Raw genomic sequence first — 144,179 nt, 5'->3', positions numbered from 1 at the left:
CACAGATTGTACACCATGATGGGCTCCCAGCTCCTCATCCTTCATATACATTATTCTTGCCTTACCAATGTCCATGTTTCCTTAAAGGGTAGAACAAGAAGCAATGGGTGGAAACTAATCAAGGGGAGAAGCAACTTAAAACTGAGGAGAAATTTCCTGTCAGTTAGAACAATTAATCAGTGAAACAGCTTGCCTCCGGAAGTTGTGAATGCCCCAACACTGGAAGTCTTGAAGAAGATGTTGGATAGCCATTTGTCTGAAATGGTATAGGGTTTCCTGCCTAGGCAGGGGGTTGGATTAGAAGATCTCCAAGGTCCTTTCCACCTCTGCTATTGTATTGTATTGTAAATTTCTTAGATTTAAATTCTTAAATCACAGTGTAATGCTCCAATGTGTTTATGTCTACACCAGTGATGGGATTCAAAAAATTTTAATACTGGTTCTGTGGGCATGACTTGGTAGCCATGGATTGGTGGGCATGGCAGGAGAAGGATACTGTAAAATCTCTATTCCCTCCCCACTCCAGGGGAAGGATACTGTAAAATCTCTATTCCCTCCCCACTCCATGGGAAGGATACTGTAAAATCCCCATTCCCTCCCGATCAGCTGGGGCTCAGGAGGCAGAGAATAGATGGGGGCAAGGTCAGTCAGAGGTGGTATTTATTGGTTCTCTGAACTACTGAAAATTTCTGCTCCCGATTCTCCAGAACTGGTCAGAACCTGCTGAATATCACCTCTGGTCTACATCCAAACATTTTAATGTTTCAACATTGTCCAATTTTTTTCAGTATAACATAAATAAAATGTGATTAAAAATGCAACAAGGACCATGCTACATATTGCATTTAAATGTAAATTCAATTCAATTTAGTTTTTACTATTTTTGTTCTAGGCATTTCTTTATCTTAGTCTTCTTTATCTTACTTTTGGAAGTCTAGTCAATGAATATGTCACTCAAGAACCCAATGCAGCATTCACGTTAAGGGAAAACCAGTATTAAATACAAAACCATGTTCTGTTTGGGTTAGAAAGCATTCGTTTGGCCTGTATCTATAGAATCTGGTTATCCAAAAGTAAAGGAATGGTACTTCACGCTGAGTTATTCACAAGGCCTACATTTATTTATTTATTTAATGTGCAGATCGAACCTTAAATAGGGCAATCTTTTTGGCTTTAATGATGGCTAGAAAAAAATACTCTTGGTGAATTCTACTGGTAGTACTCAATAGACCAAAAAATGGGTGACTGACTCTGCATCTCTCCACATTCGCAAAGCATGTTGTTATCCTCCAGCAACTCCCACTTGATCATATTGGTTTTACATTTAGATACTTCCTAACATAGGAGGATCCCTCAGCCATGTTAACTTTTGGGATTATTCCTTGTCAGTAAATTCTCTCCTCCATCTTCTAATTCAGTTTTTCTTCTGCATGCCTTCAAGAATATTTGCTCTTATATTAGCCCTATATTAGTCACCTGTTAACCTAAACTACCACTTGAATGGAACCTTACCTTTGCAAAGAATCACAATTTCTGTGTATTTTCCATTGACATTGTCAAAAAAGCTTAGTCATATACCATATTACAGCCAGCATCTCCCTTAATGGAGTAGAACGTATCATTTATTTTTCAAGTTTCTTTTTTAATGCAATAAATTATTCTATTCCCAATGAGAATATATAATTTTGTATTATAGCTTTCTCTTGGAACAATAGAGTTGCCCATTCTTCGCTCTTGGGCCTTTTTACCATGATTAATAACTCACAATATCTAAAACCATTAATCTTGGCTAATGCAATTCAATAGGCAGCCCCATAGCTTACACCAATAATTATCTGCCAATACTAAGAGAGGAAAACTTTCAATATCCACTGCAGGAACAATCTGTATTATCCGAATTAAAGTATGAAGGTGATGGATCAGGTAGATTGTAATATGATACCAGATCTCAGAATGGATTACTTAATTTATTGACCCAGGAGAGGATCAATTTATAATATTTATAGAAAGAGAGAAAATATATCATTTTAATTAATCCCATGCACATTTTCTGAGAAATAAATTCTACTGAATTCATTGTGATACAGATTCATCTACAAGCAACTCCACTCATAACAAGTGGGTTTCACCTAACTTGAAACGCACTGAACTATAAGTTGCAATCTTTGTCTGGCAGTCTTCTTGGGGAGTCACCTCTTTGAATCTATTTTTGAGATATATCAGACTAACACATATGGGCTTTATTATTAACCACAGATTTGATCAATCCTCAGACAAAACATGTCTGGGATGAATGTGCCTCCTTCCATGTTTCTTACTTCTAAAGAGCAAATATGACTAAGGCCAAAGGATGCCTCTATACCAGGGGTATCAAACTCGATTTCATCGAGGGCCACATCAGGGTTGTGTTTGACTTCCAGGGATGGGGTGGGCACAGCCCCCTCAATTGCACTTGCCTGTGGTGGTCCAAGTGCTCTGCCAGAAAAGCTGATGTCCCGAGGTCCATTTCCGGATGCAATGGCCTCTTGCAACCCTCTGCCAGTGAAATCGGAGCTCGCACAGTCTGTATGCAGCCTTCCCATGCTCTTTTTTTTTTTTTGGCACCACAGGTCAGTCCTTCACTGTTTCCAAGGCTGCCCCATGGGCCAGATCTAAGCACCCCATGGGCCAGATCCAGGGGTGGGTTACTGCTGGTTATTACTGCTGGTTCAGTTTGCAAAATATTTTGTGCGTGCTGCTTGCTTCGCTGCACATTTGCACCTAAAAAGGTCTGTGCATGCGCACATTAGAAAAGGGAAAAAATATTACATTTTTGCAATGAAGATTGTTCTGCATATGCGCAGAACCAAAAATCAAGATGGCGGCATCAACAATAGAATCGGTTTGGGGGCGTGGCAGGCCGAGTTACTAGATATTTGGCTGAACCGGTCCGAACCGGTAGGAACCCACCTAAGGCCAGATCAGGTCCGCTGACCTTAAGTTTAACACCCCTGCTGTATATATATTTACTGATTTTTTTCTCTTTACTAGTGCATACTGAAGAAAGTAATAAAGTACAAATGCATTTCATGGAGTAAGTACACACAGGAAACTCTCCAAATACTCAAATAATTATGGGGAATATATTTTTAACAATCTTTTTTTTCGTATATAAAGTTTTTTTATTTTTTCATTGTTATAACATATAATCACATGTATACTATTACATAGCCAACATCATATTGTATTATTAAATGTTTACATAAATTCATCTTACCATCAACTCCCAAAAACAATTATTAGTTTTTCTGCTCTCCATACACCATATTTGTATCCATCACTTTCTTTTTCCTCTCTCCTCCTCCCTACCTCCTTTCTTCCCTCTGTCATCTTTCTCTTCTCTACTTCTCCTTCCTCTCTCTTCTCCTCTCTCCCCTTTCCACTCCTCCTTTCTCTCCTCCTCTTACCCCCCTCTCCTATCCCTCTCTTCTTCCCTTACCTCTCTCCTCTATTTCCCACTCTTCATCTCATTTACTTGGTGTATTTCAGCTTCTGAGCAAGCTCCATTTTATGTTGATGGTATTTATAATTCCTTTTTAATACACATTTTTAATTTTAACATATATCTTCCTCCTACTTTTTTTTAGAATAGAACAAAGAAGTATACATATATAGTCATTGTGCTTCCCCCACCCCCCAGCCTAAATTTGGCCAAGATGTAGACCTGGTTACAATTACCAGTTATTCTCATCATTAAATTTAAATAATACATTACTTATTTTTTAACAATCTTGAGTGAAACAGATTTGTTCAATAATTTTAAGCACTGGATTTCTGTGTGTCATGCTCAAGGCAAATGCTTCCATTCTAGGTCTTTGTGATGTGATCTGGACGACAAAAAACTTCATGCTATGGAAGCAACTTGATTATTTCCAACAAGGCAGAGTGGCAAAACAATTTCCTTAAATAAGTCATCTGCATTGCTTCACAACTGTTGGAAAATTATTCCCAATTCAGTTTTCCCCCAGTAGACGCCTGATCAATTCCTCTACCCGACTCCCCCAATCCAAGTATAATCTATATTGATAGCAAGATGAACATAAAGTTATTGATTTTGATATCAATTTTGCTTGTTGTTAAACATTAGCAAAGTTTAAAAACTGCTGTCAACATGTAAAAAAAATAGACCAAAGGGAAGAGAGGTGGGGAATTTAGATTAGATTTTGATATCAGTATCAATTTATCCAAAGACTCAGAACTTTCCAGCGCCACTATAAACATTTACAATCCCAAAGGGAGTGGCCTTTGGTTATTCCAGCTTTAATCATTTTATGTACATCATGGAAACAGAAATAGGACACCAAGTGATCCTTCCTCTATTCTTTACCATGAAAGAAACAGTTTGATGGATAGAATAATTTATCTTGCAAAAACTCTTTGATGTTTCTTACAACTGTGGCTTGAAAAAAAAACTGGAAGAGATTGTCCAATTTTTGAGACCGCTGAAGAATATTTAAAGGGGAATATTGCTTTGCCGTGTTTCTTCTCCTCCATGGCAAAATCCAGAAAGGGCTTTTTTTCAGGGACTGCTGAGGCACCTCATAGGTTCTCTTTCTTTACTCTGAGAAGAAGAAGAGGCACCTAGCTTTGCCAAAAATAATTGCAAGAGGCTTTCACTGAATCCTCTGTCAGGCCTGCAACCATCTTTTCTTTTGGATCTTTGGTCTGCCCCGCTTTCTATTATTCTACTATGCATTGTCTATTGTGGGAAAATGGGAGGGGAGATTGTAGGAGTGAAATGCGTTGTAGCCATAACAAAATACTTTCTAGAAAGCCAAGGTCATCCTTTGTCTTTGCACCTCTGCACCTGACCGGAACTGGATGGGTGGAACTGCCAGCATGGCAATGGAAGATTGGACCATGTGATGGACTTGTGGGTGTGGGGGCAAGACCTTAAACTTTCAACTGGGTGGGGAAAACCAGGAAGCCCAAATGTGCCAACATGTTTTCCCAGATGTGCCAACATGGCTCTCTTAATAAATTGGAACTTTAGCAATACTTTGCCTTGGACTCTGATGTACTTTTGGATGCTATTTGGAACCCTGACATTAACCTGAATAGACATCCTCATTAAATACTCATATAAAGCCTAATTCCATTGTCAATGTTAGGAATATAATCTAATGGTTGAGTTGGCAATATATAAATCATGTAATAATGCTATACCTGTTTCTTTAAATCATACTATAAAAAGTGATTGGTTGCTGTTTCCTCAATAGACCATAGGAGGGAGCCAGAAGGACTGTTAGCTCTCTGTTTGTTAGATGCTGGGCTGATCTGATCTGAGTGTTTTGGAAGCTGGCTGTTAGAAAGTGCTGTGAGCTATTGTAAGTTTTGCAACTGCTAGCAAACTTTGAGTACCAGACTGTTTGTATGTTTATGGACTATGCTATTTGGATTATCCCTTAACTGAAAGACATTGATGACTTACCCATGTATGACTTGGACTGTTTGATGGAATCTGATATCTCTATTTCCACGAAAGTAAAAGCCTATTTAAACTGCAGTGTCTCTGTATGCTGGTTTGTGTGTTGTCCAACACAATTCTCACAATGCTCTCCCAATGGGGAGTTTACCTAACAATCCCGATGCAAATAACTCTCATGTTGGTGTAAGGCTCAGCTATGGTTATATATCCATGCAGGCCTCAAGCCTGTGGACTTTTTCACTCCTTTCCCTTTTAGCATTCTGTGTGTGCTTTCAAATCTAATGCTGTAGTTTAGGTTTGGCCTTCAGGTAATCCTTGAATTACAAGCACAATTGATCCCAAAATTTCTGTGGCTAAGCAAGATGGTTGTGATGTCAGCATTGCCCCACTTCATAAACTTTCTTGCCACACTTAGTAGGGCTTGTCAAATTTTTCAGCTTTCAATTTCCAAACATTAGGGGTGCTCAAAAGTGGCGACATGCCTTGGAGATTGTAAAGATATTTTGGTTACTTTAATATAATTTAGATATGCCTGGTAAGTAACGACATAAATATCATAAGTTTTTAACATTTTGTTTGTTTCATTCACAGTTGTTGAACGAATCACTGCAGTTGTTAGTAACATGGATGTTAAGTGAATCTGATTTCCCCATTGCAATAAGTGATCACATGACCCCCAGGTCACTGAAACTGTCATAAATATGAGTCAGTTGCCAAACGTCTGAATCACGAGGCCATGGAGTTGCTGCAATGGTTGTAAATGTGAAAACAGTCATTAATCACTTTTTTTCAGTGCCCCAATTTTGAACAGTCACTAAATGACCTGTTGTAAGTTGAGGACTACCTATACTTGGTGCCTTTATAATTTCCATCATCAGGAAGTCAGCACAAATATTGGCCATTCTGGCTGGGGATTTGGGGAGTTGTGGCTCAACACACTTGGGCAACACAGTTGCCAAAAAAGCCAACACAATTCTAGGCTGCAAAAACAGAGGGATAGAATCAAGATCACATGAAGTGTTTTAATGCCACTTTATACTTGGAATATTGCATCAGTTTTGGTCGCCACGATGTAGAAAAGATGTGGAGACCCTAGAAAGAGTGCAGAGAAGAGCAACAAAGATGATTAGGGAACTGGAAGCTAAAACATATGAAGAACGGTTGTAGGAACTGGGTATGTCTAGTTTAATGAAAAGAAGGACTAGGGGAGACATGATAGCAGTGTTCCAATATCCCAGGGGTTGCTACAAAGAAGAGGGAGTTAAACTATTGTCCAAAGCACCTGAGGGTAGGACAAGAAGCAATGGGTGGAAACTAATCAAGGAGAGAAGCAACTTAGAACTAAGGAGACATTTCCTGACATTAGAACAATTAATCAGTGGATCAAGTTGTGAATGTTCCAGCAATGCAAGTTTTTAAGAAGAGATTGGCCTGAAATAGTGTAGGGTTTCCTACCTGAGCAGAGGGTTGGACTAGAGGACCTCCAGGATCCCTTCCAAGCCTGTCATTTTATTCTCTCCTGGACTACACTACTTTAGTGCTGTTTGTTTCCATTTGTACGAAGAGACCTTTTAAGAAAATATTATTTTCTCCAGCAGTTGTTCTAAGATCGCAGGCTACTTTTCATTAAAATGCATTTTCATTAGAAGTTATCTTCTAATCTTTGTGAGTGCTATTTTTATTTTGCTCATGTTTTAAAGAAACATTTCTCATGCAATCAATTCAATTGGAGATGAAATGTTTTCTATTCGAATACTAATCAGGTTTTTTTTTTAAAAAAATGGCTGTCTTTGGAGTTTATTTAGACAGACGTATACCTTTTGCTTTTTTAAAAGAAATAAAAAGCCAGCATTTTTCCATTCTTCTCACAAACCACGATAATTGTTGGGAGATCCACATAGGTGGTGTTACATAGCAACAAGGAAAAAAATGCATAATTTAGACTTTTCAAACATAATCTGGAGAGATATGTTTTTAAAAGTAGAGAAAATAACATATACTAGGTGGTTGCAGGAATGGTGCAACAAGTGGCATTCCATTAGAAATGAATGTGGAGTTTATAATTAACCTCTGGCTTTTTATGTGAAATACATATTTTTTTTTAAAAAAAGTTGAACTTCTAACACCATCTAATTAGATTTTATGGTAGCCCATAGACCAGTGATGGCTAAACTTTTCTAGAGTGAGTACCCAAAGGATGCAAGTGTGCACCCGAACCCCCAAAATGCAATGTGCACATGATCCTGTGCATGCCTCCTGCCGCCTGTGAATGTTTGTGCCCCACATGCCCGCCCCCCCACACATGCGTGACAGAGACCTGTCCCCTGCATGTGCTCTGCCACCGCCATATGCAGGACCAGATTTTCCTATAGGCTAAGTAGGCTTCAGCCTAGGGCCTCAAGATCAAGAGGGGCCTACATTCAAATTGTTAGCAAAATTAAAATTACACTATTCTAAAAACAGTGAACACTAAAACACTGAACCGAAAATAAGGAGAAATTCTACGCATATGACTAATAAACAAACATAAAAATGTATTGGTTAAGATCGTTCCAGCGCCGCAGCAGTTGGGGAGCCCGCCCACGTTCCCAGCACCGGCGGTTGGGCGAGAGGCGTGTCCGCTCCCAGTAGCCGCCCCGTCAACGCGGAGCCCACCAGAGGCCAGGCAGGTGAGGGCGAGGGGGCCGAGCCAGGCAGCTGAGCACAGCAGAGGAGGCGGCTGGCCTCACTGCCTTTGCCCCAGAGCAGAGCTGCCCTCCATCAGGAGGCCAGCTATATATATTGATATATATTGATATATCACAGTAATGATGTATTTTATTGTCTCTCATAAAAGTGAAAGGTGAAAGGGCCTCATAAGTGGAATAGCCTAGGGCCTCTTTTCATCTAAATCCGGCCCTGGCCATATGTTTGTGGCCTCCCCACATGTGCAGCAGAGACCCGAAGACCAGCCGACGGCAGGAGGCGTATGCATATGCACGGTGGAGCTGAACTAGGATGACAGCTTGCAGGCCCACAGAGAGGGTGTTGCCTGCCATAGGATCTCCATCATGGCCATAGACTGTATCTCCAATGATAGAGGCAGATGTCCCATTCATTTCTACTCCCAAATTATGACACCCATACTTGCATGATAGAAAGCATCTGCATGTTTGGATCAATATGCTCAGCAATTTACCGGAAAGTGCATATTAAAATATATTGTGTCGTTACACAATTACATGATTACGAGGAAGAATGAAAACAAAAGATGGCAGGACCAAGCTGCAACCATGAAATGATTTTTTTGAGATGAGTGCTACCAAGAGTATTTTACATACTGGTCATCCTAAACAGTCACGTTTCTCTTTAATGTGGATTATGTAAATAAATTAATCTCACTTAATGTGCTGGAATATGTTCACGTGATAATATTAGTTGAAGAGTGGGGAGAAGCTGGGCAGAAAAACAACAAGCTTGACATTCTTGGACCTCTATTGGAACTTCCGGCCAGAGGCAATCTTACCATAGTCAACTATGTCTGGAGAGATGAAACTCGCTGTCAGCGTTCCAAATATCATGCAGAATTAAATCAGAGTCCAAGGCAGAGCTATCTTTAAAGTTCCAATTTAATAAGACAGACATGTTAGCAACCATCTGTGGAATCCCAATTCTGGAAGTTACCTAGGACTCCCACCCAGTTGAAAGTTCATGATCTTGTCCCCACACCCACAAATCCATCACATGGTCCAATCTTCTTCTTCCATGCTGGCATCTCCACCCAGCTGGTTCCGGTCAGGTGTAGAGGTGCCGAGATAAAAGATGACCTTGGGCTTCTAGAAAATGATGACACCAACACATTCCACAGTTCTACTCCTTTCTATTCCCCTACACTAATGAAACTGCATAATGAAATAAGAGAGAGTGTGGCACTCACACATTCTGATTTCAAAGTTTTATTGTTCCAGTTCTTTGGATTCCACTGCTTTGTTTTATTTTTTTTCTGCACTGAAGTTTTCTATTTCTAGAACTGCCTCATTTTTTAGTGCAATTCCCCTTTTGCCATCACTGTATTTACTATCAGGTCCAGCCATGATGTCATTTTAAATTTCTCAATTTTGGAAACTGCTATCACACCCAATGTCTCTTCAGATGTCGGGTGAACAGTTTTTCCCCATGACAGTTCATCAGATGCAAAGGAAGCACTTATCAATATACTGGACAATGCATGCCACACTGGGTCAGTCTTTCAGAGATATTTCCTTTCCTAAGCAGAAAAGACCTGTGGGTAGAACAAGAAGCGATGGCTGGAAACCAGTGGTGGGTTTCAAAAATTGTTCGAACCTACTCTGTGGGTGTGGCCTCCTTTGTGGGAGTGGCTTGCCACCCATGTGACCGGATATGAAGATGCCGACGACACTTGTCAGAACCACCTTAAATTACCTCACACACAGCACTGGCATGCATAAGAATATGATGTAAACTTGTTTTTTAAAAGGCATCTTTGGTTTGCGTTAAAACAACTTGAACACACGCAATGTTCTGATTGCACCACAAACGCAGTAGTCATCCTTACCTTTCACAGAGGCACTGAGTTTTATAAATATGAGCATGATAGTGTAGAATAATCATATCCAAGGACCAGTGGTGGGTATCAAAAAATTTTGGAACCTCTTCTGTAGGTGTGGCCTGCTTTCTGGGTCCACTGGTGGAACCTCTTCTAACCGGTTCGGTAGATTTGACGAACCGGTTCTACCGAATAGGTGAGAACTAGTAGGAACCCACCTCTGGTGGAAACTAATCAAGGAGAGAAGCAACTTAGAACTGAGGAGAAATTTCCTGACAGTTAGAACAATTAATCAGTGGAACAGAAATTGCCTCCAGAGGTTGTGAATGCCCCAACATTGGAAGTCTTTAAGAAGATGTTGGATAGCCATTTGTCTGAAATGGTATAGGTTTCCTGCATAGGCAGGGGGTTGGACTAGAAGATCTCCAAGGTCCTTTCCATCTCTGCTATTGTATTGTATATGTACTGAAAGCTCTCATAGAAGCAATGAGACACTGAAATTGTTTGCAAACCACCTCCTCATTCTTTCATCACAATGTCCTATGATATTGGATCAGTCCAGAGGTGGTATTCAGCAGATTCTGACCAGTTCTGGAGAACTGATAGTGGAAACTTTGAGTAGTTCAGAGAACCACAAAATACCACCTCTGACTGGCCCCGCCCCCATCTATTCTCTGCCTCCTGAGTCCCAGCTGATCGGGAAGGAATGGGGATTTTGAAGTAACCTTCCCCTGCCACGCGCACAAAACCACACCATGCCTATCAAGCCATGCCCACAGAACCAGTAGTAAAAAATTTTGAATCCCACCACTGGATCAGTCGGTGTTATTTGGTATAATGACAGCAACTTCATTGGCAATTTGTGCATTACATTTTCTCTCATGTTTAAATGCTAGTCTCTGGTCAGGATCAATGTCAGTGGAATATCTTGAATTCTTTTGCAGGTCAAAGGGACATAAAGTAAGGGTTTCTTTGTTATAGGTTGAGGTTTTCCTCAACTCTCTCAACATTGAATTCCATCCTTGTGGAGTATATCCACGATCAATTCCACACTGTCATGAGGATCCATGAAGAACATTTGAATCATTGTGCTTGCTGGTTGGGATTTGGCATTAAATGATTGATTATTCTTGAATAATCACAGAAGGATTCCATCTGTTTCTAATTGGAAGGACTTCTTTGCACCAGAGGATGTAATTTTGGAAGAGGCATTTGTAATGTCTGATGTTCTTCCTGAACCCATTTGCAATAGATTCATCGTTACTATATAAATTGAGGGATTTATTAAGTAAAGATTGTAAAATTGCCTATTGAGGACTTGCCCTTCATACAGCAGAAATTGGTGGTTTCTCCAGAAATGTGGGTTGACTTTCACCATGGCGCCAACTTCAGCAGAAATGTTTGTGTGCCAGAGAAGAGGGAAATAAAGCAATGAAAATATCTTATCCTTTCTTAATGAACCTCAGAAGGTCAATTCTATGCTGTTGGGTGGATGAGTGAGCAAGGAATTGTTAGACTGGATCAGAAAATGCAATGGGAAATTGAAAATTAAGGTCTGTTGACCCTAGCAGTAGCTGAATCACAGCAGAACCTAAAGCCACAACTTCCTCAAATTCCATTCCTTTGAGAGTCATCAGTCCCAGGTTTTGGACTCATTATGTTAGGTTAGTCCATTGGTATAAAAATTGCTGCCTTATGATCAGTGGTTGGATTCAGCCAGTACTCACTTATTTGGGAGAACTGGTTGTTAACTTTCTAAGCAGTTCGGAGAACCGGTTGTTGGAAGAAGTCTTATTTTGTTTTTTACCACTTTACAGAGCTAATCCTGTAAGGAAGACAGGAAGGAAACTTTCTGGTGTTGTTTCTAGCCTAATCTTTATTGCCCTGCTTACAGAAACTGCCTCTCCTTATTATGTTGTAACAGCAAAGATGAAGTGCCCATCGACGTGAGTGTCATTGAGTTAGCCACACCCACTCAGTTACACCCAGACCAGTAGCTGGTCATTAGGCAGAGAACTTCTTGCTAAATTATTTGAATCCCACCACTGCTTACGGTGCACTGTTTGGCCAAGTTAAAGGTCATACAACAAGCACTTAGACAATATGTAGATACTGGGAATCTGCTAAGCTTTGAGAGGATGGTTCAGTTTGAAGTAGGTTTGACTAAACCTTTCCTTCACATAAAATTAGATAATCAGTTCAAGGCATCTAATGAAATCAGGTAATCCTGCAACTGCTTTAGAAAAAAACAAATCTTCTGTTTTTCCAAAATCTCAAACGTTGTTACATGTATCAACGATATTGATGTATAGTTGGTATTTAACACTAGATACCATATTTTTCAGAGTATAAGATACACCTTTTTCCCTCAAAAAAGAGTCTGAAAAGCTGGGTGTGTTTTATACACTGAATATAGCATTTTTGCCTCCTGAAACCCCGGCCCCTTCACCAAAATGGCCGTGCAGAGCCTGTAGGAGGCTTTCAGAGAGCTCCTGAGGGCTGCAGAGGGCAGAAATGAGTGAAAATGGGCCGTTTTTTGCTCAGTGTGCCCCCAGGAACACTCTATAAGCCTCTTACAGACTATGCATGCAATTGTTTGACAAAAATAGGGCTGTTTTAGCAAAAAATGGCCATTTTTTGCTTGTTTGGGGGGCACCCCCCAGGAGAACTCTGCAAGCCCCCTAAAGGCTATTCATGGGGGAAAAAACAGGCCCGTTTTCATGAAAAATGGGCCATTTTTGGAAGGTTTGCAGAATGCAAAACCTTTTTTAAAAAAATTTGCCTCTTCAAAACCTTGGTACGTCTTATACTCCGAAAAATATGGTAAGTTATCTAAGATGTATAAAGATATGTCAAATGGATGTTCGAAGTGTAAAAGGAAAGAGGGGACATTTTATCAATAATGGTGGACATGTGATAAAGCAAAAAAATTGTTGCAGTATGATTCATGTTTTAATACAATTTTTTTTTTTTAAATGGAGATAAAAATGAAACCAGAACATTTCCTTTTGGATCTAATGGAAAAAAACCTGGAGAAAAGTTTTTGAACTTTGTTACCGTACATGTTGACAGCAGCAAGACTGTTATATGCACAAAAATGGAAGGACTCTGCGATTGTTACCATGGAAGAACGGTTGCAGAAATTGATGGAGTTGGCTAAAATGGCAAAAGTGACTACTTTGATTAAGGAAAAGAACATAAGCACTTTCGTTTCCACATGGAAACCGCTTCTGAACTTCGTGCTTGATGTGAATGAAACTCTGCCTTTTTTTCCCCTACAGATTAGATTGATCAAGGGTAGGATCCTACTGGTTTAACAACTGCTTCACTGAGCATGCACTGATGTGAATGACACGCTCTCTATGGACGTGCACAGTTTACCAAAATCTCACCTTCAGCATTATTGCTGGCCAGGAAAACAGCTGAGATGCAGCAATCCACTCTGCTGCGCCAATCAGTTGGGCTTTAAAAAAGGAAATATAGGTGAATATAGCACGTGGGGCAGGCAGGCGGGCGGGCAGGCAGGCCCACGTGGGAGCGAACTGGTTTGCTCCCAGCAGTTAGTCAGAACTACTGGTTCGCCCGAACTGGTCCAAACGAGTAGAATCCCACCTCTGAGACTGATAGATCTTTATAGACATGACTTTTTCATACTATTATGGAAGAGCAAAAAGTTATGATTGGATGTTAATGCCTTATTTTATTGTAACAGAGAGAGTCAGAAGTCAATGCTTATTTTTCTTTCTCCCCCCTCTATCTTTCCTCACTTCCCTTCTCCCTTTTCCCTCCCCCCTCCCCGCTCTTCTATTTACTTTTGTATTTTGCATTTTACAATACTCTGTATCTCAGTAAACATGTTTACATGAAAATTTGAAGCCATTTCAATTAGACTGAAGTGGGTTTCAGTAGAAATTCAATAGAAGTGCAGAGGGAATAGAGTACATGGACAACAGTAATAACCTTATATAAAACAATAGTTTATTTATATCATAGCCCAGGTCAAAATGGCTTAGCAGATACATAAATATTATGGTTTATATGGTAAATCATGTACTATAGCACCTTAGTTAGCCAGATCATGGTGATCCATTCAGCAAATAACATTACATAGAAGGAGCACATAGTACTTTTACTAAAAACTATAGGAGAGAAATGATCCCTCAAGTATCCATGCCCTGTACAACACAGACTTTATTGGAATGACATGAGAGATGGTGCCTATGGAAGGGAAGCTTGTCCGATAGACTACAATGAAGCGGCAGTTGTCCAAGAAGGATGAGCACATTCAAGAAAGAAGGGTAAGACAAGAGGCAGCATAGACCAGAGTGGCTAGGACAGCAAGGATAGTCACTCCCTAAAATCTCCTAGGGTTTGTCCATTGGGATGAAGGTTTAATCTGGCAAGATTCTGTCTCTTGTGCATAATCAAATAAACAACTGAACTCTGGCTAAATTGTTTGATGTTGTTCTTGAACTTAGCATGACAATTAGTAACCAATGCAATGAACATAGAATTGATCATACATGAGACACCAAAAAGTGGTCATTACCACCCACATCACTGCATTTTGAATCAGCTGTAGGCTCTGAATGGTCTTCAAGGATAGGCTTATGTAGTGTGCATTGCAATTATCCAATCAGAAGGTGACTAGGGCATGACTAATTGCATAAAGGCAGTTTTGTCTCTTAATTAGCAACTCCTGACAGCCTGAAAAGTTTGAAAGCCACTGCTTTAGAGGATATTAACCTTGCCAAGCTTCAATCCCATCGCTGCCTAAACTAAACTAAATTTATCCTAATGCATTTTAATTGTTTTTTTCATACTTCCTTTACAGTAGAGATAGCAGAAACCAAGAAAAGGGAAAAAAATGACAGTTTCCAATAGTCTTGCCAAGGACCTTTAAAGAAATTGGTTAAGTCAATAGAAGTTACAAATATTCAAAAACTGTTTTTTTTTTAAATAGAAGACTTCCTTACACCTTTTCCTGGATATAAAGCTTAGCTTGATCCTGAAGGTTTTTTTATCTTTTTTATTTATTTTAAAAAGTATATCATATCAATGTGTGAACAGTGTGACACCTGGATGTCATACCTTCTAATACAAATAAAACTAATAAAATTAAACATAAGTATTACATTCAGCCAACTTATGTATTTCTTCTAATACACATTTACAGTGTTTCCCTGAAAATAAGAAAGGGTCTTATTTTCTTTTGACACTCAAAATAAGCACTTGGCCTTATTTTTGGGGTGGTCTTATTAACTTTGAGGTGCAGGAGGTGATGAGCGTGGTCACCTCATGGCTGCTGCTATGTTGCAATATTTTTGGGGAGAATTTATTTGGGGGGAGTGGTTACTTTAGCGCATGTGCTCAAAAGCCTTATAGGGCTTTTTATCCAGGGAGGTCTTATTTTTGGGGAAACGGGGTATATTAGGTTACAGTCCATCATTATTCAATTATTCCATGTTATATCTTGTTATTAGCAATAGCAATAGCAGCAATAGCAGTTAGACTTATATACCACTTCATAGGGCTTTCAGCCCTCTCTAAGTGGTTTACAGAGTCAGCATATCGCTCCCACAGTCTGGGTCCTCGTTTCACCCACCTCGGAAGGATGGAAGCCTGAGTCAACCTTGAGCCAGTGAGATTAGAACCGCTGAACTGCAGATAACAGTCAGCTGAAGTGGCCTACAGTACTGCACCCTAACCACTGCGCCACCTCGGCTCTTCTTGTTACTTGTATTATTTTAAAGTGTATACACTAATATCCCCCCTTCTCTTATTTCTATCACTTATTCTAGCTTTTAATCATGTCACATTTTATTAAAATTACTTTTTCTGTCTATCCTATCTAACTTCTAGTCATGCCACCTACCTAAAAATAGAAAGAAAAGAGAGAGAGAGAAAAGGAGAAGTAAATCAAAACAACAACAAAAAAGAAGGACCCTGACGTTTGATCACTGGTTTCCCTTAGCAAGAGCAGATGTTTTGCTACCTCCTGGCCCTCTGTGATGCTTTAACAAAGCTGGCTGGTGAAGTTAGAATTCTTCTGATTAGAATCCTTTTTGGATGTTTCTAATTAGAACCTCCTCCTGATTGGCTTTGTTGTAGTGCTAGCCTCAGTGGGACACATTGGTAAATCTGATGTCTTCTGGGCAGGATTCAAGAAGAATCACCATGACTTGCACTTGTGGGTTACCATGATCAGTAAGAGTTCTGGAAAGCTGAAAGTGCTGACAGCTGAGAATTCCCAGTTGTGCGGCAGAAGTTATCCCAGAATTTAACATTCCATTATCACCAGGGAAAGCAAAGTTAAGGCTTTTGGCTGCATTAAAGAAGCTGAGAGCTGGGAAAGTGAATGGAGCCAAAGTACTGTTAGCCTCGCTACCTTGAAAGAGCTCTGAAAGGCAGAAAATTTAATGAAGCATCAAAACTATTTGACTGGCTACTCATGTTAGTGTCCAAGAGCCCATTACAGCACTCAGGTTCCATCTGTTGTTCAACATTTCCCATCTATGGAATTGAAGCTGCAGTATTGCATGCTATCTGTGACACCCCTCAAAACGGCACACAAAAACAACCAGCCATCAAATCTGCAAAGCACTTTGAAAGGCAAAGCGCTTCGATGGAGTGATTTGATTGATGCTTTGTCAAACTGAATACGCCTTTCAAGCTTTGCACAGCCTTTCAAGATAATACGCTTGCAGTTTAGACTACTGTGTACAATGGACTATTTATTTATAACACAGACTATTAGAAGCACAATAGTGATAACTGATAACTCTTCACAGGTTTTTTTTCCCTTTTGTTGCACAAGCATTACATAATAACCCTGACCACCCAGAACAGAAAATATAGAGTATTGTACTATTCAATATTTAATAAAATACTTTTTCAATTAGTGGATCACAATACTGTTGAATTGTCATTTCATCATCTGTGCTGTCTTTCTCTTAAAAGAGATCATGAAGGCATATTGCAAAAAGGTGAAACCCCTGTATATATCTGGCTGAAACTTTAACAGGATTTCTTTCCTCAATTGGCCTTCCATTCCTGTTTATTCCATTATGCCAATGTCTGTCTATCTGTATACAATCAGTATCTTTCTGTCTGTCTATCTACAGCATCTCTCTCTCTATTTCTCTCTCACACACACAGACATCTCTCATCTATCTATCTATCTATCTATCTATCTATCTATCTATCTATCTATCTATCTATCTATCTATCTATCTATCTATCTATCTATCTATCTACAGTACAGTGGTGGGTTTCAAATTTTTTAGAACCTCTTCTCTAGGTGTGGCCTGCTTTGTGGGAGTGGCTTGCTGGCCATGTGACCGGGTGGGAGTGGCTTGCCAGTCATGTGACTGGGTGGGCATGGTCAACTTCTAAAATGTAGTGAAACTCACTTAACAATGCTGTTGCTTAGCAACCAAAATGTTGGCTTAGAAACTCTGGCATTTGAAGCACGCAAGTCTTAAAGCTGTCAAGTTACAAGACCCTTGCATCCGTAACACTTTAGAAAAAAACCCAGGGTTGTTCAAACTTGACAGCTTTAAGACTTGTGGACTTCAACTCCCAGAATCCCTCCTCTCGCTCTTCATCTTGATGATATGCGGACGGGAGGGGGAGAGAGCTGGAACCAGTTCTAAACGGCACTGTAGATTTGTGGAACCTCTTCTATAGGAGAGGTTAGAACTGGCAGGAACCCACCCCTGCTACAGTATCTATCTATCTATCTATCTATCTATCTATCTATCTATCTATCTATCTATCTATCTATCTATCTATCATCCATCCATCCATCCATCCATCCATCCATCCATCCATCCATCCAGGGCCACCAAAAGGATTATTAAGTGCTGGAACAAGACTAACATGCCCCCCCTCACCTACACATGGACACACATTTCTGTTTTTCCTTGCATTTTTGAGTTCCAAATTTTTGAGATGACATTTCATAACCATTCATAAACTGAAATGAAATATAAAATATATTCATAAATGAAATGAAACTTAAATTAATAAGTAATGAAATTAAAATTCCATAAATTACATTAATAACTATTCACTGAGTTTCAGATTAATAAAGGTTATGTCAAACAAGGCGGCAAGGCGGTTTTGCTATATACACAAAGTATAGAGTATGAAGTATATATTCAATGTTGTTTTTCTTTTTAAAAATTTGGTTTAGTAATATTTTTTAAAAAATCCACTTAATGGCCTCCTTTAAGTACCATGGGCCCCAGAACAATGTACCTGCTGCACCCCCCCCCCACTCCTCAAACCTCCATCCATCCATCCATCCATCCATCCATCCATCCATCCATCCATCCATCCATCTATCTATCTATCTATCTATCTATCTATCTATCTATCATTTATTGAATCTCTATCTGCTTTTGATACTACCCCACTGAGACTTTTTATTGAATCTAAACTTTTTTGAATCAAATCAGATTGCCTCTAAAATTTAGATCTGAAATTTCAATGAGACATTGACTGATTTCTACAACCTTAGTAAATATAGGAGTAGAACTACAATTAGGGGAGATTTCATGAAAGTTCTGATCCCTCTATAAAGCTATACCCGTTGAGTGTTTATCTGATTGAGCCATCATAAAGGTAAAAGTAACAACTGGAAAAATAGCTAATTCCATGCAACAGTTAGGGTACCACACTAAACATGGGGAGACCATGTATTTTAGTCACATCTTAGGACAAAGCCACCTGGGTGACCTTGGACTGGTAACTCACACTCAACGTTAGGAAGAAGACAAGGACAAATCACTTATGAAAAACTTTGCCAAGAAGACTGCAGGTACTGTTCCAGACAATTGTTGGAAGTCAACTCTGATTTGACAACAGAAACCCACACAGAATCAATTAAAAAACCAGTATGTGGGGAACCACTATAAAATTATCCTTTATCCAGAGGTGAAATTCAGCAGGTTCTGGAGAACTGGTAGTGGAAATTTTGAGTAGTTCAGAGAACTGGAAACACCACCTCTGGCTGGCCCCAGAGTGGAGTGGGAATGGAGATTTGCAATATCCTTCTCCTGGAGTGGAGTGGGAATGGAGATTTGCAATATCCTTCCCCTGGAGTGAAGTGGGAATGGAGATTTGCAATATCCTTCCCCTGGAGTGAAGTGGGAATGGAGATTTGCAATATCTTCCCCTGGAGTGGAGTGGGAATGGAGATTTGCAATATCCTTCCCCTGGAGTGGAGTGGGAATGGAGATTTGCAATATCCTTCCCCTGGAGTGAAGTGGGAATGGAGATTTGCAATATCTTCCCCTGGAGTGGAGTGGGAAAGGAGATTTGCAATATCCTTCCCCTGGAGTGGAGTGGGAATGGAGATTTGCAATATCCTTCTCCTGGAGTGGAGTGGGAATGGAAATTTGCAATATCCTTCCCCTGGAGTGGAGTGGGAATGGAGATTTGCAATATCCTTCCCCTGGAGTGGAGTGGGAATGGAGATTTTGCAGTATCCTTTCCCTGCCATGCCCACCATGCCACGCCCACAGAGCCAGTAGTAAAAAAAAAATGAATTTCACCACTGCCTTTATCCAATTTAATTCATTTCAGTATAATATTTTCAAAAGACCCATCAAGATCTTTGTCTTGTTATATTTCATAGCATGAGCAGCTTCCTTAATGTGTCCCTGTATTGTCACAATTCATTTCTATACACGCCATCATGTCTGATGGGGATCATGTCCTTTGATAGATTTATTATCACTCCTTCTTACCAGTGCAATCCTCCCTATCAATTTTGTTAGGATAAGGTCTTGATATCATAGTGTCACCAAAAATCCTGTTGGAGTCTCTACAATGATGATGATGTATGGCAAAAGAAAATTAGCCACCTCTAAGCTAATGCCAAATCTAACTTCCTAAAATTTATTCATCAGGAGAACCTTAAAAATGTATAGGCTATTTTTTTTTCTCTTTTCTTTCTTTATATTTTTTTTCCTTGGTTTATTTTATTTTTTATCATATTATATTAATAAACAACAGTTGAATAAAGGAATACACCAAGGAGGGAGGTAGAGGGAAAGAAGAGGGAGGAGTAAGGAAGGAGTAAGGGGAATGTAAGGAGGGCGTGCTGGGAGTAAGGAGAGAAGGAAGGTTTGAGGGGAAAGGGAAGTAGGAGGGGAGTGTTAGAGGGAGGAAAGGAAAGTTGGAGGGGGAAGATGGGGTGTATGGAGGATGGAAGTGTCAGGTGGGGTTGTGAATGATGAGTTGTGTTTTCTTTTTTATTTTGTTTTATTTCTTTTCTTATAGCAAATATCCAGTATATAAGTGACTGTAAAATGGAATGTGAAAATGAATAAAATATATTTGAAAAAAAAATGTATAGGCTATGACTCCCAGTATATTTTTAAGTAGACTTATGTTATGTTATGTATTATATTGTGTTATTTATTTGTATTCTGTCTTTGTTATTTTTACAAATAATTCAAGGTGGTGAACATATCTAACACACCTTATTCCTCTTATTTTTCCACAATAGCAACCACGTGAGATGGGTTGAGATGAGAGAGAGGGACTGGCTCAAAATCACCCAGCTTTCATAGCTAAAATGGGACTTGAACTTATGGTCTCCTCCTCTTTCTAGCATAGTGCCTTAACCACTAGATCAAATTGGCTCTATATCTCAACACACCCCAGAATACAGAATCACCTTTGAGTCCCCATTTTCTTGCATAGTTTAACTGCATTTAGAACACTTAGTTCTAATTATATAATTATTCTAGTTATAGCATTGTTGAAATGAATCTAAATATTCACTTTATGGCCATCATTATGTCTTGTCAAAACTCACTTTGACAGATTTCTCTTAAACTGTCTTTTCTATAATTTGACCTCTTTAAGGTTTCACTCACAGCCACATTTCCTATTCTCTTTATTATGGCAGACACCAGACAAAAATGTTAAAGCTTGACAAGCTCATTATATTGTTAATAACATTTTTTCAAAAGGCCTTATCAGTACTAAAGATTTAAAGGTGAATTAAGATGTGGCATTCTTTCTTATTTTTCCTACTTGTTAGCTTTCTGAAACAGGAAGCAGACACCACAAAGACTGGAATTATACATTGTGGTTGGAGAATAGAACAGAATCTTGAAAGCAAGAAGAGTATTCTTCTGCCCATCAAATACAAAGGAGTATTAATATGGGGTAGGAGTATGGTTGCTCTTATGGTGAGAGTTAGAGGTTAGCAAGACCATGTTTGAGACCCAAGTGCTGCTGTGGGTGGGGGTCAGCAGTGGCTTTCACTGTGTTTTGTTACCACCAGTTCATTGGAGCACACACCCCTTTCGCGCATGTGGCCAACCTCCTGTGCATGTGCCCAGCCTTCTGCGCATGTGCCCGGCATTCCGTGCATGTGCGCGTACCTTCAGTGCATGTGCCTGGCCTCAAAAGCGTGCCTAAAAGGAAGGCATTGAGCTGGGGAGACCGGTTCACTCAAACCGCTACCAGTTCTGGTGAACCGGTCTGAATCAGCTGAATATCACCTCTGGGTGAGATCAACTCTGGTCCTTCACTCCATCTCCTGTAGGGAACATCAAAAGAATCCCCAACTATGCTATGGTGACATCATCAGCTAATCCTTTCAACCCAGAAGTGCCTCAGTGCTTCTGACACGAGTGCAAGAATCAAGGTGGGGTTATTCTAAGTTTCACCTTTTCCTTCACAGGGCTTCCCTAATTGTTATTGACTTTCTTTTTCAAATTTGGTTTTCTATTCATCTCCATCCCCAGGGAATTCTCATGATATTCAGATATCCAGAAATGCCCACTAAATGTGTGAGCTCTGCAAACTCAGAATTATCCAATTAGCAATATCAGCTAGGTGATGCAAAACTGAATATAGTACGTGCAAGGTCAATTTGATAGTAACAGCATATATTTTTCTCTAATCATCACCAATGATCAGTGTCTGCTTCTGCCAACATCACTTCCTATGAATAGTTTCTCCCTAAGTATAGGGAGTTGTAGCAAAATATTTCTTCCCTGGTCAAGAAGAGAAGAAAGAAGTTCTGTGTTTTTCAAAAGCTAAAAATAGCTAGTGTGCTTAAAAGACCCAGGTTAAGTTTGTATGTCAACTTTCTGTCTATGTTACAATTCATAGTATATGAATTGCCAACTGATATAATCAATATTCTGGAATAATGAAAGTTTCATTCCAATATTGTCTTGAGACCCAGGTTGAGATTGGATGTTGCAGAAGGATACAAATCCCGATAAAGGGAACAGAGAGAATTGCCAAGGAATTCAATACATATTTATTTGATGAAATACCGGTAATCACTCTTAGCTGACTTCTACATGTTGTGTACCAACAAAATTTGAGAAACCACAGTGTTGGTTCACCAAACTGTAATGACTTGGACTTTGTAGCAAGTACCCTGCCATATCCTTGTAAACTTGCCATGCAATTTAGAGGCCTGGAAGATCAGTACATAAATCAAGTGGAAAGCCACTTGAGTAAGGCAGTTTAGTGGCTGCCAATAGTCCAAGATCAGAAGAAAGCAGAATAGTGACACATGTCACATCTCTTTTCTCCCCCACATTCTTTTAATTGCTTGAAGAGTTCGTTCTCATTCACCCACTCCTCAGGGCACTTACATAGAACTGCATTTTACATCCTTTCATTGCATACCAAAGCTGCTTATCCATATGTATCACTTGGAATTGGATTCAGGGATCATAGTTAAGAATGGGACCTATTGAGTTTAGGTGGCTATGGTTGATAACCTCATTGCTTTAATGAAATCAGAAATCAATTCAAATACATTTAATTTCATGACGAGCCCTTTATTGATTATATGAAATCAAGTAATTTTTGGCTCTTAGTGACCACAAAAATAGATTTTCTCCACAACAGTCTGTTTCTAATCTGGTCTTTCAGATCTTCCAACAGTGTAATCAGTGTCACTGTAACTGAGTCCATCCACTTTGCTGCTGGTGATCCTTTTTTCTCCTTTCACCATTCTTTGCTTTAGGCATTTTCAAAAAAAGTTAGGTCTTCACATAATGTGTCTGAAAAGGCATGCTTATGTTTTGTCGCCCGGCATGAGCCTTTGGAGCTGCCGCAAGACTCTGACAGCGAGGGGTCTTATGAGTTGGCCTTGGAGGAGGTGGAGGACCCTGGACAGGGTGTCGACTCCAAGCAGGGTGAGGAGAGATTGGTTGGCCACCAGGTGGCGGCAGAGCATTGGATCAAAGAGAATGTTTCGGAAAACATTTGGGAGTTGTTTCAGGATGCATGCAGGTGAAGGGCTACTCAAAGGAAGGAACACTTGACACTTGCGTAATTGTAGGAGATAATTGTGATTAGATGATGCTGATTAAGTTCCTCTCCTGCTGATAAAAGAGACTGCTGGTGCCACGCCCTGGTGGCAGAAGTCAACGTTCCTCGTTTGCGTTCACAAATCGAGAGAAGCCAACTTGGATAAGTGGCTTGATATATAGAATCCTGTTTGCAGTGTTTTGTGAGTTATAGGACTTTTGCCAGAGCAATTATCTTTGTTTCTTTTGGGCTCACAGCCAGCAAGAGCCGGGACTGATTAAAACATTCTTTCATACGTCTGTTTGGTTTTCGTTCCTGAACGGAGAAGGGGGGGGGGTCAAAACACTTATGTAACTGGATGAATCCAATTTCATGAAGGACCTAAACTCAGAGAATCTTTGACAAACAATATCAGTTTATTCATAATAAAAAAAACTTGTGTTCCAGAACAAGATTGGCCCAACTCCTAAATGGTGATTGTAATGGGAACTAATCTCTCAATGAAAATAGAAAGAAAAGAGAAGAAAAGCAATAATTATGCTAATTTTTAGCATTTCATATTTTTACATTAAAGTAATTGAAATGAGTAAAGATAATTTATGCATATATAATGAGTCTAAACCAGGGGTGTCAAACTCAAGGCCCGGGAGTCAGATCCGGCCTACGGGTGCTTAGATCTGGCCCATGGGCTGCTCTGGAAATAGCGAAGGACCAGCCCACGGTGCCTCTTCCTACTAAAACAGAGCTTGGCAGGGCTGAAGTAGTCCTCTTGAGCTCCATTTTCGCTGGTGATTTCACAAAGGTGTTGCATCTGAAAACATGGCTTGGGAGCTCGTTTTTGCTGGCAGAGCTTTCCGGCCACCACAGGTGCCCCCAACATAAGTTATATCAAGCTGACTATGCCCACCCTGACCACACCCATCCCGGGCCCCGAAGGTCAAACACAACCCTGATGCGGCCTTCAATGAAATTGAGTTTGACACCCCTGGTCTAAACCTATTGTAGCCTTCTGGTTATAGGTGTCTGCAAAGAAAACAAGTGATGGAACACGCATTGTTACATTTCAGCACATTATTCTCTGATTTATGTACTTATGACCAATGTCAGGACAGAAGTACAAAAGACTGGGCTTTGCTTTGTGACATTATCCTTTCCTTTGATACTTTTTCTTCAAAGTAATCAGACTTTTGATCACAAATTCTGTTCTGATAATAGATATGTTATGCCGGATAAGGAAAGTAAAAGGCTTTAAATTAAAGACTTTAAAAGTCTTCCAAAATGATTGAACTGAACTCTGATAAAACCCTTGAGCAGTGATGCCAACCAATCCACAGCATGCTATTTCTACTTTTTTTGGATTATTATAGTGGTAACATCTTATCTTTAAACCTTTGTCCTCAACACGTTTAGAGTCAAAAGTCACCAAGTGAAGGGATAGTTACTTGGAAATTTTGTGAAACTGGTGGAGCTTCTGGCAAATTGCATCTGAGTTAACAGCTCCCCAAAAGATTTGTGTGCTCAGAAAGAATTTGATCAGCAATGCAGTTAGATAATTTTATACCACGCCTTGTTAACAGGGAAGGGAGGGGAATTACATTGTTTCTTCAAAATAACTTGGCAGATATTTTGTTGATGGAAAATTTGAATGTCTTTAATGTTTTAATGTTAGCATTTATAGGCCGCCCTTTTCCCTGAGGGGACTCAGGGCAGTGTACAATCACAAAGGAAAGGGAGTGTAGGACAGTGCAAAAAGAAATGCGAACAAAAATAAATTTAACAATAAAACTCAACATTCACTCAACATTCGGGAGGGGCGAAAATAGGCTTAGCCCCAGACCTGACGGGCTAGCCAGTTCTTGAGGGCTGTGCGGAAGGCCTGGACGGTGGTGAGGGTACGAATCTCCACGGGGAGATTGTTCCATAGTGTCGGAGCCGCAACAGAGAAGGCTCTCCTCCGGGTAGTCGCCAGTCGGCACTGACTGGCGGATGGAATACGGAGGAGGCCAACTCTATGTGATCTGATGGGACGCAGGGAGGTAATTGGCAGAAGGCGGTCTCTCAAATAGCCAGATCCACTACCATGGAGCGCTTTATAGGTGGTGAGTAGGACCTTGAAGTGCACCCGGAGATCGACAGGTAGCCAGTGCAGCTCACGGAGGATCGGTGTTATGTGGGCGAACCGTGGTGCGCCCACGATCACTCGCGCGGCCGCATTCTGGACTAGCTGAAGTCTCCGGATGCTCTTCAAGGGCAGCCCCATGTAGAGCACATTACAGTATTCCAGCCTGGAGATCACAAGGGCTCGAGTGACTGTTGTGAGGGCCTCCCGATTCAGGTAGGGCCGCAACTGGAGCACCAGGCGAACCTGGGCAAATGCCCCCCTGGTCACAGCTGAGAGATGGTGGTCAAAAGTCAGCTGTGGGTCCAGGAGGACTCCCAAGTTGCGGGCCCTTTCTGAGGGGTGTAAGTTTTGTCCCCCCAGCCTGAGTGATGGTATGTTGGTCAAATTTTTGGGAGGAAAACACAACAGCCACTCGGTCTTGTCTGGGTTGAGTATCAGCTTGTTTGCTCTCATCCAGTCTTTAACGGCCTCTAGACCCCGGTTCATCACGTCCACCGCTTCATTGAGTTGGCACGGGGCGGACAGATACAACTGTGTATCGTCCGCATATTGGTGGTATTTTATCCCGTGCCTCCGGATGATCTCACCCAGCGGTTTCATGTAAATGTTAAATAGTAGGGGGGATAGGACCGACCCCTGCGGCACCCCATAAGTTAGGGGCCTCAGGGACGATCTCTGCCCCCCCACCAACACCGACTGCGACCTGTCCGAGAGATAGGAGGAGAACCACTGCAAAACAGTGCCGCCCACCCCTATCTCCCGCAGTCGTCGCAGAAGGATACCATGGTCGATGGTATCGAAAGCCGCTGAGAGGTCCAGGAGAACTAGGATGGAAGCATGGCCTCCATCCCTAGCTCTCCAGAGATCATCGGTCAATGCGACCAAAGCAGTTTCTGTGCTGTAACCGGGTCTGAAGCCAGACTGGAAGGGGTCAAGATAGTTAGCTTCCTCCAAGGTACGCTGAAGCTGGAGAGCCACCACCTTCTCAACAACCTTCCCTACAAAGGGAAGGTTGGAGACTGGACAATAGTTATTAAGAACAGCTGGATCCAAGGACGGTTTCTTCAGGAGGGGTCTTACCACTGCTGTCTTAAGCGCGGTGGGGAAGTACCCCTCCCGAAGAGAGGCGGTAACAACCGCCTGGATCCAGCCTCGTGTCACCTCACTGCTGTTGGCAACCAGCCAGGAGGGACACGGGTCCAGTACGCAGGTGGAGGTGCTCACAGCTCGCATAGCCTTGTCCACATCCCCAGAGGCAACTTCCTGAAACTCAACCCAGAGATGGTTTGCCAAGTCTTCTCCTTGTGTCTCGGCTGGATCTACTGGGGTGGAGTCCAGGTCCGCTCGAAACCGGGCAACTTTGTCCGCCAAGAACTGGACATACTCCTCAGCCTTACCCTGTAGGGAGTCCCCCGTCTCCCTCCTATTTAGGAGGGAGCGGGTTATCCTAAACAGGGCGGCTGGGCGGGACTCGGCGGACGCTACCAAGGAGGCAATGTATGTTCTTTTTGCTGTTCTTAAAGTCCGAATATACTCCTTGGTGCATGCTGTTAAAAGTGCCCGTTTCGACTCAGACCTATCGGACCTCCACGAGTGCTCTAGGCGTCTCCTCCGGCGCTTTACCTCCCGGAGCTCCTCAGTGAACCAAGGAGGCCTCCGGGGGCCGCTGACCCGGAGGGGCCGTAGCGGCGCAATCCGGTCCAGAGACTCCGAAGCTGCCGAGTGCCAGGCAGCGACGAGGGTCTCCGCCGAACTGCGGGCGAGGGTATCAGGAGTCTCCGCCGAACTGCGGGCGAGGGTATTCCTCCTGCCCCAATCCTCTTAATTGAGTTCTTCTATTTTAGAGAAAATTGAATGAAAGATGGTCTTAGTCAGAGAAAGATAGTGTCAGGCCTGCAGTCATAGTCCTTTCTGGATCTTTGGCCTGCCACACTCTCTCTTATTTTACTATGCTGTTTCATTAGTGGGGAATTGGGAGAGGGAATAGTAAGGAGTATAATGTGATGTTGTCAAAATAAAATTCCTTTCTAGAAGCCAAGGTCATCCTTTGTCTTTGCACCTCTACACCTGACTAGAACTGGACGGGTAGAACTGCCAGCATGGCAATGTAAGATTGGACCATGTGATGGACTTGTGGCTGTGGGGGCAAGATCATGAACTTTCCACTGGGTGAGAAAACCCAGCAAGCTTTCAGATTTGGGTTTTCCCAGATGTGCCAACATGACTCTCTTAATAAATTGGAACTTTGAGCAATACTTTGCTTTGGATTCTGATTTAATTTTGGATGTTATTTGGAATGCTGACAGATAGGAGATACAAGGACTAAAAACGAAAGAGGAAACAGAGAAAACAAAGGGAAAGTTCAAAAGAAAAAGTAATACCATGCAGGGTATCTTGACTTCCTGAGAATTGATGATAATGACAACGACGATGATGTTATCCATTCATTCATGTCCATTCATTCGTGTCCTACTCTTGATGATTCTATAGGTCTGGTGCAGTGGTGAAATTCATTTTTTTTTACTACTGGTTCTGTGGGCATGGCTTGGTGGGCATGGCAGGGGAAGGATACTGCAAAATCTCCATTCCCACCCCACTCCAGGGGGAAGGATACTGCAAAATCTCCATTCCCACTCCACTCTGGGACCAGCCAAAAGTGACATTTGCTGGTTCTCTGAACTATTCAAAATTTCCGCTACCGTTTCTCCAGAACTGTCAGAACCTGCTGGATTTCACCCCTGGTCTGGAGTCTCTGTGTCTCCCAAAGTTGCATTAAGTTCTTTGAGTTATTCTATGTTCTGACTAGAGACAGCTTTGCTGGTATCCAGCCATTATGTTCTTTGGCCACTTGGTTTCCGTTCATTGCTAACTCTTCCAAACATAATTGCTTTCACCAGTGATTCTCCCTACATGACTGACATGGCCGAAATAAGTGAGATGCAGTTTTGTGATTTTTACCTTTTAGTGACATGTCTGATGTTATGCGCTCCAGTATTTGCTTGTCCTTCCTTCCTTCCTTCCTTCCTTCCTTCCTCCCTCCCTCCCTCCCTCCCTCCCTCCCTCCCTTCCACATGTTACCCCAAATCTGGAAAATTCCCTGATTCTTTGAAAGTTGATGCAGTAAAAATTGCTAACCAATTTATCTGAAGGGATGAGAGGACTGGCAAATGTACTGATATGAATGGAAGAATTAGGGAAATATATTGGCAGATTGGGTCTGTAGATCTCCAAGTTGGAATCCAATTCAAGAAAAATGTTTGCATGTAATAATAGAAAGAACAGTATAATCTATGTAGTCTAAAATCTCTCCCAGAATATTTCTGGCTAAAACTGATACAAGGATGGAAGATGCCAAGAGAAAACCATGCTTCCTTTTAAGTAGACCTTTCTATAAACAGAAGCAGATGCTGCCAAAAAAATAGAATAGAATAGAATAGAACAGAACAGAACAGAATAGAATAGAATAACAGAGTTGGAAGGGACCTTGAAGGTCTTCTAGTCCAACCCCCTGCTTAGGCAGGAAACCTAGCTTCTTTGTGGCAGCCCCTGAGATATTGGAACACTGCTATCATGTCTCTCCTAGTCCTTCTTTTCATTAAACTAGACATACCCTGTTCCTGCAACCATTCTTCATATGTCTTAGCCTCCAGTCCCCTAAAGACATGTATATAGTTCATATAATGTTTAAAACTCTATGATAGTTGGTTTCATGGGGCTTCAAGCCTAGCAGACATTAGCAGACATTTGTCAAGCTGGCAAATGAGGATTTTTGAGATTGATCCAGAGGTGGTATTCAGCCAGTTCTGGAGAACTGGTAGCGAAAATTTTGTGTAATTCTGAGGACTGGAAAATATACTGGCCCTGCCCCGCTGCCTCCCAGCTGATCTTCCTTTGTTGCCCTGAACAGAAGAACAGAACTGGAAAGCAGGTTACTGGGGTGGGGAGAGAATAGGGGTTTTGCAGTATCCTTCCCCTGCCACGCCCAGAAAGCCGCACCCACAAAGCCACACCATGCCCAGAAAGCGACGCCCACAGAACCTGTAGTAAAAAAAAGTTGAATCCCATCACTGGATTGATTGGATAGTCAATCACTGCCTGACTTAGAAAGGAGATCAACATCAGGCAGAAGAAGCCAGTTTCTGTCCCCATGCTTTGTATAATTTGCATTAAAACCAAAACTTTTCGCATCTGGCCTAAATGATATTTGTTAGAATGTTTTCCATAAATCTATTTTGCATAGATTAGCAGTAAGAGCCGCCTGTTTATTTGAAGATACCAGGGAATCCAAGGCTAAACTGCAACTGGGACCCAGGTGTTTCAAATCCTTCTTTCTTATAATATTTCATTGCACAGATGGGACTTTCCGCACATGTGTGGTACATTTTCTACCCTGTAAATTAGACATGCTGCAGAGATAAATGGGATATTGCCTTGTCTTTATTTCTCTATTCTTTACTAAATTCTATTGTATTTTTGTTAAAAACAACAATATCACTGAGAATTAGATCAGGTTTGGATGCTGAAGAAGGAGCTCATCCGATTTTCCCAATTAAAAGGCAATCATTTCCCTCTAAAGGAATACACAAAATATTAAGATACAAAAATTAAATTTTCACTTCTACTAAAATGCATTTTACATGCAAATTAATTGCAATTTCACTGAAAATGTAAATACATGAAAGCAAAAGGTATAAAGGGAGAAATAGCTAGATAGACCTACATATTAATACAGATTGACTGGCAGATTGTATATTGGGGAAAGAGACTTACAATTAAAAAAACTTCCTGGCTTAAGCTGATGTATTTTAGCTCTGGCTAATACAGTTCCAAATATAGCTGTGAATCATATCTTTCAGGAAAATGATGTAAAATCATTGCTCAGTATTTCTCAAAGTAGCATTAGAAGAATCAAGTGCATATGAAAGTTAGGGTACCATGAAATAAGTAATATTAAGTGGAAAAAAGCCAGAAAGTTACCCTTTCCAAAACAATATCATAATTCTCAGATATGAACAACTCGGAAAGTCCTGCAGCCATATTTACTTTTGAATCTTTGGCCTGCCACACTTTTTATTATTCCAATATGCATTTTCTACTGTGCTAAAATGGGAGGGGGGATTGTAGGAGTGAGATGTGATGTAGCCATAACAAAAAAAAATTCTAGAAAGCCAAGGTCATCCTTTGTCCCTGCACCTCTGCACCGGAACTGGATGGGTGGAACTGCCAGCATGGCAGTGGGAGATTGGACTTGTGAGTGTGGGGGCAAGCTCTTGAATTTTCAACTAGTTGGGGAAAATCAGGAAGCTTTCAGATTCGGGTTTTCCCAGATGTGCCAACATGGCTCTCTTAATCAATTGGAACGTTGAGCAGTGCTTTGCCTGGACTTTGATTTACTTTTGGATGCTATTTGGAACCCTGACATTATATGCTTCTGAAAATAAACACAAGGGAAGATCCCAAAGGTTATATTGAGTAGAAAACTGGGCTAAATAAATATTTTTTTAAAACGCCCACAACTGGCAGAGCCAGGAGAAGGAGGAGTTAAAGGGGACCTCAGTTTAGAATCATTATGAACAAAGCCCAAACTCCCTTGAATCCCATTGACCCTTATTTAGCTCTAATCAGGTGCTACTGTTAGTCTGAGAAGATTCCTGTCCGTTGAATTTAGCAATAAATCAGTTAATTAGAACTTTCATGTGTGGGCATGGCTTTTCATACCTGATACCACCCTCTCATGACTCTGGGTGACGTACAATATTAAAATAATCTAAAACAACACATACAAATATCCACAATGCCAATAATGCCATCTCTGTATTATGTTCCATTCTGAAACCTAACTAGAACCAGCTTGGATAATTTATTTTCTCCAGTGCTCTCTGAAGCCACAGCCTGACCACTTTCTCAACATCCTTATGACAAAAGGGAAGTTTGAAGACTATACAAAATTGTCTAGGACAATAATGGCTAACCTTTTTGCCATTGCATGACAAAAATGGAGGGAGCGCAGGGAGGTCATGTGTGGGTGTGCCCACACCCATAATTCTATGCGTGCAACCCCTTGTGCATGATCTTGAGAGGTTTTTTTTTTTACAAGCTTTAGTTACCTTAGCATGGAATAAACATTTTGCCATTCTGTACAAGTCATGGCAGTCTACTAATATCTTGCACTACAATCAAACAACTGTCAGAAAAAGAACTGCAAAAAGAATGAAATTCAAAAATGTGCATTTTTCCAAGAGAGATATAAGCTCTGTAGAACATGTGAAAATTGATTTTACTCACAATAAAACTTTGAATGGATGTCCCACTAAATACATCATGGCAAACCAGTACGGAAGATAAAATAGGGATATCCGTTCTCTGCTAACATTTTGTCATATTAATTATATTCCCTCATTGTGCTGGTAGATTGTAAGTGCACTGAGATCTATTACTGTCTTGGATGACAATGTCCAATTAATCAATCCTTTTGATTTGAAGAAATTGGGAGAACCATCTAATGGGCTTTCAAAATGGGTCCTATTGTTGGATGATTCTTCCTTTTGCATAACACAGAGAAAACTGATGCATTATACGATATTGATTCAATTCCCATTGTAGGCTGTTAGTTTTGCCTACAGGAAAAGGAAAATATACATTTTATTGGCCGGGTTGTAATTTAAAAATGTGGAGAATTGCAATTGGTTGATGAATTGGCCAAATAACAAGTGTTAAAAATCCCTACAATGAAAGATAGAGTTACTCTTCGCTGAAATAGTCAAATGGAACGGCAGAGCCAATACGACTGGTTCTAGCTGCATCTCAGGAGTTACCAGAACGTGGTTGTACACAGTCATGAACTGCTTCCGGGACTCTGGCTCCTGATTTTGCCTCGAGGTTGACTCCTGAAGCTTTTTCCAGTAGTGGATATAGCCACAAGGCAGTGGAGGTTTGTAATCAGAGTTTCCCTTCTCCTAGAAGATGGTCCTGCCACTTTATCTGCCATTGGGGCATAGAGCCTCTTCCACCTTCAAAACCGTTGACCGTCTTCTCCTGTAACCCTGGAAAGGGACCCTTACATGGTGCTACCAGCCGGGCCAGTTGGACCAAGATTTTTTTAAGAAGCTATTACTCCTCCATCACTCACTCTTTGTCCTGGCTTGTGACAGGCAGAGCCTGGCTTCCCAAACATTGGGCCCAGGATAGTAGTTTTACTCTAGTTATCACTTATCAAAACTACTTATTGCTTATTGATTATAGTAAATATCTCCCTCCCTCCCTCTCTCCCTCCCTCCCTCCCTCCCTCCCTCTCTCTCTCTCTCTCTCTTAAATGCTTCTATTTCTCCATGAGGTCTTTCATATGCATACAGACATGCACACATACATATGGACAGTACAGATAGTCCTCGACTTATTACCACAAATGATTCCAAAATTTATGTTGCTAAATGAGTCATTTGTTTAAGTGAATTTTGCCCCAATTGACGACCTTTTTTGTCACAGTTGTTAAGTGAATCACTGCAGTTGGTAAGTTACAAATATGATTGTTAAGTGGATTTGGCTTCCCCATTGATGTTACAATACAATAGCAGAGTTGGAAGGGACCTTGGAGGTCTTCTAGTCCAACCCCCTGCCTAGGCAGGAAACCCTATACCATTTCAGACAGATGGCTATCCAACATCTTCTTAAAGACTTCCAGTGTTGGGGCATTCACAACTCCTGGAGGCAAGCTGTTCCACTGATTAATTGTTCTGTCATGAAATTTCTCCTCAGTTCTAAGTTGCTTCTCTCCTTTATTAGTTTCCACCCATTGCTTCTTGTTCTACCCTCTGGTGCCTTGGAGAATAGTTTAACTAATAAAATAACAGGCTTGGAAGGGATCCTGAAGGTCCTCTAGTCCAACCCTCTGCTCAGGTAGGAAACCCTACACTATTTCAGGCCAATCTCTTCTTAAAAATTTGCATTGCTGGAACATTCACAACTTGGTCCACTGATTAATTGTTCTAATGTCAGGAAATGTCTCCTTAGTTCTAAGTTGCTTCTCTCCTTGATTAGTTTCCACCCATTGTTTCTTGTCCTACCCTCAGGTGCTTTGGACAATAGTTTAACTCCCTCTTCTTTGTAGCAACCCCTGAAATATTGGAACACTGCTATCATGTCTCCCCTAGTCCTTCTTTCTCTTAAACTAGACATACCCAGTTCCTGCAACCATTTTAGTCTCCAGTCCCCTAATCATCTTTGTTGCTCTTCTCTGCACTCTTTCCAGAGTCTCCACATCTTTTGTACATTGTGGTGACCAAAACTGAATGCAGTATTCCAAGTGTGGCCTTACCAAGGCATTATAAAGTGGTATTAACACTTCATGTGATCTTGATTCTATCCCTCTGTTTATGCAGCCTAGAACTGTGATGGCTTTTTTTGGCAGCTGCTGCACACTGCTGGCTCATATTTAAATGGTTGTCCACTAGGACTCCAAGATCCCTTTCACAGTTACTACTATTGAGCAAGATACCACCTATACTATACCTGTGCATTTCGTTTTTGTTGCCTAAATATAGAACCATATTCTTTTCACCATTGAATTTCATTTTATTAGATAGTGCCCAATGTTCAAGTTTGTCAAGATCCTTCTGTATCTTGAGCCTATCTTCTGGAGTGTTGCTTGTCAGAAGGTCACAGAAGGTGATCACAAGACCCTAGGACACTGCAACCATCATAATATGAGTCAATTGCCAAACATCTGAATTTTGATCATATGACCATGGGGATGCCGCAATGCTTGTACGTGTGAGAAAGTGTCTTAAGATACTTTTTTCAATGCTGTTGTAACTTCAAAAGGCCACCAAATCAACCATTGTAAGTCAAGATCTACCTTTAAACAGACTAGGTTTCAGAGGTGGTATTCAGCCAGTTCTGACTAGTTCTGGAGAACCAGTAGCAGAAATTGTGAGTAGTTCAGAGAACTGACAAATACCACCTCTGGCTGGCCCTGCCCCCATCTATTCGCTGCCTCCCAAGTCTCAATTGATCAGCTGTGTCTTCTTTTGTTTCCCTGCACAGGAGAACGGAGCTGCAAAGCAGGTTAGTGGGATAGGGAGGAAATGGGGATTTTGCAGTATCCTTCCCCCAGGAGTGGGAAGGGAATGGAGATTTTGCAGTATCCTTCCCCCAGGACTGGGGAGGGAATGGAGATTTTGCAGTATCCTTCCCCAGGAGTGGGAAGGGAATGGAGATTTTGCAGTATCCTTCCCCCAGGAGTGGGGAGGGAATGGAGATTTTGCAGTATCCTTCCCCCAGGACTGGGGAGGGAATGGAGATTTTGCAGTGTCCTTCCCCCAGGACTGGGGAGGGAATGGAGATTTTGCAGTATCCTTCCCCAGGAGTGGGAAGGGAATGGAGATTTTGCAGTATCCTTCCCCCAGGAGTGGGGAGGGAATGGAGATTTTGCAGTATCCTTCCCCCAGGAGTGGGGAGGGAATGGAGATTTTGCAGTATCCTTCCCACAGGAGTGGGGAGGGAATGGAGATTTTGCAGTATCCTTCCTCCAGGAGTGGGAAGGGAATGGGGATCTTGCAGTATCCTTCCCCCAGGAGTGGGAAGGGAATGGAGATTTTGCAGTATCCTTCCCCCAGGAGTGGGGAGGGAATGGAGATTTTGCAGTATCCTTCCTCCAGGAGTGGGAAGGGAATGGGGATCTTGCAGTATCCTTCCTCCAGGACTGGGGAGGGAATGGAGATTTTGCAGTATCCTTCCCCAGGAGTGGGAAGGGAATGGGGATTTTGCAGTATCCTTCCCCTAGGAGTGGGAAGGGAATGGAGATCTTGCAGTATCCTTCCCCGAGGAGTGGGAAGGGAATGGGGATCTTGCAGTATCCTTCCCCCAGGAGTGGGAAGGGAATGGAGATTTTGCAGTATCCTTCCCCCAGGAGTGGGGAGGGAATGGAGATTTTGCAGTATCCTTCCTCCAGGAGTGGGAAGGGAATGGGGATTTTGCAGTATCCTTCCCCCAGGAGTGGGGAGGGAATGGAGATTTTGCAGTATCCTTCCTCCAGGAGTGGGAAGGGAATGGGGATCTTGCAGTATCCTTCCCCCAGGAGTGGGAAGGGAATGGGGATTTTGCAGTATCCTTCCCCCAGGAGTGGGGAGGGAATGGAGATTTTGCCGTATCCTTCCCCAGGAGTGGGAAGGGAATGGAGATCTTGCAGTATCCTTCCCCGAGGAGTGGGGGTGAGAATTGCGATTTTGCAATATCTTTCCCCTGCCACAGCCACAAGCCACAGCCACCAAGTAATGCCATGCCTACCAAGTCACACCCACAGAATCGGTAATAAAAATTTTGAATCCCACCACTGCTAGGATCACCATGTTTCCAGTGAAGGAGCTGTTGTCTTTGACCAAACCACATTTTCAGTACTGTTTCGTGGAAAGTTGCCCAAATATGCTACTTTGCAAACATTACACATTTGCCTAAGTTATTTTTTTCCTGCTTCCTGTAAGATATTTGGCCTGGGGGAAGGTGAAATGTAGCTAAGATTATTATTTTTTTGACAGCCCATTAATTTGCTATTACTGTTTGAGTTGTTGGTCTGCCTTCCCATATATATATATTTTCCTGAGCCATGCGAAGATGGCATTTCAGATTCATACTGAAGGTTTTCAGCAGCATCGTACGAAAAGGAAAGTTATCAAATCAACCGAGGAAGGGCCATCTCCCTGACATGGTGGGATTTAGAAGAATGAGTTCAGTTCCAATTCCCAGCCTATCATCTTTCATTAGGCACTTCAGTGTACCTCATGGGCTACTTGTCATAGGGACCAAGAAATGATATGAAACGATTTCCCTTGACACTGAGACACAGATGGAGACTTCATTCTTACCATATTGTCTACCTTAGTGCTGTCCCCGAAGCCATTAACTATCATAATGATGGGCCTCCAATTATTATTTTTTTCTTTCCAGTTTCCTGATGGCTTTTCGCTCTGCAACACTAAAGCACCAGTGTTTACAGCAGTTGCTCATTCAGGAATCATTTGCCCTTGAACATGGGAAAAACGCTCCAGCCAAGGTCCAAAGATAACAGGAAAAATGCAAATTAATACAACTATGGTGCTCACAGGATAAATGAACTTGAGCACACAATGTGAAATGTTGCATACATTCCATAGACTATATTATGCTAATTTAAATGAACTTGCTGTGCATTTGTTTAACTTAAACACACGTGCGCACACAGAATGAATGTGATGTGTGCATCCATATAGTAAATGTACCTAATCTTGTCTGACCCAAAGGTGCTTGTTCAAGAGGAAATTGGACTTTCTGGTTTTTCTTTGAAGATGTTTCACTTCTCATCCAAGACGCTTCTTCATAGAAAAAGACAAGTTATCAAATGCAAATGACCAGCTGTCTGCAAGGAGTATAAATCCTTCCATTCCCCACCATCTAGTCAGAGCTGAAGAAGCTTCTTGGATAAGAAGCAAAATGTTTTCAAAGAAAAACCAGAAAGTCCAGTTGTCTCTTGAAAAAGCACCTTTGAGACAACCATGACCTGGATGAGAATCTCAATAAACACTAATCTTGTCTGGGTTTGGTAGCTAAACATTACCGTATTTTTCGAATTATAAGACACGCCTTTTTTCTCTCAAAAAAGAGGGTGAAAGTATGAGTGCATCTTATACACTGAATATAGAATTTTTGCCTTCCTGAAACCCTGCTCCCTTTACAAAAATGGCCGTGCATAGCCTTTAGGAGGCTTCCAGAGTGTTCCTGGGGGCTGGAGAGGGAAAAAATGAGATAAAAACAGGCCATTACCCCCCCCCCCCAGCCCACAGCAACACTCTACAAGCCTCCTAAAGGTTATTCATGCCCTTTTTTGACAATAAAATGGGCCTGTTTTCACGAAAAATGGGCCGTTTTGGGAAGGTCTGCAGAGTGCGAAACCTTTTTTTTAAATTTGCCTCTTCAAAATCTTGGTGCATCTTATACTCTGAAAGATACGGTACCACTATGGAAGAACGGTAGGCTGGACTAAGATAATTATGAAAGATCTTGGAAAAAAGCATTGGCAGACCTTCCACAATCTTCCAAGAAAACAACATGGCTAGATTCTGGAAATTACGAGAAGTCAAGCTTGGTTTTCAGCTCTGTCCAGGAATCCATAATTCACATACATGAAAGACAAGGACATGACCTCCATTCTAACAACCTGCCATATTGACAAGGAAGGTCTAAGCAGACATTGCATTTGATATGGACTAAATGCAGTTGTTATTTCCCAGGGGGTTGGGCATAATGCACAACCTTTTGCACAGAGGACCACAGCTACATTTTGACCTTCTAGTTTAACATGGGGGAATTGAAATAGCAGAGATATTTAGTTTCCACACTTAGAATTACTAATACCTGAAGAAAACAGATGTGAAAGGGAGTAGTAAAATGTGGTCAATACCGACCTAGCATATGGATGTTGCCAATCCTTAGCATATTATGTGAATCTCCAAAATGTAGTAAAATATACCCCCAAATCCCAACAAGACATCAAATTGAGGAGACCACAAACATTCACTAGTTATATTTGAGTTTATCTCTAAGCAGACTGTCCTGGAAAGAGTATCAAAACCATCTTGACTTTTTTGCAAAATGCAGCTACAGGCTAATTCTTAATTAATATTTTTGCTTTAGCTGAATCCAGCTGTAGAACTTGTTCCAGGCCCCTACAATTAATTAATTTCTGAAATCTTTCCATATCATGGCCCAAGTTTTATCATTCACATTTAAGTTAAAAAAAAAACCTACGTTTGCTCATCTGGGATACTTCTGGTATGCCAGGTCTTTCCAGTTCAATTCAGTTATAAAAATATGCTGGATTCCCAACATAAAATTAATCTTGCCAAATTAGAATTTAAAGAGGCTTTGCCCACGTTATCCATCTATAGAGACAAGCCATTCTGCATCACAGCAATTAAACAAGGAATTATAATCCCAGGAAAGTATGTTAACCAGTGTCTTCTGTTTTAAGAATGTTCTTCTCTTCTTTCACCAAGAACAGATATAATCACTTGGATTTTCTATTAAAAAATTAGAAACAGTTACTGGTACACAACCTACACACAAACATGGTTCCATTAATTGTACTACACTTTGTAAGAGCAGGGGAGGATTGTTCAATTGTGGTAATATAGTAGAGGAATTAAGATATTGTATCAAGATGAAAGAAACCTAGGTTCAAGGTTACAACTCGATTATGAGATTATTATTTGATAGCATTCTCTCTCTCTCTCTCTCTCTCTCTCTCTCTCTCTCTCTCTCTCTCTCTCTCTCTCTCTCTCTCTCTCTCTCTCTGACACACACAAACGTATATTTTAATACAAATACTATTGGAGTAAAATGGGAAGGGACAATATTATTTACACTTCCTTAATCTCTTGAAAGAAAGACAAGATGTAAATCTAACAAATAATCATATATTTCTTTAAAATGGAACCAGGAGTTCAACCTCTCTCAAATTTAGTTTAAACATTGGATGAAAATTATGCTTGTTATCTAAAGTAATCTAAAGTTATATGTATTATAAAGTGAACTTCATTTTCCTGTATCTGACTGTTAGGTATTCAATCAATCAATCAATCAATCAATCATCTCATTTTGAGAGTTCATTTCGTCCTGCTCAAGTATTCTCAAAATACAAGTTCTAAGAATTGTTTTGTGTCGTTCCAAGAACTGTTCCCCAAAAATAAACTTTTTTAAAATCTTTCACAGATCAGTTTAGCAGAATGCACAATGACCCACAAAACAAAACCAAGACGGAAATATATGATATGGATCGTTTCAAACATTTTCTCACTGAGTGCAAGGAAAAGTTGCTTAAAACTTCAGCCTCTGAACTCATGTCTTCTAACTGCAACTGATTCCAATGGGACTCATGCATATGTACAACAGAAGACAAAATATAGCCTTTGGAGCTTAGAGATATTTTCACAGGTGCTTATCTCTATCAAAAAAGAGCCCATAAAAGAAGAAAATTTCAAAGAGGAGACTGATCCATCCTTAGTTCATTTGCTTTCATTTTGGAGATAGATTTCCTGAAGTCTGGATTATACCAATTAACCAATTGCTATGATCTTTAAGGGCCTAGTTCTAAGTTACATAAGTCCCTATAAAGATAGTTTTCACACCTATGGCATTCATAAATTTGCTTTGTCAATATAGGATAGCAAATCATCCATGGCAGCTTTGATCTCCTCGGTGGTTCAATATGGTTTCAGCTGATTACAACATTAAAAAAAGTATTTAAAATGTATCCAAATACAAATGTACCCCTTGTTAGAAAAGAAGGAATAATATTCAAGAGGAACGTGTTGGCTCTTTAAGAAGTTAACTTGTGATTCAAAATCTGACGATCAGAAGACAATCAGAAACATATATTTATGTTTCAAAGCAAGTTAATCTTTGTCAACTTGCCTCAGTGTTATCTAGATTCCCACCCCCAAATCTTTTTCATTTACAATCCTGTTTTATCTGGAGGTACCACTACCATGGATCTTCTGAAGAACAAGTATTATGCTTGTATTTGATATTTAGTTGCTGGTACTCTGATGAAATTGACCAGACTAGACAAGTCACTTATCTGAAATGGTATAGGTTCTCCTGCTTGAGCGGGGGGCTGGACTAGAAGACCTCCAAGACCCCCTCCAACTCCTATTCTATTCTATTCTATTCTATTCTACTCTACTCTACTCTTCTCTATTTTCTATTCTATTCTACTCTACACTATTTTCTATTCTATTCTATTCTACTCTATTTTCTATTCTATTCTATTCTACTCTACTCTATTTTCTATTCTACTCTACTCTATTTTCTATTCTATTCTACTCTACTGTATGCTATTTTCTATTCTATTCTATTCTATTCTACTCTACTTTAAGCTATTTTCTATTCTAGTCTACTCTATGCTATTTTCTATTCTATTCTACTCTACTCTACTCTATTTTCTATTCTATTCTACTCTATTTTCTATTCTATTCTACTCTATGCTATATTCTATTCTACTCTACGCTATATTCTATTCTATACTATTCTATTCTACTCTACTCTACTCTACGCTACTCTCTTGTTATTTTAGTTAAAGTTGAAGAAATTTCCATTTCTAACAGAGTGCGCAGATGGAGGGGGTGCTCACATTGAATTTAGGGGGTTTGCACACGTGCGTCCCTTATGCCCCATTTGGGGCCTGGAAGGCCTCCTGCACCAACCTGGAAGCCAAAAATGGGCAAGGAAGCATATGTGTGTGGGGATGCATGCATATGCACAGTTAGCCATCACTGGTCTAAGCTATCTAACCATTGAAGTATCATTTTTATTTTTTAACAAATCAGATACCGGACTGGTATATGATCGATGTTTATAGCTGGTCACAATGTGATCAAAAGTTTGAAAGGGGATCCTGCAGTGCCACTGAGGGGAGGATCCTATGCCCCATTTATACAGAGAGTCCTAGCAGGTGCCATGAGAGGTGAAAATCCTACTCAGGAGTTTCCATTGCTGCAGTGCTAGTTCAAGGCCCATCACCAGAGGTGGTATTCAGCCAGTCCGGACCGGTTCACTCGCACCTGCAGTGGAAATCACGGGTGGGCACACCCCGTCCACCAGCACCGGCTCTATGTTTCTCTTATTTAGGCACATTTTGAAGCCGTGCATATGCATGCAAGCTACGTGTGTGAACAAAGCACATACATGGATGGCCACGTACAGGCGTCGATGTGCACACATTTGTGAACCGGTAGGAAAGTAAGTGAATTCCAACCCTGCTTGGCACCATTTTTTTAAATGGGGTCATTTATATTTCCTATGACTGGGAATTCTGCTGCCAACCAGGCTATTCCGTAGACTTCCTAGCTTCCGAAATTCACGGTCAGTTGTAAATATGAATTTACTAAGAAAAGGTTGGGCAAATAACTAACTTCTCAGCCTATTTCCTACCACCTGACCCCCAGCCTATCTTTGTCTTCATTGTGTGTAAGCGTCTCCATACAAAGTACTGCACTAATCCATTTTTATTTTGTAAGAATGCCTGTGGGGATGAGGGTTTTTTCTTTTTCTTTTTGGAAATAAACACGTTGCTTGAGGCCGCCACCTTGGTTTGCAACCTAGCAGCTTCTAAATTATTCTTATTTAATTAAAATAATCTATCTCTAAAATGCCAAGTGCAGAGCGAGCATGGATATGCCAAGGGAGATTTCCATGGCATTATATTGGGGAGCATACATTAAAGAATGCCCCATTTTTTAACTGTTAGAACACAGGTCCTCTTCGTATCTATTTATGACTCTTGTATTCTGCATCTGCAAAATAAGAATTGTATTCTCTGTCAAAACCCTTTGTTGTTGTTTTTTTGAAATGCAAAGTTTCTGTAAGGCTGATGTTATGCCATGTCATCACTTTCATCCTTCAGCAATAGAATGCAATACACATTTTTCTATAATAGTGAAATGAAAGTGGGTGTACATCTTCACCTATAGGCCTGGATTCTACACTGACATCTTTCTGTTCTGCTTCACTGGTGTGTGAAGATGCATAGCATTCAAAGATTGAGTCCAATTTAACTGACACTCAAACACTCTATAGCTCCTCAAAAGTATAGGTTTCAATGAGAAAGCTCTGCAAAATACAAAGTTTTCTTCTGCTGTACCCATAAGTTTAGGCAAGTAGGGAATTGTAAACTTTTCTCTGCGTGTCTGCAGAGAATTTATGTTCATTATTTTTCTCTCCATTGTCAGCCTGCTGAATTATACTCCCGCCATGACACACTTGCCAATAAATTTCTAAGTAATCAACAGTAGCTGATGAGCAAGAATTTATGTATTCTGCTGTCCTACACCCACATACAAAGGCTTTAATTACACACCAAAACTGCAACCATAGTACTTACATACATGCCTTTATTGTATCTGCCAATAAATCAAAGATTGTTTTTTCTATTGCAATTTGGCTAAGTGATATGGTTTTCCTCAGGAGTTTCTGAGAAATTTATGGAGAGAGTCAGGATTGGCTGTCATTTTTGGTATAGGAAAAGCAATAAAGTTGGTTGTAAGAAGTGTGCTGTTGCGTAAAGGATGTTTCAAAATAAACTATGTATCCTATCCGAATCCATTTTTTGATTTAAAAAAAATGTTCTACCTCATCAAAAACTAGCATGTTATAGCTTCAGCTGGATATTACAGAAGCACTAAACATAATCATAAATTTGGGTGTCTTTTACACAGAAATAAATAAATCTAAGTATATAATCTGGGCCACTGACATATAGTTTTCTTCATGAGCCCACTAATTTTCTTCTTTAATCCACATATTTGAAAAGAAAAAAAATCTGCTCAATAATTTAAGTCTCTATCTAAACATATTATTGAACACAAATTTGAAGGCATGATCTCGTGGCCTTTGGATAATGTTCAGAAATGTACTCTGTAGAACGTTTCTCCCCTTTATGATTGGTTGTGGCACAGAGAATTCTGGCTGTAGATTCCTGATCATTATGGGCCTCCAACATGCTCTTCAATAATAGGGAAATCTCAAATCTAAAAAGTGCCCAGAATTTCAAAGCTTGAGAACCAATCTATTAAGGAGGGGAAAAGATGGATGTGTAAGTGCAGAGTAAGTCCTATAAAACAGAAGGTAGGTTATTCTAGGAAATACAAATTGCATTATCGGATTCTTCCATTTTGTAATCTTGGGATTCAGAATTTAATTATGATCAGAGAATTAATTTTCATATCTCACTTCCTGGAGCATGAAGATGACCCATCAAGCATTCATAAAGGATCTGTTCTTTCAAAGTAGCTCGCATCTTACAGTCAGCCCACAGCTGAGGAGAACCCAAGACCAGCTTTATTTTTTCTGATATAGTATTTTTCCTGTTACAACATTAGAAGATTGCTTTGTTCTTTTATCCCAGCAATCTGCATAATGTTAGATTCCCCCTTCCATTTAACCAGTAAGTGTCAGGCCTGCATTTATATTCCTTTTAGAATTTTGGCCCTCCACACTTTCTCTTATTTCATTATGCTGTTTCTTTAAGTATAGTCAATGTGAGGGGGGATTAGAAGGAGTAGGATTTTGGAATGTATTGTTTTCATTCTTTGCTAGAAGCCAAGGTCATCCTTTGTCTCCACACAAGTACACCTGACCTGAAGAAGCTGGGCATGGACCCCAGCGTGGAAGAAGGAGCTTGGACCATGTGATGAATTGTGGGTGTGGGGACAAGATCATGAACTTTCCATCTGCCGGCCAATGTCAGCTGGCAACTCCCCGCAGGAGGGCCTTCTCTGTGGCTGCTCCGGCCCTCTGGAACGATCTCCCCGTTAAGATCCGGACCCTTACCACCCTTCTGGCCTTCCACAAAGCAACTAAAACCTGGCTGTTCCGGCAGGCCTGGGGATGAATTTTCCAGCCCCATCCGAAGTTATGACTGTTGCTGTATTTTAAATTGTTTGTCTTTTTATTTTTATTTTGTACCCCCCTCCCCTCCAGATTGTTAGCCGCCCTGAGTCTCTCGGGAATAGGGCGGCATACAAATTAAATAAAACCTAAACCTAAACCTAAACCTTAACTGGGTGGGATTCTGACATAACTTTAAGAGTTGGGATCCCACAGCTATGTGCCAACATGCCTGCTTTATTAAATTGGAACTTTAAGCATAGTTTTGCCTTCGATTCTGATTTGATTCTACATGGTATTTGGAACAATGACAGTAAGCCTCCGTGGATATTGGTATTGACTCTGATACAGCTTAAATAGTGTACATGTGCAACTATTCTATTGAGAGGATGAAATAAGGGGTCACATATGAGAACAATGATCTCATATAAGACCATCCAGGAAGTTCCTGGATAGGGAGAATTTTCACTCAGTCACTCATTCCCTGGTCATAGCAATAGCAATAGCAATAGCAGTAGACTTATATACCGCTTCATAGGCCTTTCAGGCCTCTCTAAGCGGTTTACAGAGAGTCAGCATATTGCCCCCAACAATCTGGGTCCTCATTTTACCCACCTCGGAAGGATGGAAGGCTGAGTCAACCCTGAGCCGGTGAGATTTGAACCGCTGACCTGCTGATCTAGCAGTAGCCTGCAGTGCTGCATTTAACCACTGCGCCACCTTGGCTCTTACTCCTCCCTGGACTATTGTAATATGGTCTACAGGGGCTACCCTTGAAAAGTATCTAGAAGCTTCAGCTGAGGCAGAATGCAGTTGCCTGACCAATTTTGCACACACATTTGTGCTGTGTGAGCTGCGTTGGGTGCCTAGATTCCTTTTGGGTCCAATTCAAGGTGTTTTTTAATGAGCTTTAAAGCCCTAATGGGATGGGGCCAGAATACTATGGAGCCATTTTCATATCATTACATTGGCACATCCCACTTGGTCAAGCAGGGAAGATACACCGAGGACTCCATCAGTTAAATAATTTTGATTTATGAGGTTCAAGAAGAGAGATTGCATGCTCTTGCCTCTGCCCTTTGAAACATTCCACTCCCGCCAGATGTGAGGTGGGACCCCACTCTGCTGAATTGTGTAAATGCTTAACCTGGATATCCCACCATGCTTGGGACCTCAGAAGAGCACCTATCCATAGGGTTGAGTACAGGGGTGGCCTGCAACCGGTTTAACACCTGGTTCAATGATTGCGTACTTTGCTAGTATGCTTGCACGCAGCATTCAAAATACAGCAATTAGAAGCTCAGCTGCTTAACTTCTAAGGCAGCCCCAGTAAGTAGAACATTGGAGGCATGGAAATCAGCTGTGAAAAACAAATCAGCGGCGCCAGAAAGAAGGAAATATAGGACAGGCTTGAGTGGGGGTGGGTAGGCATGGCCAACTGATCATTGGAACTATCGGTTCGCCCAAACTGGTCCAAACCAGCTGCAGCCCACCACTGGTTGAGTTGGACCTTGAAGTCCACCCCCAACACATTTTAATCATTTTATTCTTGTTTTTAAACTATTTTTATTGTAATATTTATATATGGCTTCTATGTTTTTATGTTTCTTTGTACACTGCTCAGAGTCACTACAAGGGAGATGGGCTGCTTGTAAATATAACAAACAAACAAATAGATAAAATAAGTTGTTTTAACTTTGCATTGCATTCACCAGAGATTGAGCAACTTTTTTTAGTCAATTTCTATCAATCAACATAGCAACTCTTGGTGGTTGAAATATCAGCAAGGCCACCTTTGTCTTCAATATTTGAGGTCAATGAAGAATTACAGACATTAAGAGTGTCATTTTATTTTGTCTAACCATTGATAAGATATATATATACATCATATTGATAATACAAGATTCTATGTAAATTGTAAGTAAAGACTATGGTGAGGATGCAAAAAAGTTTTTAACCAATCAACACACTGTACCAAACTGGAACATGGTTTTATGTTTGTCTGTGCTTGTTTGTTTAAAAATAAAAAGAATAATAATAAAAGAGGGACATTTTAATGGAATAGAGTCTTTTTTTTTTGTCTTTCGTTAATATCCTTTATTGAACCCAAATACTGCAATTCAGGGATTGTCAAACTCATGTCATCACAGCAGCGTCACATGAGGTATCAAGACTTTTTCACCCTTCGCTAAACTGGGCATGGGCATGGCCAGCATGTAATGCATCCGGCCCATGGAGTTTGACAGCCCTTCTGTAGTTCCACCAAAAGGTTGATTTTTACTAAGTTTCAGATTCATGGTTTTTTGTCCGGCAAAACATTTCTACCCCCACCCCCCAAAAAACCCTATAGAATTATATTTGTTTTTAAAAATGAGAGTCAAGTGGTTGTGATGGAACCCATTACCTGCCTCATATGCCACTGATTAGTTTTCTCTGGGTTTTCAGCACAGTTCAAAGGTCACCCTTGTCAGCTGAATAAATCTATAGAGATAGTCAATAATTTATCTATCTGTTGTTTTTGTTCCTCAGTGCCTGAAGAGAAAAGGTTAGCTTAGTTAACTTAGCAATGGTTTAGCTAATGCTTTGTATGAGATACATACCGAGCAAATGGTTTAATCATTACAACAGATGCTTCTGAGCTTGCAGCCATAGATTTAAATCCCAGCAGGGGATTTATGATTAGCCTTGCCATTAGCATAAATTGATCATTCTGATTGGCTAATCACTTAATTAGGAAGAAGCTTTTGGTACTGAGCTACTTTGGAATAATTTCCATAACTATAAGGCCAGTATTCAGGTTAAATCTATTGCTTTTTGGCTTATGCAATAATTGTAAGTGTTATAAATAGCGCCTGTTTGGAGATGGTTATATTCCAATTCTGTTTTTTGTTTAAACTTTGACAAGAGGAATGACATCTGGAAAACAAAATACCAAGGAGTGTGAGATTTAATGTATTCTCCTAACATACTTTGCATCATTGTTGTGCTAGCTCTCATACCATAGGCGGAGAAGAAGTAATGGTTTAAATATTGGAAAGATGACTGATCATACGCTGATCATTAGGAGGCATGATTACTTTCATTTTTATTGTGACTTCTCAGTCAGGAAGCCAAACATTATTCTAGGGCAGGGTTGTCAAACTCCCGGCTCATGGGCTGGATGCATCACATGCTGGCCATGCCCACGTCAGTGGTGGGATTCAATTTTTTTAATACCGGTTATGTGGCCGTGGCTTGGTGGGCGTGACATACCTTCGTGGGCATGACTTGTTGGGAGTGGCATGGAAAGGATACTGTAAAATCTCCCACCCCACTTCAGGGGAAGGTTACTGCAAAATCCCCATTCTCTCTCAATCATCTAGGACTCAAAAGGCTGGATGCATCACATGCTGGCCATGCCCACGTCAGTGGTGGGATTCAATTTTTTTACTACCGGTTATGTGGCCGGCATGTGATGGGGCAGGGCCAGTCAGAGGTGGTATTTACCAGTTCTCCGAACTACTCAAAATGTCTGCTACCGGTTCGCCAGAACTGGTCAGAACCTGCTGAATACCACCTCTGACCAATGCCTGGTTTAGTGAAGGGGAAAAAAGTTCCAATACGTCACATGATGCCACCATGATGACATGAGTTTGACACCCCTGTTCTAAGGGGTTCAAATCCTTCACCAACAACCAAACACAAAGATTTTGTGCTTTAGGTATCAATATAGACTTCCTTAATTTTAGGAGCTATCCCTAAGAACTTTCAGGGAAGGTTGCATGCATATACAGTAACTATCAAAATTGTGTGTATATATACAGTCTCTCTGTCTCTAACATCTCAGAGCAAGCTTCTGGCTGAAAGAAGCAAGGATTGCTTTCAAAATGAAGCTTTAGCAATAAAAAAAACTTTTTTTTCCTGAGCCAAGGGCAGCCTTTCACCTTCAATAGTGTTTAATGCACCTGGGGACTCACTTCAAAATGAGATGGTTGGAACTAGGACAAATAGTAAATTTGAGTTCAAATGTATTTAATATAGTTTACTCTCCAGGCCTATATGTCATTTCCATCATATCAACATCATACTTTGGGAATTTGGTGAAGTGTTTCTTGGGTGCAGAATTGTGGGAGTAACATATGTAATTCTGGAGCTTCAGGCTGTCTTGTGCAATTATTCAGTTTAAGTCATTACATAATAGAGGATCAAACAATATCATCATTCTTTTGAAATCCTGTATATTGTCCATGTGATGGAGGAGTAACACCTCCTTAAAACACCTTGGTCCAGCTGGTCCGGCTCATAAGGGCCCCTTTCCAGGGTTACAGGAGAAGATGGTCAATGGTTTTGAAGGAGGAAGAGGGCTCTACACCCCAATGGCACATAAAGCAGCAGAATCATCTTCTAGAAGAAGGGAAACTCTGATTACAAACCTCCCCTGGCTTGTGGTTATATCCACTACTGGAAAAGGTCTTGAGGCAAAATCTGGAGCCGGAGTCCCAGAAGTAGTTTGTGACTGTGTACAACAATATTCTGGTAACTCCTGTGACACAGCTGGAACCAATCATATCAGCTCTGCCGTTCCATTGGACTATTTCAGCAATAGGGAGGAGGGATTTGCTGCTTGGGTAACAGTCTATCCTCCTTGTGCTGTAGAGGACGCTCCTCTTTCCAGAACCATAGTTTTTTTGAGACTGAAGGATGCCGATGCCAATGCAATATTGTCCATATGGGTCTAGGACAATTGTGGCAGCCAACTCACCATTGCCATCTCGCCACAGCCAACTTGCCATGGCCATTTTACTGTGACCAACCCAGCAAAACCATCTTGCTCTGACCATTTTGCTGCAGGACAACTCACTGCGGCCAACTCACCACAGGGCAATCCACACAGGATAATTCAATGCAATATATGTTACCTGCCACTGTTTCCTCTTCATTATTTCCATTTTCATCAATGTCGAAGAAACAGCAGTGAATAACATTTATCGCAATGAATGACTTTGTGTGAAATTGTCCCGTGACTATCTGTCATGCAATGAGTTGGCCACAGTGAACTTTTCTGTGGCAAGATGACTACAGCAATCTGGCCAGGGTGAGATAAGTTTAAGGTTTAAGGTTTAACTTTATTTATAGGCTGCCCAATCCCGGAGGACTCCTGGCGGCTTACAGAGAGGGGAAAAAAGAAAATAAAGAAAATAAAAATAAAATAACAAGTTAAAAAACAACACAGATACATTCATTTCAGTCGGGGCTGGACCTCCACGATGAGGTCAACAGCCCCAGGCCTGCCGGAATAGCCAGGTCTTGATGGCTTTTCTGAAGGCCATGAGAGTGGGTGAGATCCGGATTTCTGGGGGTAGTTCATTCCAGAGGGTCGGGGCAGCTACAGAGAAAGCTCTCCTCCAGGGAGCCACCAGTTGACATAGATAGCACAGGTAGCCATGATGAGCAGACCATGGCACGTTGTCCCAGTCTGTGTCCATCCTTCCACTTTTCTTCCTGATTTCCCAAAGAGAATGGCTGAATAAATGCTTTTTAATTGGAGTGATAGGAGTTGTCTGTCTGCAAACTTTCTGAACATCTGGGTTTCCTTGCATAGTGTGCTTTTGCTTGTTAAATCTAAAGACTTCTGTCTGTTCAGGTTAAAGAGACTGTATGTCCTCTACCAGGTAGAATGAAGAACATTAAAGTGTCTGTAGAGATTCTCATTCATCCAGGTCTGGATGCAAATGTGCTTTTTCAGGAGGCAACTGGACTTTCTTGTTTTTTCTTTTGTTTCACTTTTCATTTAAGAAGCTTCTTCAACTCTGACACATTCCCCATTATCCTATCAGAGCTGAAGAAGCTTCTTGGATAAGACGTGAAACATCTTCAAAAGAAAAAACAAGTTAGCCCAGTTGCCTCTTGAAAAAGCACCTTTGGAACAACATTAAAGTGTGTTAAATAAATACTACAGATTGAACAGTTGTATTAAAGATAGTGTGAGTATAATAAATACTCATTTTTACCTTGCATCAATTAGTTTGTCAATGCAATGGTGTATATATGGGTTCCACCACAAAACCGCGTTCAACTAAAGCGCACTCGATGAAACCGCATAGCTGACGTCATCACAGCGCAACGAAAAAAGCATGCTGCGAACGCTAAAGCTAAAATTAACCCCTAAACCTAAACCTAACCCCCCTAAACCTAATTCTAAACCTAACCCTAAACCTAACCCTTAACCTAACCCTAAACCTAACCCTAAACCTAACCCTTAACCTAATGCTAAACCTAACGCTAACCCTTAACCTAACCCTAAACCTAACCCTAAAGCTTAACCTAACCCTAAACCTAACCCTAACCCTTAACCTAACCCTAAACCTAACCCTTACCTTAACGTGAATCGGCTTGCTTTCAAAGCGCTATTTAAAGCGCCCTTTTTTCTCCGCGGTCGCTGTTGTCGCCCTGCTGATGATGTCAGCGACGCGGTTTAATCGGGCACGCTTTAGTGGAGCGCGGTTTTGTTGTGCCATGGTATATATGTCATATCCAGCAACTGTTTGTTCATAGTCATGTCAATAAGGTAAATATCACTGCCTCTAAATTCTGCTTTTCATAATCCCGTAATCTCATGTTTTTAGTTCTCTGCCTCTCCAAGCACATACAACCCCTGAATTTCAACCATTCGGGAGCACATATTTGTGCACGCGTTTGTTCATATCTATTTCGGGTTGAAGATAATTCTCCGTGGATCTGATGAAGAGGATGCAGTCATGAAAAGTTAGGCATCAACACACGTGTTAATGTCCAAAATGCATCAGCTGTAATTTTTGACCGTGAATCATTTAATATTCTATCTACATGTTTGCATTTTACGTGTTTGTGAGCATCACTATGACTAATGGGACTCTCAGGTGGCTGTTTGAAGGGCGAGACCAAGAGTTCTCCAAATGATCTCAGTGGACCTGTTGCCACTTCTCTTTTTGTGTGAAGAGGGAATAGTTGCTATATGGTGTGACACCACAGAGCAGCTAGTGGAAAACAGCACTTCAAGAGCTTCTCTTTTTAAAAAAAAAATGCAAAGAATTAAGTGAGGCTGTCTCATTTAATTTCATTTAATTTAAGTGATCCTCTGAATGTATTCCTTTGCTGTAGCTAGGAGCCATGCTGACTGATTAATGTTGGCTGTTTGAAGTATACTCTCTTCTTATCTGGTCCTGTGCAGGACTCACTACAGCCTGGGGAAACCTGCTGGTAAGTCAGACCTGGGGAGACGTATGCCTGCTCCTCTGTGACGAAGACAGAGTGGAAATAAGCAACAGCTCTGGAAAACAAAATGGAAACCATTTCTACTTTTGAAAAAAAAATGAAATAAATTTCAAAATGTTACTATTATGTATGCATGTGTACATATGTGTTCATGTATGGTTGTATATTTATATTTTGCAGAGGATAGATAGATAGATAGATAGATAGATAGATAGATAGATAGATGGATGGATGGATGGATGGATGGATGGATGGATGGATGGATGGATGGATGGATGGATGATATATAGATAGAGATAGATAGATAGATAGATAGATAGATAGAGAGAGAGAGAGAGAGAGAGAGAGAGAGAGAGAGAGAGAGAGAGAGAGAGAGAGAGAGAGAGAGAGAGAGAGAGAGAGAGAGAGAGAGAGAGATAAAAAGGTAAAGTAAAGGTTCCCCTAGCACATATGTGCTAGTCGTTCCTAACTCTAGGGTGCAGGGCTCACTAATGGATAGATAGATAGATAGATAGATAGATAGATAGATAGATAGATAGATAGATAGATAGATAGATAGATAGATAGATAGATAGATAGATAGATAGATTCCTGTCCAATTGAAATAATCAGGAAACATAATTGGTCAGGGACTCAACATTAGTCTGATAAACATTGCTGTTGGTGTTCTTCCTGACCTCATGATTTTTCTTCATCCTTGAGTTGGGAGGAAAATTGGTAGGAATAACTGAACTCTACCCGTCTCCTATATTCTGCAGTTCCTGTACTATATCATGAAGACATCCTCTCAAAGAATCTGTTAGTGAATCTGTTTGCACCAAAGTAAGCTGAATATAAAAATGAGCTTCTCTACTGCACGCCAGGAGGCAAGACAAGAAACAATGGATGGCAACTAATCAAGGAAAGAAATAACCTAGAACTAAGGAGAAATTTCACTGAAAGCTTTTAAGAAGATTAACAGAGTTGGAAGAGACTTTATAGGTCATCTAGTCCAGTGGTTCTCAAACTTGGCAACTTTAAGACTTGTGGACTTCAACTCCCAGAATTCTCCAGCTAGCTCTTCTGGCTGGAGAACTCTAGAAGTTGAAGTCCACAAGTCTTAAAGTTGCCAAGTTTGGGAAACACTGATCTAGTCCAATCCCCTACTCAAGCAGGAGACCCTACACCATTTCTGACAAATGGCAGTCCAATCTCTTCTTGAAAGTCTCAAGTGATGAAATCCCTACAACTTCCGAAGGCAACGTCTTTTCCATTGGTTGATTGTTCTCACTGTCAGAAAGTTCCTCCTTTGAATCTCTCCTTTGGCTCATATTTAGACTGGACAACCACTAGTCTGAAATGGTATAGGGTTTCCTGCTCAAGCAGGGGGTTGAACTAGAAGACCTCCAAGGTCCCTGCCAATTCTGCTATTTTATATTCTATGTAGACATAAGGATAATGTAGAACCAGAGTAATTTTCTTGTAAGCATCAATTAGGTTAGAGTTGTAAAAATACCAAGCTTCACCTTGCAAGATAATTTGAATTCAAAGAAATCCCTCAAAAATTGCAAGGTTCCTGAAACATAAATCCCTCTTTGACAGGGTAAGAATTTTTTTTTTTGAAAATTACCTGACATATTTGAAAATATTACGCATCTACATGGTGATAAATTCCTTTTATGTATTGGTCGCTTTCTAAGAGGTACTGTCTCCAGTGGATCTTCTATGCTCCATTTAGAATAATCTCTATAGCAAAATGAAGAAATTATTCTAAAGGGACCCAAGAGAACCTATTAGAGGCTATTCCCAAACCCGCAGATAAATGGGAATCTAGAATATATTTTTGCAGTATGGATTCAGCCAGAAACTCTTAAGCAAGGGACCTGTCCAATGCCTGTTTTTTTCCTGGTATTAATCTCAGCATACAAGCCACATGTTTTACCCATCTGCCTTGTGTCTATAGAGATGCTCAGTCATCCAGGTTATGGTTGTTCAAAATGTACTTTTTCCAAAGGCAACAGGACTTCATTTTGCTTCTCACCCCAAACAGTTTCTTCGGTTCTAAAAAGTGAAACATCTTCAAGCTTCTTCCGTAATAACATTGTATTGCTAACTAGGGCATACAAAACTTTTGCCTGACCTATTCTCAAATACAGCTCATCTGCCTGGAATCCACACCCTATATCACACATTAATACGATCGAGCGGGTTCAGAGAATACTCCACTCCTCTGTTCACAATAGAATCCCTTATGTCAAAATTTTGGTCTTGGACAATCTGGAACTGCGCCACCTCTGGTCGGACCTAAGCATAGTACACAAAATTGTCTGCTACAACTTCCTATCTGTCAATGACTACTTCAGCTTCAACCTCAATAATACATGGGCAAACAATAGATACAAACCCAAGGTAAACCGTTCCAAACTCGATTGCAGAAAATACGACTTCAGCAAAAGAGTGATCAATGCCTGGAATGCTCTACCTGACTCCTTGTTACATCCTCTAACCCTCACAGCTTCAACCTTAAACTATCTACCTTGGACTTCACCCCATTCCTAAGAGGTCCGTAAAGTGGGGGGCATGCATAAGCGCACCAGTGGGCCTACCATCCCCATCCTACTATCTCCATTTATTTGTATTCATTTCCTTCTTTTGTGTCCATGTTCATACTTATACCTGCCATCTTGTACATGTTTGACAAACTAATAAGTAAAGGAAGGAAGGAAGGAAGGAAGGAAGGAAGGAAGGAAGGAAGGAAGGAAGGAAGGAAGGAAGGAAGGAAGGAAACAATCAAAGTCTAGTTACCTTTGAAAAAAGCACCTTTGGGACACCCATCTACCTTGATTCCCAGCACTGCTGCCCATCCAATACTTGTAAACACTTGCTGAAAGCATATTTCATTTCATTTCATTTGTCTTGTATGCCACCCACTCCCGGAGGACTCCGGGGGCTCACAACAGACAAGGGAAAGGGGATAAATAGACAAGACAACACTTTAAAAAAAGGCGCAACATTCACAATTTCCGTGGGGCTGGGTGTTTCACAAGCCCCCCGGCCTGCTGGAGCAGCCAGGACTTGGTGGCTTTGCAGAAGGCCAGGAGGGTAGTAAGGGTCCGGATCTCCACGGGGAGGTCATTCCAGAGGGCTGGAGCTGCAACAGAGAAGGCTCTCCCCCGGGGGGTCGCCAGCCAACATTGGCTGGCGGATGGAATCCAGAGGAGACCTAACCTGTGAGATCTTATCGGTCTGAGGGAGGTAATCGGCAGGATCTTATCGGTCTGAGGGAGGTAATCGGCAGGAGGCAGTCTCTCATTCACAGAGAACAAATCCTGGTCAATGCATTTCATCTTTTCAGGTATTTTTTTTCACAATGAAGCAATGATTGTAATGATAAGTATGATCTTGAAATTTTTGTAGCTCCTCTGATGACAGACTTTTTTTTTGGTGGGGGGGGGATTGTATTGGACTACCAAGTTTGGCTCTGATCAGTATTGAAGACCCTGAAAAAGAAAAATGAGAATGCTTGTGCTGTTCATCTTTGTTCTCCTGGCTCTCTTAAATCAGTAAGACAGATTTCCCCAGATATACCATCAAACCAAATGGAAAAGATTCTCAAAGATTAAGAAGAAAGGAAAAAAATCTGAAAAGGGTACACAACTTGAGGATATGCTTAAAGGAGACAACTCCAGCCTGCTTCTTGATAAGGAAACCTGGCCTTTTGTCTTTCATCAATATATGACTTTTAATTAATTAATCATTAATATATAAAAATTTAGTATGGGAAAAGCATTTTGGAGGCATTTTCAATAATTTAATAAGAAAGGTACTTTAAAAAGAAATACCTTATTTTTTGGAATATAAGACGCACCGGAGTATAAGACACACCAAGGTTTTGAAGAGGCAAATTTTTTAAAAAAGTTTTTGCAATCTGCAAAGCTCCCCAAAACGCCCCCTTTTTTTCGCTCATTTCTACCCTCCCCAGCCCCCAGGAACACTCTGCAAAGCTCCTAAAGGCTATGCATGGCCATTTTGGTGAAGGGGTTTCAGGAGGCAAAAAATCCTGAATTCAGTGTATAAGAAGCACACAGATTTTCAGCCTCTTTTTTGAGGGAAAAAGGTGCGTCTTATACTCTGAAAAATATGGTAGCAATTTCCAGAGAGTTGTCTGGCTTGCATATCAACATTTACCTAGGACCTGTGGGGAGTGTGAGACATATTCAGGAAACATTTAAATATGAAAATTCCTTTTCCCCAAGTTCTTGACATAGGAATGCTTGTATTGTACATTACAACATTTTTAAGAAGATATGTTTGCTGTATATTGCTCATTCCCTTAGGGCCATGATGGCATGTGTTTAGCCCTCGCGCTTACGACTGACAGCCAGCAACAGCCAAGCCGCACCTGATTGGCTAAGGCGCCGCTGGCTGAGCGTGGGCTGTCAGAAGCACGCCAATTGGTCGCCCTGCTTGACAGCTCCGTATAAATAGCCATCAACCTTGATTCTCTGTTCTAATAAAAGTTGTTGAGTTACCTCAGGTGCCTTCTGTCTCATCAATCCTTGGTCTACTTCAGCATGAACCTATGGCATGCATGTCCAAAGTGGCACACGGAGCCATATCGCCTGGCATGCACGGCGTCACTCATACCTCTTGTGGGTTTCTAGCCCACATGCGTACATGGTGATCAGTTGGCCTTTGTGCATGCGGCAGTGCCTGAAAGTGGAAGAGCTGGTCTTCCATCTTCCGGTGTGAGCATGTGCGCTGACCGGTGATCATCACGCACATCCACGCCAATGAGTGGAAGACTAGCTGGCTGGCATGCATGTGTGTGCTGGAAACCGGACATTCATTTTATGGCACGCACATGCCCCCTGGGCTGCTCCTCTTTCATGTTGTGTCCCCGATGAGTGTGGGTGCGCAGGCACTCCCTTTTCGGCACTGAGTGCAAAAAAGGTTCACCATCACTGCCTCAAGGGATGAGAAAATACAATTTTATTTGAGGGATATGATATTCAGTTAAGTTCCAAGTCATCTTCTGTTAAATGTATCAGATAAAAAGTGAAAGGAATGATCTCCGCCTTGATGAACTGTAACCAATTAATGGAGGGAAGACTGTATTAGATGAACTATAATCTGATTCAGGAATAGGCAACCTGTTTTTTTCATCCCTTCAATGCCTAGAAACACCCGGAGTTGTTGCCAAAGTGATTGTTTTTTATTGCGGCGAAAAGGAGGGAAAAAAAGAGAAAACATATTTAATATACACTGAGTAATGCACCGTAATTCATCAATTTAATTTTAATTACATAGTCAGTTATACAGGCACATCTACTGTACAGTTCTTTGTTCAAGCTTTGTCAATTTGTTGTAGTATGACACTCAAAATTCTGCTGGAAGGTAAAATGTAGTGTTTGGTATGAAAAAAAAAGTTGCAGGATTCTACTGGGCAATAAAGATTGTAAAATCAAGAACTTGGAAGGGGGCATTTGAAACAGGAATCTGTGCAGAGATATTCCCAAGAGAAGGTTGTCTAACCTCCACCTGAAAACATTCACTGAAGGGAATCAACTTCTCTCTGGGAATTGGTTTCAGCGTTGAAATGGTCTTCTGACTGGGAAGGCTTTTTTTAAAAAAAATACTCAAAAATCATCTCCTTTCCGAGTTCAAATTCATTATTCCATATTCTGTACTCTAGAATGAGAGACAGAAGGTCCTGACCTTCTTCAGTGTGAAAATCCTGAAAAATAGTCAAATTCCCCATCATTTGTCCTTTTTCAAAACTAGTTAAGCCCGTGTTTTTAATAGGCTTCATAGGGCTTACTTTCTAATCCCCTGATCATTTTTGCTACTCTGTACAATTTCTCTAAATCCTTGCCAAAGTGCAGTACCTAAAACTAGACATTTGCTCAAGCAGAGTTGGACTAATGTAGGAGCAATCACTTCACGTGATTTTGAAATTATATTGCTATTGATTTGATCTAACATTGTCAGATTTCTAAATTCTTGTTTGATACCACTACTACCAATATATAAATATTCCTCTTTGACTTTGGAATCACTGATGTCTCTCTCTCTCTCTCTCTCTCTCTCTCTCTCTCTCTCTCTCTCTCTCTCTCTCTCTCTCTCTCTCTCTCTCCCTCTCCCTCTCTCTCTCTCTCTCTCCATCTCTCTCTTCCCTGCCCCCTCTTTCTCCCTCCCTCCCTCTCTTTCTCCCTTCCTTCCTCTCTTCATCTCCCTCTCCCCTTTCTCTCTCCCTCTCTCTCCACCCTCTCTCCCTCCCCCCTCTCTCTAACTCATCTGTCGCTCAACTGTCTCTCTCTGTGTCATCTCTATTATTTCATAATATTTATAATCTACCTCAGTGCCGAACCATTTGGATGGTGTAGAATCTAAAAGAAAAAATAAAACATATTAATAAATAACCAGATTGGGGAGGGCGGGGGAACCGTCCACCCAAAATAAAACCCACAATAGCCCATCCAGTGCTTCATGCACATTTTGTTGGAGAAAACTGAACTGAAAGAGAAGTTGAATAACTCTGTTTTTTCTTTGTTACCTGTTACCATTTTGCTTTCTTCGTTCAGCAGTTGGTAGCCTGATTCTTCTCTTTTCCTTTTATTTTGGACATGATCTCAAGAAGCCCTTTTTGTTATTCTTAGCATCTTTCACTAACTCATCTCATGCTGAGCTTGAGGTTTCCTGTCACCAGCTGTACAGTTTTGGACATCCTGTCTAAACTCTTCCTTGGAGACCTGTCCCTCTTTTCATTTCCTGTTTAGGTCTCTTTTCATTTTCCAGGCTTTTCTAAAACTTTTTTTGTTTTGTCACAATGGCTTCTTCAAGTGTCATTCTCACTCCCAACTCTTTACCGGAATTATTTGCAGTTGTGTGTATTTTTTTTAAAATAGTTTTTATTAAACATTTTCAAATTTAAAAAGAACAAGAAAAAAATGCAAAAAAACAAATACAAAACAGATAAAAACAAAAACAACATAACAATATAATATACCATATTTTTTGGAGTATAAGACACACCTTTTTCCCTCAAAAAAGAGGCTGAAAATCTGGGTGCATCTTATACACTGAATACAGCATTTTTTTTGCCTCCCAAAACCCTGTCCCTTCACCAAAATGTCCATGCAGAGCCTGTAGGAGGCTTTCAGAGTGCTCTTGGGGGCGGGGGAGGGCAGAAATGAGCAAAAAACAGGCCATTTTTTGCTTAATTCTGCCCCCCCTCCAATCCTCAGGAACACTCTACAAGTTTCCTAAAGGCTATTCATGCCTTTTTTTAAAAGATAAGGCCCCATTTCCATGAAAACGTTTTTTAAAATTTGCCTCTTCAAAACTTGGTGCATCTTATACTCCTGTGCATCTTATACTTCGAAAAATATGGTACTTTTACAGCTTCCCATATCAGCATGTATATTCTGCTTTTGTAGTTTACTATTCAATTTTTGCCTTCTTGTATTTTTAACAATTCTAATGGTAATGTAATAATTATCTTACAGTATAATAGTATAGTGCACATAATCAAATTTTACATATATGCATATATACATTTTTCTTCATAATATAATCAATAGTTTTCAAAACTTTTATTTCTTGTTTTGGCTTCTATTCTCTAGCCACATGTACAGTCTACTCCAAATTTTATAATAGTCCGACTCTTCTCTTTCTTTTAACTCCATGGTCATCCTGTCCATTTCAGCACATTCGAGTATCTTCCTAATTACCATATCATCCGGGGGACGGGTGTAGTTCTTTGTTTGCAGTTGTGTTTTTAGCATGTCCTTTTTAGCAACTCCCATCCTTCTTGATTTCCTTTCTCAATTAGCTTTTATCATTAGGAGAGTCTACTTAATGGTATCTCCACGAGCTGCACTGGCTGCCTATTGGTCTCCAGACACGCTTCAAGGTGCTAGTCGTTACTTTTAAAGCCCTACATGGTATTGGACCTGGGTACTTGAGAGACCGCCTCATGCCAGTTACCTCCCACAGACCTATTAGATCACACAGATTAGGACTCCTCCGAATTCCATCTGCCAGCCAATGTCAGCTGGCGACTCCTTGGGGGAGGGCCTTCTCTGTGGCTGCTCCGACCCTCTGGAACGATCTCCCCATGGAGATTTGGACCCTTACTATCCTTCCAGCCTTCCGCAAAGCAGTTAAGACCTGGCTTTTCCGGCAGGCCTGGGGCTGTTGAACTATCCAGCCCCATCCGAGGTTATGGCTGTTGTAGAATTTTAAATTGTTGTTTTTATTTTATTTTTTGTATCCCCTCCCTTTTTTATTGTGAGCCGCCCTGAGTCTCTTGGGAATAGGGCGGCATACAAATTCAATAAATTGAATTGAATTGAATTGAATCTTACTGAAATCTGCTCTTCAGGTGCCCAAGATAAGTCTTTGATTACATAGATTTGATTTCCCTTAAAATTAAGAGTTCCAGCATGATACATCACTCTTTTCTATGACTTCCAGCCCTTCAAATAAATCAGGGGTGTCAAACTCGTGGTGTCACATTATTGTCAAGTGATGAATCATAACTTTTTCCCCTTCGCTAAAACAGGGATGAGAATGGTCTAGTGTATGGTTTATCCAGCCCACAGGTTGCGAGTTTGACGCCTTTGAAGTAAGTCTTCTTTGTTGATTAGTGTTACATTAAGAATAATTAAAGTTCTTTTTGATTATAGATATTGAAAGACAGGACATTTATAGGCATTGCTTTATAAATAAAAAATATTCAACAATTAAAAGAATACAGGAACTTTTTATCCACTATGAGAATTTTACCATAACCTCTACTTAAAAAAAAAAAAAAAAAAAAAGCTTTGAAAAGATCTTCTTCAGTGCACTGTAATGCACTTCCCACAGCAGTTTTGAAGGACCGATACAGAAAAATGCCATATGAACTGTGACTGTACTCCTGTGGACAAAGGACCATTGAAACTATAACTTATGTCCTGCTATACTGCATCTTCTCTAAGGATTCACTGACTCAATTTATAATTCTAACATAATAAAATATTTGGGAAATGGTGATCTTTTTTTACATGTAACTAACTATCTGATCAATAGAAAGTAGTTTTGGTAAAGGTGGCCAAATTCTCTTATGCTGTATGCAAAATTAGGCAGATATATCTAACTGATAATCAATCACAATATATCATTCTTTTATTTCTATTTTTTACTATTATTGTTGTTTTTAATGCTTTTATTTGTAATTCTGATCTGTGACTGTAATAAAAAATGATTTAACATATTGGGGGTTCTTGTTCTTGCCCTGACCTATATAAGGGAATGCAGTGGAATGAAGGACACTGAGCTTGTAGATTAGAAAGGTCAGCAGTTCGGTGGTTCAAATCCCTAGAGCTGCATAACGGAGTGAGCTACCATTACTTGTCCCAGCTTCTGCCAACCTAGCAGTTTGAAAGCATGTAAAAATGCAAATAGAAGAATAGGGACCACCTTGGTGGGAAGATAACAGCATTCTGTGCACCTTTGGCATTTAGTCATGCCGGCCACATGGCCGTGGAGAAATCTTCAGACAGTGCTAGCTCTTTGGCTTTGAAACAGAGATGAGCACCACCCCCTAGAGTCAGGAATGTCTTGCACATATGTGCACGGAGAACCTTTACCTTTATTCCCATTTAGCTGACCATATTTGACTTCGGCTTAATCTGACATGTTATCCTGGCCTATTCACTATGGAATCCAAGTTTCCATAACTAATTGGGTCTCAACAGGAAAAAGGTCTCTGCCCACTGATTAAAAAGGTTTTTAGGCCTGGTTTTCTCCAGGAAAGTACTTCCTATTGCTCAGATAATGACAGAAGAAGAACTCCAACCTACCAGTGACAGGATCCAAAACTATTAATTGCATTATTTCTTTTTTAAAAAAGACTGAAACATTTTTGCTTGCATACATATGTTATTCTCTTTCATGTAATAGTCCCAACAGGAAATGCATTGATTCAAATGAATCAATTATTGTGCTTCTTATTTACAGTGTAGCCTTACTGCATTGCACAGCTTCCAGGGTTCTTTTTATGACTATAATTCCAACAAGATAAATCACAATGGCAATTTACACATCAAAACAGGTTCAAGATGCTTGTTGTTCTTCCTTGACCTTCAGAATACCATTTATTTTAATCTTTCTGGAAAAGTAAAAGGTTGCCTACTGTTTTAACTCATTAGGCTCATTAATTCAGAACTCATCTACTAGACATTAAAACCACCATGTACCCTACATGTGGAATTAATTATAGAAGACAAGATAAGAAGGGTATTTCATTTCAGAAATCTAATGCATAAGTAGGATTAGTCAATTGATAACTAATTTTTCTCCACCTATTTCACAACATTTTGCTGTAACTAGACATAATGCATACCAAGGTATTTGATTATGTGGAAGAGTTTAATTATTCAGAGTCTAGCTAGGAGATGGATAGAAAATTGTTAACCGCTGTAGAACAGTGTTATGTAAAGAAAGATTCTATCATGTATTTAACAATGAATATAAAAATGTACTAGGTACTCAGAAGAACTATTTTAAATGTTCCCCATGCCCCAAAAATAATTTATTTCATGAATTTCATCAACTTTGAGGATAATGGAGAATTTAAGTGTTTTGTGAGCATCTCAAGAAAATGTCTCTTAAAGTCCTCATATATGTGGGAAATTTTGACTTTAGCTGTCCCCTTCACATGTCTACCTTTACTTTGAGTAAGAGGGTGAATTGGGATGAGAGATTCACAAAATTGTTTTTCTACAATAGTACTGCTACTATCCCTTCTCCTGGTCTAGGAAAGTTTTGAGATTATCCAACGATAGGAAAAATTAACCTTTTCAAGGAGAACTGTTAAACTATTTTAATACATTTACCCACTTATTGTGACAAAAAAAATGGTTTACACCAAGACTTCAATCTGGAAAACACGAATACAGTTTAATTATGCTAAAATGTACTTGTTCCTCCCCCATCCATCCTACCATCCATCCATCCATCCATCCATCCATCCATCCATCCATCCATCCATCATCACCAATAATAGAAATGAGGTTGTAATTCTAGACATTTCTGAAATTAAAAGTCAGATAGAATAGAAACAGACATTTAATAAACCTGTTTTCAAACTAATAGCAGTGTGTATCTTGTGTTGACATAAAGAAGTTCTAAAACTTGGGTTTCTTTAGCAAGTAGCAGTTATGATTTTATTCCTTAAGAATCTTCAGTGCTATATTTGTTATATTTAAACTTCTGGCCATGGAAAGTGCTCAAAGCTTAATTGATTTGTGCAGAAGTGGAGAGTCTGTAGCCTTAAGACTAATTGAAAAGCTCTCTGAAAGTTATCAGTTCAAACCTCTGGTGTGACAAAGAAAAGGGAAAATATCAGTGAATTTTTTTAAAAAAATTGTGTGAAAATATAGAATGGTGCTTCCTTTGCTTTAATCCTATTAACCTGATTCACCGTTGTTTATCATAAAGACATGGACTGATTGGCTCTTTCCCTGAATCTATTGGAGGTCGTGAGAACAGTGGTAATGGACTAGAGCAAACTCATGGCCAATGGGCTCTGATGCATCATATGCTGTCCATGCCCACCCCCAGTTTAGAAAAGGGAGGGGGAGTCACAATATGTCACATGACGATGCCATAAGATATGAGTTTGATATGAGTTTGGACTAGAGAAAGTTCATGTTGAATCCTTACTTACTTAGACATTAAGATTACAATAATGTATTGAGCCAGTTCTATCTGTAACACATTAATCATTGGATGGTGACAAGATAGGAGGCACCAACTTGTGGATGCTACTCACTTCAGCAAATTGATGAGTTATAATAAGACTTTTAACAGACTACATCAAGTTTAATAATAAAAATTGTTTGGAACTCATTTGGTGACTTTGGAATCACTGATGTCTCCCTCCCTCTCTCTCTCTCTCTCTCTCTCTCTTTCTCTCTCTCTCTCTCTATCTATCTATCTATCTATCTATCTATCTATCTATCTATCTATCTCAATCTGTGTGTGTGTGTTCACACCATGAAGTCAGTGTCAACTCTCTCTCTCTCTCTCTCTCTCTCTCTCTCTCTCTCTCTCTCTCTCTCTCTCTGTGTGTGTGTGTGTGTGTGTGTGTGTGTGTGTGTGTGTGTTTACACACCAGGGTGTGTTCACACCATGAAGTCAGTCTCCACTCATGGAAATACCATGATTTTATTTTTTGGTAGGGGAATATTTTCAAAAGAAGTTTGCCCTCTTCTAGGGCTGAGAACAAGTAAACCAGCTAGTGTTATTCCTAAATCAGGACTAGAAAGCCTAGCTTCCCAGTTTCTAGCTCAGTAATAGTGGGATGGGGGGGGGGGAGATGGGCACTATAATAGCAGGATGGATCTCATCTACTTTGTTGGCATCAGGAACATAAAGCAAAGAAGGTAGTCTATGTTTTCTGCCAATTTCTTGACCATTTCATCAGAGCAAGGAAAAACAGCATCACACCACAAAATCTGGATGAGAAGGGTCAAGACGGTTGTTGATGATCTAACAAGAATGCTCTGATTCAATTCATTCTCCCTGATTGTTCATCCTGTTATTGTAGGCCATCTATTTTTTTTTTCAGAATCACTTCTAGTCTAGAGGAGGCAATACAAATTAAATACATGTCATCAGTTGATGAGTTTTAGAGTGACTGCTCTTCATCACAATATAGGAAACGAGTCTATAATCACACAGGGGGAGGGTATTTGAAAGCAGACCTTAAGCCAGAAGTTATCTCAGCCTGCTGGCTATGTTCCCACTCATGCCCAGCTGGCGCTAACAACTGTGGGAAATAGTTGACAGCCACATCAGATTTAGGCTCCACAGGAATCAATCTCTGAAAGCCAAAAGTGGTTCAGAGATCCTCTGGTGGGAATTTAAAGACAAAAAGAAAGAAAAAAAAACAGCTTGCACTGTTCTCATTATTTGCAAAACAAAGCATTTAATAAGAATGCCAAAATGTTCCCTGTTTGCTAAGCACAATCACTGCACATCTTAGACTACTACATACTGTATATTTAGAATGGCTTCCCATCTTTTCTTAAATGTCCTTCAATATGAGGCAATTTGATGTTGTGGTTAAGGCTAGAACAGACTAGAAACAAGGAGATAACAAGTGCTAGTTGAAGGGATGTGGTGACTCAGTGGCTGAGATGCTGAGCTTGACGATCAGAAAGGTCAGCAGTTTGGCAGCTTAAATCCGTAGTGCCACATAACAGAGTGAGCTCCCGTGACGTGTCCCAGATTCTGCCAACCTAGCAGTTCAAAAGCATGTAAAAATGCAAGTAGAAAAATAGGGACCACTTTTGGTGGGAAGGTAATAGCGTTCCATGTGCCTTCGCCATTTAGTCATGCCAACTACATGTTCACAGATACGGATAGCACTGGCTCTTCAGCTTTGAAACGGAGATGACCACTGCCCCCTAGAGTCGGCTAGCACATATGCATGAGGGGAACCTTTACCTTATAGCATATCATAATTACAAGGGTCTGTTTTTCTATTTTAAATATAAATACATATGTTTTTTTTCTAACATTCTACTTATTCACAATCCTCATACAGCAAATGTTTATAGAAACACCATTGCTTTTAAGTTATTTTATTGCTAGCTGGAAGTATTGATAGTTATCCCTTTTAAAAGGCAGATGAAATGTACACATTCCATTAATTGATTTCTGTATTTTGTGCCGCACAGTTTCCCTCTCATATCTGATGAAAATAATTGCCTATACAATACAAGCTCATGCATTTTGTTTTGTTTCAGATAAAATAATTTGTTAGCCTTAAAGCATCACAAACTCTTTAAAGGAGGCTCTTTTTCCAGTAAAGCAGTTTCTGGCTCATGTGTACTCCAACAGAAAGGAAAATCTATAGTGAAATTAAATAATAACAGGATTTTTATGATGAAAATTTAGATCCAAAGAGGTATTGAAGACTATTAAACTCCTGAAAGTTCATTTCTACCAAATGTATTTTACTATCATGAGCCCATGTGAGTGGGCAAAGATTGAAAATAAAATGAAATATTTTTTCTTGTCAAATATAATCAGGGATGAACATAAATTTCTTGTCTCTTTGGAACCATTTAGAAAGCAAATTCCTTTTCCTCAAACTACTTGAGAACTGAATAGAATAGAATAGAATAGAATAGAATAGAATAGAATAGAATAGGAATTCTTTATTGGCCAAGTGTGGTTGGACACACAAGGAATTTGTCTTTGGTTCATAAGCTCTCAGTGTACATAAGGAGAATAAAATACATTCATCAAGAATAAAAAATATACAACTTAGTGATAGTCAAGGTTACTAATAAGCTATCAAATCATTCTAGGAAATAAATAAAAACAATATAAATTGTAAAGATACAAACAACATGGTTATAGTCATAAGTGGAAAGAGATAGATGCTAGGAAGGATGAGAAGAATAATAGTAATACAGATTTAGTAAATTATTTGAGAGTGTAGTGGGAATTAGTTGTTAAGCAGAGTGAGGGCATTTGGGGAAAAACTGTCTTCTCTTGTTGTTGTGATATCAAATGAGACAATTGAGTTTTCTAGCATGTTTCCAGGGCTTTTGTTTGGCGTGTACATCCATAGAGATCAGAGCATTCTTTGATTTCCAATTGTCCTTTTGCTCAGGACATTTATGGAGATCAGAGAGGAGTTTGCAAAAGGCTTTATTCTAGATACCATATGATACCCTTCTAGAACCTGATGCCCTCCAGAAGGTTTATACTACAATTCATTCCAGCCAGAGTGAGTAGCATTCAGGCAAGCAGAGACAGAGATCATGAAGGTTCATTATTCCTTATCCAGAGGTGGGCTTCACTTACTTTCCTTACCGGTTTGCAAATGTGAGCGCACATGCGCTCGCTTCACTAGCACATGCCTCGTCTGTACATGTGCAGTGCTTCCGCATTACGTCGTGGCAGGTGGGTGGAGCCTCCAGCAGCTTCTGCTACTGGTTTGTCCGAACTGGATAGAACCGGCTGAATACCACCTCAGACCTTGTCCCTTCATCTCTATACATTAAATGATTATGTTCCTTTAAAACTGATTAGGAAATTTATCTGAAAAAGCAAACTCAAATAAATTTGGGACGGTTGGAAAATTTCTATTAAAAGGAAGGTGAAAAAATGGCTATTATTATTGTTATTCAAATATTCAAGAGCCACAGTGGCACAGTGGTTAGAGTGCGGTACTGCAGGCTACTTCTGCTGCCTGCCTGCTGCCTGCAATTTGACAGTTCGAATCTCACCAGGCTCAAGGTTGACTCAGCCTTCCTTCCTTCCGAGATGGGTAAAATGAGGACCCAGATTATTGGGGGCAATATGCTGACTCTGTAAACCGCTTAGAGAGGGCTGTAAAAGCACTGTGAAGTGATATATAAGTCTAAGTGCTATTGCTATTCTCTTTTCACAACAGTGTAAAGTCACAGCTGCCAGTTCTGTAGCTGGTGGCAACCTTCCAGTGATGTGCAGTCAGGGGAGGCAGGGGAGGCAGAGCCTCACCACTATTATCATAAAAAGAAAAAAAAGGAAAAAGGCAAGAGCTGAGATCAGGCTGAGCTAGTTGCTGCCAGAGTCACCATGGATGAATCTGCTTAGTGCTTAACTGTTTAAAAAAGCCTCTTAAAAAGCGCCCTCTACAGGAGGAGGCAGGAGAACAACATGCCTCATTTAGTCTGACTTTAGGCGTTTTATGATCACTTGAGCAGAGTTAAGCAAAGGTTAAAAGCCTAAAAATTCCTGACGTAGGTAAGGCACGTCATTCTCCTGTCTCCTCCTGTAGAGGGCGCTGTTTAGAGGCTTTTTTAAACAGTTAAGCAGAGTCATCCACGGTGACTCTGGCAGCAACTAGCTCAGCCTGACCTCAGCTCTTGCCTTTTTCCTTTTACATTTTTTTTTCTTCTCATGATGACAGGCAAGAGCAAAGTTGAAATCCTCTCTGAAACAGCTGGAAAAGGTACGTGTGGATCAGAGGGAGGGGAAGGAATTCAAACTTCATCCTCCTGGTGTGGGGCTTTGGGCAAAGGCTGGAGGGAAGTGCTCTCCCTCCCCAAGTGTAGTTTGATTGCAGGCAGAGCCATGTTGTCTTTTCAAACCTGTAATCAGTGAAGCTGGGCTGGATCCTTCCGGGGCTGGGGGAAAGTATGTGTGCTCCAGTATGGCTCTTTGACTGGCTTCCTGCCTCCTCCTGTGGTCTCCCTGACTCCCTCCAATCCAACTTTGTGTGTGTGTGTGTGTGTGTGTGTGTGTGTGTGTGTGTGTGTGTGTGTGTGTGTGCTTATTTGAGAGAGAGTTTGTTTGAGTGAGAGAGGGAAGTGGGTAGGAGAGATAGTCCAATCCAACTTCTCTGTGTGTGTGTGTGTTTGTGTGTGTTTGAGAGGGGGAAGGGAGGTAGAGAGGGAGGAAGGAGGGGAAGGGAGAAGAAAAAGAAAGAAGAAAACTTATTTTGCAAAGGAGAAAAACAAATGCTGTTGCTTAAATTGGAACTGAGCATGCCTGGCTGTGGAATTCTGGGAGTTGAAGTCCACAAGTCTAAAAAAATTTGTGTCAATGCCTCACCAGCCATAATCCTCACCACACATCACTGCAACCTTCATATGCTTCAAATTCTTCTTAAGAATCTAGGATATCATAACATATTGGTATAATAAAACGATGTGGATTCAAGCAGTGTAGCTTTTTGCAATTGATGGATGGAATTTTTTTCAATTCACAGATTTTCTTGGTGCCATCCAAGATTTTTGGGATGGTACCCAATATGTCCTGATACTGGGACCACCACAGCCAGTTTATTCCATAATCTTTCAAAGTCAGTTTTCAGATCTTGATATTTCGTCATCTTCTCCAGTTCTGTCTTCTACTCTACCATCCCTGCTATTGCCACATCAATTGTTTACACTTTCTTCTTTTCAACCACAGTTAAATCTGGTGTGTTATATGCCAAGACTTTCTAGTTTGTATTTACGAAATGCACAATAGTTTAACCTAGTCCTTTTTTTTACTAAATGGATAAAAATGATTTTTATTCATTTTCAACTATATGTTCCCACTAATTTTTCATTACTAGCACATTGTAATTTTAAAGTGTCATTTTGATGACTCTGTTATGTTGTTGTTTATAATCAGTTTGTGAAATTGTCTTGCATGACCTGAGCATATGATCTACTATTTCTTCTCCTACTTTGCGCAATTTACACTTTCAAACATTTGATGATTTTTCAGTTTTGGCTTTACAAAGCGTTCATTGGTATAGTTAGCTGTTGAGCAGCTAAAACCAAGCCCATACTCTTGTTTTTAATGTTCCAGTTGTAAGCCACTTTTATTTTTATTCACTTTTTTCTTAATCTTTTGTAGAAATTTACCATATAATAGCAATAGCAATAGCAGTTAGACTTATATACCGCTACATAGGGCTTTCAGCCCTCTCTAAGCGGTTTACAGAGTCAGCATATCGCCCCCACAATCTGGGTCCTCATTTTACCCACCTCGGAAGGATGGAAGGCTGAGTCAACCCTGAGCCGGTGAGATTTGAACCGCTGAACTGCAGATAGCAGTCAGCTGAAGTGGCCTGCAGTACTACACTCTACCACTGCGCCACCTCGGCTCTTAATGCATATAATGTATCACAATTATGACCCAGGTATTGACAGCTTTGATGCTTTTTCCACTGTTCAATTTTGTCTTTAGCAAATCTTTAACTTTCTGGATGTATTCTCTATTAATCACATGTTTTACTTGTCCATGCTTGATGTTATCCTACTGAAATAATGCCTAGATATTGCTAGGCTTCATCCTAAAGGGTTGACCATTGACAGTGGTTAGAGTACAGTACTGCAGGCAGCTACAGCTGACTGCTAGCTGCAGTTCGGCAGTTCAAATCTCACTGCCTCCAGCTTGACTCAGCCTTCCATCCTTCCAAAGTGGATAAAATGAGGACCCAGATTGTTGGAGGCAATAGGCTGACTCTGTAAACCGCTTAGAGAGAGCTGTAAAAAGCACACTGAAGTGGTATATAAGTCTAAGTGCTATTGCTAAGCATTTCAGTTCCATCATTGTTTGTGATTTTACCTGATTTATTGCTACTTTAGCATATTTGTTTAGGCCAAATTCTATTGTAATGTCTTGCTGAAAATTCTCATAGTATTGTCAGCGACTAGATTTTGATTTTCCATAAAGCTTCAAACCATCGATATAAAGCAAATATGACATTTTATTAGCATCTGTTGCCCTTTGATAGCCAATACTTGTTTTCTTCAAAATCGCTGAAAATATGATTGTAGCAATGACAAATAATAAGGGTGATAATGCGTCACCCTGGATGATGTCTTTCTTGATGTTAACAAGCCCCTGTTTTTTTCATTTCCAACTACCAGTTCTGTATTGCTTCATTAACATTCTAAAGTTTTTACAGATTCAGTAATTAGGCTGACACAGGAATTGTGTTGATTCAGTAATACTTTTATAGGAGTGCTCCAGAGCAACCATGAAACTTTGCTTTCTGGGGAGAAAAAAAAAACTGCCTGCTTATAAACAGAAACGATAAACAGTTTTTGAGTAGTATTTTTAAGTGCTGCTTTCTCTGTACAGAAAACAAACAAAGTGAGTATAGGTTTATTGGTCAGTGCTGCTTAGACACTTTAATGACTACAGAATTTCCTCCCATAATTAGACATCCTTTTGTTGAGAAGTAGACCACCTCTGAATTCCTCCTACCAGCAAGTTTTTATCCTTCTCTTGTTCAGTATAAATCACACAGCTGTGATTTCACATAGCTAAAAAAGGCAATTTTTGTGCCAAGAATGACATTGCAAGCCCGTTTTTCCACAGATATTCATTAACCCCTCTACTTCTTCAATGAAATAAAGACAAGAGGACAGTTCATTTTCTTAGGAGACGAGGAGTAGAAGAAACTGAATGACCACTCATCCAGAGTAATATGCTATCAAATATTTTGGTCACTGCAGGATGCAAGATAAGTGGACATCTTTGTCTATATTCTTATATACGGAGTAGACATGTGGTTCTTCAATCATTTTTGATATTAAATCACACAATGGGTTGTCTATTTCTAAGGCTGTCTATCAGTTATTGCTTCTTGGAGTTCTTGCAAGCTAAATTTAGTGTCATCAGTCAGGCCTGGAAACCATTTTTGCGTTAGGCCTTCAGGCCTGCCACATTTATTTTTGTGGGAAACTGGGAGGGGGATTGTATGGAATGGGGTAGACATAGTCAAAATAACATTCCTTTCTCTGCAAGTCAAGGATATCTTTCTCTGCACCTGGAGTAGTGTGACTGGGAGGCATCTCCAATTGAGATGGTGCTTGATTGGACCATGTGATGGACATGTAGGTGCTGGACAGGGACTTGAACTTTGCTTTAGGTGGGGAAAACCTGGAACTTTTAGATTCGGGTTTTCCCAGATGTGCCAATATGACATCTCTAATAAAATGGAAATTTGAGGAACCTCAAGCCTCGGAGTCTTCTTTTGTTAGAGTGGTATTTGGAACCCTAACAATATCCATCGTATCTTCTATCAGTTTCTTTTTCAACTACTTTTGTTTTTTCTGAGTTTTGGACTCTTCACCAAAGACTCTAATCTTCATATTATATGTCCAAAAATATTTACATTTCACAGTGTGTAAATTCATGGAAAACCAAGAATATACAAGTAGACATATACAGTAAATAATAGTCCAGTGACCAGCATGATTTTACATCATTCACCCTTGAATTATTCATTCCTCTTGCAGTCCAAGGACATATGCTTGAATGCATTGTTGCTGAACTTAAAATCAATTTCTGAGTAATTATGCAGATTATGAGACAACGAATGTGAACATGATCCCATTCTTATGAGATGAATGGCAAAGAAATTCATCTTCCTTTGCCTATGGCAAAGAAAGTTCATAATCTTGCCCTCATTTTCAATAACTTTTAAGTGATTCCTAATGGCAAACAGAAAGCAGTGATCAGTTCCTAAGAAATAGTTGAAATTCAGGGATTTACCAGCTCAAGCAGATTTTCAAAGGCAATATAGTAGGCCGTATTCATTCAAGGGCAGTCATAGAATGGATCCCACTTGATAAAAAGCATCCACAAAAGAGACCTAAAATAAGAGGGAGTGACAACATAAGCAATTATTATGGGCCAATTGGCAAAGGAAGGCTCAAGTCTGTGTTGGTTGGAAACATATGGAGGAAGCCTTCATCCTACAGTGGATAGGCAATTGTTAGGATGATAGTGATGATGATAACGATGATGACAATGATGATGATACTAAGCCCATGGAAAGTTGCCTTGTGCTTTGAAATGTCAACAGTAATATTATATGAAATCACCAGTTGAAGTGTATATTGGATGTGTTGGAAAGCATCCATCTTGTAAAGCATCAGGACTGGGATAATTCTACTTCAGTGGCTTTTGTGCATGCACTACAGATCCTAAAGGAGTAGAGAAGAAGTTGAAGTATAATAATTGTTCCAATATATTTATTTATTTATTGGGATTTTTTCAAACATAAATGAGAACAAGAATAACAGAATAAAAGTACAATGACAGAGATGATAGGCACGTTAGTGCATTTATGCACGCCCCCTCTACTGGCCACTTGATTCAAGTCCTGGTCAACCTGAACCTTTAAGCAAGAATGATGCTTCATTCCATTTGTCGAGAAAAGTAGAGTTGACTTAAGGTCAAGTAAAGCAAAGCTTTATTGAGCTTTATTGAGGTTCATGTGCCAAATCCCTAGATATAGCTTCTCCCTCTCAGACACTTCCCATTGCTGGTCTCCTCCTCATCCATCAGTTTTAAAAGAGAGGTTTTTGAAACAGTCACTTCCACAGCTGCATTCTTTCCCCAGAGAAACAGCCTTGAGGGCTGCTCTCTGAGGGGTAAGCTTCTTTCCCCCAAGCATCCACCCCTCCCTTCCACCCTCTCCCCCAGAGTTCATGGCAGATTGACATTGAATGAATGTGAAGCACATTCTACATGTGGCAGTTCTGACAACTATACTCTGCAGTTTTGTTTCACAGATCTGTTTTGGTCTGATGATATGATCACATTTTCTTCAATCAAAATCACCCTATTGCAGCTACACAAAGCATTGTTACGTTTGGCCTAGGGGTTGCCTACCTTTGCCTCAGAGACTTTATCCCCAAATGAAGATGTGGAAGACTGAATATAGACTATGAATTCCAGACTTTTCTGAAAGGATCACCGTACATAACGCAAGCTGCATCCTCAAATCCCTTCATCTACTTCTTTGAAATTGGGCAAATTATCTCTCATCAGTAGCAAAGTTTGCAAATGTCATCCTATTATGTAAAATAACAAGTCGGAGTCATTTGTGGCTTTCAATGAGAAGCTGAATCTCATTTCTGACTCAGATATCAAAATCAAGTAGACAGCTTTGCTTCAGTCCAGATCATAACAGGCTATTACACAAAGCACAAAACTAGGACCAAATCAAATATTGTGGCCAGTGTACATCCTTAATTCGCAATGTAACACAGACCAGTGTTTCACAACCTTAATCAATTTAAGTCCTTTTATGTGGATTTCAATTCTTAGAAATCTATGGCCATTAGGCTGACATAGTGTAGTATGTCTCTCTTTAACTATTTATAAAAATAATGCCATCCTATAGGTGATATTAAAAGTGACGTGGTGGTTCAGTGGCTAAGATGCTGAGCTTGTCAATCAGAAAGGTCAGCAGTTCAGCGGTTCGAATCCCTAGCGCTGTGTAATGGAGTGAGCCAACAGCAGTTCAAAAGCATGTAAAAATGCAAGTAAAAAAATAGGGACCACCTTTGGTGGGTAGGTAACAGCGTTCCATGCGCCTTTGGCATTTAATCATGCTGGCCACATGACCATGGAGACGTCTTTGGATAGCGCTGGCTCTTTGGCTTTGAAACGGAGATGAGCACTGCCCCCTAGAGTCGGGAATGACTAGCACAAATGTGTGAGGGGAACCTTTCCTTTACCTATAGGTGATATTAAAATATTAGGACTTGGAAGAAGTCACATTCCAAACTATATAGTTATAGATGTCAGTGACATATTATAAGGTCTGAAATAAGGAACTGCTTCTCCTGGTGTCTTTGCTTTAAATAATTTAGATGTCTCAACACCAAAATATAATTCATATACAAATATATACTCTCTCTACATATAGCTGCAGCAGTAAATCTGCAAGAGAGCAAAATTCAGTGACTTAAGCAAACCTCTAAGAGATTTAATTTTAATTTTTGACTCTGTACTTAAACCTATAAAGCGCACACAAGCAGTGGACAGCCATAGGAATAAATGGCGTCATTGAGACTGAACTATCAGCAGTGAAAGCTGCTTTGTGGACAGCATATTAGATCATATAAATTTGCAATAAAACAAAAACAAAAAAACAAAATCATAGCCAATCCACAATCTTTTACTGAAAAGAAGGCAGTGTTAATTTTTTCCCAGTTTATTCAGATTTTAATTATTCTCTACCTTCTGAAATATTAGGAGTGTGTGTGGAATTGGTAAGATCTTTCCCCTTCTTGCCTAATGTCACAACGGCATGGAAAGGACAAGCTTATAGCTGGGCTCCTAACTCTTTTGGAAATTGCTAGCTACTCTGGAGATTACTCCAGATGATAGAAAGATAATCTTCCATCTCCACACATCTGCATATCCATCTGCACAGTCTCTCAAGATCGGGCATATTTCTAATAAATGTTGTTATAATATTTTCCTCTCCCCCTCACCCTGCAGCTTCCCTTTGCTTTACCCTTTATCACATATTCATGTCAGATAAACTGCCATTAGTAGCAGGATGATTATTTTTTATATACCAAACACAGTGTGGCTTACTTTGAGAAAGGATTGACTTCTTTTTCGGATACACAGGATGCAGTTTTTCATCTGAGATGCAGAAACTCATTTTTAGGAACTTAGATAATAAATTGTCTGAATACATCAGCATGTCACTATGAATTATTTCTGGAACTGATAACTCTGTTTCCTTTTTTTGGTTATCAAAATAGAATAACGAGAGCTGTTCTATGCTTTGGATTTAATTTGGAAGATATGCTTTAGAATGCATAGGCCATAGGGTATGAATGTGACACTTGTATATAACTCACCAAAGTGAGTTTATCATGATTTTTACTGCAGCCAAGTCATAAAGTTGAACATTGCCATCATTTTTGTCACAAATGATGGCTAAACTTTTCTTCATAATTAACGACAGTCCTTGCAATCCTTCTCTCATTGGTCAATTGAAAGGGTACATAGCAATGATGGGGTTCAATTTTTTTTACAACCAGTTCTATGGGTGTGGCTTGGTGGGCGTGGCATGGCTTGGTGGACATGGGGAAGGTTACTGCAAAATCCCCATTCCCTCCCGATCAGTTGGGACTTGAGAGGAAGAGAATAGATGGGGGTGAGGCTAGTCAGAGGTGATGTTTACTGGTTCTCCGAACTACTCAAAATTTCTGTAATGGTTCTCCAGAACTGGTCAGAACCTGCTGAATATCACCTGTGGTACATAATCAATTTTCCTAAGAGAACTTCTTTCTGATTAAATACAGTAAATGACAGAGAAGATTAGGAAATTAAGGAAAGACTCATATGCTGGTAAATGAAGCATTCTTTGCCAAAAAAAATGACAACTGTGTATTTGTGAGTAGGTTGAAATCCTCAGAATCCTGACATATTATCCTATTGGGCATAAAGAAAAGCCAAGATGTGTTGCTTTGCTCCAATAATATATTCAGTTTTAAGTGGAGACCCAAAATGTCTTATTCTATCCTAATGTTTATATCAAAATGTGTAGGGGTTAAAGTTGAACTAGGAGCTTGGAGAATGATATGCTAGTTCTAGTTCTCAGATGGGAGCTTAGAAAGTCATATTATGGGTCAGTCCAGTGGTGAGATTCAACTAATTTAACAACCGGTTCTCTGTCCTAATGATTTCCTCCAACCAGCAGTTTACCAAACTGATCAGAAAGTTAACTACTGGTTCTCCTGAACTGGTGCGAACTGGCTGAATCCCACCAGTGGGTCAATCACCTCTTTCAATCTACTACACAGACTTGTTGAGGCTTGTTGAGGATGGTGGTGGTGGAATTGAATAAGGAGTATGATGTTTGGAGTCTTAAACTCTCAAATGAAATGTGAGATGGGTGTTTCTGGAAATAAAGGCAACTTCCATCCCAAGAGGTGGTTTGGTAGTTGAGAGATTTCAAGATCTTTGACTCCCATGTTTTAAAGCACACTCACCTTGCTAACAATAAGTTTATGAGTGATAGTAGAGTGGAACAACTCGATTTTTTAATTAACTATTAGGCAGAAAACTCCCAAAGATATTTTTTGTGTTAGTTTGTTACTCAAATGTCAAAAGTATTGTTTTGAAGAAAAAATATATACATCACCAAAGTAACTTGCAAGCGCAACAAAAACCAGTGTTTCTCAACCTTGACAATTTAAAGATGTGTGGCTTCAATACCCAGAATTCCCCATATTTTTCAGAGTATAACACAAACTGAAGTATAAGACGCATCAAGATTTTGAACAGGCAAAAAACAGGCACTCTGCAGACCTCCCAAAAACGGCCAGTTTTTCATGAAAATGGTCTCATTTTTTTTCCAAAAAAAAGGGCATGCATAGCCTTTAGGAGGTTTATAGAATGCTCCTGGGGGCTGGGAGGGCAAAATTGAGCAAAAAACATCCCATTTCCCGCTCATTCTGCTTCCCGCCCCAGCCCTCAGGAGCACTCCGAAAGCCTCCTAAAGGCTATGCACAGCCATTTTTGCAAAGGGGGCAGGGTTTTGGGAGGCAAAAATGCTGTATTCAGTGTATAAGACGCTCCCAGATATTCAGCCTCTTTTTGAGGGAAAAAGGTGCATCTTATACTCTGAAAAATACGTCTTATATTCCGAAGAATACGGTAGTCATATTAGCTAAGGAATTCTGGGAGTTGAAGTGGACACATCTTCAAGTTGCCAAGAGTGAGAAACACTCACAGAAAACACTTGATGCTGAGACTGGGAGAGGGTGCTTTCGATGCCCCTTGTTTTCAGGTAACATTTGGCCATGTAGTTGCTTTTAATAATGGTACCACATTTTATGAAGATTTTTTTTCTTTGCAGCATACATTGTGATAGCAATCAACATGAAAAAAGCTGTCAATAAAGGCTATTCCCATGCTAATAGAAACAGGATAACATTGAATTAATTTGAAAGGATTATGTACAGTAATATAACCAAATCTTAATATAAGACTTTTAAAAAGATTTTTTTGTGCCAACTTGCTAGAAAAACATTATATATATATATATATATATATATATATATATATATATATATATATATATATATATATATATATATATATATATATATATATATATATATATATATATATATACATACACACACATACATACATACATACATATATATATATATATATACACACACACACACACACACATATACATATACATCATATACATCATATACATCATATACATCATATACATATACATATACACATACACATACACATACACATACACATACACATACACATATACACATATACACATATACACATATACACATATACACATATACACATACACATACACATACACACATACACACATACACACATACACACATACACACATACACACATACACACATACACACATACACACATACACACATACACACATACACACATACACACATACACACACACACACACACTAAAATTAGCATTAAACAGCATTTTGTTGCCCTGGGGGCATTGTCTTAACATGGAGCTTGTAATGTGATCTCATTTGCAATTCCAGCAACAGTTTAAATTTAAGTCAAGGTGAATATTAAGAGTCTGCTAATGAACACATGCAGAACTTATCAAAGATAGAATACTGTCATCTAGGCCATACAATCATAGGGTGTATTTTCTTTGTGATTATTCTAAATGCAGAAAAACTATAAAATACCTAATCCAGTAATTAGGCAGAAGCAACCAGAAAAAGACAAGATGGAACTTCTATTTCTTCTTCTTCTTGTGCCATATCCGTCATCAGATGTTGGTGATCATGTTGGCAATCCTATTTTTGTCAGTCCCCTAGGTTTTGAAGTCATGATGTTTTTCTTCCGTCTGGACCTCGTTTGCTTTCAGTCTTTCCCTAGAGGATTAAATGAAGAATGCCGTATTTTTCTGGGTGTCGCATCACAAGTCCAAAATATTCTAACTTTAGCTCTTTAATGGTTTTGATTATTTCCCTTGGCTTTCCCAGGTGGCTTATCACCTCCTCATTTGTGATTTTGTCAACCCACCTTATATGTAACATCCGCCTGTAAATCCACATTTCAAATGCTCCTAGTTTCTACAAGTGGTTTTCTGTCAGGGACCAACTCTCTACTCCGTAGAACAGGATAGAAAAGATGTAACATCTGACAAGCCTGATTTTCACAACTTCTACTTTCAGAAATGATTTATGACCAGTTCTGGGTATCATATTTTACAATGAACGTTGATCAATTTGAGCATGTCCACAGAAGGACAGCCAGATGAAGAAGTCCTACAAAGATTGATTAAATCTGTTTTTAGTCTAGACTTTAGAAGATAAACTTACAGAAGAAGACATAAGGATGGTTTTAACTTATATGAAATTTTACCCAATAAGCTTGTTCTCTAAATTGTATGAGGACAGATTTGGATTGAACCAATAAGAACTGTTCAACAATAGAACAGCCTTCCTTACAAGGTAGAAACAGAATCTCTTTTTCTGGACATTAATGAAACTGTAGCTGCATTTTGATGACTTCCAATGTTACCCCAGCTCTATAATTCCATAGACATGTCATGGGAAAATATATTACAAACATAATTAAATATACGAGCATAATTACAATTAGTGTACAATGAATGGTCTGTGATATAACATCACAGAAAGGCTACCTCCAGCCAATGAGTGTAATCTGGTTCACCAGATGGACTAATTGGCCTCTGATGGATTCTTAAATGAAGCCAATCTCCTTTTCCAAAAGACTGACCTTACCTCCCATCTAATCTCTACTCAACTATTTTTGCCTCTCTTATTGCATAATGCCTGATTCTCGTCATTCTATTTTGATGGAGACAAAGAAAGAATGGGGAAAACCAGCATGATTACAGGAAATGCTCAACATAATAGATCCTAGATTCCAATGAAGATGAATTATATGTTTGATGTTTGATAGGTTTGATGGCCATTTGAAATAGATATCATCAGGAGAGTAGACTGAGGACTTGGTCACATAATAGTTTTTCCCCCTTTCCTGGCATGTTTCCATAAGTGCAGGGTCTGACTTTGATTTTTTTTTGATCAAATCGACTACTGATCCATTTCGCTACTATAGGAATTGATCAACTGGCTTCTGAACTGAGTCTGATGGATGAACTGAAAGGGAGTGACAAGTCCAAGATCAACCAGCTTACTTTCACAGCAAGGACAGGAATAGAACTCATAGTTTCCTGATTTCTAGCCTGGTGCCTTAACTACACCAAACTAGCTCATACAGGATCATATAATAATACTATGACACATAATAACACTATGACACATAATTATATGACCATAATCACTCACACACAAAAATATTTTAAAAGCCAAAATCTTTAATTAAGCACCATGGTGATGCAGTGGTTAGAATGCAGTATTGCAGGCTAATTCTGCCAACTGTCAACAGTTCAATTCCCCCCTGGCTGAAGGTTGACTCAGCCTTCCATCCTTCCAAGAGCAAAATGAGGACCCAGATTGTTGGGGGCAATATGCCCACTCTGTAAACCACTTATACCTATACCTATACATACCTATACCTATACCTATACCTATACCTATATCTATATCTATATCTATACCTATACCTATATCTATACCTATATCTATCTATCCATCCATCCATCCATCCATCCCCTTGGGGCAGAGCAGAAGGAGAAGAGTGGAGCCCCCCATTAGGGTGTGATCCCCCCCCCTCAGGAGAGGGCGGTCGATTACGTTGGACTATTACGAACTCAATATTATCTTGAACCTGCGCAACCCTATCATTTTCTAATTTTTAACTGGTATGTTGAGTGCATGGGATTGTCTGGTTGTATGAATGATCTCACTTTTATTGTTATTAGTTGTATTTGTGTTTTAATTCCATCAGTGAGGACTGCTTGTGTGAGAGCTTGAGTATGAATGATTCGGAGGACCTGGCGGGGCAAGCGGGGGCCATTGGGGTGGTTGGGGGAATTATGCCCACGGGAGAGAGTCGGAGCATTGCGGTCATAACAGGGAGAGGCAGATATGGCGGGGACTTTAGGGCTGGCCATTATAGGGGAAGGAGGGTTCGCTATATTGCAGAGATCCCTCCTTCCGGCCCTATGAGTCCCACTCCAAGGTCAGATGGCGTGAGCGATCAGGACCCTGGTCTCAGGCTGCTGTCGCTAAATGCCAGGTCTGTTATCCATAAAGCTCCCCTCGTCCGGGACTTGATTGTAGACGAGGGGGCAGACCTGGCATGTATTACTGAGACATGGCTGGGCACAGAGGGAGGAGTCCCCCTCGTAGAGCTGTGCCCAGACGGGTTTCAGGTGCTTCATCAGCCGAGAGCCCAGGGAAGGGGTGGCGGTGTGGCTATTGTAGTCCGGGAGTCTTTAGCTCCTCGTAGGATCCCTGCTCCGGAGCTTGTCGGGTGTGAGTCCCTGCTAGTGAAGTTGGACCTCAAGGGTCAAGCGGGTTTGCTGCTAACGTACCTGCCTCCCAACTGCGTTGCAGCGGCCCTCCCTGCGCTCCTCGAGTCAATAGCCGAGCTAGCAATTGAGTTCCCTAGACTGATGGTTCTGGGGGACTTCAATTTGCCTTCGCTCGGTGAACACTCTGATGGAGCGCAGGAGTTCATGGCTTCCATGACAGCCATGGGCCTGACCCAGGTAATTCGAGGCCCTACCCACTTGGCAGGACATACACTCGACCTCGTATTCCTCTCGGAGCAGTGGAGTTATGATCTTGGTCTGAGGGGAAATGAGACCATTCCCCTGTCGTGGTCAGACCACTACCTACTGAGGCTAGACTTCCGGAGGCCAAACCCCCACCGTAGGGAGGAGGAACCGACCAGGTGGTTCCGCCCCAGGCGACTGATGGACCCTGTTAGGTTCCAGACGGAGCTTGGGGTCATTCCAGATGCTCTCGCCCACAGTTCGGCGGAGACTATTGCTGCGGCCTGGCACTCGGCGGCATCGGAGTCTCTAGACCGAATTGCGCCACTACGGCCCCTCCGGGTCAGCGGCTCGCGGAGACCCCCTTGGTTCACCGAGGAGCTCCGCGAGATAAAGCGCCGGAGGAGACGCCTAGAGCACCGGTGGAGATCCGATAGGTCCGTATCGAACCGAGCACTGTTGACAGCCTGCACCAAGGAGTATATTTGGGCATTGAGAACCGCCAAAAGATCACACATTGCCTCCTTGGTAGCGTCCGCCGAGTCTCGCCCAGCCGCCCTGTTCAGGATAACCCGCTCCCTCCTAAATAGGAGGGAGACGGGGAACCCCCTGCAGGGTAAGGCTGAGGAATATAGTCAGTTCTTGGCGGACAAAATTGCTCGGTTTCGATCGGAACTGGACTCCACCCCTGCAGATCCAGCCGGGACACAGGGGAATAACTTGGTAGACCATCTCTGGTTGAGTTTCAGGATGTTGCCTCCGGGGATGTGGACAAGGCTATGCGAGCTGTGAGTTCCTCCACCTGTATACTGGACCCGTGTCCCTCTTGGCTGACTGCCAACAGCAGAGAGGTGACACGAGGCTGGATCCAGGCGGTTGTTACCGCTTCTCTTCGGGAGGGACACCTCCCCACCGCGCTTAAGGCGGCGGTGGTGAGGCCCCTCCTGAAGAAACCGTCCTTGGATCCAGCAATTCTTAACAACTATCGTCCAGTCTCCAACCTCCCCTTTCTGGGGAAGGTTGTTGAGAAGGTGGTGGCCTTACAGCTTCAGCGTACCTTGGAGGAAGCTAACTACCTTGACCCCTTCCAGTCTGGCTTCAGGCCCGGTTACAGCACTGAAACCGCTTTGGTCGCATTGACCGATGATCTCTGGAGAGCCAGAGATGGAGGCTATGCGTCCATCCTGGTTCTCCTTGACCTCTCAGCGGCTTTCGATACCATCGACCATGGTATCCTTCTGCGACGACTGCGGGAGGTGGGGGTGGGCGGCACTGTTCTACAGTGGTTCTCCTCCTACCTCTCGGACAGGTCGCAGTCGGTGTTGGTGGGGAGGGAGAGATCGTCCCCGAGGCCCCTAACCTATGGGGTGCCGCAGGGTTCGGTTCTGTCCCCCCTGCTATTTAACATATACATGAAACCGCTGGGTGAGATCATTCGAAGGCACGGGATAAAATACCACCAGTATGCGGACGATACTCAGTTGTATCTGTCCGCCCCGTGCCAACTCAATGAAGCGGTGGACGTGATGAACCGGGGCCTTGAGGCTGTTAAAGACTGGATGAGAGCTAACAAACTGGTACTCAACCCGGAAAAGACCGAGTGGCTGTTGTGTTTCCCTCCCAAAAATTTGGCTAATGTTCCACCAATCAGGCTGGGGGGGCAAAATTTAACCCCCTCAGACAGGGTCCGCAACTTGGGAGTCCTCCTGGATCCACAGCTGAGTTTTGACCACCATTTGTCGGCTGTGACCAGGGGGGCATTTGCCCAGGTTCGCCTGGTGCGCCAGTTGCGGCCCTACCTGAACCGGGAGGCTCTCACAACAGTCACTCGAGCCCTTGTGATCTCTAGGCTGGAATACTGCAATGTGCTCTACATGGGGCTGCCCTTGAAGAGCATCCGGCGACTTCAGCTAGTCCAGAACGCGGCCGCGCGAGTGATCATGGGCGCACCTCGGTTCGCCCATATAACACCAATCCTCCGTGAGCTGCGCTGGCTACCTGTTGATCGTCGGGTGCACTTCAAGGTTTTACTTACCACCTACAAAGCGCTCCATGGTAGTGGATCTGACTATTTGAGAGACCGCCTCCTGCCAATCACCTCCCTGCGTCCCATCAGATCGCACAGAGTAGGCCTCCTCCGAATTCCATCCGCCAGTCAGTGCCGACTGGCGACTACGCGGAGGAGAGCCTTCTCAGTTGCCGCTCCGACATTATGGAACAACCTCCCCGTGGAGATTCGTACCCTCACCACAGTCCAGGCCTTCCGCACAGCACTTAAGAACTGGCTATCCCGTCAGGCCTGGGGATAGGATGACTCTCACCCCGCCCGAATGTTGAGTGAATGTTGTGTTTTATGACCAATTTTCTTTAACCACGATTCTTTTTTAAGTCTTGTCTTGCACTCCCTTCCCTTTATTGTTGTAAGCCGCCCTGAGTCCCCTCAGGGAAAAGGGCGGCATATAAATTTTCAATAAAATCAAATCAATCAAAAATCCATCAAGATGATAGATAGATGATAGATAGATAGATAGATAGATAGATAGATAGATAGATAGATAGATAGATAGATAGATAGATAGACAGACAGACAGACATATATCATATGTATGATATATAGTGTGCTAAAGGGGAAAAATTGTAATCTCAGTAATTTCAATATCCTGTTTATTTGTTTATTTTTGTATAACAGGAATCTAATATGCAACTGGCTGTTTTAAAAAGTCATTGGGAGAATATGAGTGAAGTGGAGAAAGATAATTATCCAAGCTCCATCACAGTCAAATTACTTATTATTATGCTCCATCAAGTCAGTGTTCACTCTTGGTGATCATATGGATGGACCTTCTCCAGAAAGATCTGTCCCTAACCCTGCCTTTCAGACTTACTAACAATGAATTCATCACCACTTTAATCGAGTCCCTCTATTTCGCTATTGGATTGTCCGCTGGTTTTTTTCCTTCCATATTTCCCAACATTCTCACAAGAACTGGATTTTTGGATAATGTGTCTAAAATTATTAGAATTTAAGCTTGGTTATTTGGTCCTAAAAGAAGAATTCTGCATTGATTTTTTTCTAAGAGCAGAGGTGGCGCAGTGCTTAAATGCAGCACTGCAGGCTACTACAGCTGACTGCAGTTCTGCAGTTCGGCTGTTCAAATCTCACCGGCTCAGGGTTGACTCAGCCTTCCATCCTTCCGAGGTGGGTAAAATGAGGACCCGGATTGTTGGGGGCAATATGCTGATTCTGTAAACCGCTTAGAGAGGGCTGAAAGCCCTATGAAGCGGTATATAAGTCTAACTGCTATTGCTATTGCTATTCTTTTGTTTTGATTTGTTTTGATTTCTATAGACTCCATCTGATGTACTAATTAAGTAGCTACACCAGAAATGGGATAGTGTGAGTTTTAGTCCTCCTTTAGATAACAGTAATAGCAATAGCACTTAGACTTATATACCGCTTTACAGTGCTTTACAGCCCTCTCTAAATGGTTTACAGGGTCAGCACATTGCCCCTAACAATCTGGGCCCTCATTTTACCCACCTCGGAAGGATGGGAGGCTGAGTCAACCTTGAGCCTGGTGAGATTTGATCTGCCAAACTGCTGGCAGCCAGGAGTCAGCAGAAGTAGCCTGCAGTACTGCATCCTAACTCCTGGGCCTCCACAGCTCTATAATAGCCGTGGTGTAATAAAATCCAGCTTGGTAACTTTGGACCAGTCACTAACTCTCAGCCCATCTCACAGGGTGCTGTGAGAAATAAAAAGAAGGAGGAAAACATACTTGTATTCTATGCTTCTCCCTCCCAAAAGGGATAAAAAAATTATCGTTTATAATTAGGAGTCTTTTCTAGCACAAAGTTCAGAAGCATAACCCTCTTTGTATCCTGCTTCAACTCTCACATTCATAATGTTACAAAGAAAACAATTACCAGCATAATTCCAATCTTTGCAGTTATTATACCATCTGAATATATTTTCAAACACCTTCATTACTCCCCTACCAAGTGCTATTTCTTCACTGCTGATTCCTTTATTGTTTATACTTGAACTTAATATGCAGAAGCTACCTACCACTTTAGTATCTCCACTGTGAATGCAAAGGTTGTTGCTGTATCTTTGTCATTATTTTTTAATATATTTTCATTCACACACTGGTCCAGAAATAACAAATTGGCTACATCTGTATTAGTATCTAGTCTTAATGATTATTTTTTTCTGCCCTACATTCACCTTTTCCCACAGTTTGGCTATTTTGTCCTATGTCCAAGATCTGGCAGGCACAGACTCATAAGATATATACTTTTTTTATGCAGTCTGCCAAGAGTCATTTTGATTGAGGCAGCACAGAGATTTGTGCAATCCATTTGTCAATCAATCAGAGAACTTATGCCTTCCACATTGCCAGAAGCTCATACATTTTATTTGAAAAACTTCAGAATCGAACAGGATTTGGATAAAATATCTGATTGTTTACAAAAATCTTTTGTTTTTTAATTGCTCTTTTGTGACATTCTGTAACATTCTGAAAACTTAGATATGTTTTTACAGATATTTAAGGGATACCATGCACTAAATCATAAGAGCTTGCTGGAAAATGCATAAACGGCCGCTGTTGATAATAACGTGACTGTTACTTTAGAAGATGAACCGGTACAAGGACTAGTTTGGACGATGTCATTTGACTCTGCAGGAGCGTTAGAACAAATTTGTATTCTGAATTTATATCTGGGTTTCTTGCATTTTTGTTTCGGATCCCCATAGTCTGTTGTTGTGTCTACATTAGGTTGGAAATTGTAAACAACTATAGACTTTGCACACAATATGGTGGGAGAATAGCATCATTATTTATAGAAGGTATAATCATTGAAGTTATATTAATTGTGAGACGAGGCAGAAGCTGCCATTCCTAAAGATGAAGCAAGCATCGACAAATGCCAGGAAAAGATACCTTAGACCAGGGCTGTCAAACTCCTGGCCCACGGGCCAGATGTGTCACTCACTGGTCACGTCCACTCCTGGTTTAGCAAACAGGAAAAAAAGTCCTGATATGTCACATGATGCTGACGTGATGACATGAGTTTGACACCTCTGCCTTAGACTTAGTAGTTAAGAAGGAACCAAGCCATTAAAGAAACAAAGGAAAAAAATATCACATGAACCTGTTTCTTTGACATTTAGATCATTATATACGTATGTATTTAAAAAACATTTTTTAAAAGTTTTAAGAATATAAAAATGCTAAAAAAAAATAAACCATAGGTTTTTTTTGGCATCTGAGTATAGTTTGCTAATATCCATTTAACAACCCCAATGTCCCTCAGTGTGTGTCACTTTCTATCTTCTCTCTCCATCACTCCTTCTGTTGTGTGCATGTATACTTGCAGAATATAAACAATTGTGTTCTGTTTCATATATATATTTATTCAGTGGACCAGAAAAATACATATCATTTTCCATTAAAAAAAAAAAGCTAAAGAAACCTACAATTCAAAAGACCTCACCATTTGAATGAATGGAAAGATTCCTCCTCCTCCTCCTCCTCCTCCTCCTCCTCCTCCTCCTCCTCCTCCTCCTTTTCCTCCTCCTCCTCCCCCATGGTCCCATTCCCCATGTATCAGTGATCATCAATTTTTCATGGATTCATCTATTCATCTATGGATTGTCCTGCCTTATCATCAGTTGGTTTTTCCACTTTCTTGCTAGGCAACCACTTTCCATGTAATCCAATTGCTTATGCAAACCTTTTGATTCAATTGGAGAGGCCTCACCTGGCCACCATAATATATATGCCTCTCTTTCCCACTCTAGGGTCTCGGTGAAGAGGCATCCAGCAGTCATAATTTTCTGTTTCCTTTTGAGATTGAGGTAGAAATGGTAATCCCACATAAGGAATTTCAGAAGATTGCAATTCCTCCTAGTCATCTTCACTGAGTGGACCTGATTTCCAACTGTGGGGCTGCCAATTTTGGTGGCCTTCAAAACATCTTCTGGCTGCACAGCACAGTTTTCAAAATAATTCTAACAAAATCATAATTTTACAAGCTTAGCAAGCTTTTCCATTCAGGACATGATTTTTTGCTTTTTACATCAAAGCCTCAAAGGCTTTGAAATAATACTTTTTCTGCATCAGAAAATCCAAGACAGGGGGGAAAAATACTCTTCACTGTTAAATAAATCCTCTAGAGCTGGACACCCTTATTTTTTCCACATAATTTCTTTCTCCAATTCTTAAATTTAAATTATGCCAAGCGACTGCACAGACTAACCAAGATAACTAGGATTTAACAACATTCAAGAATGTCATATCTTATGGTGTTCCCAGTGAAAGAGAGGAAATTCTAACTATAAAAGTGTACTTTCCTGTCAAAACCTAACACAGATGTAATATTATAGAGTTAAAAAGTTTTGCAGAATCATCTCTTTAAGACTAATCAGATGTTAAATTTGAGAAAGTGAAGCAAGTTCTGAAAAACTTTAGAAAGTCTCTATTATCTTTTAAATGAGAAATTGCATGACATGATACTTAGTAAGGAAAATGAGACTTGTAAAGGACTCAAGTAGAAGAGCTTATTTTTGTATTTTCTATTTATTAAATGTATATGCCACACTGTCTTACAACTCTTTCTTTGATTTTCATGGTAAATGATTACATGGAATTTACATGGCTTCCTACCTCAGATCCCCAAGAAATCCAATGTTTCTATGAAATGTCTAGGGCGGTGGGGTGGGTGGGATTTAGCTGATTTGGACCAGTTCAGTTGAACCGGATGCTAGTTTTACTAGTAGTTGCAAGGACTGGCTGGCCACATCCACCCCTACCCACTCAGGAGTCTCCACACAGCCCATTATGGATGCCAGGTAAGATCAGGGCTCACACGGAAGCTCTGGGAGGGTGAAAAACAGGCCTCCCCGAAGTTCTGGAAGTCTCTCACCTCTGGTGCCCAGGGGAGGCCATTTTCACCCTCCTGGAAGTTCAAAGAAAGCCTCAGGAGCTGGGGGAGGGTGAAAATGGGCCTCCCAGAAGCTCCAGAAGTCCAGAAAGGGACACATTACAAACAGTTGCTAAAATTTTGAAACCCACCCCTGGAAATATCACTTGGTTCACACTAGTGGGCAGAAAAATGATATATAAATTTATTGTACAAATAAATTGTGAAAACAATTGCTAAAATAGAGCTATGACATCATCAGATTTAGAGTTCCCTTTCAATATTAAAAGTGTTATTTATGCTTTTGAGTTGTGTCCTTCACACTCATTAAGATAGGACCATTTTTTTTATAGTTTCAGGAATCCAGACAAGTTCAAACCACTCCTTGCATCAGTGTTTTCTCCATCTTTATATGCAAATGAAGGGCAAAAATTTTGATTTCAGGATTTTTGTTACTTCTTTCTTGCTGTATTATGAACCACACAAGACAATAATTGATTCTTATGTTCAGTTCAACAAAAAAAAACTTGTTTCACAATTGATCTCACATGGATGCCTGTTTCATTTTTAACCAATGAGTCTGAAGTCCCTTAAAATCTGTTCAGCTATGATTCCTTCCTATAGTTCTACATACTTTATAAAGCATATCTACATCAATGCTACCTACTGTTTGTTAATAATAGTTTTAATTTTCTTTGGCAAATGGAGATATACTATTTCAATTTGTTTAAAAAGCTAAAAACACAATGTACTCCTAGAAAGCGTTAGGGGGAAAATATACACATGCACAAACCTTTCCCATTGTGTGAGCCACCTGATGTGGAAACTCATTTGCTTTTTCATATTTTGGAGTCTAATCTTTTCTCCAGAATTTGGACAAAATTCAAATGAAGGCAGTGCATAACTTAAATCCCAGATGTTAAGTGGTGCATACGACTGTAAAATGACATGCACAGTAAATATGTCTAGCAAATGCTGTTTTTCTCAGAAATACAGCTGATTCAATATCCGCCCTTCCCCTTTAAAAAAACAATTGGATGCAGAAAGTATCTTGCTGGGATAAAAAAAACATATAGCGCTAATTAAACTCTTATTAAAATGTCACAAAGAGCAAGAAGCTGATTCAAGTTATACTTTGCTCATATGCAATATATGCTCTTTTAAAAAAAAACAGAGACATAACACATTGACAAAAGCAAAACTGAAACAACCTGACTGAAATTTGGAATCTTGAAATCACCCAAGCACTCTAACTCACATTGTAAAATGCCTTATTTTATGAAAGAGTTGTGAACATTAATGTGAGACAAGAAGAGGCTTCAGGGACGTGGTGGCTCAGTGGCTAAGACACTGAGCTTGTTGTTAAGAAAGGTTGGCAGTTCAGTGGTTCGAATCCCTAGCACTGCGTAACAGAGTGAGCTCCCGTTACTTGACCCAGCTTCTGCCAACCTAGCAGTTTGAAAGCACGTAAAAAATGCAAGTAGAAAAAATAGGGACCCCATTTGGTGGGAAGGTAACAGCATTCTGTACTCCTTCAGTGGTTTAGTCATGCTGGCCACATGACCATGGAGACGTTTTTGGATAGCTGCATCCAGTTTTGGTAACCACACTATAAAAAAGATGTTGAGACTCTATAAAGAGTGCAGAGAAGAGCAACCCAGATGTTTAGAGGACTGGAGGCTAAAGCATACAATGAACAGTTGCAGGAACTGGGCACGGCTAGTCTAGTGAAAAGAAGGATCAGGGGATGCAAGATAGCAGTGTTCCAATATTTGAGAGGCTGTCACAGAGAAGGGAATCAAGCTATTTTCCAAAACACCTGAAGGCCAGACAAGGAATAATAGATGGAAACTGAACAAGGAGAGCTTCAACCTGTAAATAAATAAGGAGAAATTTTCTGACAGAGAGAGATCAATCAACCAATGGAACAGCTTGCCTTCAGAAGTTGTGGCGGCTTTATCACTGGAAGTTTTCAAGAAGAGACTGGGCTTCCATTCTGTCAGAAATAGTGTAGGGTCTACTTGAGCAGGCGATTGGACCTACAAAGTCCCTTCTAACTCTGTTAATCTCTATCTATCCAAATGCCATCTACCTCTAAAGTTCTGGCTGAGCTCTACCATGAGTAATTTGATGGTTCTTGTATGGAAATGCTTTGAAGCATGATTCCATTAATCTCTAAGGTCATTATAACTTCCTTTTGCAGGAAAAGTGCCTTGGAATATGTGATAAGGACATTGGATCCCTCATTGAAACTAGTGAACATTGGATCCCTCATTGAAACTAGTGGTCCATGAAATCGGGATGAAAATGGTGCGAAATGCCTTCTGAGCATCATACATTATCTTTGTGTGAAAGTGTTTCATCATTTTTATTCCAGGACCAATTCAAGATGTTTACAAGACTTATCTGACTTGGGACTGTGTTACTTGCAGAATACTCTATTACTGTACAACCTACAATTCATTAAACTAGACATACCCAATTCTAGTAACTGTTCTGTATATGTTTTGGCCTCCAGTCCCCTAATCATCTTTGTTGCTCTTCTGGCACTCTTTCTAGAGTCTCAGCATCTTTTTTACATCGTGACAACTAAAATTGGATGCAGCATTCCAAGTGCGGCCTTACCAAGGCATTATAAATTGATATTAACACTTCACGTGATCTTGAGTCTATCCCTCTCTTCTTGATTTAATTAAATTGTTTTGATAATGTGTTTTGGGATTGTTTTAATTGCAATTCCACTGTTTTAATTGTATTTTTCTAAATTGCCTTCCTTGAACCATTAAGGGAATTGGTGACAAAATAATATAAAATTAAGTAAAATAAAATAAGTAAAATATTTAGTTTTTATGTGCATAGTATACACACAACTATTTTTTTTTCTACAGAAAGCAAGCCAATTGCAAACCAGAGACTCAAGCATTGTGTGATTGGGTCACAATGTCAAGTAGCAAATTGAAGTTATTACTTATGCATCAGTGTCGCTGCAGATTATTGAAGCCAATTCACCCACAAGGACCACATTCTATTTAAATTAAATATAAGGGTAGGAAGTGGTGTTCAACTGCTGTTGCAGTTATTAACATTTCAGTATTTGCATCAGTTATTTCAGATATTTACCTCTGGGTTGTTCTCAATAATGATAATACCTCTTGTTTCACCACTTAAATTCCACCATAACATAGATAATTGAATATTTTCTCCCATCTGTTATCCACATTACAAAAATCATTATCCAGTCATATCCCGATATTGACAAAAGAACAAAATGTGAATTGTGATATCATGGTGCAAATTCAGCCTTTTCATAATTGTGTCATGGCTTTACATACAAGTATACAACCTAGAACTATGCTGTCTTTGGTCTGACCTAACCATAGTAGATAAAATTATCTGAAACACTTACCTGTCGACCCCCCCCAAGAGATTCCTAAGGGAGGCATGCATAAGCGCAACATCGTGCCTATCGTCCTGGTCCTAATTTGCTTTTTATTCGTATCCATTTCATGTATTGAAAATCATGTTTATATTTATATATGATATCTAATACATGCTTGACAAATAAATAACATGAAAATGAAAAAATATAGAGGGAAGAACTTGAATCGTGACACTGTACTGTCTATTTCTTAACAGGGCACCCTCATCTTTCTCCCCTGACACTTATGCATCTATTTTGTTAATCCAAAAAGAAGATAATATATTTTGGTTTATGCATAATTTTGTATTTATTTATTTTGCCTTGTTTATGTAGCGTATATTAAAGGTGGAGCCCTTTTGAGAGCTGTAGGCAATGAAATTTCATTTTAACGTATGCCGGCTAGTGTACATTCAAAGGGACAAAAAGTTCTTCTAAGATTGTGAACTCAGAAAGTAAATTTCCCTTATCTATAAAGCAGATTATTATGATTGGTTATATTTACTAATTAATGACCATATGAGTTTAGTGATGATACAAAATGTCAATATGTGATTTATAAAGGTAAAGGTTCCCTTCGCACATATGTGCCAGTCGTTCCCGACTCTAGGGGGCGATGCTCATCTCTGTTTCAAAGCCAAAGAGCCAGCACTGCCTGAAGATGTTTCTGTGGTCATGTGGCCAGCATGACTAAATGCTGAAGGTGCTGTTACCTTCCCACCAAAGGTGGTTCCTATTTTTCTACTTGCATTTTTTACGTGCTTTCGAACTGCTAGGTTGGCAGAAGCTGGGACAAATAATAGGAGCTCACTCCATTATGCAGCACTAGGGATTCAAACTGCCGAACTGATGACCTTACTGATCGACAAGCTCAGCATCTTATCCACTATGCCACCGCATCCCTTATGTGATTTATATTATTATTTAATCAACATTTTCAGATTCTTTAATCATATTATTATTTTTATTCACTTTTTAAAACTATATTATGCCGACTACAGGACATTCCCCTTAAAATGAAAAAGTTTAAACCACCAAATTTCAGATATTACAGGCAGACATCTAGTGCTGGAAATTAAAAATGATTGCAGAATGTGCCTCTCTAATTCGGGACTTAGGATGATCCAAAAGACTGAAATTATTAGATGAAGAAAAGTTAGTGGACTGAATGTGAGTCACACTTAGCAACAGCATAGCAGCATAATAACAGGATTTTCAAAAAACGAGACTCCTCCTGGGTCAGTAAACCAATGGCTTGGAGAAACACTCTGCATGATATGTAATTAACCCTTCTTCAAGATGCCAGTAGGGTGCCAACCACTTCTGAAAAACCTTGCCAAGAAAACTGTAGACTAGTCCAAGCAATTGCCAGATGTCAACGCTGACTCAAAGACCTCAACACACACAAAATCTGTGAGGCTCAACTTGAACAGATTTCATAAATGCAAATTTGTCAGGCCTGCAGCCATCTTTTCTTTTGGATCTTTGGCCTGCCACACTTTCTATGATTCTACTATGCATTTTCTATTGTGGGAAAATGGGAGGGGGGATTGTACGGAATTAGATGATATGTAGCCATAACAAAATTCTTTATAGAAAGCCAAGGTCATTGTTTTTCTTTGCACCTGACCAGAACTGGATGGGTGGAACTGCCAGCACAGCAATGGAAGATTGGACCATGTGATGGACTTTTGGGTGTGGGGGCAAGATCTTGAACTTTCAACTGGGTGAGGAAAACAGGCAAGCTTTCAGATTCAGGTTTTCCCAGATGTTCCAACATGACTCTCTTAATAAATTGGAACATTGAGCAACACTTTGTCTTGGACTCTGATTTACTTTTGGATGCTATTTGGAACCCTGACATTAACCAAATATTATCCTTGGTGCTCTCTGAGCTTGGTCATTTACTTGCAGAGGTTTCATTACCCAGTAGGTAACATCATCAATGCCAGATAGTGAAAGGTTTGCTCCCTATTTGTATACAGTAGTTTTCCCCTGATAGTGTTTGTGGGGGTGTGGTTTTCTCCTAGCTAGTTCCTTGATTAGGGTATTATGCTACTGTTTGCAGCCACAGCACTAATACAACTGCTTCACCTCTGAGGTTACCTAGCGTATCTTCCTGACATCACACTTAATAATAGCAACCATCTGTCCTGTTGTGTCTGTCATTTCTTTTCTTTGTAACTTATTGTGACAAGGGCTTCATTTACCTAAACTTGTCTTGGCAACTTGTACTTCATTAAAGGGAATCCTGCAATCATCGGTTTAAGCTCTTTCCCTCTCTTCCCACCCACCCCCGTCTGGCCATGCATAGCTAAGCTTCATAAATCATTCTTTCACTTTCCATTTTGTGGCTCTTGGAAAGGTAACATTATTGGATTCAGATCACTTGAACTGACTGATGCTAAAATGTTTATTGACCAGCTTTTGCTTTTGGATGCAAGCAGTAATATAAGCTAAAGATTTATTTTTTTAAAAAAAAACAAGGATGTCATTAATACACATTATACATAACTATAAATATACTCAATGGCTGACATGCCAACAAAGCTGTAGAAGAAACCAAGTAGCCTTAGTGTACGATGACTTCAGCCTTCGCGTCTTATGATTGGTTAATTCTTGCAAAGAAAGAGTTGAATATATTTTGCAGGTTCTACATAGACAGGAGATCACTAATCATTTCAAGCAAAGTAGTAGACATAAAATATTTCACAGCAGCCTTCTCTAATTTCCTGTCTTCCAGATAGGTAGGAAACACCAGAAAGATAGTGGCTAACTTGGTTCCTAAATGAATTTCTCTCACCCTCTTACAACTGGAAAAAGAGCATTCTGGATTGACCAGGCCATCTACTAAACATATATATATACCAGGCATTCAGCACTGGTTGGATCAAGAGAATAATATTTGATTTAGCAATACTTCAGGCTTCAGCTTCCAAAAATCTATGGCTGTTAATTCTTTCATCCTTCCAATTATGACCCCCAACTTTGATGAATGAAGCTGTAATTAACTTGATTCAAATGTGGTCAACTGAGCTTCAGGAATGATCAGCCACATTGACATACACATCGCGTCACATATGTGAGATGAGAGGCTATATAAATTGATTGATTGAATGAATACATGCATATTATAATTTGGTTAGACTATCCACCAGAATCACCAGATTATCAATTGAGTACATAGCTTTTATTATATAAAGGGGTTCATTCCTCCATATCATATGTACCTCATTGAACCTCATATAATATAATAATTTTGAATTGAACTGACTTTGCACTTGAGGTGCAGGGCATTAATTTTAAAAGGTACCCAGGTCTTGGCAATTGTAAGAAAGGAGACGTAGAAACTCTATCAGTATAATATATACAACCTGCTTCCCTTAAACTCTTAGAGGTACAGATCTTACATTGAGTCATGTTTGGGGATTTACTGTACATACAGAGGTGGTATTCAACAGGTTCTGACCAGTTCTGGAGTGGACATTTTGAGTAGTTCGGAGAACCAGTAAATACCACCTCTTACTGACCCTTCCCACATCTATTCTCTGCCTCCCAAGTGAGGAGCTGATCGGGAGGAAATGGGGATTTTGCAGTAATTGAAGTGGACCAAGGAATAATTTTCATTTCATTTCATTTATTTTTTTCATTTATTAAAATTTATAGGCCGCCCTTTTCCCTGAGGGGACTCAGGGCGGCTTACAATCACAAGGGAAGGGGGTGCAGTATCAAAAGACAAAACAAAATGTGAACAAAGAAAAAAATAATAATAAAACACAAACAAAATGTGAACAAAGAAAAAATAATAAAACACAAAGAAAAAATAATAAAACACAAATGAGGCAGGAGGCTCCTGAGGTAACTCTAACAGCTTTATTAGAACAGAACAGAACAGCAGAACTAGGAAATGGTAGATCGGGACCCCTGCTTGACAGCTATTTATATGGAGCTGTCAAGCAGGGAGGCCAATAGGCGTGCATCTGACAGCCCACACTCAGCCAGCCACGCCTTAGCCAATTAGCTTGGCTGTTGCTGGCTGTCAGTCGTATGCGTGAGGACACTCCCCTGGATGGGGAGAGAATGGGGATTTTACAGTATCCTTACCCCGCCACACCCATCAAGCCACGCCCACAGAACCGGTAGTAAAAAAAATTGAATCCCACCACTGTGTACATGGCAACTGCCCCACTCTTGGTGGGGGGAATTTCTTATTTTGACACAATTTTATGGCATATGAGAAGTTAACTATGTAATCATCCTTTTCTTCTGCTTGTGAAGTCCCCAGAGGCAACATGCCATGATATAAATTGCTGGACAAAATGGGCCTTTGACCTCATCCAGCATAGCTTCTCCTGTGTTCCTATATTTTGAGGCAATCTGTGCAAGTTCATACATGCTATATGAACCATAAACGGTCTTTCGTTACAAAAGAGGCTGATGACAATTCCAGATTCTGTCATTCAGAATTTCATGGTTGCCTTTACAATTTGTTAAACCGTGTCATAAACCTTTGGAAAGGTTTTTTTAAAAAAAGTTAGCAATAATGATCTAGTGTGAAGGCTCATCTAGGAAGTAAGCAAAATGACTAATTCTGAACTGAAACATCTCAATATAAGGCTCTGCGTGATTGAATAACACCTCTGCCCCATTTTATAATGGAATGTACATATGTCTGTACTTCATAAATAAAGAATAATTTCATTATCCAAGATTAGTTTATTGGTTTATTCAAGATTTGTTTAGTGTAAAATGCATGCAAGTGTAAAAGAATAAATAAGATGGCTTATTCTATTTTGATTCTTTCCTTCCTTCCTTCCTTCCTTCCTTCCTTCCTTCCTTCCTTCCTTCCTTCCTTCCTTCTGCCTCCTGCTCCTTCTCCTCCCTCCTTCCTATTCTAATCCTCATTCTCTCCTCTCACCCGTATTTTCTTACCTAAATTCCAAAAATTGCAGGGAGCAACCAAATCATTACCTATCTGATTTATGAACATCAATATCCATATACGTAATCATTTAAGGAGACTCATTCTATAGGTAGATGAATCCCAAATGTTTTCACAAATGTGGCATCAAGTAATAGCCACAGATTAAGTCTGGACTTTGCAGTGCTCAACATTTTTTTTCATTAATGATTTGGATGAAATAGTGGTGGGCTTCCCTTTGTTGTATGTGATAAAGCAAAGGCTGCAGAAATGTTTTAATTTGGATCCCTGAATTTGGATTTAGCCCTTCCAACTCCATGATTCAAAGAGGGTAGAGAATGCTACTATTCAATTTTTCATCCTTGTTTGTTTGTTTATTGGATTTATATGCCGCCCTTCTCCCAAAGGACTCAGGGCGACATACAACATTAAAAAAAACCACATATTACAAAAGTTAAAAAGAAAATTAGATAGAGTATCCAAAAACAAACCCAATTAATATTAACAATAACATTTAAAAAATTAGATTAAAATTAACGATTAAATCAATCATTTATTTTATTTTGTTCAGCCAAGCCGGCTTGCTGGAAAAGCCAACTTATTAGGGCACGCCGGAAGGACCGGAGATCGGGGATTATACGAAGCTCCGGGGGCAGCTCATTCCAGCTCATTCACTCCTTGACATTTAAACTGGCAGTTAATATTAGCTTGGGACTGATGCAGTGGTGGGATTCAGCCAATTTGCACCACTTCAGGAGAACCAGTTGTTAACTTTCTGAGCAGTTTGGTGAACTGGTTGTTGGAAAAAATCATTAGATCAGAGAACCAGTTGTTAAATTATTTGAATCCCACCACTGGGCTGATGGTATTTAGAATAAAAAAAATGACTGGGGAACACTCCTATTATTGGCAAATATAATCACATTTTCTGAGGGTTTTGTGTGGGGTTTGGGGGGGGGGTATATACAAGTATATATAAACCACAGACATTTTGTTAGCAAACTTCTGTTGTATCTTTTATGAGGTTCTTTATATTGTTTGCACAAAAATACATTTAGCTCATATGGTAGGAATAATGGCACCAAGAACATTCAAATAAGCTAAGATAAATATATGCTTAAGCGTGTATCTTATTTATTTTTCAGGTAAAGTTGGCCTTAAAATATAATTGGAGAATAAAAGGATTTTTTCCTGCTTTTCTTCTCATTTGCAATGATTTTTTGCTGATAACAATACTTATTTTTATCCAAAAGAATGTGACATAGCACAATTTAATATTTGTAAAAACAGAAAACACTGTGCAGATATTAATTGCATTGGCTTAAGATAATGTTTGCTTCTGCTTTTTTAACAGTTTCGCAAATTCTGCTTAATTGCATTAGATATAGTGAAGCTACCTCAGTGTAAGCAGACACTTCCCATTTGCAAAAAAAAAAAAATATTATGTTCCATTACATCTTACTGCTGGGATATTATCTTGGTACCCTGCTTCCCTGAAAATAAGACCTCCCTGGATAATAAGCCCAATCAGGCTTTTGAGCACATGGCTAAAATAAGCCCTCCCCTGAAAATAAGCCCTCCCTGAAAATATTGCAACACAGCAGCAACCATGAGGTGACCATGCTCACGGACTCCTCTACCTCAAAAATAATAAGACCTCCTGAAAATAAGGCCAAGTGCTTATTTCGGGAGTCAAAAGAAAATAAGACTGTATCTTATTTTTGGGAAAACACAGTAGTTTATATTTTGTAGCTGATATATTTATATTGTTGACATTTTGGTCAAGGATTAGAGCAGGGGTATCAAACTCAAGGCCCGGGGTCTGGATCCGGCCTGTGGGATGCTTAGATCTGGCCCATGGGGCCACCCTGGAATCAGCAAAGGACCGGCTTGCAGTGCCTCTGCCAGCAAAAATAGAGCTAGTGAGGCCACAGGCAGCCCTCCTAACCTCCTTTTTGACTGGCGGACGGTTGCAGGAAGCTGTCACTGCCAAAAACAGAGCTCAGGAGCCTGTTTTCACTGGCAGAGCATTTTGGGCCACCACATGTGCCCCAACACGAATGACATTGAGCTGGCCACATCCATCCTGGCCATGCCCACCCTGGTCCCCAAGGTCAAACACAACCCTAATGCGGACCTCAATGAAAGGATTAGAGGAGTCAGGAAATGAACCTAAATGTAAAATCATGTCAATGTTTATATGCGGGCTGTACCAAAAGACTTCTCCAATAAATTATCCAAAGGAGACCATCACATTTGAATTTGCAAACATCAAAGAAAATCTTACTGTACTTATGAAAGTACAAAGCTTATGTGTCAAATGCTTCAAGGTGCTGGTCGTTACCTATAAAGCCCTACATGGCATCGGACCTGGGTACCTGAGAGACCGCCTCCTGCCGATTACCTCCCATAGACCGATTAGATCTCACAGGTTAGGTCTCCTCCATATTCCATCTGCCAGCCAATGTCGGCTGGCGACTCTCTGGGGGAGAGCCTTCTCTGTTGCAGCTCCAGCCCTCTGGAATGACCTCCCCATGGAGATCCGAACCCTTACTACCCGCCCGGCCTTCCGCAAAGCCACCAAGTCCTGGCTGCTCCCCCAGGCCAGGGGGCTTGTGAAATATCCAGCCCCATGGTAACTGTGAATGTTGCGTATTTTAAGGTGTTGTTTTTGTCTATTTATCCCCTTCCCTTGTTTATTGTGAGCCGCCCGGAGTCCTTCGGGAGTGGGCGGCATACAAGACCAATAAACTCAAACTCAAACTCAAACTCAGAAGAGAGAGCTTTGAAGAAAATGGCAACCTGAAATATACAGATAGAAAAAGACATACTTGAAAGATAATTCTTGGTTTACGGATTTTGCTGTTATTATCTCATAAGTGCTCTGGAAATTATATTAATAAATATGGCAGAAAATTAACCAAGAATTTTATTTTCAGAATAACTCATTCGTTGAAAATACCTGGCCTGATTAATGCTACTCACTTGCATACATCTCAACACAACTTGTAGCCATAAATGGCAAGTACATTTCTTACCATACTCATCAAAGAAAGCAATTCTGTAAAGGTGAAAAATGTACATTGTGACAGATTGTTTCCAATATACTTGTAGAAGGCTCTTACTATCCACAAAGATTAATTATGGTATTGACTGGATAAATGAATCAATAACGTTTGGCTTAAAGATGAGAGAAGTTTCCCTTGTTTCTATTGCTTTTTTTTTTAAAGGGTTAGATTTTTTTTTCTAATCAAATTTTTTCCCCTGCATTTGAAGTTATCAGTCGTTGAACTGGAGAATATTGAATTTATCATGGCTTTCAATTTCTTCAGTTCAATTTTTATTCTCCACTTTACAAATGGGCACCTGTAGATGCTGACAGAATATTTTTTTTAAAAAAATGCACCAAGATTTCCATGGAGATATACATAGATATATTTGTGTGCAGATATATGCAGTATGTATATGCACGCACAAATATGCACATACCTGTGTCGGCACACAGAGAGTTACATAAAAGCCCATACACACATATTCTGTTCAGAGTCAGATACAGTGGAGAAATTCAATTTTTTCTACTACCGTTCTGTGGGTGTAGCTTGGTGGGCATGGCAGGGGAAGGATATTGTAGAATCTCCATTCTTACCCCACTCTGGTGCCAGCCAGAGGTGGTATTTGCCGATTCTCGGACTACTCAAAATTTCCGCTACCGGTTGTCCAGAACCTGTCAGAACCTGCTGAATTTCACCCCTGATCAGGTGTCACAGAAACTTAATGAATAACTAAAGGAAATGTTGACAAAGGTTTTCAGTAAAAAAATTCAGGTAAAATTAATCTTACAATAAGTGTTTCTTTATTAGGGCAATCTGGTCTACCCAAATATGGGACAAGGCTTCCTTTTTCTGCTTTCATTTTTCAGTCTCAAACCAGGAACCTTCACAGGCAGTCATTTTCGCAAAAAACTAATTTTTGTGTTGAATTTATATTTACCAACAAAGAAATAAAGGGAGACTAATATAGATCTATTTCAAGCTATTTAGCTCTTGTTAGCTAACCCTTCTGGGATTCAAACCCATCTTACAATATTATAAATAAACTTAATCTTACGATATTATAAATAAGGATCAAGTCAAGGATGCCGGGTGTTTTTTTGCTGACTTCCTCCTATCCCCACTCCATGTAACCATAAACTATGTTACTAAATGTCATGAACTTTCAGGGTCTCACTGAAAGGAAATAAAAGACCGGATGACTTTCAGAGGCAGAAGTTACACTTTTTTGAGAATGAGGAAGTAGTCATGGTTTTCTTCTGTTAAATCTCCCCTGAGATAAAGGTATCACCCGCTCTCTGAGGACTTCAGAAAGCTCTTAAAACCTGGCTTTGGTCCCAGATCTGGGTTAATGTATTATTGGAGACGAGAGGTTGTTTGATGTGTGTTATTTTTAGATTGTTTTAGTCTGGGCTGCCTCTGTGGCTTTAAGTTTTATCCGTTTTTATAGGATTGTATGGTGTTTTGTCCACCACCCAGAATCCATTGGAGCTGGGAAGCCATAACAAATTTAAATAATAAAAAAATCAATCAATCAATATCTTAGGTATTAATTCTTCAAAGTTTTGTCTTCTGTAAACCTTGGAGTTTCCTCTATGGATACTTGTTTTTTGTTTCTCGGTGGATTCACATTGGTTTCTTAACCATCATTAATTAATTCATTCATTCATTCATTCATTCATTCATTCATTCATTCATTCATTCATTCATTCATTCATTCATTCATTCATTCATGATATATTCCAGGAATTACTGAGACTGTATCTGCACCTCTATATTGTCTGGTTTAGTTCTGTAACCCAACAAGACAGACAGAGAGTTCAGAGGATAATCAGAACTGCAGAAAAAACAATTACTGCCGACCTGCCTTCCATTGAAGACCTGTACACTGCATGAGTCAAAAAGAAGGCCATGAAGATATTTACAGACCCCTCGCATCCTGGATATAAATTGTTTCAACTCCTACCCTCAAAACGATGCCATAGAGCACGGCACACCAAGACAACTAGACACAAAAACAGTTTTTTCCCCCTAATGTCATCATTCTGCTAAACAAATAATTCCCTCACCACTATCAAACCATTTACTAAGGCTGCATTACTATTACTCTTAGTCTTCTCATCGTTCCTATCACCCATCTCCTCCTGCTTATGACTGCAGGACTGTAACTTTGTTGCTTGTATCCTTATGATTTATATTGATATTGTTTCCTGATTGCTTATTTGTACCCTATGACTATCATTAAGTGCTATACCTATGATTCTTGACGTACGTATCTTGCCTTTTTATGTTCACTGAGAGCATATGCACCAAAGTCAAATCCCTTGTGTGTCCAATCACACTTGACCAATAAAGAATTATATTGTCTATTGTCTATTTTTTTTCTTTTTAATAAATGTACAGACATTTCTAAAATTCTCTTTTCCCTTTGTCACTATCGGTGACTGAACATAGATTAATGAGAAGAAAAAGGAATTTCAACAACTTTAGTATCAGGCTGCAGCACAACAAAATTGACAAAAGTGAAACGGGTCTGAATACTTTACTGTATATCATCGCAAAGTGGATTTTTTTTCAAAGATAACAGTCGTAAAGGGATTGACAATTTTATCAACGCATGCATTTTTGTTCCTTATGATAACTTCCTTTGCAAACAACCTATTCACATTTAATAAATGCAGTCCTCCTAGCCTTGCTTTAAGCAATGCCACAGGAGACTAAGCAACTCTCTCAATATTAAATAAGCATCACAATGATTTTTTTAAAAAAAATGTGTTGCATTTATCTGGAGCAGCACAGCTTATGTTCCTATGAAAAAGTAGCACTTTCCAAATATGCTAAGACTACAAATTACAGTTTGCTGTAAGTTAGCAAAATCCTTAAAACCTTTGAGAATCAAGACATATTGAAAATCTATTTTGCTAAGTATGTTTTTATTTAAAAAAATACTTTTAAAAGCATTATTTGTGCCGAGAGGAAATAAAAAGCAGTGAAGGTAGAAAGATATTATCAGAGAGGCATTAGTTGGCTTTCATCTGATTTTTCCCCCCTACTATTGTTAAAAAATACCCTCTGGTGTTTTTTTTTTTTTTTAAATAAAACTCAGTGTGTTGTTATCCTTTTTTTTTCTTTTTAAACTAAATTTCATAATTTTTGTTGAAAAAAATTGTATTGGACAATCTAGATTTTATCACATAATAGCCACCAACATGCAGAGTATGTGATATCGTCTGCTCTTACAGAAAGAGCGTCAATCCTATTTCCTTTAATTTTGTCCTCTTGAGGCAGCCCTGTAAAAAGTAGGTTAGTGGCTGAGTATGAACTAGAATAGGGATAGCGAATGTTTTTCTTAAGGCATGCCAAAATTGCACGTGTGTGTGCCAATACCACTTAAATCCTCCCTGCCCACCTGCGCATGCACGCACGACCCCCACCCCAGACTCCAGAGTCTTTTCTGAAGTCTGGGGAGGGCGAAAACAGCCTCCCCTGACCCCTGGAAACAGATCATTTCCGAACTTCCAGTTGGCCCATTGGGGCTGTTCTTCACCCCTCCCCAGCCTCCAGAGGCTTTCCTGAACCCTGGGGAGAGTGAAAACGGCTTCACCCGGCTCTCCGGAAGGGCAAAATATCTGCTGACAGCTGGCATGCCAGCAAATATGGCTCCGTGTGCCACCTATGGCATGTGTGCCATAGGTTCGTCATCATGGAACTAGAATGTAAAAGGAAGTATTCGCACTACTTAGTTATGATATATGTCAATTGAGTTAATCCATATGCAACTTCCAGAATATTCAAGAAGTATAGGATAACAACATCCACAGCAACAGAGGGTAAAAGAAAATATATAAGGCTGTAAATGTCTTGATCCTTTTATTTATTTAAGGTATTTACATGACTGTAACCTGCCTAAATTCACCCTGGAGAAATGGATTGCATAGAAGTAAGTAAGTAAGTAAGGAAGGAAGTAAGTAAGTAAGTAAGTAAGTAAGTAAGTAAGTAAATTTTATTCGCCACTTTGTGATGGACAAGGAGATTTCATATACCATATCTTCACGGAAATATGTGAGCTGTGATGGCGCAGTGATTAGAATGTAGCATTGCAGTATCTGCTCCCTGCCAAGAGTTTGATCCTGATTGCTTCGAGGTTGACTCAGTCTTCCATTCTTTCAAGATCAGAAAAATGAGGAGCCAGATAGTTAGAGACAATATGCTGACCCTATAAACTGCTCAGAGAGTGCTGAAAAGCATTATGAAGTCCTATATAAGTCTAGGTGCTGTTACTATTGCTATCCTTTTCTCTTTGGAAAAAGATTTTAAAAGTGAATTCCCACTTATTCACATGGGTAAGAATAATAGGGGGGAAATCTGATTTTTTCCCCCTTAGCAATAGCAATAGCAGTTAGACTTATATACCGCTTCATAGGGCTTTCAGCCCTCTCTAAGCGGTTTACAGAGTCAGCATATCGCCCCCACAATCTGGGTCCTCATTTTACCTACCTCGGAAGGATGGAAGGCTGAGTCAACCTGAGCTGGTGAGATTTGAACCGCCGACTGCAGATAGCAGTCAGCTGAAGTGGCCTGCAGTACTGCACTCTACCACTGCGCCACCTTGGCTCAGCACTACTGAAAATTAATCCAGCCTAAGTCTCTTATATAGACAGCTTCTTAAATTGATAACCCTGCTGAGTCATTCTCATTGCATCATCTCAGTTTATAGCTTTACAGCAGCTGGTCAGCTATTAAATCATCATTACCTTAACATAGCATTTCAGTATATAGCAGTTTCAAGTCTGGATAAAAGTTGTAACTCAGTTCTCCAATGTTTTGTTCGCTGGCCTTTGCCCCCACCACCACCTCTTCTGCCAGAAGAGCTTTCTTTTGGCAGGCTTTATAATTAGCTGGATGTTTCAGTGGTAGAAGGGACGCACCTCATTTTAATTTCCTCCAACTAATCTATTTGCTATCCATGTTAACTCCCCATAATAGATTTATATACAAAATTCATTGCACTATTATTTTTCAAGGGATAGTCCTGTGAATTTTGCACAATGTTCTGCCATGCTAAATTCTAAGCTGCTCCTCCACTTAGGAGCACATGATGTTTTCCACTATATGTGTTACCTACTTGTACTTCCCACTTGAATTCAAACCTCTTCGGTGAATACATATTGATAAATACACACTGAAGCGAAAGAACAAAGGTGCAATATAGATATGCTTTGGATCTGCTCCAAAAAAGCACTTTAACTTTTAAGCCAGACTTTCCCATATCTTATCTGAACTGGAACAAAAAGAAATGTAAACATAAGGGTTTTCTGTCATTCTAAACAAATATTCTAACCAAAAAGGGATGCGGTGGCTCAGTGGCTAAAACGCTGAGCTTGTCGATCAGAAAGATGAGCAGTTCAGCAGTTCGAATCCCTAGCCTCGTAACGAAATGAGCTCCCGTTACTTGTCCCAGCTTCTGCCAACCTAGCAGTTTGAAAACATGTAAAAAATGCAAGTAGAAAAATAGGGACCACCTTTGGTGGGAAGATAACAGCTCTCCGTGTGCCTTCGGCATTTAGTCATGCCAGTCACATGACCATGGAGACGTCTTCGGACAGCCCTGGTTCTTCGGCTTTGAAACGGAGATGAGCACCGTCCCCTAGCGCCGGAAACAACTAGCACACACCTTTAGCTTTACTATCAGTTTGATATTGAAACATTAACAAGAAATAGATGAATGAATGCAGCATATCTTACTAAATTTAGAACACTGTAATAACTAGAAATAGACATAGAGATAGACATAGAGATAGTGGAAGCATAATTTTACCTGACAGAAAGATTACTACTTTTGAATTTTTAAAACATTAAAAACTCAGGTCTACTGCATAGGCAAATGTTACTGATTGAATTATTTTTCAACATCAGAAAAAGCATATCATGGCTGTTGGAAACCCATGTACCAAATCAATACTTTTCCTAAGAAACCTAGCATTATGAGAAATTGCCTTACATTCTTCTATTCCTTATTATCTGCACAATTGTCTACCTTCTCAGTCTAATTGCAAGGTAGATGAAGGAACAGGTGCATATTTCAAGCTCTGTTAAGCACTACAAATTTTAAGTGTCTCCCCAGACTGATGAGTGATGTGCCATGAACCACTTTGGAAGCTTTGAAATTTTCAACAAATAACATGGACAGCTTCCCATCTCGTTGCTCCTTGCAGATTTCTCTCTCAGCAGTTAGCAAGCATTATCAGTTTTGCTAATTAAACTTACAGAGCAGAGAAGAAATTGTAAATACAATTGACCACACAGCTTTCTGCTGAACAATCTATAGCAGACAGCAGGAAGCCAAGAAGCAGTCATCCTGAGCACAAGATCTTTCTCCACAAAAACAGGACAAAAGTGAATTGAGGAAGACAAAGTAATTCTTGGTCAAAAGCAACCACAATAAAATCCAGTTTTACCTCAGGAGAAAGGGGTGTACTGCGGTTGTGTCAGACAACTGAAAAGAAACCCAGTTTGACCATTTTAGCATGGCATTTCCAAATTGTAACAGAAACTCCAAGAACAATTTGCAATTTTCTTCTTTTGTTATGCTTTGTTTTCCTTGCACAGTTGGGGATTAGCTGTTCTAGGCAAATAACATGTCATTAATTCAGTAGTTTTAAAAACAAGGCAGTCAGGGTTCTCTTTGGAAAAAATAAAATGTCATATTTAACAAACTTTGCCCTATGATATATTTCAACATAATGTGCCAGAGGGGGAAAAAAAACTCACAAAATCAGAGATACAACTGTGGGAAATATCCATTTATCCTTCAGGTGATTCAAGAAATTTGCTGAACTACCTACTACTGATATCTAATCATGAGTGCACATTTCATTCATACATTCAAAACAAACATCTCAATATACTTAACTATCAGACTGAACAAATTCAAGTTATTTTCTTTCTTTCCTCCTAAGAATAACATTAAATAAGGATTAGTTTACTGATTTGTAAAATAAAAATTCAAACTATCCTTCATTCCACATTATCAGCTTGTCACTAATTACTGTAATCAATCCATATTAGACCCATTTTTAAATCAATATTGCTCAGGTTAGACAGCTTATTTTTCATCCTGGATCAATTTTGTGTTTTTTTTAATTATTTAATTTATACATCTTTCCCACTCATAGTTTGCATTCTGAGCCAAGCATATGAATAACACTCAAAACAGAGTTTTAAAAAGGGCTTAATGTAAAGCCAATATTATGAAATCTAGTGGTCAGTGCTGAACTTAATGTCAAACTTGGAAGCCATCTTTTGTGTTGGGCCTTCAGGACTGTCACAGTTATTGCTGTGGGAAACTGGGAGGGGGGGGTTAAATTGAGTGGGATGGATATAGTCAAAATAACATTCCTTACTCAGAGAGTCAAAGACATCTTGCCCTGCACGTGGAGTGACGTGATTGGGAGGCATCTCCAGTTTTGAATGGTGCTTGATTGGATCATGTGATGGACATGTGGGTGCTGGGCATTGACTTGAACTTTTGTTTGGGTAGGGAAAACCTGGAAACTTTCAGATTTGGGTTTTCCCAGATGTGCCAATATGACATCTCTAATAAAATGGAACTTTGAGGATTCTCAAGCCTCAGACCCTTCTTTTGTTAGGGCTGTTACTTGGAACCCTGGCACTTAATTTGCTAAAAGCGTGGTTTGCAACAGTCTCCAAATAAGTAATTATTTAGGTCCACTAAGAACCAAAAAGCAAAATTGTAAAGCTATTTTTCTTTCATGAAACATGCAGTACTCAGTCTGATTATGTAAATCCAATCCAAACCTCAGGAGAAATCTATCTGAAATATACTATCAGTTATGACTGTGGTCATGGACAAATGCAGCTGGGGTCAACAATGTCAAAATTGCAGGCATAATGGGATGATTGAGTCAATTTGAGGTTAGAACTTCCATCAAAGACAGAGATAATTTGGAAGACTCTTCTTGCCTTTCTGTTATTGTTTCCATCTTCAGTATCTATACTGACAGTGTTGTAATATTGCTTCTTCTCTCTTCTAATAATTATCTGGAATTTGTTTTGTTATGTTTGTTCCTGCGATTTTTGTCTGCGTTCATTTATTTGAAGAATTCTTTCCTCATTTTTGCAGCTTTGATTTCATTCCACAATTTCACTGGTTCCCTATCAATGAGTCTCAGAATGTTCTTCTTGAAAATGAAGGTATATGTTCAAGATCATATCATAGGAACTGTGAGATTATTCTTCCACCTTAGATTTATCTGGAATTGGCAGGTGAACATTTTATAATCTGTTTCACAGATAACATTTGGCTATATCTTGCTATCCTTGTCATTTCCATCTTCTTGTACCAATGATATAGAAACTCGATTTAATTTCTTTTTTAAAAAAATATTTTTTATTAAATGTTTTGATCTTTAAAAACAATAGGAAAGACACAGCAAAGAAAAAAAACACAATCACACAAAATAAAACACAGAACATAAATAACAATATACAGTAATTTTACAGCTTTCTATATCGGCTTTCCTTCTTAGCTTTTATAATTCTCCCTTCTGCGTTGCCTTCCTCTCACTTCGACTGATTAGATCGTACAGATTAGGCCTCCTCCGAGTTCCATCCGCCAGTCAGTGCCGACTGGCGACTATGCGGAGGAGAGCCTTCTCAGTAGCAGCTCCGACCCTTTGGAACAACCTCCCCGTGGAGATTCGCACCCTCACCACCGTCCAGACCTTCCGCACAGCCCTTAGGATCTGGCTATCCCATCAGGCCTGGGGATAAGATTCTAATTCGCCCCACCCAAATGTTGAATGAAAGTTGTGTTTTATTGTTTTATTTTTATTTATGCACTGTCTTGTGTTTTTATTTTGCACCCCCCTTCCCATGTATTGTAAGCCGCCCTGAGTCCCCTCAGGGAAAAGGGCGGCCTATAAATCATAAATAAAATCCTAAAATCCTAAACTATAACCTTGTCCTATAATGTAACAAACATAATATTAACACTTATAATAGAATTCATTATCTATACCTCCAAATATTTGTATTCTCTATTTTCTGTCTTGGCTTCTGTTTTCTAGACACTTGCACATTTTATGCTATACTTTATAGAAACTCAATTTAATTTCTATGCACTTTGGTGTTATCCATACGTACTTGTTACAATATTTTGACTGTTGGATGACTGTGTTAACAATAAAGAAATAGATAAGTAATTACCCTGTTACATTTCTATTTTCTAAACCATAAAGACCAACTATACTTTCCCCTTAATATCTATTTGTTTCATACTTTTATAATGAGATTCAGTTAAAACAGCCCTCTTGGCCAACTCTCTGATTATACCTGAATCAGATTATTGTTCTCAGTTAACAGCATTTCTGTCTTGCCTTGAATAAATGACTGAATTTGTAGTGAACATAGCAATAGCAATAGACTTATATATAAGGTGACCAGACATCCCACTTTTGGCAGGACAGTCACGATTTTTCAAAATTTGTCCCGTGTCCCGCAGCATGTTCAAAAAGTCCCAATTTTCCAAAAGAAAGAAAAGACGCTGAATCATCAATTTTAAAAAGGACGCCGTTTTAAAAAAAGTCTCTGAAGTGTCGTTCCTGATGTGGCCTTTAGAGGGCAGTGGTTTCCCTCCCTCCGCTCAGCTCGCTTGAAGTGCCCGACGAGGGAAGAGGTTCTCTCCTCTCCTGCGCATGCGCACACCGACATGTGACATTTTTGCGACAGCTGTCCGGTGGTCTCGGGCAGGGGGGGCTTTCCAGCGGTGGCAGCGTGGCGAGGAGGAGGCTCGGTCCCGGGCCAAGTGGCTCAGTCGTTGGAAGTTTTTTTTTTATAGCAGTTATAGCAGTTAGACTTATATACCGCTTCATAGGGCTTTCAGCCCTCTCTAAGCGGTTTACAGAGTCAGCATATTGCCCCCACAGTCTGGGTCCTCATGTTACCCACCTCGGAAGGATGGAAGGCTGAGTCAACCTTTGAGCCGGTGAGATTTGAACCGCCAAACTGCAGCTTAGCAGTCAGCTGAAATGGCCTGCAGTACTGCACTCTAACCACTGTGCCACCTCTGTGCACTCTAACCACTGTGCCACCACTGTGCCCGCTTCTTTCGGGCAGCCATGCCGTGCAAGCTGCCATCAGCAACCTGGTCCGGGTGAGCCGAGGGGAGGCAGGCGGGGATCCGGTTGGGAGAGGCTGACGATGGAGGTGGCTTTTGAAAGGGTTGGGGGGCATTGGGTGAAGGCAATCGGGGGAAGGCTTTTTTTTTACAGTTCAGGTGTTCCGAGCCACCACCACCCCCGGTCAATGGTGTCCTGCTTTACCCATCTTAAAATCTGGTCACTTTACTTATATACTGCTTCATAGTCCTCTCTAAGCACTTTACAGAAACATTGTGTTGTCATTTTATTGACCTTGGAAGGAGTCAGTCTGCAGTACTGCATATATATTGCATTTTTGCTGACAAATAAGTGAAGGGAGACTAGTATAGATCTATTTCAAGCTATTTAGCTCTCATCAACTAACCATACCCTTACTGGGATTCAAACTTGGGCTGTTTTTACATGTTAGGCAGTTATATTAACCTCTAAGCCGCAATCTCTCTTCCCTTATCAGCTGAGCCAGGGGAATGATTAAGTGTTTTGTCAAAGCACCTGGAGTGGGGCTGAAAGGCAAAAGGGAAGCAGTATGCTGCCTCCCATATTTGGGCATACCAGGTGCTATATAATATTAAGTATTTCTATATCATAATTTGCATCAGACATCTATTTAGTCAGTCTTTTTAAACCAAATGGGGCAATATAAGAATTGTGAATTATCCTTACTTCCATAAATGTTTTTCTTTCTCTTCCTATATGTCTCAAATAAAGAATGTGTGTGGTTTCATTAAATAAAGAGGGATTGACCAATGTCTTAAATTTATATCCTTTCTTAAGTGCTTTGCTGGATTGCAGCCTTAGTCAATATGCAAGACGAAAATTATTTATCACTGTTTTTCAAATTCTTTCTGTTCCAAGTATCTACTTAAAGAAATATCCTAGAGTAACCAATTTTAAAAGGGAAAGGTTAGTCCAAATGAAAGAAGATGCTAATCTCCCTCCCTCCCTCCCTTTCTCTCTTTCTTACATATGCACACATCATAGACTAGATAACTAAGAGATACAAACTCAACAATTGATTACTATTAAGGTTGTGACTCTCCTAAAATCATCCCAGTTGTTTTTAGAAATTACTGCAAACATCTTCCATGTTGTGTGATATATCAGTAATTTTTTTGCCTTCCTTAAAATAGCTTTCCATTAAATCTTACCTATAATGGACAACTATTTGAGCAATGGGTTTTTAATGTTCCCTAAACTTGTTTTCCTGCAATTTTATTTCAAGAGTAAGTTGCATCATTAGTGTATAAGAAAGTGGGATTTGGTGGTTCTATTGTCCTGCCATTCTTGGTTGGGATATGGTTTCCTTCTTGATGTACTGTATCCTTATTTAAACTATTTTTTTCTTCCATGATTGCTTCTCTCATGCTGTTTCCTGCTTATCTGATGTTGGCTACTATAAAGGATGTGCTCGGGGCTATTTACTTCCTTTCTTGAGTTTTGATTACATCATTTTAATGTATGTAGATGGAGTTTATCTCTATGTGTTTGCTGATAGCACATGACTTGCAGACACTTTACTAACCAAGATTTCCAAAAACAGGAAACTGGTTATCTTTGTAATATCTAGCAACACAAAGGACAGACACATAATGTAACATCGAGGAGCACAAAAGATAACCCCACAACTTCATTAAACATGCTTCACTATTAAACTCATTGCAACCCAACTACTACAACTGATGAAAAATATAATTCTTCCATAGATCAAAAACATCTCTGAGACAACCCCCTGGCATCAAACTCTTGGCATCATTGTAAAACAGGAAGAAACAAAAACAAAAGTTCTCCAAAACATTGTAAGCATCCAGTAACCAAAGAAGAAAAAAATAGAAATCATCTAGTACAACATCCAATGTAAGGATTGCAATAACTATTATGTAGCACAAAAAGAAGACTGGCAGAACACAACCATGAACATCAACTGGTAGTCATAAGACATGATGATCATCCTTTAATCTCTCAACACATTCACAAATTCAGCCATGAACATCAACTGGTAGTCATAAGACATGATGATCATCCTTTAATCTCTCAACACATTCACAAATTCAGCCACTGTTTCAATTGGGAAAATTGGCATTCTAGACCACACCAAATCTCTAAATGCTTGGAAGCTTGGCATTCAGATAAATCAGTCATCCAATATGTATAGAGGTAAACCCCATCTGCATCATTTAGAAGATGAGAATCAAAAAGCAGGCAGGCAGGCAGGCAGGCAGGCAGGCAGGCAGGCAGGCAGGCAGGAAGGAAGGAAGGAAGGAAGGAAGGAACCGTGCCAGAACACATCCATCATGACAGCCCAAACCTAATTTTTATTGCTCGCAATAAAATTCCTTATATCACCAGGCTTGAAATTTTAGGATAACCTTGAACTACACCATCTACATTCCAACCTAAGCTTAGTATACAAGATTATCTGCCATAGCGTCCTACCTGTTAGTGACTACTTTAGCTTCAACTGCAATAGCACAAGGGCTATCAATAGATAAAAACTAAATACAATCCGCTCTAATCTTGATAGCAGAAAATTTGACTTCAGCAATAGAGTAGTAAATGTCTGGACCACTCTACCTGATCCTGTTGTTAATTCCTCTAACCCCCATACTGTTTACCTTAAACTGTCCACTGTGGACCTTACACGTTTCTTAAGAGGACCCTAAGGGGATGCATGCATAAGTGCACCAACATGTCTACCGTCCCAGCCCTACTGTCCCTGTTTATATGTACTCATTGTATGTGTTTATGGCTATGTTTTGCTTACTTATATTCATTTATTTGTGCCATTTTTCATGTGTCCATGTCTATGTATATACTGATACTTGTTTACTTGTACTTGTTGACAAATAAATAAATACAATAATAAATAGATCAGCAAGAAGCAGCATCAGATCAATCATGGAAGTAGAAATACCCTAGTCAAGGAACCATCAAGGAATAAAATACTCTCCTATCAAAACTGGCAGGACACATCACCATATATAAAAGAGCAATTAATTTTACTTTTCAGTATACTGATGGCGTTATCTAAACTAGTAATGAAACATCTGCAGGAAAACAAGCAGAGAAGCTCAAAGAATACCAAGAATGCAACACTTCAACCCTGAGCTACATATATTCTCGATTCCTGGGATTACCTGGGTATATTTTAGCCTGTTCCAAAGTAGTGTCCTGTCGGTATGCAAGCCTACTTTCTAATCTTAGTAGGTCTTCTAAAACATTTCCAGGTTTCAGGATCCCATGGCTTGACATATCAACAGAAAAGAGTCCCTGAAGTTTGAAATGGATAGATATGTATATTAAATTGTTGTAGTCTCTTCATTTCGTTCACCGCCACACAAATGCCAATTTCCACTGTCATCCCTTAAAAGAGCTACTTTAATTTTATTAGTGGTGCACAATGTTTCATCTGAGCCAAATAAAACAGCAGCTAGCAACAAGAGTTGATTAATTTCAATGATTGATAATTGTTATATGTTTTTTGATATATGCTTTTTTTAGTATTTGTGATTATTGCTTTGGAAACAGTTTTGGCATAAACAAACTAGATATAAAAAAAAGGTGAAATAATATATTCTGGATTCAATTTTCATAAAATTAGAAAGTACCACTCTGGTACTGATAAAATGTGCTCAACATGAGTAAAATGCTAAAGGTATTTATGAGTCAAACATCAAATCTTGATTTTCCTCTTGGTACAATACCTGTTGAATGGCATGCTCTCTTCTCTTTGGCATATAAATTATCTATTTGGAAGTAATTTAAATGTATAATGTAAGCCAGTTTATTGTAGTGGCTGCTGGCCTAAAAGTCAGGAGAGTGTGAGTTCTAGTCCTACCTGAAGCATGAAAGCTGACTGGGTGACTTTGGTTCAGTCACTCTTTCTCAACACAACCCATTTCACAGGGTTGTTGTGAAGGAAAATAGGAAGAAGAAGGAATATTATGTAAGTTCAACATCTTGTTACTTATAAAGTAATAAAAGCATGATAAAAAATATAATAAATGCAGATTAGGACGTTGTTATGCTTCAGACTGCACAAATCCCTAAGAAAAATGATAAAAAGTTTTTTTTTATTAAACACAAATTAAAACATTGGACACAGTGTAACTGTCCTGGTGAAATCTATGCCATATATGCTAAGATATAAAGTTATACATGCTCTGCTTTTTAACATCTGATCTATTCCGCCCTGCTTTTTAACATCTGACCTATTCCGTATTTACAAATATAGAAATATCATATTTCCAACCATGTTGCTTTTGTTTATCTTATACATTTTCACTGTTATGGTATCATACCAGAGGTGGGCTCCTACCAGTTTGCAACTATTCAGTAGAACTGGTTCGTCAAATCTACCGAACCGGTTAGAAGAGGTTCCACCAGTGGACCCAGAAAGCAGGCCACACCTACAGAAGAGGTTCCAAAATTTTTTGAAACCCACCACTGGCAAGGATCTTGTAACTTGACAGCTTTAAGACTTGCATGCTTCAATGCCAGAGTTTCTGAATAGCTACTTGGACCAACCTAAGTACTAATTCATAATTTCATATCCGGTCATATGGGCAGGAAGCCACTCCCACAAAGGAGGCCACACACACAGAATAGGTTCCAACAATTTTTGAAACCCACCACTGTATCATTCATAATTCTAGTCTCCTTTCTATGAATCTTAGCCTTTGCCTATTTTGGGTCTTTCCTTTTTTGTTCCAACCATCGATAAAATTTATCCCAGATGTTATAATATTATGATTCATCTTTATTCTTCAATTCCCATGTCAATTTATCCATTTCAGCACTGGTCAGAATTTTCCTAATTATTTCCCCTTATTGTGGAATTTTCCTGTTTTCTAATTTTGGGCAAAGACCATTCTTTGATCCTTTTTTGATAAGGAACTTGACTCAAAAGAAGAAAAGGGAAACTAAATGTTTTTTTTAAATGTGAACGTAGGTACAATTCTGTTTCTTTTTAATGAAGAGAATAAAACAGAACAGAATAAAACATCCTATGACTATAATTGAAAGGTAATAAACAGCTTTAGTTTTTTGTGGCTTTTTGGAATTGTTGTGGTTCACCTGGTTTAAAATTAGAACTACGCTGACTAAGGTCTGACCTAAGCATAGTACACAAAATTGTCTGCTACATCCTACCTGTCAATGACTACTTCAGCTTCAATCACAATAATACACGGGCAAACAATAGATACAAACTCAAGGTAAACTGTTCCAAACTCGATTGCAGAAAATATGACTTCAGCAACAGAGGGGTCAATGCCTGGAAAGTACTACCTGACTGTTGTTACATCCTCAAGCCCCCATAACTTTAACCTTAGACTGTCTACATGGACCTCACCCCATTCCTAAGTGGTTTGTAAGGGGGTGTGAAGACACACACCAGAGTGCCTACCATCCCTGTCCTATTGTTCCCATTTTATTGTAGCCATTTCCTGTGTTCATGTCCAGATTTATACTTATACGTGCTATTTCATACATGCCCGACAAACTAAATAAATAAAACTGGAATCTCTACCTGGAAATACCTCTCTGAGACAGTTTTCTCACGACTAAGCATTATCCTTAAAGGCTATGACTACAACTCCTGGTTTGGAGTTATAAGAATTACCACAGAAACTGTTAATACCACTTGATAAGACCACACTTGGAATATTGCATACAGTTTTGGTCGCCATGATCAGTGGTGGGATTCAGCCAGTTCACACCACTTTGGGAGAACTGGTTGTTAACTTTCTGAGCAGTTTGGCAAACTGGTTGTTGGAAGAAATCATTATTGCAGAGAACTGGTTGTTAAATTACTTGAATCCCACCATTGGCCATGATATAAAAAAAGATGTTGAGACTCTAGAACCATAATGGCGAACCTATGACATGCATGCCACAGGTGTCACATGGAGCATCTCTGTGGGCATGCGAGCTATTGCCCTATGTCAGCTCCAGCACGCATGGGCGCACCAGCCAGCTGATTTTCTGCCTCTCTGGAAGCTGGGGCAGACCATTTTCACCCTCCCCCAACCTCTCTGGAGGCCCCTGGAAGCCAGAAACAATCAGTTTCCTCAGGTAGGCCTGTAGGCCCGTTTTTCGCCCTCCCCAGGCTCCGGAGGCTTTCCTGGAGCCTAGGGAGGGTGAAAACAGCCTCCCTCAGGGGAAATCCCAAGCTCAGCTTGGGGGTGAGCAGTGCACCAGCAGTGTGGTATGCATAGGGGGAGCGTGGGAGGATTTGTGTATGCATGTGCATGTGGGGTGAGCTTTGCATTATGGGTGCTGGCATGCAACAACAAAAAGGTTAGCCATTACTGCTCTAAAAAGAGTGCAAAGAAGAATAACAAAGATGATTAAGGGACTGGAGGCTAAAATATATGAAGAATGGCAACAGGAATTGAGTATGTTTAGTTTAATGAAAAGAAGGACTAGGGGTAATATGATAGCAGTATTGCAATATTTGAGGGGAAGCCACAAAGAAGAGGGAGTCAAGCTATTCTCCAAAGCAGCTGAAGGCAGAACAAGAAGAACAAGACTGTAGAAAAGTAAAACATCGAACAGCTTGCTGATATATAATAGGATTTTATGCATCATCTACTTCTGTAGATTCAAGTTGGTTCATAAACAAGGAAAATATCATTTTATTAAAGCTGGAATGGTTAGAAAAGCTAGCTATAATTAAATGGCTTTTGGCCCAGGTTTTCTACTATAAGTCATCATTAGGATTAAAGTCCGTGGAGTTGAAAGGCTATAATAACTTTTATAAATATAGAAATAAATGTATAATGTTATTTTTATTTTAACTGAAGTAAAATTATTGGTAAATAATACTTTATTGCTTCATAATATAACAAAATAAAAATATTTGGAAGTGGATCTCATCAGATTCATTTGATTAATGGAGTTTTATCTGCTTTAATTTTTAATTTTTATCAGCCTTGGTCCGCATCAGAATATGGATCTCTCTGTGTTTAATTAAGGATGTAAAGTTACCTTACCAATAAGGTAAGCATTAAATATACATATTCCACTCAATTAGATTATTAAAAAAATAGTCTGTTCATAATGACATTTTGATTTTGTTATCTTTTTTCATTAAATGAAAGTGTAAAGGTACTACATAAAAAGTGTAAGGCAGTGGTTCCCAAACTTGGCAAATTAAGACTTGTGGACTTCAACTCCCAGAATTCTGGGAGTTGAAGTCCACAAGTCTTAAAGTTGCCAAGTTTGGGAACCACTGGTGTAAGGTATTCCTTGTATAGTTTAAATCTAAGTAAAATTGAACAAAAAGTCCTCTTTATTGCTCTTTTTCATGGTTTAAGGGCTCCAGTGCAGACATTTTAAAAAGCCCATAGATTTGCAAAAAATGTCCCACCTACAAAAAAAAAAAGAGGAAAAGTTACATTTCATTTAAAGGACTGAAATCCTATATATATCTATATACTATATATAAAGCCAAATACCACTCACTCATGAAATCTCCAGAACTGTAAAACCTACAAACTTGACATTTCATACGTGTGTTCCTCTTGGCTTCTAGGTGCTCGCTAAGAAAGGATTTCTTGAAATGGTCATCAGATCATCAGTATTTCTTACACAGTATTATATTAATACGTGTCAATGCTAAGGAGTTAGACGTTCTACTGCCCCTCCCCACCTGAAAGAAACTCTGCTCCAACTGCTAGTTGCCTTATATTAACATGCTCTGATGCTAAGGAGTTAGACATTCTACTCCCACTCCCCACCTGAAAGGAACTCTGCTCCAACTGCCAGTTGCCTTATATTAAGAGATTCTGACACTACCCCTTCGCTAGACTGGGCGTGGGTGTGGCCAGTGTATGACTTATCCAGCCTGTGGGCTGGGAGTTTAGACATTCTCCCTCCCCACCTGAAAAAACTTTGTTCCAACTTACAGTTGCCTTATTTTAACACGCTCTGATGCTAACGAGTTACACATTCTACATTAATTTTCAAGCTTTAAGTATCAAGCCTGATTTCATAGCGAAGCATGGTTATCCAGCTAGTTCAGCAAAAGCCTACATGCCAGTGTGGTCAAAGACAGCTAAAGTAATATGACTTTGAATGAAATAAAGTGAGTATTGCCTATAGTATGGTAAATCAGGAAATTGTAATGGGAGAGGGATACTCTCATTCGATTCAATATGTGGAAATTAGAATACTTAATTTATCAAGGCTGGATCTTTTTTTTTCCAAAAAAATTATTCTCTCAAAGATTTCTGTTAGCAAAAAAAAATGTTCAGGCCAACAGGATGATGCAAAAGTGCCAACCTAATCCCATTCAGCCAGTATATTTATAAAATAGAATTTAATTAAAAAGGAGATCCATTGTACTTAATGAGAAAGGGATAAGATGCATTGAAGAGCTGTGGTGGCCCAGTGGTTAGATTGTAGTACTAAAGGCTACTTCTGCTGACTGCCAGCTGATTGCAAGTTGGCAGTTCAAATCTCACCAGGCTCAAGGTTGACTCAGCCTTCTATCCTTCCGAGGTCAGTAAAATGAGGACCCCGATTTTGGGGGGCAACATGCTGACTCTGTAAACCACTTAGAGAGGGATGTAATAGTACTGTGAAGTGGTATGTAAGTGTAAGTTATTGCTATTGTAGGTTACCATTGTAAAGGATACTTCATTACATTAGTTCTGTAGTATTCAGCAATATCTTTTTTGTTATTGTTTTTTTATATTAAGCACATAAGGACATTTGTATTAGACTTATAGAAAAAGACTAACTAGATTTAACTATTCTGTTCTTTAAGTCCTTGATGAAAAAAATTTCTTGGGCTGCTTGGAAGATGATGCTTCAATTCTGGCTTTATGTTTTCTGATCATGTTTTCTCTATAGGATAACATTTTCTTTTGTGATGTACCTTCACCTAAGAAAGTCAGCTTGGAGAATAAAGCTCTCAAGATCTTATACCCATTATGGTTCATTATCTTTCATTAACTCTAATTGCTTCAACAGGTCTGCCCTTTATAAATTGCCAGGGGGACTGTATCCAAGTCCTATATATCTTAATGTATAACAGATTAACAGAGATGGAAGAGACCTTATAGGTCATCTACTCCAACCCGCCCACTCAAGCAGGAGACCCTACACCATTTCTGACAAATGGCAGTCAAATCTCTTCTTGAAAGTCTCAAGTGATAAAGCTCCCACAACTTCCAAAGGCATCTTCTGTTCCATTGGTTGATTGTTCTCACTGTCAGAAAGTTCCTCCTTATTTCTAGATTGAATCTCTCTTTGGTCAGTTTCCATCCATTATTCCTTGTCTGGCCTTCAGGTGCTTTGGAAAATAGCTTGACCCTCTCCTCTCTGTGGCAGCCCCTCAAATATTGGAACACTGCTATCATGCCTCCGCTGGTCCTTCTCTTCACTAGACTAGCCATGCCCAGTTCCTGTAATCATTTGTTTTTATAATTATTACCCATTAAAATAGAAAAGGATGGGATTACTTTTTCCATTTCTGCAAAATTCTCTCTCTTTACTGCAAATTCTATTCAGTATCACATATTTTCCCACAATTTTTCCATGAATTCATTTTTGAAGTTGTATTATGTAGGAAATGTGTGGGTTTTTTTATGCAATGTTTTTATAAAATTGACATATTTTTCTCCAGCATTTTTTTTGGCTTAAGATATATATTTTTAGTTGGGAATCTGGCCAACAAGCATTCAGAAAAATGCCATTGTTGCTCTATATTAGGAGATTCAAAATCAGTTATTTGTATGTTTGCCATTCAGCAGAATTTCTCACCTGGAATTTTTTTTTTTTTTTGCAAATGTTGTTCTTTGCAGATAAACAAATTCAAATGGACCATTTCAGTATCCACCCTTCCTTCCTTGCTCTCTTCTTCCCTTCCTCCTTCCCAAATATATTGACAAGTGTTTTCTTGCTTTTTGCTACTCCAATGGCTACCTAGAAAAGACAATGTAATTCATCATGTTCACTTCAACTGTTCAGGTTAAACCTTTTAGAAAATGCTGCAGGGATGTACGCAACATAATTGTCCCAGCTCTATGGCTCACTCTTCTTTGATTTGTCCACTTCTAATCCAGTTATCGCTGTGAGTAGATTTTCTCAAGAGCTCACATCACTATAGACTACCCCAAAACATTAATTTAGCTCACAGTTTAAGTCACTAGGGATAAGCAATTATCCCAAAACATTGTCAATATAATGGCACAATAAGGGGGAAAGAAAGAGAATTAAACAAATTTAAAACAAGGTTAAACTTAAGTTTCATGATGAGAGTGAAATGAGGTATGTTTCTTTAACCATTTGGCTGACAAACTGAAGGCTGATTGTAATTGAAATTTACAAATTGTAAATAATTATATACTGTATATGCTACGAACTAGCACAAAACAGCAGTCTGGTTCTTCTCATTCATTTTGAGGGGAAAACGCTTTAGGTATTATTCAAAGGGGGGAAAACATTCCCTGGGGTAGAATGTGTTCTTACAATTTAGCTACGAAGTAATCAAGGGATGTGGAAACTTGTGAATGTCCTTTCTTCGGCGTATGATAATGTCTCCAGCAGTCTAAAGTATCTCTGTTTCCTATGTTTCAGTGAAGCTCACGGGAAGATGTTTCTACTGTTTGACTTTTCATTCAAATTACCAATAGGAAGGATTTTTGTATCATTCAGAAATTCTTCTTCCCCTGGAGAAATGTTGGAGAAATCATCCCAATTTTTCTTCCCAGAAATTTAGAGAGAAATATAGAGAGAAATATTTAATGTCGTTTGTGTACAGATAACCAGTTCTACTTTTTAGCACTTTCCATTTTTAGCACTTTTTAGCACCCTCTCTCCAAGGACTGGAAATGTGAAGCAAATACTAAGAATGGCTATTACATTAGTTAGTGGGGTCCAAGTCTAGCCAGAGTTGGGAGCCCCCCCAGAATTGTCTGAAAGATGGATGGCCATATAAATGTTTTAAATAAATAAATGGAGTCAACTATCTCTTCCCTGTGACTGCCACTCCAGTACTGGAAGACAGCTATTGTGTCACCCCTAATCTTCATTAGGTTAGACATACCAAGTTTCCTTAACCATTCCCCATATAGTTTAGCCTCCAGACCCCTTATCATGGTGCTCAAAGGGACCTTAAAGGTAAAGGTTCCCCTCGCACATATGTGCTAGTCATTCCTGACTCTAGTGGGGATGCTCATTTCCATTTCAAAGCCAAAGAGCCAGCGCTGTCCGAAGATGTCTCTGTGGTCATGTGGCCATCATGACTAAATGCTGAAGGCGCACGGAATGCTGTTACCTTCCCACCAAAGGTGGTCCCTATTTTTCTACTTGCACTTTTACATGCTTTCGAACTGCTAGGTTGGCAGAAGCTGGGATAAGTAACAGGAACTCATTTCATCATACGGTGCTAGGGATTCGAACTGCTGAACTGCTGACCTTTTGATCAACAAGCTCAGCATCTTAGCCACAGAGCCACAATGTCCCCTCAAAGGACCTTAGAGGTCTTCTAATTCAATCCCCTGCTCGAGACAGAAGATCTATGGAGAAATGTTTGTCCAGTCTTTAGTCTCTCTGCCTCTAGCTTCCAAAGTGTATTCTGAAAGCATTTCATTAATAATAACATATTTCATTGATAAAGTTCCCTTTTTTCTTTTTGTGAAGAACATAAGTGCGAGGAATAATTTCCAATTCTCTAGTGTAATAACCTTTCTGCAGCAACGTTTCAATGTTATGTTTAGTCTCTGCTTTCTTTTTTCACTCTCTCTCACTCTCTGAAACTTGAAATAGTATACCTTAAAAATGGTGGTATAATTATGATATGATATCTAACAACACATTTGCTATGAGGATTTAAATATTTGTATTTGCAGAGTGCATATATATATAGTATCCCCACATAGAATATTATTAGAGTCCCATGTGTACATTTACTTAATTTCAGGATGAATCATCTCAACAAAAATTCACAATTTGTCACCAGACTGTGATCTTAGAAACATGGCTGCAATTGGAAGGAGGAGTTGAGGTCGCGACGATATGACGTGTGATCTTGGAGCTCTAAGATCACAGTCAATATTTCTGTGGACAGTCATTTTGGACCTAAACCAGCCTATAGAGACGATGATAGTAAAGAGCACATCCTGCTGATCTCAGGGACACACCAAAGTTCAATCGAGGAAAAGCTCTTTTTTCCGACAGAAACGAAGCCTTGAAGTTGCTGAAGTTGGGACAGCTCTGGAACAGAAAGAAAGCGGTAGAGAAAGTATGTCCAATTGGTGAGGAAATTTTATTATTAGAAAAGAGATTGCCCAAAGAAAATCATAACTAAATTAAAATTGAAGACAGAAGAAAATAAGCGGTGAGATTAAGCTACATTAAACTTAGTGTGTTATCTTTTATTAATTTTTCTTTTACAGATGGAATTTCTGCAACTGTTTTCTATTTTTTAAATTAGATGGGTTAGTTTTTCTTCTTCTACTTTTTATTCTTTTTTTATACTTGTGGATTATAAATTTCTTTTTTTTATAACACTTGCTTGGATTATTTTTCTCTTAAGAATTTTTCTCCATAAGTTTGGAATATAAAGAGGGCTGTAACAGCAGAGAAAGAAAAAGTAACACTGGGGCTTAGAGGCTGGAGGCTTGGAAACATTGTTTTTTCTTTCTTCTCTCTGATCATTGGATTTACACTTCAAGGCATTTTAATTTTGTTTATTGAGAGAGATAGTGGATGTTTACACAGGTGCTCTTCGGGAGCTCTATCAGTAGCTGGACTGGAGTGAAGAAGCCTTGAACTGAAAGATTGAAATATAACAAAAAGCTTTTAAAGCTATAGTGACAGTGTTTATATTTGGAATAATAGCACAACATGAAAAGGAAATATTAATATTGCAAATGATTATGTTTTAAATTCAAAAAATATTAGTAATACAGAGAAAATTGAGGAGAGAATGTAAAATGTAGAATGAAGAACAACAAAAGAGATGGAAAAATTGAGGACATTTATCAAATGGAGAAAGTTGAAGACAGAGTTCCAAAAATTGAAGGAAAAAAGGAGCAAAGAGATAAGAAAATTGTTGATACTGACAGTAAATTGAGCATGGTTGGAAATAGCAAGAGTGGACTATGGAAAGGGGAGACGGACTGGAATTCTATCTCAGACCTCAAAGTACAGAGGAAGAAAAGAGAAAATTTGATGGAAGTAAGGAGAGAAATCTTGACAGAATTATCGATGATAACCAAAGATAAGTTGATGGAAGGAACAGATGGAGGGTTTTGAGTGTTCATAAAATATGCCATGAACAACAAGGTGCGAAGAGAAGTCCATATAAGATCTACCAAGAAAACAACCAGAATGTTAATTCTACAAATGGCATGAGATATAAAACTGCACTACTTTTGGAAAGACACAGATTGATGTAATGAAAATTTATAATAAAAATTAAGTCAAACTTAGTTAAATTTAGAGTATCATGTATAAAATGGTGTGAAAATAATTATAGTCACATAAATAAGTAATAATGATAACATTATATATATATATATATATATATATATATATATATATATATATATATATATATATATATATATATATATATATATATATATATATATATATATATATATATATATACTAGTTTGATGACATGAAATTTTATGCAAACTGCAAATGAGGACTATGAGTGGAAGTTTAAAGGTTTTTGTTATTGAATATAATCAATTTTTATTTAGATTATGTTATAAAGATGTAATGTCTCTGAATGATTTTAGGAGGATTTAATGGAATGCCATTTTATAGATTTACTTCAAATTTAGAATATTTCATACAAAAGGATGTAAAAGCAATTAGATGCCTGCTTAATAGTTATAACTTTTTATATAATACACTGGATTGATGATATGACAATGATAATAATGTATGTATATTAGATTGATCATTTGTGATTTTATATACAATTGAAAGTGAGGACTATGGATATGATGCACAAAACCTTTGCAACCAAACAACATGATGTACGTAATTAAAGAAGGTTCTATGTATTATGTGTTGTCTGTCTATGTCTGTTCAAAAAAGAAAAATATTCTTTTTTTAAAAAAAAGAGAGGCAGAGACAAGGAAAAGGAACAAGAAATGATATTCAATGATTTTTGGGTTGGTGGAAATACCACCCCAAGAAAATATAAATTAAGAGCTGGAAGAGACACCTGAAACAATAGAAAGGAGTAGAAGAAATGAAAAGAAAAGGAGGGAAGGAAGAGAGAGGTGAGGAGAGGAAGATGGAAGGAAGAGGGAGAGAAGGAGAGAAGTTAGGAAGAGGTAAGGTAGAAGGACGGGAAAGGAGAGAAGGAAAGAAGAAAGTAGAGAAGGGAGGGAGGGAGAGAAAGGAAGAGAGGACAGGAGATGAGAGGAAGAGGAGGGAAGGAAGATAGGAGGAGAGGAAGATGGAAGGGAGAAGGAGACAAAAAGAGAAGGAGAGAGGGTAGGAAGGGGGAGAGGAAGAGAGGAGGAGGGGAGAGGTAACGGAAGAAGGAATGGAAAGGAGGAAGGAAGGAAGTAGAGAAGGGAGGGAAGGAGAAAAGAAAGGGAGAAGAAGATGGTGTCAAAACAGGTGAGAGATGGTAAATAAAACAACCCAACGTTGTCACATATCAGCCTGCAGGCTGCCAGTTTGACACCCCTGAACTAGATGAAAATTAACCAATGGGATTTTAATCCAAACAGATTATCAGGACTATTAAATTTAGTTCCTCAAACTGGACATGTTCAATTTAATACATTGTCAAAACTGTCCTAATGCTCATCACTGTCATGTTTTGGGGTACTTCAATATGCTAGGGGGAGGGGGAGAAAATAAGTGAAATTTCAAGTACATAACATGTTAACATATTCTATTATATTAATATATAGTATGTTAGTTCTTAGTAACGCACCAGGTTTTATCCAAGGCTCTAAAATACTGCAAAATATTGTAACATTTCTTTGAAGACAAGAAGCTGATTTGAATTGACCTAGCAATAAATAATGAGAAGAGAAACTGGACATTCACATCCATGGAGTTTTCTTAACTGATAAAATCAATTCAAGAAAAGACTTTGGGTGTCTCTATGGTATTAGATTATCTTCATTACACACAGGCGTGCTTTTGCTGAATCAGTTTCAGTTATATGTGATATCATATCAATTCCAGGAAAGAAAAACAGAACTCTTATAATCAAAACATTGTGAATCTGAAGCTGAGATATAGAAGATACATTTAAAATCATTAAAAATCTGTAACTGGGACAGATCTCAGCTTTTAAAATAATCAACGAGCAGTTTTCTGAAAAGTAGGCTAAAATTCAAGCCCCTTGATAAAATATAAGAGAAAGAAAGAAAGAAAGAAAGAAAGAAAGAAAGAAAGAAAGAAAGAAAGAGGAAAAGATAATGAAAAAAGAAGAAAGGAAGGAAAGAGAAACTAAGGAAGAAGGAAAGAAGGGAAAGGAAAGGAAGAAAGAAAAAAGAAAGAAAAAAGGGGGAGGGGAAAGGGAAGGAAGAAAAAGAAAGAAAAAGGAAGGAAGGAAGGAAGGATGAAAGGATGAAAGGATGGAAAGGAAGATGGCGAAAGAAAGAAGGAAGGATGGAAAGAAGAGAAAAAGAAAGAAAGATTGTTCATGATTATGAAAAATAGGAGTCAATACTCTAATATTGCATAGACCATGCATTAGATCAGACAGAAAATTGGATATTGATATAGTTATTCTGAAGAGTCAATAAGCTTTTTGATGACTGATATCTTCAGGCGGGCTGGTAGTATCAATATCACTATTTGGAAACTAGAGAAAGATACTGTAATGCAATATTCTCTTTGTGGCATCCTTAAGAGTAATCCTAGCTCTGACGACTAGCAAATTATCCATACTCTAGGGTTTTTATTAATGTCTCTTTAGCAGTAATGCAATGAACAGAAAATTAATACTTCTTCGGCTTCTTTATATGTCAATAATAGATTTTAAAAATACAGAAAAGAAGTGTTAATTAAAAGAAGATTTTAAAAGATGCAAATAATAGAATAAAGTGGGGTCATGGTTTTGCAAAAAATATGCTCAGTGGGTAAATTCTATCAACCTGAACCTATGAGCTGATTTTCTATGAATTAAAATATCCAAAGATATATACAACGCGAAACAATAAATGCTTCAAGTTGGTTTTCAAACAAAAGGAATAACACCTAGAACAATTTTTCATTAAATAGCATCTCTCTTTCTAGCAATCCCTTGTTTAGCAGACAATACTATTTAAAAAACCAGAAACTGAAAAAATAGAAAGTAGTTATATCCAGTTTAAAAATTCTTTAATTAGGATCCCAAATTAATTGATAGATTGATTATGTGCCATCAAATCATGATCAGTTCTTAGTAACAACGTAGAAAGATCGGATTGTTGTTGGGGGCAATATGCTGACTCTGTAAACCGCTTAGAGAGGGCTGAAAGCCCTATGAAGCGGTATATAAAAATCTGCTATTGCTATTGCTATTTTCCTATGATGATCTGACCCTGCCTTGGTCTTTCTGATCTTCCATTGACATTGAGGCTTTATTGGTTATCCCTTGGACCATATCAAACTGCAAAGTTCCAGAAACAAATTATTACTAAAATTTGATAAAAGCAATTTAAAATGGAATTGGAATAAAATACGATTTAAAATGGAATTGGAATAAAATGCAGTCTAAAATGAAATTGGAATAGAATACAATAATTCAAGATATAGATAAAATATGATAAAATTGTATTTTGGTATCAATTGTGTATTCATTACAGCTGTAACTGAGTCTATCCACCTTTGTTGCTGGTTACTCTCTTTTTTTTCTTTCCATCTTTCCCAGCATTAACAGCTTTCTCCAGAGAGCTAGGTCTTTACATAATGTGTCTGAAGTAGGATAATTGAGCCTCATCATTTGTGCCTCAAGTGAGAATTCAAGGGTTGAATTGTTCAATATACATTGTTTTGTTTTCCTTCACTGGCTATGATATTCTCAGGAGTCTTCTGCAAGCCCAAAATTGGATTGGATTTCTGGTGTTAACACCAGAAAAACAATCAAGCAGTAAACAACAGTCTAAAAAAAAACTACCAAGAATAAAACAATACCTACACCAACTGTGCCAGAGCAAGCTACTGTATATAAACAAAGACCAAACCCCTTGCTCCCTTCTAGCACTGAAAATGTTATCTCCTCCTCCTCCCCCTCCTCCTCCTCTTCTTCTGCTTCTTCTTTTTCTCCTCCTCCTCCTCCTCCTCCTCCTCCTCCTCCTCCTCCTCCTCCTCCTCCTCCTCCTCTTCTTCTTCTTCTTCTTCTTCTTCTTCTTCTTCTTCTTCTTCTTCTTCTTCTTCTTCTTCTTCATATTCTCCTCTGCCTCCTCCTCCTCCTTCAACTTCAACTTCACCTTCACCTTCTTCTTCTCGCAGATGAAGGAATACCTTGAAAAGGTCCACTTTTCAGATCACTGAATGCCACTTTGTATGATCAGCTGCGTCTCTGGGACACAGGCCCATGGCTTGCATGCTGTTATTGATGGCATCTTGCCATCTCTGTTTTGGATGCCCGTGAAGTTGCCAGCCATTGACTTCTAGTTGGTAGGCTATTTTGGCAATGGGGAAAGGTGCTGTTTTCTGAACATATCCATACCAGTGGAGCCAGCCTTCTCTCATCTTCTCTGTAATTGGTGCTGCACCAAAATGGTGTCAAATGGTGTCATTTGTGATATGGTCAAGAAGAGAGATGCCGGATGTCCAACGAGCACTCACATTTCCATGGCATGGAGAGAACATTTGGTCCCTGTTTTTGCTGCCCAGCATTCAGTGCCCTACAGTGCAACGGGGTAGATGGTTGTCTTGTAAATCTTAGATTTAAGATTTTCAGATTCATCTGTCACACAACACATCAGTGAATTCCCACCAATGCATCCAGGCTGTTACCTTGTCCGGTAATGAAACATCTACAAAATAACTAGGCTCAGAGAGCACTAAGGACTCCACAGTTCAACCCCTAAGCTACAGATATTCTCTTCTATTGCTTCAATAAACTCCCTTAATTTAAAAGGGTATGGAAGACTGAGATAGCCCAGAATGGGATGGCTAGTACAGGTGGGAAAGTTCTCAATAGTTGCACACCTGCTTGTTAGTCCAAATCCTGCAGACATCTGGGTTTCATCAAACTTGCCAAAAGAACAAATAGAATTATCCTGTGTACAAAGTATTGGGCCTGTTGCAAAGCATATTTTGTTTTCATGGAGAAGAAGAACCTTTCTATACATTAATGCAGAGGGCTAAGTAGATAGTGCAGCTTATGCTCAAATTTGTTTTCTGCTTAGTATTATATTGCACAACTTCGTTTTAAAATACAGACCTAATGAACGCAGAACACTTTGCCATATTAAGTGGAGAATTAAAGAACATGTGTGGGTAAATGAATCAGCATACATTCTTTATTGAGAAAGGAGACTTGGAATAATAGAATCTCTGAGAGCTACTTCCACCCACACATCACAATAGGAACTTCGGTGGGTCAACCAAGAACTGGAAATTAAAGAAGAATAGAAATGAACAGCATCTGCCTCTAAAGCAATAGCAGGACTATGTGCAAATAAATACAATCAGCACTTGCAAGGAGCAGCAGACCTACTGTTTAATTCATTTTATTTCTGCCTTCAGGTGCAACAACTATTTGTACTGATATGCATCACCCACTGACCTAAGTGGGTGCATACAAATATTAGTGATCCCTGAATAGGTTTGGGGTTACTTCCTGATACATCATTATTGAGACAATGCTTAATGGCAAGCCATAATTTCTTGCTCACATATTGTCAAATGTGGCCACGAGTCCAGAAAGTTTGGCAATGCTTGCATTGCAATAAAATAAATATCATTTTCAGTTGATTTCTCACAACTTTGCTGCTCTAATACCTTTGCACTTGGTATCTAATATAGGGCACCTTGGTTTGCTTTCTGTAAGATAAAAGTAAAGGTTCCCCTTCGTACATATGTGCTAGTCATTCCTGACTCTAGGGGGCAGTGCTCATCTCCGTTTCAAAGCCAAAGAGCCAGGGCTGTCTTGTTGCAGAAAATGAGGCAAGACCAGCTCTTTGTCAGAGGGAGAGGTTTATTTGCGCAAAGGTTCAGTAGCGATTGGTGAAGCAAAAATCTGAACCCCGAAGGGCAGTTGTTTACAGTCTTTTATACTCTTAGACAACTTATTGATCATCCCAAAGTACCTGGCCTTCCTGTGTCACGTAAACCCCTTTCCTGTGTCATGTAGACCTTGTACACGATCTCCCAAAACAGAGACATGACATTCATTACTCATTTACCTCCCCACAGGGGGTATTGGTACCAATATCCTATTTGTTTTAGTTAGGTGAAGCAAACAGAACAACTAATCTTAAAGGTAATCATTCCTTTTTCTCATTCCCCATGGTAAAGGAACTTTTAATACCCAAAGAATCTGTCTAGTTGTCAAATTCTCTTTTAGTCCGAAGACGTCTTCATGGTCATGAAGCTGGCATAACTAAACAACAGAGGCGCATGGAATGCTGTTACCTTCCCACCAAAGGTGGCCCCTATTTTTCTACTTCATTTTTATGTGCTTTTGAACTGCTAGGTTGGAAGAAGCTGGGACAAGTAATGGGAGCTCACTCTGTTATGCGGTGCTAGGGAGTCGAACCGCCGAACTGCCAACCTTTTTGATCAACAAGCTCAGTGTCTTAGCCACTGAGCCACCATGTCCCTTACTTGCTTACTTGCTTTCTGTATTCTCCTGTTAATTATTCCTTCCCATTCAGGACTTTCTCTGCATAATTAGCCCAATACCTCTTTTGCTGCTTACGTACCTGTGCTTAGTAGTGTTCACGTACTAGCAGTATTTTCATAATACTTCCCATATTCAAGAAACTTCAGAATTCATATTTTGTTTTCTTTACTCTTCCCCATCCACCATCTCTACAAGTGGGAGACATGACCTGTCATTTTAGCAACAGCAGATCATGACATGCAATTACAATTCTTAATCTTTAATCTACATATACTAAGGGCTTTCAAACTAGATTTGGTTCATTTGTGTCAGTTTTCAGACTGCATCCTTGACATTGCCTAATAATTTCCTAATAAGATCAATGTAACATCAAAAGTCAGCATCTAACTTGGCTCAAATCTTCTATGTTTATTCAGTATAAACTACAGCTTATATAGACCACATAAGAAGAGATTGCATTTCGTGTAGTCTAGTTTCTTATATGTAAGTATGATATCCATTTAACCAAAGGATATTGGAAGCAGGAAAGCAGAAATAGGCAATGTTTACATTGAATTAGCTTTTCAGATTCAATAAGTGTCACCAAGCAATGACACGGATCCTACACAAACAAATCACCCAGCAGATTTTCCAAAGAAAACCAGAAACTATACAACACTTCACTGAAATATAGTTTCTACTAGCAACAATTCAGGACCAGTTTAAAAACATTTCCAGGGGAACATCTTAAGAAAGTTCAATATTTGTCAAGGACAAATTTTAAGCATATAAATATTATAAATGAATTTTAAATCTTCTTTCTATTTCATCACAGCTAACAACAGGTAGAGGTAATCCAAACACTTACCCTATTTAAAGAAATTCCTTGTTTGAAAGTAAAGGGGAAAGCAGTGAGATTGGGTGATTTGTTTTAAATCAAATGTAAATACTGGAATGAATTGTAAATGAAATTTTAAGTACCCTTAAACTTTGATCTTTGTACTTGCTTGAATTTGTGCCTATATGGGAGAATGAACAAGATTCAATTCAGTATTTAGTTATTTATAGTGTTGAAGGATTTTTTTACCATTTCTCTGTAGTGCAGAAGATAATGTAAAAAATCCTCCAGAAAAATGGAAGAAACATAAAAATGTTAAACTAGAGCAGAAGTATTCAACTCTTATTATCATTAATAGCAATAGCAATGACATTTAGACTTACATACCGCTTCACAATGCTTTACAGCCCTCTCTAAGCATTTAGACAGCATATTGATTGCCCTCAACAATCTGGGTCCTCATTTTACCAACCTCGTAAGGATGGAAGACTGAGTCAACCTTGAGCCGGTGAGAATTGAACTGCTGAACTGCTGGCAGAATGCCCAGATCCATTATTTCTGTGGGAATTAAATTTGGGGAACATTTTTTTTTTGCCATTTCAGTGCTGTTGCGCTGCTGCTCTTCAGTGTCACTGTGTTGCCACAGTCATTTGTGTGCCATGGTGGCACAATGGTTAGAGTGCAGTATTGCAGGCTACTTCTGCTGACTGCCGGCTGCCTGCAATTTGACAGTATGAATCTCACCAGGTTCAAGGTTGACTCAGAATTCCATCCTTCTGAGGTCGGTAAACTGGGGACCCAGATTGTCTGGGGGCAGTATGCTAATTCTGTCAACTGCTTAGGGAAAAGCACTATATAAGCGGTATATAAGTCTAAGTGCTATTGGTATTGCTCATGTGATCCTCATTTTCAAAGTTCCCTGACTATTTCCCATAAGTCGATGAACTGAACTGATTGGCAAGCCTCCTACAATCTTTGATGTCTTTGCTTGAGGGAATGCAGGCAGGGAGAAAAATCAATGGAGAAATGGTCCAATCTCTCTGCAATTGTAACACACCACCACTCGCACAGTCCCTCTCACTCTCTCCCCACCCAGCAGCAGCCATTTACTTGCATGTTAGGAAGGGAAGGGGAAAGATAGAGAGTAGGGATGGGGTGGGCTGCTACAGGTTTGAGAGAACCTATAGCTAACATGGCCGGTTCACAGAATCTCCAAATCCCACCCCTGGCTGGCTCCGCCCACCCCACCTCTCCTCCCCTCACAGGAGTTTCCACGTGGCCCATTTGGGATGTGAGGTAAGTGCTGGACCCATGTGGAAGCTCAGGAGGGGGAGGCCTCCTGGAAGTTCCAGAAGGCTGGAAATGGGCCTGTTTCCAGCCTCTGGAGAGCCTCCGGAGCCCGGGAGAGGCAGTTTTCACCCTCCCAGAGGCTCGAGGAAACCCTCCAAACCCTGGGAAAGGCAAAGATTCCCCCCTCCTGTGGTGCAGGAGGCCAACTAGGCTATGCCTACCATGGCCACACCCACTCAGCAACCGGGCAGAGAATCCATTGCTGAAATTTCTGAAGCCCATCCCTGGGGAGGGTGGGTGAGTCATGGCTGATATTTGAAAACTGGCTATGAATCATGGATCCTAGCCAGTATAGCGGTTAAGGAACAAGGCTAGAAAGTGGGAGACGATGAGTTCAAGTGTCACCTTAATCCTGAAAGGCACTTTAGCCAGGAAAGCCAGCCAGGCCTTGGGCAGGCATTCTCTTTCAGCCCTACTCATCTCACCAGGTGGTGGTTATGGAGAAAATAGGAAGAAGTAGATGTGCTGTATACATTCACTCTCTTAATTTATTTATAAAGTAATAAAGGCGGGATACAAATAAATAAATAAAATGCTCACTAACTGGAAGGCAAAGTGGGAAGATGGCTCTCTATTATTTTGTCTAGCTACAGACTGTTCTCTGCCACCTCATCTCACCTTTCTCATTTATGAACGCACTCCCAAACAAGACGAGATACTGTAGCTGTCAGCATTTTATTTTCCACAAATACTTCTGGTGCCGGTGTGACTCCCACATAATTACTTGGAAATAACTGTTGTGCTTGAGACTGGTTTTTCTTTACATCCTACTGATTGCTTATTTATTTTTGCTTTTAAAGAAAAAAAAATAAGAGCGAGTGGCAGAGGAAACCTTTCCATATAAAATACAGCATATTATAAAAGTAGATGGGGGAGCCTGTGGGCCACCTAGAAATATTTAGATTGTTTTATTGGCACCCAGGAGAAACTTATTGAGGATATATTAAAATTGCATACTAAGGAGGCAGAGTCAAACTCCATTATCCTCATGTGCATTTTTAATACTTTGAGATTCTCTTTGTACCTAAGGCTACACATTTAAGGTGCCTCTTAGATAAGTCACCGTGGAATCACTTCTATTTATTACACTAGAAGGAAGTATAGGGTGGGAAAATGCAGGTGGGAAAAAACATATCAATATAGAACATAGGAAGGGTGAGAGAATAATAATAGGAAACTTCATTGTTGCTCAGCATTGAGAAAGCCTGAATTGCTAAATTTTCTGTTTTGAAAATGCCCGGAACAAAAAAAGGTGGTAGGAGAAAAGGATGGCAACCTGACTCATCCATTTCATTTAAAGTTTGTCCCATTGCTAAAATTTTAGGGGGAATAAACTTTTTAAAGATTTAATAATGAATGTGTAAGAGGAAAATAGGTAGATACTAAATAGATGGTAGACAGTAGATAGATAGGTGGGTGGGTGGGTGGGTGGGTGGGTGGGTGGGTGGGTGGGTAGGTAGGTAGGTAGGTAGGTAGGTAGGTAGATAGATAGATAGATAGATAGATAGATAGATAGATAGATAGATAGATAGATAGATAGATAGATAGATAGATAGATAGATAGATAGATAGATGATAGATAGGATCTTTTTATTCTTTGCAACAAAGCTGAGATTTTTTTTTAACTTTTAAAAGGGATTAAGATGAAACCACAATGTCAGACTTTGACATGACAACCCGGATGGGATCTGTGGGCTAAAGGTCAGAGGTTAGGATTAGGAAAATAAAATCATGGTATTGAAAGATACAAGGGTGAGAGGATCATATGCAGTTGCTATTAGGTCCAACTTTACAAGACAGAAGGAATGACAACATGAGGAATAAATATTATTTTATACTTCCAGTTCACTTCTGTATGAGGGATAGATTACATGATCCATTTCTGGACTTCTTCCAGTCTAATAAAATTTCTTATAAAATGATTCCTCTTGCTAGTTATAAGCTTCTATACCAGTGATGGCTAACCTTTTTGTTGAGGCTTGCCAAAAGTGAGGGGAGCACGGGGGGGTCACATGTGTATGCCCACACCCATAATGCAATGCCCTCCCCCTGCACATGCACACAACATTCCCCCCCGCCCCCCATGCACATGCACGCAGGCCTCACTGAAGCCTCCAGACTTCCGGGAGGCATGTTGAGCTGGTTTTTGCCCTCTGCAGGGTTTAGGGAAGCCTACTAAAGCCTTCAGAGGGAGAAAAATGGCCCAATGGGCAACCTGGAAGTTCATTCCCAAACATCCAGTTTGCACGTTGGGTGGTTTTTTGGCCTCCAGAGGGAAAAAATGGCCGAAAATCAAGGCCGAAAATCAGCTTGTCAACGTGCACATGGGCACTGAAGATGACAGGACAATGCTTCACATGCCCTCAGAAATGGCTCCATGTGCCACCTGTGGCATGTTAGGAAGGGAAAGGGAAATAGGAAGATAGAGAGGAGGGACAGGGGTGGGCTGCTACGGGTTTCCCCGGGTTCGGGAGTCTAGTGCCATCACGGTTCTATGCACTATATGTTCTTAAGCTTCTATGTAATGCTCAGAATGAACATCTTAGGTTGGTTCTAGATAATTTTCAAAATATATATTTAATAGCTGACTATCAACTGAACAGAAGATCCAGTTTGAATCCCACTTTTATTATTTAGGTTAAAATCTAATTCATCTTAAAGTCTGAGGGGAAATGAAATGTCATCCTTTCCCCTTTGATTATTTTGAGTTTTCTTTTAATGTCCATAAGTTCTTTGTCAACTAAGAACAACAATTTTGTGCAAGAGGAAGACGAAGTGTTGGAGTCACTGAAAGATATGTTAATGTTTGCTCTTGGCTCACCCGCAAACAAATGGATGTGCAGAGTATTTATTTAAAAGAGCTTTTCTGTTGCCCATTTCAGTTTATCAAACCTGTCAGTGCAGCTTACCACAATCATAAAAACAATACCAAATACCAAATAAATCTCATAGCCATTCCACTGAAAGAAGAAACAGGACAATAAAACAGAGGGAAAAATCAATACATATCTTCAAATACAATAAGTTTATGTAATGGGTCGGAAGTTGTGATCCAATAAAAAGGTCATTGCTATCACCAAGTCTTCCCAAAGCACACAATGTTTGAAAACTAAACTAATCAGCCTGTGCCTCTAGGCATCACCTACCTAAATTCAGAAACCAAGTGTGACTGCAGAGGTAAAGTTTTTGAAAGAATTTGATGAAATCTAAGGACATGTTTCCCCCACTCAGTTTCATTAACGTAGGGACATATATTCCTTCCTTCAAAACTGAGCATTAGTATCTTTTATTTCTTGCCAATATTGGATGAACTTTGCAGTCTTCTAAAAGCGGTGGCTCAGTGGCTAAGACGCTGAGCTTGTCGATCAGAAGGTTGGCAGTTCAGCGGTTCAAATCTTAGTGCTGCATAATGGAGTAAGCTCTCGTTAGTTGTCCCAGTTTCTGCCAACATAGCAGTTCAAAAGCATGTAAAAGCATGCAAGTAGAAAAATAGGAACCACCTTTGGTGGGATGGTAACAGCATTCCGTGTGCCTTCAGCATTTACTCATGCCGGCCACATGACCACGGAGATTTCTTCAGAAGACAGTGCTAGCTCTTCAGCTTTGAAATGGAGATGAGAACCGCCCCCTAGAGTTGGGAACAACTAGCACATATGTGCGAGGAGAACCTTTACCTTTAAAGGAGAAAGATGAACTTGGCAATATTCAGAAGTCTGAGCAAACACATTTAAAATGTGGTGGTTTACACAAAGTGATTTGCTTACTCACTATGTTTTAAGGGAGAAAGTGTTTAGGAAACAGCAAACAACATAGAAACACTACTAGCTTTTTGTTGCTTAGTAACTTTCATTGTACTTTTCAGAGAAACTAAAAAACTGATTTGCTTGTACTTTAAATAAAATATCAGTATGTAGACAAACAAAATGTTTTTACATGCTCTTAAAACATAGTTAAGGAATAGAGCCAACATGTTTCATGGCAAAACGTGGCCATTATATTAATTTGCCCATAATGATGGAAGCCTAAAATGAATTATCAGTGCGGAATTAAAGCCTATAACATGTCATAGGGTAGGCAGTGGTAATGTACAAGGCTGTGGGGTCCTTGGTGTTCTCTGAACTTAGTGATTTTCTTGCAGATATTTCCAAACTAAATATAGGTAATCCCTGACTTACAACGAAAATTGAGTTCAACATTTCAGCTGCCAAGTAAGAGAATTTTAGGTGAGTTTTGCCCCATTTCAGGACCTTTGTTGCTAAAATTGTTAAGTGAATCACTGCAGTAGTTAAGATAGTAACAAGGTTGTTAAGTAAATCCAGCTTCCCCATTGACTTGCTTATCAAAAAGTTGTCAGAAAGTTGCAGAAAGTCACCACAGGACACTACAACCATCATAAATATGAGCCAATTGCAAATGTCTGAATTCTGATCATGTGATCATGGGAATGGGACAATGATCATGTGAAAAAATGGTTGTAAGGCACTTTTTTGAACAGTCACTAAATGAACTGCTGTATGTTGACAACCATCTCTAATATCATCAATGCTAGAAGGGAATGTGGTTTGCTCTTATTTTTATTTATTAATGGCTGTTCTATACTAATGGGTCTTCTATTATTTTTATATATTAGTGGCCACCAATCAACATATAAAAGGGAACATTAAACAGCTATTTAATATCCTGGCTTGGCCTACATATTAAATCTCATTGCTTAGGGCGTCACATTTAGTACAAAAAAGATGCTAAAATGTCTGACAGTAATGAAGAAATAATATGTAGGATTCTTCTTGTAGCTACTGCTGTTGAGCCAAGGACCACCTATTCTCTACCTGTGCATTTGATTTTTCTTGCCTAAATGAAAAACCTTGGGTTTTTTTTTCACCATTGAATTACTTTTTGTTGGATAGGTCCCAGGGTTCTTGAAAAATACACTTGTGACATTGTGTGACATTAAGTTGCCTTGATCAGAAGATATCTTTAATATGGATAGATGTGTCAGTTCCCTTTAGTCTGTCTTTACTCCTAGATGTATTCCTACTCTATGCCTTGGTTTATTTAGCCACTGAATATTGAATATATTGTGAAATCCTTACCCAGGATAGGAAGCCATAGTTCTGGTGGAAAATGGCAAGACAGCCTGATTTCAGGTTAGTTTAGGAAAGTAAAGGAGTAAGACAAGGCTGCATACTATCCCTTGGTTTATTCAACCTACTTTGCAATTGCACTTAGACTTATATACTGCTTAGCCCTCCCTAAGCAGTTCAGAGCCAGCCTATTGTCCCCAACAATTTGGATCCTCATTTTACCAACCTCAGAAGGATGGAAGGCTGAGTCAACCTTGGGCCTGGTGAGATTTGATCTGCCAAACTGTGGGCAACCGGTGATCAGTAGAAGTAGCTTGCAATACCACAGTCTAACCACTGCGCCACTGCGCCACTCTTGTTGCATATGTATGAGGAAGACAGGATTAGAAGATCATTTTTAAATTGGAGGAACAAGCATCAATAACATGCACTGTCGGTGACACTACTTGGGTAGAGGAAGATGTAAATGTTAATGAAAATAATAAAAGTAATGAGAAATGAGGGAGGAAATAATATATTAACTGTAAAAGACAATAATGTGGCTAAGGATTGGACTATTGGGTTCTTAGAGCTCTGTGATTTTAGTTGTTCTCTTGTGATGATAAATGGCTAGGATAGTGTGAGAGAGTGCAAAAGAGAGTGGGGTTGGATGGCTGTTTATATACAGTAGTTTGCCCTGCGAAGCGTCCTCTTTGATGCTTCCTTGATTAGGCTATTTTCTTCTTCTTCTTTGATTGTTCATCCGATGCAGCTTTCACTTAGCTGATGGTTGTCTCCTAGAGATAATGTGTTCTGGGCTGTTTGTTTTCTTCCTAGCTTTGGATTGTATCTTTTAAATGGTACGTAAATTGGATTTATCTTTGTATGTATATGGATTTGTCTAGAATCCCGGTTTTGCCAGAAATTCCCAGTCATTTTTTGGATTTAGCTTGATCTAAAATGTCAGTGCGACTAGAATTATGACATAAACCCAGGAGCAAAACAGAGCACACAGCACACAAAGCCTTTTAGACAATTAACAATGGTTTATATATACATATATACAAACATATATGTGGAGGTAAATTCCTTACCATTCAGCTACGAACACAAGGAGAGAAAATGAGAGAGAAACCCCTCTAATGGCCACCTATCTATATAGACACTGAATTGCTGAATCATTCTCATTGCATCAGCTTCTGGTTTTTCATTGCATCACCTTACAGATTAGAACCTTACATCAGCTGGCAGCTATTAAATCCTCAGTATTTTCAGCTGATATCTAATTTAATTTGTCCATGTATGATGTTTTGAAGGGATTTTGTTGGTGTGTGGCCTACAATAATACCAAGTAGTTGCAGTAGCCTCAAAGATGGTTGTCTCAAAAATGTCCTTGAAGTATGCAACCATTGTACATTTGATAGGTCACACTGGTTGTATTGAAGTGGGTTGTAAAAAGCACTTTTTGATTAAGCATTGATTTTCATTGTGTTGTTAAGATTATTGTACAGGAATTGCTGATTTTGTTGCTTAACTTGGTAATGAAATGTCTGAAAGAAAATTACCAAGTTCAAAGGGCACCAAGAGCACAAAAAGAAAGTATAAAGAAGATTATGCTGATGTGAACTGTACAGCAACCAGCTTTAGAACTGAAGATGAAGATATTAAACTGGTGGATAGTTTCTGCTTTTAGGATCATCTAATAATGCTAAAGGAACCAGCAATGAAGAAACATGCTATGAAATATCACTTGAAGGCCTTGGGAAACATGTTAAGATGTCATAATCCATACCTCCAAAGATCAGAATGATAAAGGGATGATTTTCTCTATGAGACTATATGACAAAGAAAATTGGACTTTGAAGAAAGAGGAATGACAGAGTATTTGGAATTCTGGAATTGAAAAAAGAACCTTGAAAGTGCCATGAAATACTGAAAAATAAACAAATGAATCATATAACAAATCAAACTCATTTTGAGTTCTCACTTGAGACCCAAATAAATAGGGTCAAATTGTTATCAGTTGGAAACATTAGGGCAGTGACGTGTGGTGAGGTTTATGGCTGGTGAGGCACTGACAGAGTGGTAGGTTTCAAATTTTTTTAGATTTGTGGACTTCAACTCCCAGAATTCCACAGCCAAGCATGCTCAGTTCCGATTTAAAGCGACAGCATTTGTTTTTCTCCTTTGCGAAAAAGTTTCCTTCATTCTTTTTCTTCTCCCTCCCCCTCCTTCCTCTCTCCGTCCCTCCCTCTCTCCCCCCTCTCTCAAACAGACACACACACAGAGAGAAGTTGGATTGGACTATCTCTCCTACCCCCTTCCCTCTCTCATTCACTCTCTCTCAAACAAACACAAACACAGAAGTTAGATTGGAACTGATCTGAGCCTTTGATTGCAGGCGGAGCCACCTATGTCAGGAATATTTAGGCTTTTAATTCTTGCTTAACTCTGCTCGAGTGATCATAAAACACCTAAAGTCAAACTAGATGAGGCACGTTGTTCTCCTGTCTCCTCCTGTAGAGGGCACTTTTTGGAGGCTTTTTTAAACAGTTAAGCAGAGTCATCCATGGTGACTGGCAGCAACTAGCTCAGCCTGACCTCAGCTCTTGCCTTTTTCCTTTTACATTTTTTTCTTTTCATGATGACAGTGGTGAGGCCCTACCTCCCCTGCCTCCCCTGACTGCATGTCCCTGCATTACGGCATAGGTGTCAAGCTGGCAGCCCATGGGCTGGATGAGTCACATGCAGGCCAAGCCCACCCCAGTTCCGCAAATAGGAAAAATTCACGAAACATCACATGACAGCAAAATGACACAATGAGTTTGACACTTGTGCATTAGGGACACTCTAGTACCCTTCAGAAGTCTATAACACTGACAAAGGTGAAGCCAGAATGGAATAGGAATATTTTTATTGGCCAAGTCTGAGTGGACACACACGGAATTTGGCTCTGGTGTGTAAATTCTCAGTGTACATACTGAACTTACTCTCAGTGTACATACACGACAGTTGTACACTCAATTACAGACCAATGAATTCACTGTTTGGGGACCTGAATGGTCAGACTGAGAATAGCTGACCCTGGAGGAAGTCTATCTTTGTGGTAAGTAAAAATCAACATTGATTTCATAGCCCAATATCAGTCACTCATAAACAACTACTGAATTAAATGATCCAATACATTTTTTGCATTTTAAATAGTAACAGTTTTAGTAGCAGGCACAGTTTAGATAAGAAACATCTTTCATGGTCTTCATTCTCTTATTCAATCATATTGTTCTGATCTAGGCTTCCCCAAAAAGCACGAAGCAGATTCCTGGTCCCGACAAAACCCTTTTTATTAAACGAATATGAATTCCTCTCATTCCCATTCAGCAAAGGCCTGATAGACAGTCTTTCAAAGGTGATTTTATGACCACAGACCTTATCTAGCTTGGAAAGCTGCCATATAAATATTTTCCAAACACAGTCCTGTGCAAGGAAAGACTTGGCACAGAGTCTCTGAGATTCATGGACAGATCTTCGCATTCCTGAAATGTATGTATGAATGAACAGTTTCCTGCAGAAGCCCACTCCCCTTTCACTCCTCTTTTATTTCCTATGGGAGGGGCCATTCACCGTCCACCTGTATTCTCAAGTCGACTCTGATTTCTGAGCTGTTCTTTTCTTCTGGCAGCTCTGCGCATGTGCACATTGGGAACAAGCTCCAACTGTTCCTCTGCCTCAATGCTGTCTAGCTCCAAAGACAGCTGAGAACTTCCATCTCTACCTCCGATGCAGAGCCCTTGTCTGAGCCTTTCCCAGCCTCCAAGACTGGCCCATGTTCCTCCCCAATCTCCTCACTGTCTGACTCTGCTGCCAGCTCCGCTGGTGGCTGGTGGGCCACAATACATATGCATAACTCTTATGTTTCATTTTTAGCTTTTTTTCATGTTAAACAAGAATGTGAGCCTGATTGATGACATTTTTCGGTTCTTAGATCAGACTATGTATCCTATGGAGATTATTACAGTTCCAGCCACAGCTTTTGACTCAGTACATTGCTTCCTCTGTTGGAAAGGCCCACAAGCACTCATAATTAAAACAGAGGAAAAAGAGTTATAAATTAACACTGATGCAATTAAATTGGGAATTGTCACTCATAGGGTGGTCATGCTATTTGTTAAGAATTAGACTGCTTGTCCAATTTAGTTCTTGTCATTTAGTTAATTGTCTCAACAATTGAGTGAATGTCCATTGCTGTAGATTTTTGAATGAGTTCCATTTCATCGTCATCCCACTGAGGCACGATTGCTCATTATTTATCTAAGTGAGGGCCAATTTCAGATACCTTTTAGGGTAATATACTAATATTCTTAGGTGAAAATTCAACCTTGGAGCAATTTTTTGCAGTATATGTAGCACACTTTCTTTCTTTTCCAGAAGATTTGGAAGCAATTATATGATAATCATTACGTTCATCATCATCTCTAGAAACTCTAGAAAGAGTGCATAGAAGAGCAACAAAGATGATTAGAGGATTGGAGACTAAAACATATGAAGAACGGTTGCAGGAACTGGGTATGTCTAGTTTAATGAAAAGAAGGACTAGGGGAGACATGATAGCAGTGTTCCAATATCTCAGGGGCTGCCACAAAGAAGAGGGAGTCAAACTATTCTCCAAGGCACCTGAGGGTAGAACAAGAAGCAATGGGTGGAAACTAATCAAGGAGAGAAGCAACTTAGAACTGAGGAGAAATTTCCTGACAGTGAGCACAATGAATCAGTGGAACAGAAGTTGCCTCCAGAAGTTGTGAATGCTCCAACACAGAAAGTCTTTAAGAAGATGTTGGATAGCCCTTTGTCTGAATCAGTATAGGGTTTCCTGCCTAGGCAGGGGGTTGGACTAGAATACTTCCAAGGTCCTTCCAACTCTGCTATTGTATTGTATTGTATCTCATCACTATCATTTATTTATTTGTATCCTGCCTTCAATAACAACCAAGCTGAATGAGGTACAAAAACCAAACAAAACCTTCCGTATTACTGTTCTGCAAAATATTTGATTTACAACTTTAAAGGGATGGAAAAGATTATATTATGATCAAGACAGAAGAGAATACAAACATAACATTTTGATAATACTTAAAATAACATGTCATCTAGTTGTAAATGTTACTCTCAAGAATAATCTGTATTACATAATTTCATTAAGCAAATTAAGCAAAACATTTTTAGCTGTTTTCAGTGCCTCTGTTTATCTGTTTATTCACTCAGAATGTTTTGGAAGCCTGCTTCTCTGTCTAATGTCTGTCTGTCTGTCTGTCTGTCTGTCTGTCTGTCTGTCTGTCTGTCTGTCTCTCTCTCTCTCTCTCTCTCTCTCTCTCTCTCTCTCTCCTTCCCTCTCTCTCTCTCCATCCATCCATCAGTAGGTTCTGGGAAATATGGGCCGCTACAGGCATACCAGTGGCTGCTCGGAGCAGCGGCCACCGTACCAGAATGGTGTTTCAGAGGGCCCACCCGCCTGCCCGCATTCCTTGCCTCTTTTTGAGGGAAACCGGCAATTGTGCATGTGCACACAGTGTACAGCGCCTGCGCAACCTTGACAAGCAGCTGGGGTGTTGCAGGGCAGTCGCGTCCGCATGTGTGAGCAGCGTGTGCGCCCAAGGTGTGTGTGTGTGTGTGTGGCTAAAAGTGCATGTTTACTCTCACATATAAGACAGGTACATATACAAGCTCCATCAATCTTTTCCAATATAACAGGTATAAATGTTTTCCAAGAATATGGCAATACTTTGAATTTACTATGAAATCTAAGAAAAGATTTTAAAAATCATCTATCATCTCTCTCTCTCTCTCTCTCTCTCTCTCTCGCTCTCTCGCTCTCTCGCTCTCTAGCTATCATCTATCTATCTATATCTATCTATCTATCTATCTATCTATCTATCTATCTATCTATCTATCTATCTATCTATCTCTACATTTACTTATCATCTACCAATCTACCTGTCTATCTAGCTAACCACTTAACTATCTACCCAAAGAAAAATGATCAGATTTTTCACTACTCAAGCCAGATAAAGTGGTTAAAACTGTTGTTTACTCTCATATATAATTTGTCTTTGACAGGCACCTATACAAGCTCCATCAATCTTTTCCAATATAAGAGGCATAAATGTTTTTCAAGAATATGGCAATACTTTGAATTTATTAAGAAATCTGAAAAAAAGATAAAAAATAAATTAAAATAGCATTTATCCGGAAAAGCATAAGATCATCAAACATATAAAAGGGAACATTAAACAGCTATTTAATATCCTGGCTTGGCCTACATATTAAATCTCATTGCTTAGGGCGTCACATTTAGTACAAAAAAGATGCTAAAATGTCTGACAGTAATGAAGAAATAATATGTAGGATATTAAAGGTATAACTTCTGTTCCAAGATACATCTTATAATTAAGATGGCTACAAAATTTATAAATGATATAAGTCCTTCTTTGATAACTAGCTCCTTTCTCTTTTTTTGTTCTTGTTTTATCTTCTATTTCCTGCATATTTTATTCATTCATTTCAAGAATATCACTACTTTCCATTTTCTAAACTTTCTAATTTTTGGCTCCTCAACACTGATTTTGTGTTGGTATATATTGCTATGACATAAAAGATTTTTATAAAATTATACAGGAAGGAAGGAAGGAAGGAAGGAAGGAAGGAAGGAAGGAAGGAAGGAAGGAAGGAAGGAAGGATTGAAAAATGGATAGAAAATTTAAATCATGCTCCCTATAGTCTGGCTTCTTTGGATGCTCACCATATAACCTCTTTCTGTTATGGTGAAAATTACACACACGCAAAAATCAGGCCACTATAATGCACCCTCTCCTGAGTTAATAACTTAATATAATGGCTATAACAAATTCTATTGTCATTGACTTCTCAGCCTTAACCATCTTATGCTTTCTTAGGTTTAGAAAGATGTGTTCTGGGTAACATCCACATTCTCCACTTTGCTGAAAAGTCTGACATTAAGTTTGGAAGTTGTTAGAAGAAAATTCTTGCCTAGATTTCTCCTGTATCTACTAATTTTATTCTCAGTGCACTATTTCAGTCTTGAATGATGGTTTCAAGTATTTTTTAAATCTACAAGTCAATTTATTCTAAATGTGAACAGGATCAGAAAGGATTGATTAATGAAGTCTTCACAACCAGCTGTTCTCCAAATTAGTTGTTATTGGGAATACTAGAGTTTTAGTCCCAACACATCTGGAAGACATGAGTTGGGGAAGGCTTCGTTACTGTATTTAGCACATAACAAGAAGGAAGATGATAGATTACACCCCTGTCTTCTCCATCAAAATTTATTTAGGATGGGATAGTTATACTTAGCTAGTTTTATTGTCAAAAAAATGAACGCTTGTATGCTAAGACGTAAGCAAAGTTGAAGAATTATTATTAACATCTCTTGTTGCAAGAAAGAAGAAGGAGAGAGGGAGGAGGAGAAGGAAGAAGAGGGAAAGGAGAAGGAATAGAAATCTGATAAACAATTTCTAGATATATATTTAAAAAGATAAAATTATTTCAAAGAATATTGAAGATGCAAGTTGACTTGGTCCATTTTGTGGTCAAATCTTTATTTTAGAAGTCCTAAAGCTAGTTGCTGCTTGCGTACACCAAATTATTGAAATGATAAAGAATTACACCATGAAGTTTGCTTTTGGTGGTACATATTTTGGCAGAAATCCTTTGTATCATTATATGTAATTAAATTCCAGTGAAGGCAATGAGACTTGAAAATACATAGCTATATAGACAAAACTGCAGCCAAAGCTTTTATCATTAAAATATAGCTTTGTGCCATTACAGGGATCTCGAAAAAAAATTGCTTGCAGACACAAAATGTATACAATTATAATAGTGGCTAGTGAATTTCAGAGTTGATGTCTCAGAAATCTAAAATGTATTACCTTTCATTTTCTCTCGCTCAACTGCTTTTATGCTTGCTAGGCTGAGATCCAACCGACATGTACATATGAACTGCTGAAGAGTCTTCATGTTAAACTAAAAAATAATTGAAAAAGTAATTCACATTTAAAAAATTTTTAAAAAAAGATTAATCTTGGAAATAAGGAGAAATTTTCTGACAATGAGAGCAATCAACTAATGGAACAGAAGTTGCCTTTGGAAGTTGTGGGAGCTTCACCACGGGAATCTTTCAAGAAGAGACTGGACTGTCATCTATCAGCAATGGTATAGGTAGAGTCTCCTGCTTTGAGGAGGGTTGGACTAGATGACCTACAAGGTCCCCTCCAATTCTGTTCATCTGTTAAATAATTATTCCATGTTTGTTTTATTTCATTAATAAATGTTGAAGCTTCTTTCTTTTTCTCTTTTCACCTCAAGAAGGAAAAAAAACCTTATAATTAAATGTTCCACTTCTATTTGTAAGAACCAAGAGTTTGAAACACTACCAAAAGGTCACCCTATTGCTAACATTGTCTGCAAGAATTTGAACTACTGAACAATCAAAGCAATTTGGTGGTAGATAAGAGTCAAAGGAATTCAATGTGGGCTGAACTTAGATCTCTTGTAGCTGCGAAGAGACTCGAGACTGATGATGCATTTG

This window comes from Thamnophis sirtalis, unplaced genomic scaffold (assembly GCF_051295495.1).
Source record: "Thamnophis sirtalis isolate CommonGarterSnake01/CBP01778 unplaced genomic scaffold, rThaSir2_p1.2 scaffold_10, whole genome shotgun sequence".
NCBI lineage: Eukaryota > Metazoa > Chordata > Lepidosauria > Squamata > Natricidae > Thamnophis > Thamnophis sirtalis.
Note: the sequence above shows the minus strand (reverse complement) of the source record.